The following is a 137,590-nucleotide window of genomic DNA, read 5'->3' on the forward strand; positions in this document are numbered from 1 at the left end:
GGCAAAACCCAGCATTATGAATGACTGTGATGCTTCCCTCCCAAGTAAGCTCAACACCTTTTATGCGCGCTTGAAAAGGGGAGAATAAAACTACACCTGCGCAAATCCCTGCAGCATCTGGCAACCCTGCGATCTTTGTCTCAGAAGCTGATGTCAAGAGAATGAACCCTTCTTAAGGCGTCAGGCCCGGATGCCTGGAAAACCTGTGCTAACCAATAGGCATTAGTGTTTAAGGATATCATCAATCTCTCACTGCGACAGTCAGAAGTTCCCACCTGCTTTGAAAGACCATTAATCATACCAGCACCCAAGAAGAGCAGTGTGAGCTGCCTCAATAACTATTGCCCAGTGGTACTAACATCTACATGATTAAGTGCTTTGAGAGGTTGGTCACCTCCTGCTCGACCCACTGCAATTTGCCCACCGCCCCAATAGGTCTGCGGCAGATGCAATCTCAGAGGCTCTCCACTCGGCTTTGGATCACCTGGACAACAGTTATACCTACACCATACTGCCGTTTGTTGATTACAACTCAGCGTTCAACACAATCATACCCTCAGTCCTATTCAACAAGCTCCAAAACCCTGGGCGTCTGTACCTCACTCAGCCACTGGATCCTTGACCTCCTCACCATGTGACCACAGTTGGTGCGGTTCAGAAATAATGTCTTCCTCATTGACAACAAACACTGGCGCACATCAAGGATGCGTGCTTAGCTCACTGCTTTACTCTTTCCAGGCACACCTCAAATGTCATCTATGAATTTGCTGATGACACAACTGCTATTGGCAGAATCCCAGGTGGTGACAAGGTGTACAAGAGTGAGATGGGTCAGCTGGTTGAGTGGTGTCACAACAACTTGCACGCAACATCAGTAAGACCAAGGAATTTATTGTGGACTTCAGGAAGGAGAAGTTGGGGGAACACACACCAGTCCTCATTGACGGATCAGCAGTGGAAAGGCAGAACAGTTTCAAGTTTCTGATTGTCAACGTCTCTGAAGGCCTAGTCTCCGGTTACAAAGAAGGCACAACAGTGGCTATACTTCATTAGGAGTATGAGGAGATTTGGCATGTCACTAAAGACTACAGATGTACCACAGAGAGCATTCTAACTGGCTGCATCACCGTCTGGTACAGAGGGGCCACTGCACAGGACCAGCAAAAGTTGCAGAAGGTTGCAAACTCAGCTGGCTCCAGCATGGGTACCAGCCTCCCCAGCATCGAGGACATCAAAAAGTGATGCCTCAGAAAGGCAGCAGCTATCATTAGGGACCCCCACCACCCAGGAAAAGCCCACTTTTCATTGCTCCCATCAGGGAGGAGGTAGAGGAGCCTGAAGACCCACGCTCAATGTCTTAGGGGCAGCTTCTTTTGCTCTGCCATCAGATTTCAGAATGGACAATGAACCAATCCATGAACACTACTACCTCATTATATCGTTTGCTGGCTTTTTGCACTAATTATTTAATTTAATATTTAAATATATATTGTAATTTAGTTTTTTACATATTACACTGTACTGCCATAAAACAACAAATTTCACTATTTCACAAAATATGCCAGTGATATTAAACTTGATTCTGAAATTCCAAGGTAATTTTTTTATATATTAGTAACGGGGTTGAACAGACTGAAGGATCTCCTGCCTGTTCCGTGCATGACATGGGATTTTTAACATTTACTATGAAACACCTTAAAGGACCCAGGTTACTTGTCTGAGCCCAAAGACAGTATATTGAATGAAGTAACTTGTTCTTAGAACAGAATGCATGCAGCTTTCCACTGGGAAAGTATAGAACAGGAATTTGATGAGAATGGAAATTTGTGAAACAGTAATTTTATTAGAAAATTAACTTTTCCTGTTAGAACTTCCTAATCTTAACTGATCATTACATTTGGAGCATTAGGCAGCTTGTCTCAGAGCTAATTAGGTGATCATATGAAACTGATTACACAAATTACTGTCAGCTGATTCAGAGTTTATGATCCTGGTATAAATCCACATGGGTTCTACTAGTTTGTGCAGGGGAAGAGGAGATTTTTTTTTAAGATTAAAGTCTGTCACGAGCCTTTGTGGCCCATCAGGCCGGCGCTTATGCCAGTTTCCGTGGCGTGAAGCGACTGAGAGTACGAGACTCCCCCCTCCCCAGATAGGTCGCCAGTCTATCGTGAGGTTAACCCCAAGCACCTTTGCCGGTATCCATTCTCAGATGGGTAGACTGGAGCATTAAGTGCCTTGGCCAAGGTTAAGGCTCGAACCCACGACCTTCAGATCGCTGGTCCAACACCCTAAACACTTGGCCACGTGCCACACTTGTATTTAAAAATCATGCTCAAATTAATACTAATTAAATAATGATTTAATTCCCACCTATGCTTCACAGTTGGGGTTACAAAGATTTGAATGATTCATTTCAGGGGAATAAATTAATACAAAGCACAAATAAAAAGGCCAGAAGTAGAAGGAGGTTCCTTCTCCACTGGTGTGCCATTCCTACGCTGTGTGTGTGCTAAAGGAGACTTCACAGAGTCAGGGAATCATAAGGTAATAGGACACTGATCCAGGCCCTTCAGCCCAGGTCCATGCTGACCACCCATTTAGTCCCAATTTCCTTCATAGAAGCATAGAAAACCTACAGTACAACACACTGGAGGAACTCAGCAGGTCGGGCAGCATCTGTGGAAACGAACAATGTTTCAGGCTGAGACGACGAAGGGTCTCAGCTCGAAACATTGACTGTTCGTTTCCACGGATGCTGCCCGACCTGCTGAGTTCCTCCAGTGTGTTGTGCATGTTGCTTTGACCCCAGCATCTGTAGGGTATTTTGTGAGCGCAATACAGGCCCTTCAGCCCACAAAGCTGTGCCGAACATGTCCCTATCTTAGAAATTACCTAGGGTTACCCATAGCCCTCTATTTTTCTGAGCTCCATGTAACTGTCCAGGAGTCTCTTAAAAGACCCTACCGTATCCACCTCCACCACTGTCGCCGGCAGCCCAAACCATGCACTCACCAATCTCTGAGTAAAAAAATTTAACCTTGACATCTCCTCTGTACTTACTTCCAAGCACCTTAAAACTATGCCCTCTCGTGCTAGCTATTTCAGCCCTGGGGAAAAGCCTCTGACTATCCACACGATCAATGCCTCTCATTATCTTATACACCTCTATCAGGTCACCTCTCATCCTCTGTTGCTCCAAGGAGAAAAGGCCAAGTTCACTCAACTTATTCTCATAAGGTATGCTCCCCAATCCAGCCAACATCCCTGTAAGTCTCCTCTGCACCCTTTCTATGGTTTCCACATCTTTCCTATAGTGAGGCGACCAGAACTGAGCAAAGTACTCCAAGTGGGGTCGGACCAGGGTCCTATATGGATGCAACATTACCTCTCGGCTCCTAAACTCAATCCCACAATTGATGAAGGCCAATGCATCATATGCTTTCTTAACCACAGAATCAACCTGCGCAACAGCTTTGTGTGTCCTATGGACTCAGACCCCAAGATCCCCCTGATCCTCCACACTGCCAAGAGTCTTACCATTAATACAATATTCTGCCATCAAATTTGACCTACCAAAATGAACCACCTCACACTTATCTGGGTTGAACTCCATCTGCCACTTCTCAGCCCAGTTTTGCATCCTATCAATGTCCCGTTGTAACCTCTGACAACCCTCCACACTATCCACAACACCCCCAACCTTTGTGTCATCAGCATATTTACTAACCCATCCCTCCACTTCCTCATCCAGGTCATTTATAAAAATCACAAAGAGTAGGGGTCCCAGAACAGATCCCTGAGGCACACCACTGGTGACCGACCTCCATGCAGAATATGACCTGTCTACAACCACTCTTTGCCTTCTGTGGGCAAGCCAGTTCTGGATCCACAAAGCAATGTCCCCTTGGATCCCATGCCTCTTTACTTTCTCAATAAGCCTTGCATGGGGTACCTTGTCAAATGCCTTGCTGAAATCCATATACACTACATCTACTGCTCTACCTTCATCAATGTGTTTAGTCACATCCTCAAAAAATTCATTCAGGCTCATAAGGCACGACCTGCCTTTGACAAAGCCATGCTGATTATTCCTAATCATATTATGCCTCTCCAAATGTTCATAAATCCTGCCTCTCAGGATCTTCTCCATCAACTCACCAACCACTGAAGTATGACTCACTTGTCTATAATTTCCTGGGCTATCTCGGCTCCCTTTCTGGAATAATGGAACAACATCTGCAACCCTCCAATCCTCTGAAACCTCTCCTGCCCCCACTGATGATACAAAAATCATCGCCAGAGGCTCAGCAATCTCCTCCCTCACCTCCCACAGAGGACTGGGGTATATCTCATCCAGTCCCGGTGACTTATCTGACTTAATGCTTTCCAAAAGCTCTAGTACATCCTCTTTCTTAATACCTACATGCTCATGATTTTCAGTCCACTGTACGTCATCCCTACAATCGCCAAGATCCTTTTCCGTAGTGAATACTGAAGCAAAGTACTCATTAAGAAACTCTGCTATCTCCTCCGGTTCCCATAAACACTTTTCCACTGTCACACTTGATTGGTCCTATTCTCTCACATCTTATCCTCTTGCTCTTCACGTACTGGTAGAATGCCTTGGGGTTTTCCTTAATCCTATCCGCCAAGGCCTTCTCATGGCCCCTTCTGGCTCGCCTCATTTCATTCTTAAGCTCCTTCCTGCTAGCCTTATAATCTTCTAGATCTCTATCATTGCCTAGTTTTTTGAAACTTTCGTAAGCTCTTCTTTTCTTCTTGACTAGATTTACAACAGCCTTTGTACACCACAGTTCTTGTACCCTACCATCCTTTCCCTGTCTCTCTGGAACGTACCTATGCAGAACTCCATGCAAGTACCCCCTGAACGTTTGCCACATTTCTTCCATACATTTCCCTGAGAACATCTGTTCCGAACTTATGCTTCCAAGTTCCTGCCTGATAGCCTCATATTTCCCCTTACTCCAATTAAAAGCTTTCCTAACTTGTCTGTACCTATCCATCTCCAATGCTATGATAAAGGAGATAGAATTGTGATCACTAAAGCAGATAGGATTGTGATCACTTGGCCATTCATTTGGCTGAATCCCTCAATTTCCACCCCTTTATGTATCTATCGAAGTGCTTCTTAGATGATACTATTATATCTACCTCAACCACTTCTACTGGCAGCTTGTTCCATATACTCACCACCCTCTGTGTGAAAACATTGCCCGTTTTAAATCTTTCTCTTTGCCCTAAACCTATGCCCAGGGAAAAGACTAATGGAAGTATGCCTCTCATAATATTAAACACTTCCAAAAGGTCTCTCCTCATTCTCCCATGTTCCAAGGAATTAGGGGATCTGTTTGATAGTGAAATAGGCTACAGTGAACTGCAAAGAGAGCTTGATTAGTTAGGGAGATGGGCAGAGGAATGGCAGACAGATTTCAACTTAGCTAAGTGTGAGGTAATGCATTTTCCACATTCAAAGCAGGGTAGGACCTATACAAGGAATGGCATGACACTGATAAGTCTTGTGGAAGAGAGGGGCCTGGGAATACAACTGGACAGTTCCCTGAAAGCAGCCTCACATGTAGAGAGGGTGGTGAAGAAGGCACTTCACACCCTGGCCTTCAGTCAGGGCATTGGACTTAGGAGCTGGGACTTCATGTTGCAGTTATACAAGTTGCTGGTGAGACCACACTTGGAGCATTGTGTACAGTTTTGGTCACTCTGTTATACGAAAGACATCATCAAGCTGGAGAAGGTGCAGAAGAGATTGATGAGGATGACGCCCAGACTAGAGGGGCTGAGTTATAGGGAGAGATTGGCCATGAATCTTAATTCCTTGGAGTATAGGAGAATGAGAGATGACTTTACAGGATTTATAAAATCATAAGAGGAATGAAAAAGGTGGATCCTTTCCCCAGTGTTGGGAATCAAAAATTAAGGACCCAGATACAAAATAAGAGCGCAGAGATTTAAAAGGGACCTGAAACCCCTTAACTACACAAAGGGCAGTGAGTACTTGGAATGAACTGCTAGAGGAAATGGAGGGTACAAATGCAACATTTAAGAGGCTTTGCATATGTACATTGAAGGGAAGGGCACAAAGGGTTTTGGTCAAACATGGGCAACTGAAACTAAAAGGGAGATGCTGTGTTTGCGTGAACCAGTTCATCTGAAGGGCCTGTTTCCGTGCTTTATTACTCTACAAATGTAATAAAACCTATCCTGGCCAACCTCTCCTATAACTCAGGCACTCTGGTCTTGGCCACATCCACATAAATCTTCTCTGTACTCTTTCCAGTTTAACTACATCTTCCCTTTAACAAGGTGACCCAAACTGTACACGTGTGGCCTCACTAGTCTTATACAACTGCAACATAATGTCTTTTCTTCTAAACTCAAGTGTCCTGTCTGATGAAAACCAGAATGCTAAAAGTCTTTTTCATCACTTTGTCTACCTGTGATGCTGTTTTCAATGGATTGTTCACTTGTACTTCTATGTTCAGGGGACTTTTATCTTCAGGTCACTATGTCAGACTAAAGTCTGAATGCAGTATATTACAAGACAGGACAAAGTGAGAACAGGCGTGTATGCATTCTGGGTGCTAACAGAAATAGAAAGTGATATACGATGCACAAGAGGCATTTATTGGTGGTGTTTTATGTTCACTGGCAAGAATCCAATGCCAGTGTAGATAGTGAATTAATCACACATCCTTTCTGCTATTAATAAATAGGCAACTGCATACCCCAGACGGACATTGAACCTTGTACAATAAGATGTGCAAATGCAAAAAAAAACAAACAAATGAATTAAAGCTGTCTCCTAACATCACTTACCCTGGGCGGCCTCAAGAATATCCAGTGGAAGCAGTATGGGAATAAGGGGAAGGAATCCATACAGACTGGACAACAACCAGGAAAGATATTTGCATTGATGGGTTGTAGTCAGAGGGGCAGAAGAAGGAAGTGCATGTGGAAATGGGTACAGGATTGATCATTGAGAAGCAATTGTTGGACTTGACGCTGCTTACACACCTCAGTCCACAACATATATGTTCATTCAGGGTGAAACATCCTACAGAAATCAGGGATATTTCTGATCGCGTCCAAGATATCCTGAAGTGGGAGGGTGAGGAGCCAGAGGTCGTGGTACATATAGGTACCAATGACATAAGTAGGAAAAGGAAAGAGGTCCTGAAAGGAGAATATAGGGAATTAGGAAGAGAGTTGAGAAAAAGGACCGCAAAGGTAGTAATCTCGGGATTACTGCCTGTGCCACGCGACAGTGAGAGTAGGGATGCAGTGAAGTGGAGGATAAATGTGTGGCTGAGGGATTGGAGCAGGGGGCAGGGATTCAAGTTTTTGGATCATTGGGACCTCTTTTGGCGCAGGTGTGACCTGTTCAAAAAGGACGGGTTACATTTGAATCCTAGGGGGACCAATATCCTGGCGGGGAGATTTGCAAGGGCTACTGAGGTGACTTTAAACTAGAATGGTTGGGGGGTGGGAATCAAATTAAAGAGACTAGGAGAGAGGAGGTTAGTTCACAACAAGGGGATGGGAACAAGTGCAGAGAGACAGAGGGGTGTAAAATGAGGGTAGAAGCAAAAAGTAGTAAGGTGAAAAGTAAAAGTGGCAGGCCGGCAAATCCAGGGCAAAAATCAAAAAGGGCCACTTTTCAACATAATTGTATAAGGGCTAAGAGTGCTGTAAAGGCGAGCCTGAAGGCTTTGTGTGTCAATCAAGGCGGATGAATTAAAAGTGCAGATTGTTATTAATGAATATGATATAGTTGGGATTACAGAGACATGGCTCCAGGGTGACCAGGGATGGGAGATCAACATTCAGGGATATTCAATATTCAGGAGGGATAGACATGAAAGAAAAGGAGGTGGGATAGCATTGCTGGTTAGAGAGGAGATTAACGCAATAGAAAGGAAGGACATTAGAGGGGAGGATGTGGAATTGATATGGGCAGAGCTGCATAACACTAAGGGGCAGAAAACGCTGGTGGGAGTTGTGTACAGGCCACCTAACAGTAGCAGTGAGGTTGGGAATGGTATTAAACAGGAAATTAGAAATGCGTGCAATAAAGGAACAGCAGTTATAATGGGTGACTTCAATCTACATATAGATTGGGTGAACCAAATTGGTAAGGGTGCTGAGGAAGAGGATTTCTTGGAATGTATGCGGGATGGTTTTTTGAACCAACATGTCGAGGAACCAACTAGAGAGCAGGCTATTCTAGACTGGGTATTGAGCAATGAGGAAGGGTTAATTTGCAATCTTGTCGTGAGAGGCCCCTTGGGTAACAGTGACCATAATATGGTGGAATTCTTCATTAAGATGGAGAGTGACATAGATAATTCAGAAACAAAGGTTCTGAACTTAAAGAAGGGTAACTTTGAAGGTATGAGATATGAATTAGCTAAGATAGACTGGCAAATGACAGTTAAAGGGTTGATGGTGGATATGCAATGGCAAGCATTTAAAGATCGCATGGATGAACTACAACAATTGTTCATCCCAGTTTGGCAAAAGAATAAATCGAGGAAAGTAGTGCACTCGTGGCTGACAAGGGAAATTAGGGATAGTATCAATTCCAAAGAAGAAGCATACAAATTAGCCAGAGAAAGTGGCTCACCTGAGGACTGGGAGAAATTCAGAATTCAGCGGAGGAGGGCAAAGAGCTTAATTAGGAAGGGGAAAAAAGATTATGAGAGAAAACGGGCAGGGAACATAAAATCTGACTGTAAAAGCTTTTATAGATATGTGAAAAAGAAAAAGATTGGTTAAGATAAATGTAGGTCTCCTACAGACAGAAACAGGTGAATTGATTATGGGGAGCAAGGACATGGCAGACCAATTGAATAACTACTTTGGTTCTGTCTTCACTAAGGAGGACATAAATAATCTTCCGGAAATAGTAGGGGACAGAGGGTCCAGTGAGATGGAGGAACTAAGGGAAATACATGTTAGTAGGGAAGTGGTGTTAGGTAAATTGAAGGGATTGAAGGCAGATAAATCCCCAGGGCCAGATGGTCTGCATCCCAGAGTGCTTAAGGAAGTAGCCCAAGAAATAGTGGATGCATTAGTGATAATTTTTCAAAACTCTTTAGATTCTGGATTAGTTCCTGAGGATTGGAGGGTGGCTAACGTAACCCCACTTTTTAAAAAAGGAGGGAGAGAGAAACTGGGGAATTATAGACCGGTTAGCCTAACATCGGTGGTGGGGAAACTGCTAGAGTCAGTTATCAAAGATGTGATAACAGCACATTTGGAAAGCGGTGAAATGATCGGACAAAGTCAGCATGGATTTGTGAAAGGAAAATCATGTCTGACGAATCTCATAGAATTTTTTGAGGATGTAACTAGTAGAGTGGATAGGGGAGAACCAGTGGATGTGGTATATTTGGATTTTCAAAAGGCTTTTGACAAGGTCCCACACAGGAGATTAGCGTGCAAACTTAAAGCACACAGTATTGGGGGTAAGGTATTGATGTGGATAGAGAATTGGTTGGCAGACAGGAAGCAAAGAATGGGAATAAACGGGACCTTTTCAGAATGGCAGGCAGTGACTAGTGGGGTACCACAAGGCTCAGTGCTGGGACCCCAGTTGTTTACAATATATATTAATGACTTAGATGAGGGAATTAAATGTAGCATCTCCAAGTTTGCGGATGACACGAAGCTGGGCGGCAGTGTTAGCTGTGAGGAGGATGCTAAGAGGATGCAGGGTGACTTAGGTGAGTGGGTAAATTCATGGCAGATGCAATTTAAGGTGGATAAATGTGAAGTTATCCACTTTGGTGGCAAGAACAGGAAAACAGATTATTATCTGAATGGTGGCCGATTAGGAAAAGGGGAGGTGCAACGAGATCTGGGTGTCATTATACACCAGTCATTGAAAGTGGGCATGCAGGTACAGCAGGCAGTGAAAAAGGCGAATGGTACGCTGGCATTTATAGCGAGAGGATTCGAGTACAGGAGCAGGGAGGTACTACTGCAGTTGTACAAGGCCTTGGTGAGACCACACCTGGAGTATTGTGTGCAGTTTTGGTCCCCTAATCTGAAGAAAGACATCCTTGCCATAGAGGGAGTACAAAGAAGGTTCACCAGATTGATTCCTGGGATGGCAAGACTTTCATATGATGAAAAACTGGATCGACTATCTTATACTCGTTGGAATTTAGAAGATTGAGGGGGGATCTTATTGTAACGTATAAAATCCTAAAGGAATTGGACAGGCTAGATGCAGGAAGATTGTTCCCAATATTGGGGAAGTCCAGAACGAGGGGTCACAGTTTGAGGATAAAGGGGAAGCCTTTTAGCACCGAGATTAGGAAAAACTTCTTCACAGAGAGAGTGGTGAATCCGTGGAATTCTCTGCCACAGGAAACAGTTGAGGCCAGTTCATTGGCTATATTTAAGAGGCAGTTAGATATGGCCCTTGTGGCTAAAGGGATCGGGGGTATGGCGGGAAGGTTGGTACAGGGTTCTGAGTTGGATGATCAGCCATGATCATACTGAATGGCGGTGCAGGCTCGAAGGGCTGAATGGCCTACTTCTGTACCTATTTTCTATGTTTCTATGTTTCTACTCCTTACAACTTATTTTAAATGCTGGTTGAGCAAAACCTTTGTCAACATAAAGGAAATATTAAGGGAAGGGAATATAAAGTCTTGAGGAATATCAATCAATAAATACTCTATACCATCATACTTATGGGTGGTCATGAGATTTTTAGAAGGCATCATTGTGCTTTTTCTCAAAATACTATATTAGTGAGTTGCACCATTGGTTCCATGCAATGCATTTAAGGACATAAAGAAGAAAAGACTAAGGATATCACACTGAGCTGAACACAATGGTATGAGCTTTCAACCAAGACAGGAACTGCTGAAGATACATTCCTCAGAGCACCGTCAATAAGCCTTTGTTAACTAATGTATATAAAAGCATTCAATCAATTTCTGGTACGGTCCATCGGATGCCTGAAGGGAATTGATGCATCGCAGATATGACCTTACTGTGATTGGATGAGTACATAATTCATGCACACATTTTGGGATATGAATCAAATTTGTAACAGCGAAGGCAAACATGCTCAATGACAAAATACACAGAGGGATCAAGAGGGTGAGTAGGCGATGGAGAGTACCTCTACCTCCTGGGTGCTTCATAATAAGAAGTGTAAATAAATCAACCTTGTGTAAAAATCTATCGGAGTAAAGCTGGTAAAGACACCAGAAAAAGTAGACAAACCTTGTATTTTTGACAACTTATTCATTCTAACAGCTTAGACCATTTTTGATGAAAAGATATTGATCTAGCAGAGGTCGAACTAAATCTTGCATATTCGCTAACTCTGTACAGATCCCACCAGCCCCATTGCAGTATAACATGTTCTGCTGACATTGAATGTACCTTTGAAATATAACAGTTAAGCACTATTTAAACCATAACATTAAATATGTAAATTATAATTCAAGATGCATTGATTTATTTATATAAATGTCATTATAATTAGAAATAATGAAGATAATTTAAATAAATAGGTATCTTTCCAGCTATCAAATCATTTAATCTCTTAAAAAAGCAGAAACATTTCCAAATCTTGTTTTGACGGTGGAGAATTATTGCATTGACAGTTATTACATAGCAGTTCAGTAATAAGGGTCAGAGACATCTGTGATCTTTTGCTTTAAGACAAGTTCCTCCCACTTAGAAAGCTGAAGTACAAAATCGCGACGCGGGCGAATGGTTTCTTTGCACTTATGTACATGCGCCCAGATGACCTGAGGGGGATGAACATTGAGGTACACATAAGTCATCTCCAAATGCTGCTTTCAAAAAGATACATACAAAACAAAACACTATCTATTTCTCATAAAATAATTTAGGAAGCTGTGATTGGTGCAATATTCCTCTTTGCAAACACGTAGGGTTTAGTTGAGATTCAGGGATGGGGAAGAGTGGAGGATGCAGCAATGCATGCTACTGCCTCCTTTCCAGACCTTTTGCTGATTAGTACTTAGAAATATTTATTTGAATTCTGATCTTTCTTTAATTACCAATTAAAACTGCCAATTCTTCAGGCCGGATCAGTTCTGCTTGATTCCAGACTTCTGCAAAGAGCTCTGATGCTGATGTCAACTGTGAGAACTCAACTAGAAGTGAGGTGGACACAATTGCAAGTAATCACTGCCAGCTAGCTGTTGTCAAGCTAAACAAAATAGGTTATCAAGGTTCGCTGGTCCCAAGTCCCTAATATTAGGTATCTTAGTCATTTAAAGATTTGGGATTATAAATGTAAAAGAAGAAAGAAGATAGAAATCCACTCTCAACCTATGGAAGGAAGAAGAAACTTCTACTCCCTGCATTGGGATGGTGGAAAAGAAAAAAAAGATTCCATTTAAAGAGCATTCAGGGCATTGTCCCAGAATAAATATTTCTCATGAATGTTTCCAAAATAAAAAGCAGAATTACACTTCATCATAGAAAATATTATTAATTCAGTCCATTTCACTGCTGGCCAGAAATGTTGGGTTCAATAATGAATTTATATTCACATTGGCCAATGTCAGTGAAAGAAAAATATTTCCAATGATGCAGTCTGACAGAGTGGCATCATTAGTGATGGAAAATTAACAAACTGCAGATTCTGGAGATCTGAAATAACACCACAACTACTGGAAGATCAATATTCCTTCATCAGAACTGAATGGAAATACGTGATTAGTCTTATTTCTATTTTTATCTTTTTTAAATAATCAGCAAGTATTCATTTTTCTGCTCTCATCAAATGACAGCAATAAAAATGTTCATTCAGATAATCGAACAGTTGTTCTGTGATTCTGCAGTATTGTGCTCAGGGTGGCTGTTGGTTCTAACGTAACAATATTTTTTCATATAATGGTCTCATTTACCTTTAGTGGAAGTTTCTGAGAATGAATGAGGTAGGCCATCACTGTAGTGCAACAGCGGCTTATACCCAGAGTGGAGACTACGCATACAGCACCTTTATCCAAGTGTTCATCTGTGTGCAAGAAAGTAATACAGTGCGATTCTGGAACCCCTCAAAGTCAGGTGTTAAATAACAGCATATATTTCTTAATTATAAATGATCAAAACAATTGCTGTAGAGTTTAAAAAATATTAACACACATCATTAATTAGGGGAGTACCTGGACTGTAGATCCTGAAGTCATTTATTCACATTGCAGAACATCTAGAAACCCAATGGGATCTAGAGATAAAACATGAACTGCTATGCTGTACCTTGTGGTATCAGCTGAGATGGAGCAAGTGACGCATTGGATGCTTCTGATTTCTTCAACTTAATGGGATGCACAAGATTTGTAGAGGCCAGTATAGAAGGGAAGATTTATAACTTGGGTATAGTTCCCAAGAACTGTGTTTTAAATACAAAGCAGCCATTGTAGGCAGTGACCGGTTTTAGGCATATTACATCAATGCTTTTGATGACTTTAGTAGGAGAGCCCACGTCACCAAGGGCAAGCCTCTACAGGAGCCTCTGTTGAACTTTAACAAAGTCTGTGATAGAGCTCTGCCTGTAAAGGTTGGGTTTAGTGGCATTGGAGAAAGAGTGATGTCACATTTGTGACTATGTTTAAACATGTTGAAATCGGTATGTCATTCAAATTAATGATTATTAATAGGCAGGCGGGTCTAAATCGAGTACACTCTTTCTTTGGAGTAATACTTAATTAAATTAGTATCTCACTAGCTGCCACATTTTAATCAATGTTTGAATTTTCTACACCCAAGCCATGATTGCTTTACCTATTTTTTGATTTATGAAATGGGTAACATTTTATTTCCCGGCCCTGATCACTCTCACTCTGCAGTGTGCAAAATTGGCATAAGGAACCATAAATTGATAAATTGCCTCAGTGAAACTTACTGGCCTAAAAACAAATTGATCGTCCATAATGCAAAGCAAATGGTGCGAATCTAAAATGAAAACAGGAGCTCAAATATATACTTGGTGGGTTAGCCAGCTCTACAAAGAAAGAGAGAAATAGAGGTGATGATAAAAGTCATAGATTGAAACACTAACTCATTTTTTCTCTGCAGAGATGCTGCAGGACCTAATGAGTAATTTTTCAGCATTTTTCTGTTTTTTTTGTTGCATCTTCCCAAATGTTTGTTATTATTTTTCATGATACACAGAGTGCAAGAGCTCACCATTCATCAAAAGAATAAAAATAGATTTAAGTTAAAGGGTACAAACTATTTTTTGCATTGACACACAACCTTAACAAGCAGCAAAAGAAATTCAACATTAACAGGGTTACTAATTAAACTTACCAAGAAAGTTACAAATCAGTGGAAAGTGAATGAAGAAATCAGTGGTATCGGAAGAAGAAATGTGTAAAACTGTAATATTTTGATCTTCTGCAAAGCTAAAGAAAGATAAACAGAGTGAAACAGCCGTTTCTCATTGTGAATTGTGAAACACACACACACACACACACACACACACACACACACACACACACACACACACGCAGAATTATCTATATACATGCACAGGAAGTCAGTATATTCTGTTCCAAAAACAATTCTAATTAATCGGATCATGGCTGTAATTAATTACATCATTGGATTCATGGATAAAGCAACATATGTTTATACTTATGAAGGCTACACAAAATACTTAGATCAAAATATGTTTAATTTAAAAAATTTTATTAGAATTCTATTAGAAGTGCGTTGTTAGTTCTGTGGAATCAAATCTATTCTTGTCCTGGGAGTAAATATCAATATCATGGGTAAGAAAGGGTGTACTCTTAGTGTTCATCTGTTCCTTGTTATTCTCATTCAGACTTCTGTTAGTCATATTGACAAACTTATTACAATGCAAAAGGGGGCCATTCAACCTATTGAGCCCATACTAGCTCCCTGTAAGGCAGACGAATCAGTCCAATTTTCATCTTCTTCCCCTGTGGCTGTTCAAGTTCCTGTTTTGATTCTTTCAACACTTAGTTACCTGAGGTGTGGGAAGAAACCAAAGCACCCGAGAAACCCACTTAGTCATAGGAAGAACAGTCACACTCCATGCAAACAGCACCTGGCGTCAGGATTAATCCTGGGGCCATGGATCCATGAGGCAGCAGCAGCAACATGCAACCTCTAGCCTGGAGGCTATTCAGCCCATCAGGTCATTGCCAGTCTTCAGCAGATGAATGGTATCATTCTATTATCTCACTCCTTACTTCCTGGTAGCCCTCTAACACATTCCCCTCAATTCTCTTTTGTGTTTTTTTTTGCCCCTAATCATTCAGCAGTAATTTAAAGTCAACAATTAAGTTCCCAGCTCAGCTTAAAGATGTGGGAATAAATCGAAGTAACCAGCAGATAACCATGTAATGATGGTATAGTAACATCCTGATCTATGACGTTTGTCCTTGCGGTGGTCAAATTAAACTCTGATAGATAGCACATTGTCTGCTGGAGGAGTTCAATGTTATGTTGCATACAGGGCAATTCTCTGATGAGGATCTGGCAAATTTGTATCTTGGATTTCAGGTATGCAAGGATGAAGAGGTTTCTGTGGACTCTCATGTGTAAGTAGTGGACGAGCTGAAGGCTCATGAGTTCAAAAATACTGCAAGTTTCCTGCATTTCAATCCGCATCATTGCATCCTTGTCTCAGTTTCTTTTTACAGTGACAATTTATCCACAGTACAAGACATAAACCTCATTCATTTCATATTGTTATCATAGACTTTCCATATGTCAGCCTCAGTGTGTGAACATCTTCAAAGAAAATAAAGAATACCTTTCAATTACTCACAATATCTCTTTATCATGACAGAGGTTGACATATGCCTTTATCTTCAAATCTTTCCGAATTTGTGCATTACAGGATTGTTTGTAGTCACTCATGTAAAGTTTGGCTGGCAAAATCTCAACTGGATACGGCTCAAAGGCATCCAACTCCTGTAGGCAACATTTTGCAAGAGAATTGTCATGTGTTAATAAACCGATCTTACAAGGAAATAGCAAGAGGTTCCATGCAGAACTGCTAGCTTTTCTTAGCTCTTGCTCGGATTAGAGATTTCCCACATGTGAGTGACATCTCCCATGGGTTTGTGAACATAAAGTCATAAATTTACTGATCACTTCTTTATGAAGCATGATTGTTACGTGCTGGCCATAAATCCAAATCAGCACATGACAAACTAGTTGGACCTGGTGGAAATTGCAAAAAGATCAGTTGAATGTGAGGGTTGGTGTGGTGGAATCTACAATAGCAGACAGGGTTCTTGACCCCATCACATCAGTCTCCCACGCCTCAGTTCATAGCCGTCTCCTCCTGGACAAAGCAAGACAAGAATCCCCTTAACCTTCTGCCCCACTCGTTTCCACGTTCAACAGATCGTCCTTTGCAATTTCTGCCTGCTCCAACAAGATTCCGTCACCATTCTCCCCTCCCTTCCCCCTCCACTTTCAGCATTTCAAAGGAATTGCTCCCTCTTCTACTGTCTGGTCCACTTTTTCATCCCCATATTACTGCATCTACCCATGCAACTGCAAAAGATACAGACCTGACCTTCCCACCATCTAGGTGCGACAACACCCGTGGAAGCATTGACTTACTTGCACTTTCTCCAACCTTGTGTACTACATTGTGCCCATAATGTGGTCTCTTCTAAACTGGAGAAACTAAATTTAGATTGGGTGATTACTTTATGGATCACATACATTCTGTCCTTGATGCAATTCTGGGCTATTTGCCATCTTAATGTTTTATCCCACACCCATTCTAGCTGATCTGTCTACCACTTCCTGTATGCTAATAAAAAGCATAAGCAACACCTCATCCCACGGAGGGGCATGTTGTAGCTTTCCAGATATAAATTCTCCAACAAGGTATCTCACTTTCTCTACCTGTATGCAGGATGGTCAGTTCTGTGATATTGACTCTTGGTTGTATCTCTTTATTAGCATAGCCAGGCCAACTGGGCATATCCTACAGCCCTGCATTTCAATATGTTTCTTTGCTTGTATTCTCAGTCTCTTACCGCTCCCATTAATTCACCAAACAGATGACCACTACAACCTATCTCCCAATTTGGACTCACCCTATAAGAGATATTCCCCTCCCTACCTTCTCTGTAACTTAAAATTAACTTAAAAGCTGAACGGTTTGGAGAAGAGGAGAAGCAAGGCTCCAAAACACCTTACTCGAAGAACCAAAGAGCATTGAGGATCCACGACATCAGGCAGGAGATGAAAGCGCTGAAGCCCCAATACAAGGAGGCAGGAGGAGCTCATTGGCTTGGCCCGGCTGATGTGCATACTATGAAAGAAGATTAGGGTCCTCCGCTGGGGAGAGTGGCAACGGAGGCAGCATCGTGAAAGGGCCTGAAAACGTGCTGCCTTTATCACCAACCCCTTCAAGTTCACCAAGAGAGTTGCTGGGGGGGTGGGGGTGATGGAGAAGCACAGTGGGAAACTGGCCTGTTCACAGGAAGACAGACCAACATCTGAAGAAGATACATAATGATCCTGAAAGAGAGCAGGAGTTGGGAGAGTGCGACATCCTAGTAGACCCACCTGAACCGGATGCGCAGTTTGACATGTCAGAGCTGTAGCTAAAGGAAGTCAGAGAGGACGTCCGCAAAGCAAGGGCAAGCTCGGCTCCAGGACCAAGCAGCACATTGTACAAAGTGTACGAGGACTGCTCCAAACTTCTGCTGCATCTGTGGAAGATCCTGAGAATCTTCTGGAGAAGGGGGAAGATCCCAGAACAGTGGAGAGTAGCTGAAGGGGTGTGGATCCCAAAGGAGGAAAATGCCACCCAGATAGACCAGTTTCGCATTATTTCCCTGCTGTGTGTCGAGATGAAGATCTTCTTCAGTGCCATTTCTAACCGGCTGTGCACCTACTTAGCAAAGAACACCTATATTGATACATCAGTCCAGAAGGGTGGCATTTCAGGGATGCCGGGCTGTCTGGAGCATACCGGTGTGGTGACACAGCTCATCAGGGAGGCCAGAGAGAACAAGGGCAACCTGTCAGTATTGTGGCTCGACCTGGCAAATGCATATGGCTCCATTCCACACAAGCTGGTGCAGCTCACACTGACCAAATATCACGTCCCCAGCAGAATCAGAGACCTTATCGCTGATTATTACAGCAACTTCAGGATGAGGGTCTCTTCAGCAGTAATTACATCAACCTGGCACAAGGTGGAGATCGGCATCATCACAGGGTGCACTATCTTAGCAACACTGTTCTCCCTCGTCATGAACATGCTCACTAAGTCTGCTGAACCAGAGTGCAGAGGGCCCAGAATGAATTCTGCTCGACTGCAACCACCTATCAGTGACCTCACAGTCACCACAGAATCAGACCCAGGCTGCCGGTGGATTCTGCAGGGGCTCGAAAAGCTGGTGGAGTGGGCCCGGATGCGTTTCAAACCTGCCAAATCAAGATTGATGGTGCTGAGGAAAGGGAAGGTGGAGAACGAGTTCCAGTTCAGCATCGCAGGCACAGCCATCCCAACCATCACAGAAAAGCCAGTCAAGAGCTTAGGCAAGGTTTTTGACAGCTCTTTATTAGATTAGATTATGAGAACACTCAGTCCTCGTTTATTGTCATTTAGAAATGCATACATGCATTATGAAATGATACAATGTTCCTCCAGAGTGATATTACAGAAAAACAGGACAAACCAAAGACTAACACTGACAGAACCACATAATTATAACATATAGTTACAGCAGTGCAAAGCAGTACCATAGTTTGATAAAGAACAGATCATGGGCATGGTAAAAAGAAGTCTCAAATCCCGATCGACTCCCGAGTCCCCGATAGCAGGTGGCAGAAAGGAGAAACTCCCTGCCATAAACCTCCAGGCACCGACAACTGCCGATGCATTGGAAGCAGCCGACCACAGCTGACACTGAGTCCGTCCAGCCGAAAACTTTGAGCCTCTGACCAGTCCCTCCGATACAGCCTCTCGAGTGCCATCCTCTGCTGAGCGCCTTCGACTTCGCCCTGGCCGCTGAAACAAGCAAAGCCGAGGATTTGGGGCCTTCTGCTCCGGAGATTCCGGTTACCACAGTAGCAGTGGCAGCGAAACGGGCATTTCAGAAGTTTCTCCAGATGGTGCTCCATACTCTCATGTCTGTCTCCATCAAATCAGAATTGTGCACGGTACCCTACTTGACGGATTACAGATATCATTCACCGGAGAGGCCGCGCGCGCTGCGTCGTGCTGCCATCTTCTCCTTCTCCTCCTCCTTTTAAGGAACACGACATCCATCCAGGCAACCTGCACCGAGTTGGATGGCTGGCTGAAATCTGTGGACAAGTCTGGCCTACCTGGGAAGTTTAAAGCCTGGGTGTATCAGCATGGCATTCTTCCCAGAATCCTGCGGCCCCTCCTTGTCTATGCAGTTCCGATCTCGACAGTCGAAACCTTAGAGAAGAGGGTTAGCAACCACCTCAGGAGATGGCTGGGGCTGCCAAAGAGCCTGAGCAGCATCGCACACTGTGGACATCACAGCAAACTGCAACTGCCCTTCAAATCCTTGGAGCAGGGGTCCCCAACCTTTTTTTGCACCGCGGACCGGTTTAACATTGACAATATTCTTGCAGACCGGCTGACCGGGGTTGGTGGTGGGGTGGTGCTCAAATAGGGTTAAACTCACCTCAACATGTCTTTTACAGTTAGGGTTGCCAACTTTCTCACTCCCAAATAAGGGACAAAAGTAGCAGTCAAATCCCGGGACACTTTACCCCAGGAAAGACTACCATGACCATGAAGCTTTGTGCGGGCACCTGTGTGCGTATGTGTGACATGCGCACGTGATGTGCCCACTCGTGTACGTGCGAATTTTTTTCCACACAAATCAGTTTTGCCTTCATCTTCCTGACCACACTGTACATACATTATTTCTACTTTATATAGGCTGTGTATTTATCATATCATTCCTGCTTTTACTATATGTTAGTGTTACTTATTTTCGGTTTTATGTGTTGTTTGGTATGATTTGTTAGGTTATTTTTTGGGTCTGGGAATGCACAAAAATTTTTCCCATGTAAATTAATGGTAATTGCTTCTTCGCTTCACACCATTTCGGCACGAAAGGTTTCATAGGGACGCTCTACCTTAGCGGGGGAAATACGGGACAAGGGCGGTCCCGTAAGGGTCAAACCAATTTAGCCCAATATACGGGATGTCCTGGCAAATACAGAACAGTTGGCAATCCTATGTTCAAGTTCAACAGTGCGTGACAGGGAATGAGGAAAGGTGCAGTTGACTCATACCGTTTCCTTGCGGCCCAGTAGCACATGCTTTGGGGCCCGGTACCGGTCCATGGCCTGGTGGTTGGGGACCGCTGCCTTGGAGGAAGAATTCAAGGTAACAAGAGCCAGAGAAGTGATACAGTATAGAGACTCAAGTAATCCGAAGGTGGCTAGAGCAGGGATCCAAGTGAGGACTGGCAGGAAGTGGAGGGCAGAGGAAGCTGTTCAGGAGGCAGAGGCAAGGCTGCGTCACAGGAGGCTGGTAGGAGTGGTCACACGAGGCCGAGCTGGGCTAGGATCGTTTCCAACTCCCCAAATGCACACCAGAGGGAAGGAAAGGCGCCGTCTAGTTCAGGAGGAGGTGGGAGCCCCCGTAGTGGAGGAGACGAGAACCTGCAAGGCGGTGGCAATGAAGCAACAGGGAGCTTGGACAAGATGGGAGAATGCGGTTGAGAGGGAAGTGACCTGGGCTGATCTTTGGAAAGCCGAACCACACCGCATCCAATTTCTCATCCAGGCAGTGTACGATGTGCTTGCAAGCCCATCAAACCTGCACACATGGGGCAAGGCAGAGTTATCTGCGTGCCCACTGTGCTTCAGGCAAGGAACCCTGGAGCACATCCTCAGCAGCTGCGCAAGGGCACTTGGTGAGGGACAGTACCGAAGGAGGCATGATCAAGTCCTGAAGACCATCGCTGAAGCCATCAGCGCAGGAGTTGAGTGGGCGAAGCAGTCCCGACCTTCCAAGCAAACCATTGCCTTTGTCAGAGCTGAGGAGCAGCCAATATCCACCAAAAGGACATTTGCAGGCATCCTGACCTCTGCAAGGGACTGGCAGCTGTTGGTGGACCTTGAACGGCTGTGAAGTTCCCCAACCATATCGCAGCCACCACCCTGCAACCAGACATTGACCCAGTGTCTGAGTCTACTAAGCAAGTGGTGCTGCTGGAGCTGACAGTCCCATGGGAAGATAGCTTGGAAGAGGCCTTTGAAAGGAAGCTCTCCAAGTACGCAGGACTGGTCAGCAACTGTCAGCAGGCTGGATGGAGAGCAAGGTGTCTCCCAGTGGAGGTTGGTTGTAAGGGATTCGTAGCCCGTTCTTTAGTTAGAGCCTTCAGCATTTTGGGCATGGAGGGAGAGAGGAAGAGAAGAGCCATCCGCAGTACCACCGATGCGGCAGAGAGGGCCTCAAGATAGCTGTGGCTCAAAAGAGGGGAGCCATGGAGTCATAAGTAGCTAGCCATCTGGACACAAGCTGGGGTCTGATCAGCCCTGGCTGGGTCACCTGGAGGAGGGTGTATGATGTTGAAAGACACGAAACACCCGATGATTCCAGGAACATCACTGAAGATGTGTCCAGAGGCATCAGTAGATGTATGTACACAACTTGTTTTCTCTTTTTCTAGGTTCTTACAAAAGGTCTTTGTTTCTCTTTCCATGGCTGAGCGTTTCCAGCATTGTTTTTGTTTTGGTTTGAAATTTTAATCGTATAATTGTATAATTTTAAAGGTATAATTGTTAATGACCCCAAAGTCTTTACTAACTCCCAAATGTTATAACGCATCACATATCTTGCCATTTCTAACAAATCTTGCTTTATGTGTTCAATTACCTCAAATTTCTATTTAAATAATAATTAATTTTTTAACCAGCTTATCTACCAAAGGTTAATTTATCTACCTTTATAATTATCTTTCCATAATTTGTAAACTTAGTCCATAAAACATTAATTTTTATGATGCATTAGATATAATTTTAAATATTTACATCCTTCAATGTACGTATATACATATTGGAGGCACACAACACCTTCTTACCCCTCTATTATATCTAGACTGATTAATTTCTCAGCAAAAACAGTGGTTATGATGATTTCCATGTAGATTTACTCTCATAGAGCAGTGGTCCCCAACCATTGGGCCGCAGACCGGTACGGGGCCGCAAGGAAACGATATGAGTCAGCTGCATCTTTCCTCATTCCCTGTCACGCACTGTTGACATAGGGTTGCCAACTGTCCCCTATTTGCTGGGACATCCCGTATATTGGGCTAAATTGGTTTGTCCCATATGGGACCGCCCTTGTCCCGTATCTCCCCCACTAAGGTAGAGCGTTCCTATGAAAAACCTTTCATGCCGAAATGGTGTAAAGCGAAGAAGCAATTACCATTAATTTATATGGGAAAAATTTTTGAGCGTTCCCAGACCCAAAACAAAAACTACCAAATAACACATAAAACCTAAAATAACACTAACATATAGTAAAAGCAGGAATGATATGATAAATACACAGCCTATATAAAGTAGAAATAATGTATGTACAGTATAGTCAGGAAGATTAAGCCAAAACCGATTTGCGGGGAAAAAATCGGCATGTACACGCATGCACACTTCAAATATGCGCCCGTCACGCGTGTGCACACAGGTGCCCGCGCAAGGCTTCATGGTCATTGTAGTCTTTCATGGGGTAAAGTGTCCCGGGAATTGACTGCTACTTTTGTCCCTTATTTGGGAGTGAGAAAGTTGGCAACCCTAACTGTAAAAGACATGTTGAGGTGAGTTTAACCCTACTTGAACCCCCCCCACCCCCGCAGTTGGCCGGTCCACAAGAATATTGTCAATATTAAACCGGTCCGCAGTGCAAAAAAGGTTGGGGACCCCTGTCATAGAGTTATACAGCACAGAAACAAGCCTTTCAGCCCAGCTTGTCCATGCCAATCAAGGAGCCTTCCTGACCTGGTCCAATTTGCCTGCATGTGACCCATATCCCTCTAAACCTCTTCTATGTACTTGTCTAAATAGCTTCTAAATGTTGTAATTGTATCCACCTCTACCACTTCCTCTGGCACTCACTCCATTCAGGTATACTCATCACCCTCTGCATGCAAAGCTTGCCCCTCAGGTTCCCTCTAAATCTTTTCCCTCTCACATTAAACCTATGTCCTCTAGTTTTAGACTCCCCTACATGGGAAAAATAGACTATCACTTTCTACTTTATCCATACTCCTCATGATTTTTAAAAATCTCTATAAAGTCATGCCTACAGTCGCAGCCTATCTAGCCTCTCCTTATAACTTCAGCCCTCCAGTCAAAACTACAACCATATGAATCTTTCCTGCATCCTCTCCAACTTAATCACATCTTTCCTTCAGAATAAAGACCAAACTGCACAAAAAATTCCAAGTGTGATCTCACCAACAACTTCCACAGTTGCAACATGATGTCCCAACTGTTGTATTCAATGCCCTGTCCAGTAAGGGTAAACCCAAACCCTTCCTTTATCACCTTGTCTACCTTAACTGCCACTTTCAGGGAACTATAAACTTGTACCCCTAGGTCTCTGTTCTACAATACTCTCCTACTACTACTACTACATCGACTCAGGCCTAGGGGGCTGGCGTTGGGCATGATGACGGACTCTCCACTTCTCCCTCTCCCTCATCAGTGTGTTCAGTTCATCTACATTAGCCGTGCCGCTGTCTTCCAGGAGCGTGTTGACCATAGTCGTGGGAGGGTGCCCAGGGTTCATCCTCCCGTGCTTGGGCTCCCATGTGATGACTAGGCTGGCAGGTAGCTCGGGGTGGCGTAGACAGTGCCCCACTAGTTGCAGTCTTCTTGCCTCAATTTTAGTGGTGAGCATCGGTAGGTTGTTATAGAGCTCGACGTTCGTCATGTGCTGTTGCCAACTCACGTCAAGAGCCATCCAGAGCATTCGTGTTTAGCAACCATCTAGAGACTTTCGCATTGTCTTGGTGAATGTCCACGTCTCGCATCCGTATGTGAGAATGGACTCTATGACTGCTATGAATACTCTCCAGTACTCTATCATTTGCTGATTAATCCTATCCTGCTTTAACTTGCCAAAATGCATCACTTCACACTTCCCTGAGATAAATTCCATCTGTCTGCCATTCCTTAGTCCACTTTCCTAGTTGTTTTTGATCCATTATAATCTCAGACAACCTTCTTCACTGTCCACCACACCACCAATTTTAATGTCATTGTAATCTTACTAATCATGCCATCCACATTCTCATCTAAATGGTTCATATATCTGACAAACAATAAGTACCCTTCACCAATCCCTGTGGCACACCACTAGTCATAGTCCTCTAATCTGAAAAACAACCCTTCACTACCATCTCTGACTCCTTCCACCAAGCCAATTTTGTGTCTAGCTGGCGAGTTCAACCTGGATCCCGTGTGATGCCACTCTCCCAATTAGTCTACAATCTGGGACCTTGTCAGAAAAACATGCTAAAGCCCCTGTAAGCAACATCTACTGCTCTGCCCTCATTGGTTCCTTGGTTTCCTTTTCAACGAACTCAGTCAAATTCATGACACATGAATTCCCATGCACAAAAACCATGTGGACTATCCCTAATCAGCCCTTGCCTTTCCAAATGCAGATGGATCATGTCTCTCTGAATCCTCTCCAATAGCTTTACCACTTCTGATAAAAAGTTCATTAGCCTGTAGTCGCTGGCTTGTCCTTATACCTTTTCTTAAATAAAGGCGAATTCTGGGAGAGTTTTCTCTAATATCTGTTAGTGGGTGTGGAAGGGCACAGTGATCATTATTATTTTTCCCTTTCTTCCAAGCCATTGCTCCCTTTAAAAATGACATATTTATACAAAAATTACAAAGCATAAATGTGATCTGTACTTTTGAAAACTGGATTTACAGTTTTGGGGAAGGCCGCATGCTTCAAAATCATCTAGTTCAACATTCCGACTCCACGCAACCCACTGGTCTTACCCGTGGCATGTAAAATATTTTCTGTGTCCTAAAGAACGGATAACAAGCAGAAAAATATTCATATCCACCATTCAGGACTCTGATTGGCTGCCGGCTAACAACTTCTATGAGTTTTGCATATTGGATTGCAGGACCTAGAAATGACAAACATAAAGATAGTGACATAAACACTTTAACAAAGAGTATGGGTTATCATAAAATTTTAATATAAAATAATTATTATAATCCTAAACACGGGATGGAATGACAGGTTGGAAATTCAAAGGTAAGGATTCTATAACATGGGTGGTAATCTTTAAAGAAAAACATCAGGATCTCTCTTAGAGATCAGTCTGAAAGCCAGGATTAGCAACCAATCAAGCTAGGGCAAAGATGCAGACCCAAGAAAAGAGTCTGAGTTTGAAGTGGAAGGAAGTTATGTTCCATAAATAGAGCTGGATCAGTTTCAAGATGTATGTTATTTATATGAAAAATGTATGGGGAATCCAACCTAAGAACAGAAGATAAACTGGTAGTCTGAAAATAAGGATGTCAGCTTTTGTCAGCTCTAACAAGTGTTATAAAGTCATATAGTTTTCCCTGAATCTATTCACATTTCCCTTGAGTGCCAGACTTATAGCATCTTGGGTGAACAGAATAAATGCAAGATTCACAGACCATAAGACCATTAGATATAGGAGCAGAATTAGCCATTTGGCCCATTGAGTCTGCTCTATGGCTGACCCATTTCCCTTTCAGCCCCAATATCCTGCCTTCTCCCTATAACCCTTCATGCCCTGACTAATCAAGAACCTCTGTCTTAAATATGCCCAATGACCTTGGCCACCACAGCCGCCTGTGGCAACGAATTCCACAGATTCACACCACTCTCTGGCTAAGAAATTCCTCATCATCTCCACTCTAAATAGATGTCCCTCTATTCTGAAGCTGTGCCCTCTGGTCCTAGACTCCCCCACCATAGGAAACCACCTTTGTACATCTACTCTACCGAGGCCTTTCAACATCGATAGTTTTCAATGAGATTCCCACTCATTCTTCTGAATTTCAGTGAGTACAGGCCCAGAGCCATCAAGTGCTCCTTAGATGATAAGCCTTTGAAACCCAGAATCATTTTTGTGAACCTCCTTTCGATCTCTCCAATGTCAGCACAACCTTTCTTAGACAAAGGGCCCAAATCAGCTCACAATACTCCAATGAGGCCATTCCAGTGCCTTATAAAACCTCAAAATGATATCCTTGTGTTTATATTCTAGTCCTCTTGAAATGAATTCTAACGTTGTACTTGCCTTCCTCACTACCAACTCAACCTGCAAATTAATCTTTAGGGAATCCCACACGAGGACTCCAAAGTCCCTTTGTAGCTGAGACTTTTGAATTTTCTCCTCATTTAGAAAATACTCAATGTTTTTATTTCTTCTACCAAAGTGCATGACCATACACTTCCTGGCACTTCTTTACCCATTCTCGTAATTTAAGTCTTTCTGCAGCCTCTCTGCTTCCTCAACACCATCTGCCCCTCCATCTATCTTCAAATTGTCTGCAAACTTAACCACAAAGTTCTCAATTCCATCATCCAAATAACATAAAAAGAAGCGTTCCCACATAGACCACTGTGGAACACCACTAGTTACTGGCAGCCAACCAGAAAGGGCTCCATTTATTCCCACACTTTGCCTCCTGCCAATCAGTAAATACTCTATCCATGCCAGTATCCTGTTGTACTATGGGCTATTAACTTGTTCAACAGCCTCACACGTGGCACCTTGTCAAAGGCCTTCTGAAAATCCAAGTACCCAACATTCAACAATTCTCCGTTGTCTATCTTGCTTGTTATTTCTTCAAAGAATTCCAACAGATTTATCTGGCAATATTTTCCCTTTAGGAAACCATGCTGACTTTGGCCTGTTTTATCGTGTACCTCCAAGTACCCTGAAACCATATCCTAAACAATTGACTCCAACATCTTCCCAACCACTGAGGTCAAACTGACCAGTCTATAATTTCCTTTCTTCTGACTCTCTCCCTTCTTGAAGACTGGAGTGACATTTGCATTTTTCCAGTCCTCCAGAACCATGCCAGAATCTATTGATTCTTGAAAGATTATACTAATACCTCCACAATCTCTTCAGCCACCTCTTTCAGAACCCTAGAGTGTACACCAGCCGGTCTAGGTGATTTATCTACCTTCTGACCTTTCTGTTTCCAAAACACCTTCTGCCTAGAAATGGTAACTTCACTCAGACACTCTCAAACTTCTGGAATACTGCTATTGTCTACCACAGTGAAGACTGATGCAAAATATTTATTCGGTTCGTCTGCCATTTCCTCATCATTTTCCAGTGGTTTGATATCTACTTTCGCCTCCCTTTTACTTTATATTTTTGAAGAAACTCTTGAATCCTCTTTAAAATTACTGGCTAGCTTACCTTTGTATTCCATCTTTTCCCTCTTTATGTCTTTTTTAGTTGCCTTCTGTTGGTTTTTAAAAACTTCCCAATCCTCTAACTTCCTATTAATTTTTGCTGTATTATATTCTCTCTTTTAGGCTTTTATGTTGACTTAGACTTCCCTTGTCAGCCACAGCTATGTCATCCTACCTTTAGAATACTTTGTCTTCTTTGGGACGTATCTATCCTGTGCCTTCCAAATTGCTCCCAGAAACTCCAGTTATGGCTGCTCTGCCATCATCCCTGCCAGTGTCCCCTTCCAATCAACTTTGGTCAGCTCCTCCCTTATGCCTCTGCAATTCCCTTTACTTCACTGTAATACTGATACATCTGACTTTAGCTTCTCCTTCTCAAATTGAAGGGTGAATTCTATCATATTATGACCACTGGCCCCTAAGCTTTCCTTTATCTTGAAGGCTTTCTACAAATCCCTCCTCTTGGGATCCAGCACCAATATGATTTCCCCATGACTATCATAAAAATGCCCCTTGGACATACATTTTCTATCTCTCATAATTTGTAAACCACATCTTTGCTACTGTTTGGAGGTCCATATATAACTCCCATTAGCATCTTTTTACCCTTGTAGTTGCTTAGCTCTACCTATCATGATTTTACACTTTCTGATCCTATTTCACCTCTTTCAAAGGATTTGATTTCATTTTTTACCAACCTAGACTCCCTACCCCACTCTGCCTACTGCCTGTTCTTTTGACAGGCACGTTACAAGATAAAAACAGTCAGCCTAACTGGTGGGAACTGCCAGAATTTGAAGATCAGATGGATTCAGGGAAGTAGTTGCACAATTGATCTACTTCCCACCTTGCAGAACATACACTTAGTGTCCACTTTATTAGGTACAGTACACCTATCCAATCAGTCAAACACGTGGCAGCAACTCAATGTATAAAAGCATGCAGACATGGTCAAGAGGTTCAGTTGTTGTTCAGACCAAACATCAGAATGGGAAAGAAATGTGATCTAAGTGATTTTGACCATGGAATGTTTGTTGGTATCAACCAGGGTTGTTTGAGTATCTCAGAAACTGCTGATCTGGGATTTTTATGCATAGCAGTCTCTAGACTTTGCAGTGAATGGTGCAAAGAAAAACAAAAAAAAAATTATGCAGTGAGTGGCAGTGAAAATGCCTTGTTAATAAGAGAGGTCAGAGGAGAATGGCCAGACTAGTTCAAGCTGACAGGAAGGCGACCGTGTTACTAAAGTGGTGTGTAGAAGAGCATCTCCGAGCATACAATAAGTCCAACTTTGAAGTGGATGGGCTACAGCAGCAGAAGACCATGAACAGACACTCGATGGCACATGTTTAGGTACAGGAGGTACCCAATAAAGTGGCCACTGAGTGTAAATCTAGATCTTGAAAATATGGAAGAGATGTGTTTTTTTTTCTTGGACAGAAAAATCTGAAACATAGCTGCACAGAGCAAGAGAGACTTCTTCAAAGTGCAAAAGTTGCATCTTATTATGGCTCAAGATAATATTGGCACAGAGTCTGGCCCTGTGGCTCAGTGATAGGGGGCTCTATATTTAGGGGGTCAGATAGGCGATTCTGTGGATGCAGGAAAGAAACACGGATGGTAGTTTGCCTCCCAGGTGCCAGGGTCCAGGATGTTTCTGATCGCGTCCACGATATCTTGGAGGGGGAAGGAGAACAGCCAGAGGTCGTGGTACATATTGGTACCAACAACATAGGTAGGAAAAGGGAGGAGGTCCTGAAAACAGACTACAGAGGGTTAGGAAAGAGGTTGAGAAGCAGGACCTCAAAGGTAGTAATCTCGAGATTACTGCCTGTGCCACGTGACAGTGAGTATAGGAATAGAGTGAGGTGGAGGATAAATGAGTGGCTGAGAGATTGGAGCAGGGGGCAGAGGTTCAGATTTCTGAATCATTGGGACCTCTTCTGGGGCAGGTGTGACCTGTACAAAAAGGAAAGGTTGCACTTGAATCCGATTGGGACCAATATCCTGACAGGAAGGTTTGCTAAGGCTGTTGGGGAGAGTTTAAACTAGAATTGTTGGGGGGGGTGGGAACTGAACTGAAGTGACAGAGGAAAGGAAGGTTGGCTCACAAATAGAGAAAGCTTGGAGACAGTGCGAAAGAGAGGATAGGCAGGTGATAGAGAAGGGACGCCCTCAGACCGATGGTTTGAGATGTGTCTATTTTAATGTGAGGAGTATTATGAATAAAGCGGATGAGCTTAGAGCGTGGATCAGCACTTGGAGCTATGATGTGGTGGCCATTACAGAGACTTGAATGGTGCAGGGGCAGGAATGGCTACTTCAAGTGCCAGGCTTTAGATGTTTCAGAAAGGATAGGGAGGGAGGCAAAAGAGGTGGGGGCGTGGCACTGTTGATCAGAGATAGTGTCACGGCCACAGAAAAGGAAGAAGTCATGGAGGGGTTGTCTACAGAGTCTCTGTGGGTGGAAGTTAGGAATCAGAAGGGGTCAATAACTCTATTTGGTGTTTTTTTATAGACCACCCAATTGTAACAGGGGCATTGAGGAGCAGATAGGGAGACAGATTCTGGAAAGGAGTAATAATAACAATAGGGTTGTTGTGGTGGGAGATTTTTATTTCCCAAATATTGATTGGCATCTCCCTAGAGTGAGGGGTTTAGATCAGCGGTCCCCAACCACCGGGCTGCAGACCAGTACCGGGCCGCAAAGCACGCGCTACCAGGCCGCGAGGAAACGATATGAGTCAACTGCACCGTTCCTCATTCCCTGTCACATCCACTGTTGAACCTGAACGCACGCGAGGTCATTACCCACTCGAGGTCATCAGTCGGTTGTTAATCTGCAACTACTCGATGAATAAAACACAAACGTCGCTTGAGAGTTTCTTTGGAAGAGGTGGTAAGGGACATAAAAGGCCTAACGATGATGATAACACAGAGACAGCTGAGGCCGAGACTGCAAAAAAAAAGAAAGCTTCCTTCCACAGAAAATACGACGAGTCGTACATAAAATATGGCTTTATTGCGACCGGTGACTTGCACGCTCCAAGACCCCTGTGTGTGATATGTGGAGACAAGCTGTCTAATGAGGCAATGAAGCCCTCAAAGCTGCATTGCCTCATTAGACCTTGAGTCCAAGCACCCTGCACTTAAAGACAAACCCGTTGAGTTTTCTGAGCGGAAAACAACGTGAGCAAGCGGAACAGAAGCAAGTGCTGAGAGCCACCACTTCCACAAATGCTGCTGCTCTGAGAGCGTCGTACGTAGCGGCTAGCCGTATTGCTAAGGCTAAGAAGCCTTTCACTGTTGGTGAAGAATTGATTCTGCCTGCTGCCAAAGACATGTGCCGCGAACTGTTCTGAGAAGCTGCAGCTAACAAGATGGCACAGGTTTCCCTTTCGGCTACCACAGTTTCAAAGAGAATTGATGACATAGCGGAGGACATCGAAGCACAGCTGTTAGATCGGCTTAACGGGTCGGGTTTCACTACCCGAGTCAAAGAGGTTGCTCCTGAATGCCAGTCTACACACTATGTCACACACAGGGAAATGCTGGCAGCTGAAAAATGTCACCTGATCTTAACAGCATATTGAGTGACATTGTTGAAGTTATCAATTACATCAAAGCAAAAGCGCTTAACTCACGTCTGTTTGAGCAGCTTTGCGAGGAAATGGATGCAGAGCACAAACGCCTTCTCTTACACACTGAAGTCAGGTGGCTATCAAGGGGGAGAGCCCTGGCCAGGGTTTTTGAGTTAAGAGAGCAGCTACAGAGATTTCTTTCAGGAAAAAAGTCACCACTGGCAGCACACTTCTGTGACAAGGAATGGATAGCAAAACTGGCTTATCTGTGTGACATCTTCAACCTGCTCAATGAACTCAATTTGTCACTTCAGGGGAGAATGACAACTGTCTTCAAGTTGGCAGATAAAGTGTCTGCTTTCACAACCAAACCGGAACTGTAGGGACGGCGAGTGGACAGGGGCATATATGACATGTTTCCAACATTAGCTGGGAATTTGGGAGAGAATGAGCCTCACAGCTGGTGCGCGATCACCTATCTTCGCTGTTGACAGAATTCAAGCGTTACTTCCCAACCACAAATGACCCAAGATGTGCAAGCGAATGGGTTCGTGACCCATTTGTGAATGTCCATGGTGAATCGTCCATGTCAGCGTGGGAAGAAGACCAACTCCTCGAGCTTGCGAATGACGACAGGCTGAAAAGTATGTTTGACATAACATCTCTGCCGGCATTCTGGATCAAAGTCAAGGCTGCATACCCTGAGATAGCCACGAAGGCACTGAAAACGTTACTTCCATTTCCAACAACATATCTCTGCGAAGCGGAGTTTTCTGCAATGAAAACTAAATTGTGAAATAGACTGGACATAAGGAACCCCCTTATGACTTATAATTGACTTATCACTATATTCATGCTAGGAAAATATGCGGTGTGTTTAATATTAAATTCGTGAGGTAAACCCTTTCAGAAATGAAATTGAGTGTATTAGCCACTGATAAGTGACTTATAGGTGATTTATCACCTATATTCCGGTATTCCGGTCGTGATTAACACCACCGCCCCCCACCCCACCCCCCCGAGTCGGCCGGTCCGCAAGAATATTGTTGATATTAAACCGGTCCGCGGTGCAAAAAAGGTTGGGGACCCCTGATTTAGATGGGGTAGAATTTGTTAGGTGTGCTCAGGAAGTATGTAGATAAGCCTACAAGAGACGAGGCTTGATCTGGTATTGGGAAATGAACCTGGTCAAGGTATCAGGTCTCTCAGTGGGAGAGCATTTTGGAGATAGTGATCACAATGCTATCTCCTTTACCATAGCATTGGCGAGGGATAGGAACAGACAAGTTAGGGAAACGTTTAATTGGAGTAAGGGGAAATATGAGGCTATCAGGCAGGAACTTGGAAGCATAATTTGGAAACAGATGTTCCAATTCCAAGGAAATATACTGAAGAAATGTGGCAAATGTTCAGGGGATATTTGCGTGGGGTTCTGAGTAGGTATGTTCCAATGAGACATGGAAAGGATGGTAGGGTACAAGATCCATGGTGTACAAAGGCTGTTGTAAATCTAGACAAGAAGAAAAGAAGAGCTTATGAAAGGTTCAAAAAACTAGGTAATGATAGGAATCTAGAAAGTCAAGTCAAGTCACTTTTTATTGTCATTTCGACCATAACTGCTGGTACAGTACACAATAAAAATGAGACAACATTTTTCAGGACCATGGTGCTACATGAAACAATACAAAAACTACACTGAACTACGTAAAAACAACACAAAGACCACACTAGACTAGAGACCTACCCAGGATTGCAGATTATAAGGCTAGCAGGAAGGAGCTTAAGAATGAAATGAGGAGAGCCAGAAGGGGCCATGAGAAGGCCTTGGCGGACAGGATTAAGGAAAACCCCAAGGCATTCTACAAGTATGTGAAGAGCAAGAGGATAAGACGTGACAGAATAGGACCAATCAAGTGTGACAGTGAAAAAGTGCGTATGGAACCGGAGGAAATAGCAGAGGTACTTCATGAATACTATGCTTGAGTATTCACTACGACTACGGAAAAGGATCTTGGCGATTGTAGGGATGACTTGCAGTGGACTGAAAAGCTTGAGCATGTAGATATTAAGGAAGATGATGAGATGGAGCTTTTGGAAAGCATTAAGTTTGATAAGTCACCGGGACCGGACGGGATGTACCCCAGGCTACTGTGGGAAGCAAGGGAGGAGACTGCTGAGCCTCTGGCAATGATCTTTGCATCATCAATGAGGACAGGAGAGGTTTTGGAGGATTGGAGGGTTGTGGATGTTGTTCCCTTATTCAAGAAAGGGAGTAGGGATTGCCCAGGTAATCATAGGCCAGTGAGTTTTACTTCAGTGGCTGGTAAGTTGATGGAGAAGATCCTGAGAGGCAGGATTTGTGAACATTTGGAGAGACATAATATGATTAGGAATAGTCAGCATGGCATTGTCAAAGGCAGGTCGTGCCTGACGAGCCTGATCAAACTTTGAGGATGTGATGAAACATATTGATGAAGGTAGAGCAGTAGATGTAGTGCATATGGATTTTAGCAAGGCATTTGATAAGGTACCCCATGCAAGGCTTATTGAGAAAGTAAGGAGGCATGGGATCCAAGGGGATATTGCTTTGTTGTTCCGGAACTGGCTTGCCCACAGAAGGCAAGGAGTGGTTGTAGACAGGTCATATTCAGCATAGAGGCTGGTGACCAGTGATGTGCCTCAGGGATCTGTTCTGGGACCCCTACTCTTTGTGATTTTTATAAATGAACTGGATGAGGAAGTGGAGGGATGGATTAGTAAATTTGCTGATGACACAAATATTGGGGGTGTTGTGGATAGTGTGGAGGGTTGTCAGAGGTTACAACGGGACATTGATAGGATGCAAAACTGGGCTGAGAAGTGGCAGATGGAGTTCAACCCAGATAAGTGTGAGGTGGTTCATTTTGGTAGGTCAAATATGATGGCAGAATATAGCATTAATGGTAAGACTCTCAGCAGTGTGGAGGATCAGAGGGATCTTGGGGTCGGAGTCCATAGGGCACTGAAAGCTGCTATGCAGGTTGACTCTGTGGTTAAGAAGGCATACGGAGCATTGGCCTTCATCAATCGTAGGATTGAGCTCAAGAGCTGAGAGGTAACGTTGCAGCTATACAGGACCCTGGTCAGACCCTACTTGGAGTACTGTGCTCAGTTCTGGTCGCCTCACTACAGGAAGGACGTGGAAACCATAGAAAGGGTGCAGAGGAGATTTACAAGGATGTTACCTGGATTGGGAAGCATGCCTTATGAGAATAGGTTGAGTGAACTCGGCCTTTTCTCCTTGGAGCAACAGAAGATGAGAGGCGGCCTGATCGAGGTGTACACTGAGAGGCATTGGTCGTGTGGATAGTCAGAGGCTTTTCCCCAGGGCTGAAATGGCTAGCATGAGAGGGCATAGTTTTAAGGTGCTTGGAAGCAGGTACAGAGAAAATGTCAGGGGTAAGTTTTTTTACACAGAGAATGGTGAATGAGTGGAATGGGCTGCCAGCGGTGGTGGTAGAGATGGAAACGATAGGGTCTTTTACGAGACTCCTGGATAGCTACATGGAGCTTAGAAAAATAGAGGGCTATGGGTAAGCCTAGGTAGTTAAGGTAGGGAGATGTTCGGCACAGCTTTGTGGGCTGAAGGGCCTGTATTGTGCTGTAGGTTTTCTATGTTTCTATGGCTATTCGTTACTGCTGTCGGGAAACATTTAAGATACATTGGCATGGGGTTAGGCATCAGTTAACAGGAAATAAGACGCATCAGATGTGAGGATTGTAAGACAGAACTTCAGAAGATATTACCGTTTGGGGAGGAAGCATGCTAAGATATACTGTAGAGTTAAATGCACTTGTGAAATTATACGAAACATAATAAAAGCAAATATTGGTGAGTTGCAGCACAAATGGCCTTGTGGGATAATGAAGTGGAGGTGATAAATGAAACATTCCTTACCAAAACAAAAATCAGGATTGGGCACTGTATTCCAGGATAAGGAAAAGAAGCTCAGAAAAGAAGGGAATCAGAGAAAAGAGGAAGGATGGTACTACTAACAATGGAAGGTATGACAGTGCTGGTCAGAGTGAATACGCTTAGAAGATCAAATACAGAATTCATTTGGTTAGGGTTAAGAAACAACGATACCAACATATAACTATTGGGAATATTATAGGAGTGACCAAACAGTAGGAAAAATATTGAAGAAATTCTGCAAGGTAATTTCAGAGATGTGCAAGAACACTAGCTTGCTGATACTGGGGCAACAGAATGATCTCAATATTAATTGGGAGAGCATTAGAAAAAAAACACAAAGAAAGGGAGGAATTTCTGAAACCTGATGGATATGTTTATGGTCACCGAGGAAGTATGCAATGCCAGAAATGGTTTTGAGAAATAATGCAGCCACGTATTTGGAAAATAGAGGTTTAGATAGGTTATGGACAAGTGAAAGCAACAATCTAAACAAGAACATTTAAAGACTGATTTCAATAGAACAAATTGTATAAGATATTAGTGAGGCCTGATTTGGAGTACTGAATGCAGTTTTCATCACCTACCTACAGGAAAGATGTAAATAAGTTTGAAAGCATACAGAAAAAATTTACAAGGATGTTGCCGGGTCTGGAAAGATTGAATAGGTTAGGACTTTATCCCTTGTAATGTAGGAGATTGAGAAGAATATCATGAGGGGTATAGATACGGTAAATGCAAGCAGGCTTTTTCCATTGAGGTTGGGTGGGACTACAACTAGAGATCATGGGTTAAGGGTGAAAGGTGAAAAGTTTAAGGGGAATATGAGGGGAAATGTCTTCACTCAGAGAATTGTGAAATTGTGGAATGAGCTGCCAGTGCAAGTGGTGCTTAATTGAACTGAATTGACTTTATTTCTTACATCCTTCACATATGTGAGGAGTAAAATCTTTATGTTACATCTGTCTGAATATGCAAAGTGCAAATTATAGTAATTTGTAATAAATCGTATGCAAAGTAAGATATACAACAGAACAGTCAATATAGCTTAGAAATACAATTGTGTCAGTGTGAATTAATCAGTCTGATAGCCAGGTGGAAGAAACTGGCCCAGAGTCTTTTGGTCCTGGTTTTAATGCTGTGGTACCACTTCCCATATGGTAGCAGCTGGAACAGATTGTGGTTGGAGTGACTCAGGTCCCCTATGATCCTTCGGGCCATTTTTACGCACCTGTTGCTATAAATGTCTTGAATAGTTGGAAGTTCACATCCACAGATGCGCTAGGCTGTCCGCACCACTCTCTGCAGAGCCCAGAAATTGAGGGAAGTACAGTTCCCATATCAGGCAGTGATGCAGCCGGTCAGGATGCTCTCAATTGTGCCCCTATAGAAAGTTCTTAGGATTTGGGGGTCCAATTACCAGAAATTGGAGAAATCGATGATCATGCCACCAGGTTGAAGGCTACCTAGATGGAATATGAGACGTTGCTCCTCTAACCTGACAGCAGTGTCACCAGGGCAAAAGAGGAGGCCATGGACCGACATCTGGGAATGGGGAATGGCTGGTTACCAGGAAATCCTGCTTTTTGAGGATGGAATGAAGGTGCTCAACAGCTGGTTTCCCAATTTATGTTGGGTCTCAACAATGTAGAAGAGGCCACATTGGGAGTACCAGATACAGTAGGTGACCACAAGAGATTCACAGGTGAAATGTTGTCTCACCTGGACGGGGTGTTTTGGGCCCTGAATGGGAGGGAGTTAATGATGTGTTGGTGCTACGGTTCTGTTGAAGATGACAGAGGTTGTGGAGAATGATGTGTTGGATGTGGAGGCTCATGGGGTGGTAGGTGAGGACAAGAGGAACTCTATCCCCGTTAAGGTGGCAGGAAGATGGGGTGATAGTGGATTTCGAGGAAATGGTGGAGATGCGGGTGTGGGCAGCATCAGTTGTGGAGGAAGAGAAATCCCCTTCTTTGAAGAAGGAGGACATCTCTGATGTCTTGGAAAGGGATGCTTCATCCTGGGAACAGATGCAGTGGAGATGGAGGAATTGAGAAAATGAAATGGCATTTTTACAGGAGACAGGGAAGGAAAAGGTATAGTCAAGATAACCATGGGAATCGGGTTTATAAACGATATCAGTAGACAGCGTGACTCCAAAGATGGAGACGAAGAGATCAAGAAAGGGGACAGAGTTGTCAGAAATGGACCAAGTGAACTTAAGGGCAGCATGGAAGTTGAAGCAAAATTGATGAAATTGATCAGCCTCGGCATAGGTGCAAGAAGCGCACCAATGTAGTCATCAATGCAGCGCAGAAAGAGCTGGGGAGCATCACCAGGGAAGTCTTGTGACATAGACTGTTCCACGTAGCCAACGAAAAGGAAGGCATAGCTGGGGCTCGTGCATGTACCCATGGCTAAACGTTGAGTTTGGAGAAAGTCGGAAGTTCATAAAACTGAAGACATTGGCAACATGAAAGGAAATGGCCAAAAAAGGAAGAAAGCAGAGAATTACAGTAAGTAGTTGTACGATAAGACTGTAGAATGAGAGACAGTTATAGACCCAAGGCTAGCAATTGAAATATTGCCTTTTGTATACACTTTAACAATTTAGATAAGGGAATAGTGGACAAGATGTAAAAATGCACAATGTCAGCGTAGTAAACACAGAGGAGAGTTGTTAAAGAATGGAAGGAGACCTTGAAAGAGTGCAAATTGAATTTATTACATTTAAGTGTGAAATAATACATCTTGAAAGAAAAAAGGTTTTAGGGAATAAGGGTTTCTTTGGTATTTAGAAGAATGCGGGGTGATCTTATTGAAAATGGTAAGCTACTGAAGAAATATTTCATGGTAGATGTGAGATATTACCACTAGTTGGAGAGTCTTAAACAAGAGGACATATTTGTAAGATCAGAGGTCAGCCATTTAAAACTGACATGCGCAGGATTCCACCCCTCCCCCACACACAGGGTGTGGTGAATCTCTGGAATTATCTACCTTGGAAGATTGTGGAGGTTAGATCAGTTTTTATTTTTGAAGAAAAGTTAGATACATTTTTGAACGATTGGAGGATTAAGGTCTGGAGCAGATCAGCTATGATTATATTGAATGACTGGGTTGATGGGCTGATTGATGTGTGGATTTTTCTTGTCTTGTGAAGCAAGCCAAGTGGAAGAAGTATCAGTGAAAGAGAATTTTTGTGATAGTGATCATACTTTAGGGAGGATATGGAAAAAGGAATAAAGATAAAAGAGTAGTAAAGTTCTAAATTAAGGCAAGGACAACTTTACTGGATTGAGTGATTTTGGAAAATAAACTGAAAACAGCTGCTTGTAGATAAACAACAGGAATTCTGCAGATGCTGGAAATTCAAGCAACATACATCAAAGTTGCTGGTGAACGCAGCAGGCCAAGCAGCATCTATAGGAAGAGGCGCAGTCGACGTTTCAGGCCGAGACCCTTCGTCAGGATTTTCAAGGGGTTCATGTTAAACACTTTCCCAGTAAAGATAAAGAATAGGATTACCAAACCTAGTTTTCCTTGAATGAAAAGGTTCATAGACAAGAGGATCAGATAAAACAGGGAAGCTTATATCAGAAACTAAAAGCTTGATTAACCACAAGGGTATCAAATGTGTGGGAGTGAAATTGCAAGAAAAGTTAGTAGATTCAGAAAGTGGCTGGCAAATAAAGTAAAACCAATCTAGTGATGTTTTATAAGCTCACAAACAGCACTACATTTATGACTAACTATGGATAAAACAGCTACCATTAGGGACCAAAAAGATGCAGAAATGTGTGAGGTTCTTGATGAATATTTTGTAACTTTCTTCAAAAGAGAGGGATTTTGACGATACTGCACAAATCCTTCATCAAATTATCGATGGTCATTGCAACTCCAGCCAAAGTATCAACTATTTATCCCTCTTCTTTGTTTTCTGCCTGTTAACTACCCTCAGTCTAACTTGAGGCAATAATTCCTCCTTCCACTGACCTACTAAGCATTTGCACCTTTTGCATTTATCATCATCAGTCAACATCAGTATATTGGCCTAGTACTGTGTGCTTTAATTTTGTCAGGCATCTTATTGAAGAACTTCTGAAAGTAAAAGTACACCACATCTATTGGTTATCCTTGCCAATTTTAACCTCAGAATATCTGACAGATGATGTCTGTTTCACAAACACATGAAAGAGATGAAATAGTACCCCTCAAAGTGTGTTCAGAAACAGTCGCATGGATGTATACATACATAAAAGGGGCAGGAGTTGTTGAAAGAACAATCAGTATCGTATGCAGCATCTATGGCCTCATAGATGTAGTATATAAACATAGAATACAACAGAAGGGATTTTTGGTTGAATGAAACACTTTAGAGCACTGCTAGAATATACATTTATGCTCACCACACTATTGGAAGGTTATGGAAATCCTAAAGTAGTACCAGTGATGAAGAATTTTAGTTTCAAGAATAGACTGGAGAAGCTAAGATTGCCCTCCTTGAAGTAGGTTGAGAGGAGTTTTAATAGACGTGTAGAAGATCATAAGGGATAAATAGAGGGTAAATATGGAGAAACTGTTTTCATTAGTGGAAGTATGCATGTCACTTACATGCATATCACTTTATGGACATATAATCAATCTATCTATATAAGCTGTCTTATGTTTTTACATTTATTGTATTTATTATTATTATTATTATTATTATTATTACTATTGTGTTCTTTATCTTTTGTGTTTTTGTGCTGCATTGGATCCGGCGTAACAATTATTTTGTTCTCTTTTATTTTAAAGTTCAAGTTCAAAGTACATTTATTATCAAAGTATGCATACCATATACAACAGAGTTTCATTTTCTTGCAGAAACCTCAAAACAAAGAAACACAATAGAAACCACTAAAAAAGCCCACACAACAAAGACCGTCAAACACCCCATATGCAAAAAAAGAACTGTGTAAACATTAACAAAAGGTAAACAGATAATACAGAACATGAACTGCAGAGTCACCAAAGTGAGTCCACAGCCATGGAGCCAGTTCAGTGCTACAGCCTGACCAGGAGCCTGATGGCCGCAGGCCAGAGCCAGGGAGCCAGTTCAGTGCTACAGCCTGACCAGGAGCCTGATGGCCGCAGGCCAGAGCCAGGGAGCTAGTTCAGTGCTACAGCCTAACCAGGAGCCTGATGGCCGCAGGCCAGAGCCAGGGAGCTAGTTCAGTGCTGAGACGAGTAAAACCTCTTGGGGTAGTGAGCTGAACCATGACTTATCCTTCACCCTCAGTCTCAACACTTTGACCTATTTAATCTGGCTCAGTACTTAAAGTAGCTAAACATCGGTTTGTTTTCAGAGTGGGCCGAGCACCACCGCTTCAATCCGCGCAAAGCTTCAATCCGGCCACAAGTCCACTCCAGCAATGACTGCCATGGTTATGCCTGCATTCTCAAGAGTCCGGGTCACTGAATCCTACAGGATACTGTAAAGCTGCCAGGTGGTACAGGCAGTTCAAAATCACATCACCCAAAGAGAAATTACAGGCTGTGGATTGCAATGATCATAGTCCAGAAAAAGTGTAATTAATAGAATAGGAAAGGAAAGGTACGTTGCATCCAGAGTTTCTCCGGTTAGCAGACGATTTCCCTCCACACCTCTCTGACATAGGGGGGAACCGCGTACGAGGCAAGTTACAGCAGTGGTTTGCCATTGCCTTCTGCCGGATGAGTTTCCAAAGAGATCACCAGCTCGTAACCCAGCACAGATGGAAAGTGTGCAGGGGAGCTGGCTGGATTTGAACTCAGGACCTTTTGTCCTGAAGCCACTACATTGATGCCACTACGCCACCAGCTGGGTCAATTAATAGAATAGTTGGCAGTTTTGTTTGCTTCCTGCAAAATATCTCCGTGTCTTGCCAGTGATATCTTGCCATCTTTACATTTGTGTAAAGGAAATGACATTAAACAATCTTGAATACACGAGCACACATACACGTGTATCCACACACAAACTGTGAGCATTCGGTGGAGGAATGGAACTGAATTTGGACTCAATGTGACAAACAGCCATGATGTTAATTACACTGAAGCTATTTAGTCTATAGTGGAGAGGCTACAGTTATTCAGATTATAACTCTATTTTTCACCAATGTTCACAATGAATATTTATCTCACTACTATTAGTACATCTCCATTTTATTTTTATAGTAATAATTTCTGATTGTATATTTACCTTCTGTATTCGATGAGTTTGTGTGCCCATCATAAACTACACAATACCTTACACACTCAAGTTCCACATCCTCTGGCATCAAATAATTTCCTTCCATGTCCTGCAAAATAACAAATAAAGAACAAAATTGGAAAAGTAAAGAATTTAATCAACATTCTTTATCAATTCTATAGACTGAATGTATTGGTAATGGCCAACTTTGCATACTAACAGGCATATTTCAAGTAATAAACAGCAGGCTACTTCAGACCAGAGGACAGGAATTATATAGGATACAGTTCTGTCAAATCATCGCTTTTTGTTTCTTAGTGCTGATTGGTAATGTTTAATATATTTCATTTTATACTAATATGCAAGAATGATTCAGTGTCTTGCCAGCAAGATAATGTTTTTTACAAATAAATACTCAGCTATTTTTGTTGCAATGAGATGATACAATTTTCAAACATTGGACTTCCTAAATGAGAATGCAAACTTCTGAAGTGGATTTGTTCAAAAATTCTGAGCATAGCTCTGTTTTGGAACATAGAAAACCTACAGCACAATACAGGCCCATTGGCTCACAATTCTGTGCCGAGCCTTAGAAATTGCCTAGGGTTACCCATATATTCTTATAACATATATATTCTTAGCTCCATGTACCTATCCAAGAGTCTCTTAAAAGACCCTATTGTATCCGCCTCCACCACCATCACCGGCATCCCATTCTATGAACTCACCACTCTCTGCGTAAAAAAAAACTTACCCCTGACATCTCTTCTGTACCTGCTTCCAAACACCTCAAAACTGTGCCCTCCCGTGTTATGTTTAATAGCAGAATTAACCCCCAGAGGAACATCAGCAAACCTAGATGCAAGCGTTCAAGTTCCAAAGTTACAGATAAGTGTTTAAAAACCAGATGTTAAATACCCAAACTGCAGATTGAATATTCAGTCTAATTGATTAACTGACCACACACCAACACCGTGATGTCTCTGGTAACATTATGGAGTGATTCGCTTCGTGCACAAGCTCATCCAAATGCGAGGGGTCCTCAGCGGCTCCGTGAGCTCCGCCACTACCCCCTCCCCCTTCTGGAAATTCCAGTAACTCAGCTGGAAAACAGGAGAGAGATGGAATGGGAGTCGGAATCAGGTTTATTATCACCGGCATGTGTCCTGAAATTTGTGAACTTGGCAACAGCAGTTCAATGCAATACATAATATAGCAGAGAGAAAAAAATAATAAGTAATCAATTACAGTATACGTATATTGAATAGATTAAAAATCGAACACTAGAACAGAAATAATATACATTCTAAAAGTGAGAAAAGTGAGGTAGTGCTCAAGGGTTCAGTGTCCACCTAGGAATCGGAGTCAAAGTACAAGGGGCAAGTAGAATTGTAAACGGAAGGGTTTACTCTCCTGTAGACTTCAATAGCTGATGAGGAGGCCGAGAGCTGCCCAACACAACCCAATAGTGGTAAACTAAAAAGAGATAGAGGCCCAAGTTTTTGTCCTAAGACCAGACTAACCATGCTGGGTGGAATCATCGGAAAAGACACAGATTTCAGCATGATTGGATCAGTAAACTTGAATTTTGTATCATAAAGTCATAAACCAAGTTAGCTCTAATTACAGTACAGTACCTAAACATAACCGTGAGGATTTAGGGGGGGGGGTCCAGAAGGAGGGAGGGTAGCAAGAGCCTTTAGTAACGTGGACTAGCGGTCAAATACCTTATCATATACAAGTGTTTAGAGCAATAGTTACCTTTAAATGCGTAATTACTAAGATTTGCCGTGAAACACTCAGGACATTTAAAGTCGAAACCATATTGAAAGAGACCATCCGATTAAAAAGATTATTGGATCAATCCTACACCGAAAATTTAAGTATCGGTAAACATGGATCTTGCTCAGATAGGAAGGATTTAAAGACTTGAGGTTCGGTTTTGTTATTGAGAATGATATTGTTTTTTCAATTCACTGACCAGAATGATTTGAGTTAATTCATTTATAGCACTTTTATTGGAACACTTGGCTGAAAGAAACAGGATCAAGAGGAGGCAATATGTGCCCCTGAGCTCTACAGTTCGATAAGATCATGGCCCAACCGTACATCTACACCACTCTTCCAACCTATCCCTATGATGTGCTAAACTTTTAATAACCAAAAGGAATCTATTAATTACAAATAGTGAAGGAAATAATTGACCAAATATCCATCGGGGCAGAGATTTCCAATGATTAATATTGTTATGAGTAAAGAAATGTCTCTGAGAACTAAATGGCAAACCTCTTTTCCTCACTTCTTCGAAGGAGTAAGTCACAGGACATCTGTGCATTGATACAATATTGTCATTATGATTTTGCTGAACTGTGGAGCTTTAACTTACTACATGATCCAAGATTTACAAGAATGTTGCCTGGATTCGAGGGCATACCTTATGAGAATAGGTTGAGTGTACTTGGCCTTTTCTCCTTGAAGCAATGGAGGATGAAGTGACCTGATCAAGGTGTATAAGATGATGAGGGGCATTGATCATGTGGATAGCCAGAGGCTTTTTCCCAGGACTGAAATTGCTGACATGAGGGGGAATAGATTTAAGGTGCTTGGAAATAGTTACCGAGGGGACGTCAGGGTAAGTTTTTCACACAGAGAGTGGTGGGTGCGTGGAATGTACTGCCAGTGGCGGTGGTGGAAGTGGATACAATAAGGTCCTTTAAGAGCCTCTTAGATAGGTACATGGAGCTTAGAAAAATAGAGGGCTAAGCGCTAGGGAAATTCTAGGCCGTCTAGACAAAGGGAGGCCTCTGTACCTCCTTCTGCAATTGGATCCTCAACTTCCTAACCGGAAGACCACAGTCTGTGCGGATAGGCGATTACATATCCTCCTCACTGACGATCAACATTGGCGCACCTCAGGGGTGTGTGCTTAGCCCACTGCTCTACTCTCTATATACACATGACTGTGTGGTCAGGCATAGCTCAAATACCATCTATAAATTTGCTGACAATACAACCATTGTTGGTAGAATCTCAGGTGGTGATGAGAGGGCGTACAGGATTGAGATATGCCAACTAGTGGAATGGTGCCGCAGCAACAACCTGGTACTCAACGTCAATAAGACAAAAGAGCTGATTGTGGACTTCAGGAAGGGTAAGATGAAGGAACACATACCAATCCTCATAGAGGGATCAGAAGTGGAGAGAGTGAGCAGCTTCAAGATCCTGATGTCAAGATCTCTGAGGATCTAACTTGATCCCAACATATCAGTGTAGTTATAAAGAAGGCAAGACAGCAGCTATACTTTATTAGGAATTTGAAGAGGTTTGGAATGTCGACAAATGCACTCAAAAACTTCTATAGTTGTACCGTGGAGAGCATCCCGACAGGCTGCATCATGTCTGGTATGGTGGGACTACTGCATAGGACTGAAAGAAACTGCAGAAGGTTGTAAATCTAGTCAGCTCCATCTTGGGCACTAGCCTACAAAGTACCCAGGACATCTTTAGGGAGCTGTGTCTCAGAAAGGCAGCGTCCATTATTAAGGACCTCCAGCATCCAGGGCATGCCCTTTTCTCACTGTTACCCTCAGGTAGGAGGTACAGAAGCCTGAAGGCACACACTCAGCGATTCAGGAACAGCTTCTTCCCCTCTTGTCGTCTGATTCCTAAATGGACATTGAAGCTTTGGACACTACCTCACTTTTTTTCTAATGCACAGTATTTCTGTTTTTGCACATTTTTTATCTATTCAATATATGTAACTGATTTACTTGTTTATTTATTATTATGTTTTATTTTATTTTATTTATTATTATTATTTTTCTCTCTGCTAGGTGATGTATTGCATTGAACTGCTGCTGCTAAGTTAACAAATTTCATATCACATGCTGGTGATAATAAACCTGATTCTGATTCTGAGTTTCTAGAGTAGGTTACATGGTTGGCACAATACTGTGGGCCAAAGGACCTGTAATGTGCTGTAAATTTCTTTGTCCTATGATACATTATGAACCTTGATGACAATATGTCAAATTTTATTAAATTTAGCAAGGTTCAATTGGGGTCAAGAAAATCAAAAATTAACCGTTAAAGACCCACTACAGGCAGTAAAAACATTATCGTGATTACCACTTCAAAAATGACTGAGAATATGCTGGATGAGATGTTAAGCTAGGTGCTGCTCTGCCTACTCAAGTGGATAAAGGAGTCCTCTGTGCACCAGTTTAAGTACAGAGAGTTCTGTCACAGAAAACACCATAATTTCAGTCTCTGTTTAGATTAGATTATTAGATTATGAGGACACGCAGTCTTCTTTTATTGTCATTTAGTAATGCATGCATTAAGAAATGATACAATATTCCTCCAGTGTGATATCACAAACACAGAACAGACCAAGATTGAAAAAAACTAACAAAACCACATAATTATAGCATATAGTTACAACAGTGCAACAATACCATAACTTAATGAAGAACAGTCCATGGCACAGTAAAAGAGTTCAAAGTTTCTCGAAAGTCCCACGTCTCACACAGACAGGAGAAGGAAGAAAACTCTACCTGCCGTGCCTGACCACAGTCTGACTCTGAGTCGTCCGAAAACTTCGAGCCTCCGATCAGCCCTCCGATATTGAGTACGGAGCACCGTCTCTATCCGGACGATTCGACCTCAGTCTCGGTCGCCAGCAGCAGGCAAAGCCGGGGATTTTGAGGCCTTCCCTCCGGAAGATTCTCAATCGCACAGTAATAGCAGCAGTGAACCGGCGTTTCAGAAATTTCTCTCGATGTTCCTCTGTGCTTTCACGTCTGTCTCCATCAAATCAGAATTGTCCACAGCCCCTATTTAACAGATACGATATCATTTTCACTGGAGAGCTGCTATCTTCTCCTCCCGTCTCTCATCAATGCAATCAACTATCTAAAGGGAGGAGAAGATAGTGGCGTGACGCAGCTCGCAATGGCCACTCGGGTGGTGATGTCTGTTATTTGTCAAGTAGGGTGCCGTGCACAATTCTGATTTGATGGAGACGGACGTGAGAGCTCGGAGGAACTCCTGGTGAAACTTCTGAAATGCCTGCTTTGCTGCTGCTGCTACTGTGTGATCCAGAATCTCTGGAGGGGAAGGCCCCGAGTCCTCGGCTTTGCTTGTTGCTCGGTGGCCGGGGCAGGGTCGAAGCGCTCGGCAGAGGATGGTGCTCGGAGAGGCTGTGTCGGAGGGCTGGTCGGAAGCTCGAAGTTTTCAGACGGACTCAGAGTCCGTTGCGGTCGGGTGCTTCCAATGGTGCTGCATCGGCAAGTTTGTGGCAATTGGAGGTTCATGGCAGGGAGAGTTTCTCCCTTCTACCGTCTGCGTGAGATGATGAGGCTATCAGGACTTTGAGACTTTTTTTTAAACTGTGCCCATGGTCTGCTTTTTATCAAATTATGGTATTGTTGCACTGTTGAAACTACATGTTATAATTATGTGGTTTTGTCAGTTTTAGTCTTGGTTTGTCCTGTGTTTCTTGTAATATCATTCTGGAGGAACATTGTATCATTTTTTAATGCATGCATTTCTAAATGACAACAAACGAGGACTGAGTGTCCTCATAATCTAATCTAATCTAAAAAAATAGGCAGGATCTTGCTTTGGGTCAAATGGTTGTTAATATAAAATTTATTACACTCTATCTACTGTTTTTAAAACATTGAGAATTCTTGAGGATAGGCTTTATATAAATTTATTTCCTTATTCATCAAATAGAAATATAAAACATTACCCTTTTTGCTCTCTTGGCTGTTATCACATGACTTTCATCATATTGATATTTGGTCCGTACATCTGTAATAATAGATTATAAAAATCCGTATTGAAAATGAATTTGCAATGCAATGAGGAAAGACTGTTAACTTTATGTTGCATCAGACAATTAAACAAAAGGTGAGATTTTTATTTGCTTCTTAAGATGTCAATAGTGCAAGAGAGTTCAGGGCCACGGGGCACAACGTTAGAATAGAAGGATGTTCCTTCAGAACAGAGATGGCGGAATTTCTCCAGTCAGAGGATGGTGAGTTTGTGGAATTCATTGCCACAGAAGGCTGAGGAGGCCAAGTCAGTGCGTATATTTAAAGCGGAAGTTGATAGTTGAAGGAGCATAGGCTTAGGATGCGAGGGGAAAAATTTTAAAGGTACCTGAGGGTCAACTTTTTCCATGGTAATGAACCACCACAGGAAGAAGTCAAGGCAGGTACAATAGTATCATTAAGCAACACTTGGATAGGTAGATGAAGGGGCAGAGCTTAGAGGAATATGGATTGAACACAGGAAATTGTGATTAGCTGCCTGAGCACTGTTGTCAGCGTCAGCATGGGCTGGTTGGGCCGATAAGGCCATTATCCATGCTGTATTGCTCTATGACTCTAAATGCAATGACAAATGTGCTTTAGTTTTCTTAAAGATTAGAGCTTGTTTTACTTGCATTGTGTTCTGTTTCACTGAGGACACCAGCATTGAGGACACCTTCGAAAGGTGATGACTCAAAGAGGCAGCATCCATTATTAAGGACCCTCGTACTCAGGATGTGCCCTCTTCTCATTGCTATGGTCAAGATGGTGGTACAGGAGCTTGAAGACATACACTCAACATTTTAGAAACAGCTTCTTCCCCTCCACCATCAGATTTCTGAATGGAAAATGAACTTGTAAACCACCTCACTATATTTTTGCTCTCTTTTTGCATTACTTATTTAATTGTATATACACACATTTTATTGTAATTTATAGTTTATTTTTATTATGTATTGCACTGTACTACTGCCACAAAACAACATATTTTGCAACATGTCAGTGATATCAAACCTGATTCTAATTCTGGTCTTATATCTAATATTTAATATTTAGAAATGCACTATCAAATCACGTTAATCAATTTGAAGGAGAACCTTAATATAAATTACTATTTTTGTTCCTGGATGCTTATGTTTTGAAAAAGTATAACAGCAGAAAATTATATATTAGTTGTTCTAAAATGGAGAGTGTGTCAGTAAACTTCCTTGAAGATTAATCATTGTGAGCTGAATAGTGCACTGCCTTAAAGTATGTCTCTACAATGCCAGAAAAGAGTGTTCTCCAGATTAAAAAATCATAAAAAAATCATTTTTGCATAGATTTGTGGAATTAACGGTAGTTATAAATAGGAAATCAACATCATGAGGTAAGATTTTTATGTACTCTAGAGCTACTTTCTGGCATTTAGCTTACCTTTGTTCCTTGTCCATTCGTCCCTCCCCACTAATCTCCCTCCCAGTGCTTATCCCTGTAAAGGGCCTAAGTGCTACACCTCCCCATTCACTTTCTCCCTCACCTCCAATCAAGGCCCCAAACAGTCCTTCCAGGTAAGACAACACTTCACCTGCGAATCTGCTGGGGTCATTTATTGTGTCCAGTGCTCCCAATGAAGCCTCCACTACGTTGGTGAGACCTGTTATAAATTGGGGAGCTGCTTCATCGAGCATCTCCACTCCATCCACCTAAAGTGGAACTTCTCAGTGGCCAACATTTTAATTCCCATTCCCATTCTGACATGTCGGTCCATGGCCTCCTCTTGTGTCAAGATGAGGCCAACCTCAGGGTAGAGGAGGGACACATATTCAGTCTAGGTGCCCTCCAACCTGGTGGCATGAATATCAATTTTGCTTTCTGGTTAAAAAAAAATCTCCTCCCCTGCCCTCATCTTCTATTCCTCACTCTGACTTCTTACCTCATCTGCCTATCACTTCCCTTGGGTCCCCTTCTCCTATGGTTCACTCTTCTCTCCTATCAGATTCCCTCTTCTCCAGCCTTTGACCTTTCCCACCCACCTGGCTTCACCTTTCACCTTCTAACTATCCTCTTTTCTCACACCCCAACTTTTTTATTTTGGCATCTTCCCCCTTCTTTTCCTGTCCTGAGGAAGGGGCCCAGCATGAAACACTGACTATTTATTCATTTTCTTTTTTTTTAAATTTTATTTTTATTTGGATAAGGAGTTCACAATTATCATGTACTTTTTTCACACATATAACCTTTTCCATTTTTTTATATGTATAAAACTACAATTATTTATACATTCTTAAGTACACATTGAGATGATATAAAAGCAAAATAAACATTTAAATAGATAATTATGTACTGTGGTAAATCTAACCTATTAGGCTAAGTAATGAAATTAGTTGTTAAGAAAAATGGTAATAATAGTTTCCATACAACCCTTCTGGACCATTTCCACTGGTCCAAAATGTTGCATACAAGCCTATATACCAACCATTGTAGGTGTTTATATCCCAATTTGTTCGTGCTTGTTCCTGCCCGCAGACATAATTATCCAATCCCTATGTACTTATTTACTTAATTTTTTCTTTTTTTTTATCCCTTTCCCAAATCTTTCCCTTTACTTGTGTTAATTCTCTATTTTCCAAAAAAAAAAACAAACATTTAGACTAGGGGTGCTTACGTTAGCAATATTACTGTGTTGATGAGAAGAGCAATTAAATCATTAGGAGAGTCATCTAAAGTCTGCTCGCATTGGGGTTATATATTCAATCCATTTATTCCAGATTTGATAAAATGTTTCTTTCTGAGTTCTCAGGGAGTAGGTCAACTTTTCCATTTTAAATATTTCCAAGATAATTTCGTACCAATCTTCTAATGTAGGTGGTATTGGATTTAGCCATTTTCTAGTGATTGATTTCTTACTTGCCGCTAAGAGGGCCTGCAGCAACTTTATATCTTCCTTCTGTTCAAGGAACAATACATGCCCCAAATAGAGCGTCTCAAAGTTCAGAGGTATCTGAGACCTAAGTACCTTAACTAATGTTCTATGAATACCTTCCCAAAATAGACTTAATTTAGGGCAATCCCAGAAAATATGAAAATGATTTGCCTCCTTAGAGCCGCACCTTCTCCAACACATCACATTTGTATCTTTATATTTTTCCTGATATGGGGTCTTGAAGTATCTTATAATGTTTTTCCAACAAGTCAAAGAATTAGTCGAGGACCATTGAAAGCTGCAGATTTTCCCCCAAGCCTCCTCTGAAAGTACCAACCCCGCTTCTTTCTCCCACTTCTCTTTAATATACAGTGTATTTACATTTTTAGCATGGGAGAGTGCATTATATAGGCGAGAAACTGATTTACTAGGTATTGAACTGCAAGCCGAATTCAGAATCTTGAAAAATTCTAATTCTACTGTTGATAGGTCTGTATACCTACAACTCTGGTTAACATAGTTTCGTATTTGAAGGTACCTAAGAAAGTCATTATGTTCTAGACCATGTTTGTCCTGCAGGATTTGGAAACTTTGTAATACTCTTTTATCTATAAATGAGAGGTAGGTTGTAAGACCTTTCTTTATCCATAGCTCAAATCTTTTATCTCCTCTGTTGGGAAGGAATTCGGTATCATATGCACACCATCTAAAGAGTTTTAGCATGTTATTAATTCCACATGAATTAACCACCTTCTGCCATACTTTTAATGTAAGATTTATCCAAGCATTATTAAATTTTTCCAACTGGGCCATCAATCCTTTGTCAGCTATTGAGGCCTGAAGAGGAAAACTGTCAACTAATCCAAATTCTATTTCCTTCCATCTAGCCTTATATTCCCTATTACACCAATATAACAGAGGGGTTATCTGTGAGGCATAAAAATAATTTCTCAGGCAAGGAAGAACCATACCTCCTCTTTCCTTCCCTAACTGTAAAGTGTTATATCGAATTCTAGGTTTCTTTCCTTGCCAAATGAAGCGGGAAATCCATTTGTCCCATTCCCTGAATTGATTATCATCCACCTCCACTGGTAAAGTACGGAAAAGATATAATAACCGAGGAAGAATATTCATTTTTATAGTATTTATCCTTGAATTTAAACTTAAAAAGGGGATAAGATTCCATCTATGCATATCTGCTTTTATCTCTGAGATTAATGGCCCATAATTTACCTGTGACAGTGTTGAAAGATCCTTCGGCAGGGTTATTCCTAAATATTTTAATGATTTAGCTTCCCACTTAAGATTGTATGTATCCTGCAATTTTTTGGATGGTGTATAATTTAGGGACATAACCTGCGTTTTCTTTACATTTATTTTATAACCTGATATTTTCCCAAAGTCATCCAACAGTGTAAACAATCCTATAAATGATTTTTCTGGTTCACTCAGATAGACCAAAACATCGTCTGCGAATAACGCCACTTTCTGTTCAATCCCTGCCACCTTGATACCTTTTACGATTTCGCTCTGTCTTATTAGTTGGGCAAGTGGTTCAATATATAGCGCAAAAAGGAGAGGAGAAATTGGGCATCCCTGTCTAGTGCCTCTCTCTAAAATGAAGGAGTCAGAGAGGTCCCCATTTATCTTAATTCGGGCTGTTGGGCTGTCATACAGAGTCTGAATTACTTTAATAAACCTTTCTTGAAAGCCGAATCTTCCTAACACTCTGTATAGGAATGCCCAACTAACCGAATCAAAAGCTTTCTCAGCGTCCAATCCTACTACCATTGTCTCTGTCTCGTTCTTATTAACCTGTTCTAATATGTGCAGAGTTCTCCTTATGTTGTCCTGTGTTTGTCTTTGTTGAATAAATCCAGTCTGGTCTAAATGGATTAGGCCAGGTAAAAGCTTTTCCAATCTGCGCGCTAATATAGATGTAAATAGTTTGTAATCTAAATTAAGAACACTAATTGGCCGATAATTGCCACATTCTAGTTTATCTTTACCCTCTTTAGGAATAACTGAAATAATCGCTTCTCTCCAGGAAGGTGGAGTTTCTCCTCTCTGCAAGATCCAATTAAAGGTGTTAAGTAGTAATGGGGCTAACTGTGTCTTCAGGGACTTGTACCACTCTGAGGTAAACCCATCAGAACCCGGGGACTTTCCAGCCTTTAACCTAGAGATGGCCACGTTCAGTTCTTTGACAGTTACTGGTTCTAATAAACTTTCACTTTGTAAATCTGTAAGTTTAGGTAGATCTAAAAAATTCAATACACAGTCTATATAGGGCTCATTGGGGGCCCGGGGTTGGGAGTACAGCTCTCAATAATACGTTTCAAAACTCTCTTGAATTTTCCCTATTGTACTCTCCACAAGCTTTGTCTTTGGATTCTTTATTTTATGAATTGTATTGTCTGCTTGTTGTTTTCGTAATTTATATGCTAATAATCTAGCTGATTTACCTCCTACTTCATAATTCTTTTGTCTCAGGTAAAGAAAATTTCTTTGAGTTTCCAACGTATAAATATCATCAATTTCACTTTGCAATTTCCTAATTTCCTGTTTTCGATTTGAATTACTTTTGTTGCTATCTCCAACTTGAAGTTGTTTTAATTTTCCTTGAAGGTCTGCTAATTTTTGTGCATTGATTTTTTTCATGTGAGTAGTAATGGAAATAATTTTCCCTCTCAGTACAGCTTTCAATGTATCCCATAAAATCACTGGTGATGTTTCTCCCGTGTCATTAAGGTCTAGATATTCTTTGATTTCTCCCCTTAATCTCTCCATTACTTTTGGGTTATTAAGTATATGTGAGTTTAGCCTCCATAGTGTTTTCCTCATTTTCCTTTCCAGGATTAGAGACATAGAGACTGGGCTATGATCCGACAGATCAATTGTTGCAATATTACAGTTTTTTATCCTGAGTCTATCTGTATTAAAGATAAAGAAATAGTCTATCCTTGAATAGGCTGAATGAGGGAAAGAGTAATATGTATAATCTTTACTAGTAGGGTGTAATTCCCTCCAGACATCTATAATTCCCAACTCCTCCATCAATGAATTCACTTTCCGAGTCAGAGGTTTATTCTGAGTAACTATTCTTGAAGAATCTAATATAGGATTTAATCTAATATTAAAATCCCCTCCACAAATTACTACCCCTCGAGAACTGACCATTAGGTCAAAAATGTGTCTATAAAATGACCATTCACTACCTGGAGGAGCATAAACATTCAGCAATGTTATTTCTGTACCTTCTATTCTTCCTGTGATTTTTACAAACTGTCCTTCTTTGTCTCTAGTCTCTGAAATATGTTCATAATTAAGAGTACTTGATATTAAAGTTGCTACCCCTCTTTTGTGACTCAATTTATATGATGAATAAAATACATGCTTAAAGCCCATTCTTTTTAATTTTCCATGTTCAGATTGGCTCATATGTGTTTCCTGGAGGAAAGCTATTTGTGCCCTCTCTTTTTTCAATTTAGACATAATCTTATTTCTTTTAATTGGATTCAAAACCCCATTAACATTATAGGAAATTATTTTTACCAATTCAGTTTGCATTTTTCTCTAGTAGAAAAAAAGCACTCTCCTTTTCTAACCAAACAGTAAGCAATCCCTTCTCAACAGTAAACCAAGACATATAACCACACCCTAGACATTTCTGAACGTATTACATTTGAAAATTTTCCCCGACTTCCCACAGTGAGGCCTGAGCACCGACCCGCCTCAGTTCAGAGGGATAACCTCTATCTTCACCCTGTGTTAGAGGGCCCTCAGCAGTTTGAATAATCATAGAGAATTTTCTCCTATTTATGTCTCGACCATATTGCTATCATTCAAGTTATTCCGCCTAGATTATTTTCAGTTACCAGTTTTCATTTTACTTTTAAGTCCGATTTACTCTTTTCAGTCATTTCTCTTAATTAATCTGTATTCTCTGTACATTCGCGTCTGAATATTTGCAGCTTTTCCTTGTAGTTTGACACTCTGTTTCGAGTGGAGCGTCCTCGCCCCACTAACTGCCACGACTTCTGCCGAATCCTCTCCAGTAGCGACTCCGGTTGGGTGATAACTCTAATAGGTAGTCCCCGGTCCGCCAGGTCCGACGTTGCCTCCTCCACCGTAGCGTAAGTTTTTGTCCCTTCGTCGTAAAAGACTCTCAGCCAAGCTGGATACAGGGTCTGGAATCTGATGTTGTTTTCCTTCAGGACTCTCCGTGTTTCCGTATATTCCTTCCATCTGGCAAGAATCCCCGGTGCGTAGTCGTGGTCTAAACTGATTTTACAGTTGTTCCACATGAAACCTTTCTTTTGCCATGCTCTTTTAAGCACCTCTTCCTTCGTTCTGTAACTGAAAAATCTGATCAGAATCGATCTGGGCTGGGCGCCTGCTGGAGGCTGTGGTGCCAACGCGCGGTGAGCCGTTTCTATCTGTAGTTCTTTTGCGGCCGGTATATCAAGGTTCTCTCTAAGCAGCTTCTCCACGAAGGGAATCATCAATCCGGGTTTACCTTCGGTTCCTTCGGGAACTCCGTAGATCCTCACATTTTCCTTTCTTGAGCGGCCTTCTTGATCTATTAGTTTCCACTGGAGTTGGTCTTGTAGCTTCAGCATTTCTGCTATCACTTCCTCAGCATTTTGTAGCTTCTCTTCAATTCCAACAATCCTCGCTTCGGCTTCATCTATCCGCAAGTTAGTTTTTACTATTTCTCCTTTAATATCTTCCAGCTGTTTGCTGTTATCTTGTCGGAACTCGCGAATCTCTCCGAGAGTCAAAGACAGAGTCATCGATTCCCCCTCATTATCTCCGTCCTGGCTTGCCGTGGGAGAGCTAGGCCCTTCGCCTTGCTGCATCTCTTTATGTTTATCAGCCTTCGAAGCGGACTTTTTATTCTTGTTCTTAGACATCATCCTTGCCCCTTTTATTAATATAGTTATGCAATATTAAGTATTTGTCTAAATTCGATTTTGGGGCAGTTTACCTTCTTTTTTGTCGAGAGACCTTTTCCTTACGCCGCCATTCCCTTGATGACCCGGACGAGTCCCCCCTGTTTATTCATTTTCATATCTGCTGCCTGACCTGCTGAGTTCAATAGTAGTATTACATCAATAGCAGTATTTTAGCCAAATTGATTTCTGACACCATTTTGTATCACATTGTCTTTAATAACAAGCAGTTCCTTTCATTCACAGAAGAACCTCTTCAATAATACTTAGAATTCAAGATGAACAATATTTAGTGAATCATTTGTCCTGCAGTCGTTGCAGAGTGGTACATGACTCTACATAAAACCTATTTCAAATCCTATCAGCACACAGCAAGTTTCCAACAAAATGGGCAAAAATACCAGAAGAAGTTCAGCTAAATAGAAAGCGACTCTCTGTTCATCCAATCAGATATGACTGAGAAAAAGACATCAGACAAATGAGAAGGCGCCATAACCGTTCTCCACCAGTCTTCACACAGACACACCACCTAATCAACACATGCTGTAAGAAAAATGTTTTTTTCAGTTCTCCCTATCATTCAGAACTATAGCCTTTGATTTAGCCAGAAACAGTGATGTTGTTAGCAAACTTAAATATGGCATTGCAGCTGTGCTTAGCCACAGTCTTAAGTGCAAAGCAGGTAGAGCAGAGGCTATACACTTCATCAACTCTGCTGATGGAGATTGTGGAGGAGATGTTGTTGCCAATCTGAACTGACTAGGGTCTGCAAGTGAGGAATTGAGTATCCAATTGCACAAGGACATTTTGAGGCCAAGCTCTTGAAACTTATTGATTAGTTTTGAGAGAATGATAGCATTGAATGCTGAGCTGTGGTCAATAAAGAGCATCCAGATGTAAGCATCTTTGCTGTCCAGATGTTCCAGAGTCGAGTGAAAAGCCAATGTTATAGGATCTGCGGTGGACCTGTTGTGCCATTAGGCAAATTAAAGCAGATCCAAGTTGCTTCTCGGGCAGGAGTTGATACATTTCATCACCAACCTCTACAAACACTTCATTCACAGTGGACGTAAGTAGACAATAGTCATTGAGGTAATTTGCCGCATTCTTCCTGGGTACCTCAGACTGCTGAAGTGAGAGGTTAAAGATCTCAATGAACAGTCCAGTCAGTTGATCACCACAGGTCTTTAGTACTTGGCCAGGTACTCTGTCTGGGCCAGGTGCTTTTCGTGGGTTCACCCTCCTGAAGGACGCTTGCACATTGACCTCAGAAGCTGAAATAACAGCATGATCAAGGACTGTGGAAGTTCATGATGGTTCTTCCATGTTTTGATGGTCAAAACAAGCATAAAAGGCACTCAGCTCATCTGGAAGCGAAGCCCTGTTGTCACTTATGTTGTTTGATTTTACATTTAAGCCCTGCCACAGCCATTGAGCACTTTCATTGATTCAAGTATAGTCTGGAATTGCCACTTTGCCCCCTGAGATAGCTTTCCACAGATCATACATGGACCTCTTGCAACTTTCTTGGTCACCAGACTTGAAAGCCTCTGCTCTGGCCCTCAGCAGATTGTAGATTCTACAGTTTATCCAGAGCTTCTGGTTGAGGAAGACTCTGAATGCTTCTGTGGGGGCACACTCATCTATGACTGTTTTTATAAAGTCTGTGACAAACATAGTGTATTCATTCAGATCCACAGGTGAGCCCTTGTACACTGCCCAGTCTGCCAACCTAAAGCTAATCCATACCCATTCCTCGGCCTCCCATAACCACCTTTTTGCTGTCCTAATCTCTGGAATCTTGTCCTTCAGCCTCTGTATACAGGTAGGAGAAGGACAGCCTAGTGATTAGATTTCATAAGAAGCATGGAAAGGTAGGCATTTCTTCTCTTAGTATAACAGTGGTTTTGTGTATTAGGTGCTACAGGTCATATGCTGATGGTAACTGGAAAGTGATTTCTTCAAACAAGCTTGGTTGAAGTCCTGACTGTGATTTGAAATGTGTCAGGATGGATTATTTCTTGTTTGGTGACAGCATTATGCAGTATCTCAAATGCTTGATTATAGTCAGCTGGTGATGGTATGTAAACTCTGATGAGGATCATGGATGAGAATTCCCTAGGCAAATAGAATCGATGGCATTTGATTGTTAGGTGTTCAAAGTCAGGAGAACACAAATCTGACAAAACCACCACACCAAAACACCACCGAGAGTTTATCATGAAGCACATACCATGACCTTTAGTCTTTTTGGAATCAGTTGTTTGGTGCATTCTGTGAATCAAGAAGCCTTCGGGTTTGATCACTGTATCTGGCATGCTGGGAGTAAGCCATGTCTCAGTTAAACACAGGACACAACAATCTCTCATTTCCCTTCAATACAGCAATCTTGCCCTTAGGTCCTCAATTTTGTTTTCCAGTGACTGCACGTTTGCTAACAAGGGGTCTCATTCCTCTGTGTTTCATCTTGGCTTGGAGTACCGCATTTTCCGTCTTGCCATGGTGATGAATCTTTGTCTGCTTAAAGATGCTGTACCTACTTGCTTGAGGGTTAGGTCTGCCAACTCCTTTGGAAGATCATGAAATACGTAATTGATTAAGTCGATTTAAAAGTACATTACTTAAAGGGAAGTTACAAAATGCAGATGGCAGTGACAGTAATTCAAAAAGAAGTATATTTAGAAATATTGTATGTAGCCCACAGAATGTCACAGTGGTTCACTGGCGCCATCTTGAACAGCTCTTTTGATTAAAGTGAAGCAAATTATATCTTCATTTCACAAACAAGTGAAAATCTGCAGATGCTGGAAATCCAAGCAATACACACAAAATGCTGGAGGAACTCAGCAGGCCAGGCAGCATATTTTTTCCATAGATGCTGCCTGGCCTGCTGAGTGCCTCCAGCATTTTCTGTGGGTTGCTATATCTTCATCTTCTTCTTGGGCAGCACTTCAATGTTCAGAATGATTTGCTTCTATTCCGTTTTTGTAGGTTTTGATCTGGGTGACGAGAATCCGCAGGCTATGCTTGAGCAGGGGCAGATAGTCCTTAATAGGAGCAGTTTGTCGTACACTCTCACTATTATTCATGCATGGCTTTCGCATGCTCTTGTTGTCGAGGCCTCAGTGTCTTTCTGGATGTTCCTCCTTGATTTTGAGAGATCACTAGCCCGAGATTCTCTTAGCTCTGTCAAAATGCTGCATTTTTCCAAGCAGGCTTCAGCATTCTTGAAGTATTTTCCTGAAAAGGCTACTACTGTTCCTGTTATCAAACATGCAGATAATGAGGACTGCCCATTGATAGTTGAGTGTTGTCAGAGCAGATGCCAAGCATATCAGCCTGGAGTAGATGCCCGACAATGTGGCTGCATGTTTTTGCAGAAATAGCTTTGGTGGCACCTCCAGTACTTCTGTACATTCTCCATCACTTTGATGTACAGAGAAGGGTACCAATTACTGCCGGACTCTAGATCATGCGTGATGCAAGATCTTGGAACCTTAGCAAGGTATGTAAAGGGGAGCTTGTACTTGTAATTCTCAAACCAGAATCAAAATCACTAACATGGCTTGAAATTTGTTGTTTTAGGGCAGCAGTACAGTGTAAGACATAAAAATGACTGCAAGTTACAAATTAATAAACAAACAGTGTAAAAGAGGAATAGTGAGACAGCATTCGTGTTCATGGATCATTCAGAAATCTAGTGACAGAGGGGAAGAAGCTGTTCCTAAAACATTGACTGTGGATCTTCAGGTTCTTGTACCTCGTCCTCGATGGTAATAAAGAAAGGAGGGCATGTCCCAGGTGCTGAGGGTCCCTATTGATGGATGCCTTTCTTTCTTTCAAACCTTTCCTTGCATTATTTTTGGATCTTAAATAGAGACTGATTGTTGTAGTCATCAATCATGTTGGGTTCTTCTTCTATTCCAGAGTATTTTATAATTCAGTCAGATTACGAGCATAGGGAAGAAATATGTTTATTTCAGCAGATTCTAAGCTACCAGATGCATGTTGTATGTAATCTTACAAGGTTATCTTTGAAGTGCAGTGCCTTAATGCGATTGTGACACCAGGGAGTTCCCAGCAAGACTTACATTTCCTACATATTTATAGCAATGAACAATTCAATAATCAGTGCATCTTGCAAATTAAGGAGATCTTTGCTCTTTTTTATCTATTAATGCATGAGGATGAATAAATTTTGAACAGTCTTCTGTTCTTCTTAGGCAAAGACTGATCATCGAGGATAGTTTGCTTCTGAGGAGTTGAAGATCCCTGTGCATGAATTCTTTAATACAAGGTGGCTGGCTGTTATACTCAAAGTTGCCTCATGGCTTTGATGGAGGACAGATAGATACCTTATAGATCCCAAAGGAAATTACAGTAGCATTACAAGTGCACAGATATGAAAATATACAAATATTAGAAAAGAAAGAAGGAATAAAAAAATAAATTACCTCAAACAGTCTAATAGGAGGGGGTCATCACTTCCCCAGCTATAGGTTGACACATTATAGAGACTAATGGCTGAGGGTAAGAATAACCTCATATAGCGCTCTTTGAAGCAGTGCAGTTGTCTTAGTCTATTACTAAAAGTGCTCCTGTGCTCAGCCAAGGTGGCATGCAGGAGAGAAACATTGTCCAAAATTGCCAGGATTTTCTGTAGGTCCTGTGTCCTGCCACAGCCTCCAGTGTGTGTAGTTTGACTCCTAAAACAGAGCCAGCCTTTCTGACGTCCTGACGAAGGGTCTCGGCCTGAAACGTCGACTGTACCTCTTCCTAGAGATGCTGCCTGGCCTGCTGCGTTCACCAGCAACTTTGATGTGTGTTGCTTGAATTTCCAACATCTGCAGAATTCCTGTTGCCAGCCTTTCTAATCAGTTTATTGAGCCTGTTGGCATCACCCTTGTTGATGCCATTGCCCCAGCATACCAGCACATAGAAGATTGTACTGGTGACAACATACTGGTAGAACATGTGAAGAAGATATTTGCGTGGGGTTCTGAGTAGGTATGTTCCAATGAGACATGGAAAGGATGGTAGGGTACAAGATCCATGGTGTACAAAGGCGGTTGTAAATCTAGACAAGAAGAAAAGAAGAACTCACGAGAGGTTCAAAAAACTAGGTAATGATATGAATCTAGAAGATTATAAGGCTAACAGGAAGGAGCTTAAGAATGAAATTAGGAGAGCCAAAAGGGTCCAAGAGAAGGCCTTGGCGGACAGGATTAAGGAAAACCCAAAGGTATTCTACAAGTATGTGAAGAGCAAGAGGATGAGAAAATAGGACCAATCAAGTGGGACAGTGGAAAAGTGTGTATGGAACCAGAGGAAATAGCGGAGGTACTTAATGAATACTTTGCTTTAGTATTCACCACGGAAAAGGATCTTGGCGATTGTAGGGATGACTTGCAGTGGACTGAAGAGCTTGAGAATGTAGATATTAAGAAAGCGGATGTGCTAGAGCTTTTGGAAAGCATCAAGTTGGATAAGTCACCGGGACCGGACGGGATGTACTCCAGGCTACTGTGGGAAGCGAGGGAGGAGATTGCTGAGCCTATGGCCATGATCTTTGCATCATCAATGAGGACAGGAGAGGTTCTGGAGGATTGGAGGGTTGTAGGTTTATTCCCTTATTCAAGAAAGGGAGTAGGGATATCCCAGGAAATTATAGGCCAGTGAGTCTTACTTCAGTGGTTGGTAAATTGATGGAGAAGATCCTGAGAGGCAGGAGTTATGAGCATTTGTAGAGGCATAATATGATTAGGAATAGTCAGCATGGCTTTGTCAAAAGCAGGTTGTGCCTTACGAACCTGATTGAATTTTTTGAGCGCAAACACGAGGAAATCTGCGGATGCTGGAAATTCAAGCAACACACATCAAAGTTGCTAGTGAACGCAGCAGGCCAGGCAGCATCTCTAGGAAGAGGTACAGTTGACATTTTAGGCCGCGACCCTTCGTCAGGACTAACTGAAAGAACAGCTAGTAAGAGATTTGAAAGTGGGAGGGGGAGGGGGAGATCCAAAATGATAGGAGAAGACAGGAGGGGGACGGATGGAGCCAAGAGCTGGACGGGTGATTGGCAAAAGGGATATGTGAGGATCATGGGACAGGAGGTCCAGGGAGAAAGAAAAGGGGGAGGGAGGAAAAACCCAGAGGATGGACAAGGGGTATAGTGAAAGGGGCAGAGGGAGAAAAAGGAGAGAGAGAAAAAGAATGTGTGTATATAAATAAATAACGGATGGGGTACGAGGGGGAGGTGGGGCATTAGCGGAAGTTTGAGAAGTCAATGTTCATGCCATCAGGTTGGAGGCTACCCAGACAGAATATAAGGTGTTGTTCCTCCAACCTGAGAGAAAGCAGGATCTCCCAGTGGCCACACATTTTAATTCCACGTCCCATTCCCATTCTGATATGTCTATCCACGGCCTCCTCTACTGTAAAGATGAAGCCACACTCAGGTTGGAGGAACCTTATATTCCGTCTGGGTAGCTTCCAACCTGATGGCATGAACATTGACTTCTCAAACTTCCGCTAATGCCCCACCTCCCCCTCGTACCCCATCTGTTATTTATTTATATACACACATTCTTTCTCTCTCTCTCCTTTTTCTCCCTCTGACTATACCCCTTGCCCATTGGGTTTCCCCCCTCCCCCTTTTCTTTCTCCCCGGGCCTCCTGTCCCATGATCCTCTCATATCCCTTTTGCCAATCAACTGTCCGGCTCTTGACTCCATCCCTCCCCCTCCTGTCTTCTCCTATCATTTCGGATCTCCCCCTCCCCCTCCCCCTCCCACTTTCAACTCTCTTACTAACTCCTCCTTCAGTTAGTCCTGACGAAGGGTCTCGGCCCGAAACATCGACTGTACCTCTTCCTAGAGATGCTGCCTGGCCTGCTGCGTTCACCAGCAACTTTGATGAATTTTTTGAGGATATGACGAAGCACATTGATGAAGGTGGAGCCGTAGATGTAGTGTATATGGATTTTAGCAAGGCATTTGATAAGGTACCCCATGCAAAGCTTATTGAGAAAGTAAGGAGGCATGGGATCCAAGGGGATATTGCTTTGTGGATCCAGAACTGGCTTGCCCACAGAAAGTAAAGAGTGGTTGTAGACGGGTCATATTCTGCATGGAGGCTGGTGACCAGTGGTGTGCCTCAGGGATCTGTTCTGGGACCCCTAATCTTTGTGATCTTTATAAATGATCTGGGTGAGGAAGAGGAGGGATGGGTTAGTAAATTTGCTGATGACACAAAGGTTGAGTGTGTTGTGGATAGTGTGGAGGGCTGTCAGAGGTTACAACGGGATGTTGATAGGATGCAAAACTGGGCTGAGAAGTGGCAGATGGAGTTCAACCCAGATAAGTGTGAGGTGGTTCATGTTGATAGCTCAAATATGATGGCAGAATATAGTATTAATGGTAAGACTCTTGGCAGTGTGGAGGATCAGAGGGATCTTGGGGTCTGAGTCCATAGGACACTCAAAGCTGCTACGCAGGTTGACTCTGTGGTTAAGAAGGCATATCGTGCATTGGTTTTCATCAATTGTAGGATTGAGTTTAAGAGCCGAGAGGTAATGTTGCAGCTATATAGGACCCTGGTCAGATCCTACTTGGAATACTGTGGTCAATTCTGGTTGCCTCACTATAGGAAGGATGTGGAAACCATAGAAAGGGTGCGGGGGAGATTTACAAGGATGTTACCTGGATTGGGGAGCATGCCTTCTGAGAATAGGTTGAGTGAACTTGGCCTTTTCTCCTTGGAGCAATGGAGGATGACAGGTGACCTGATAGAGGTGTGCAAGATAATGAGAGGCATTGATCATGTGGATAGTCAGAGGCTTTTCCCCAGGGCTGAAATGGCTGGCATGAGAGGGCATAGTTTTAAGGTGCTTTGAAGTAGGTACAGAGAAGATGTCAGGGGTAAGTTTTTTTATGGAGAGAGTGGTGAGTGTATGGAATGGGCTGGCGGCGGTGGAGGCAGAAACAATAGGGTCTTTTAAGAAACACACATCAAAGTTGCTGGTGAACGCAGCAGGCCAGGCAGCATCTGTAGGAAGAGGTGCAGTCGACATTTCAGGCCGAGACCCTTCGTCAGGTCTTTTAAGAGACTGCTGGATGGCTACATGGAGCTTAGAAAAATAGAGGGCTATGGGTGAAGCCTAGGTAGTTCTAAGGTAAGGGCATGTTCGGCACAGCTTTGTGGGCCAAAAAGCCTGCATTGTGATGTATGTTTTCTATGTTTCTATATTTCTAAGAGGCCTGTATACTCTAGAGGAGCTCAGTCTCCTCAGGAAGTAGAGGCGATTCTGGAAAAGTAGCCCATATAGTTTTGTTGCACAGTACATAGATACAGAGACACTTTGACCACACACACACATTTTTCCTTCATGCCTCCTCCTTCACTTTACCCCTATCATAATTTCCTCCCTCCTTTTATCCTTTATTTCTCAATATTCCTATCTCTGTCCCATCCTTCCTTAATCAATCACTACTTTCTTCATTTTTCCATGCTGTTTCCCCCAACTCTTAACTCTTCCCCCCTCTCCCGCCACCACAGGACTTTCCAAGCATACGGCCGCCATTGACTGCTGACACCCTGACGATTGCAGTTCCCTGATTCATTGCTATGGTTGGGGAAAGGAACGCTATTTCAGAAGCACTGATGTGGAAGGTGGTGTCAGAAGAGAAACAATGTTGCCAAAGAAACTGAGAAAATGGGTTAATGTCATTATTGGGAGGAACTTGGGTCTTCACTCATTAATATTCTTTCGTTATCCCCTTATTTAAACTTTGGTCATTATACTCACCGACTAAATACAGATAAATCGGATCTGTCAGCCTGGAATACTTTGTGTTTTGATTCAGTATGTTGTAGAACTCTGTTGCATCACAAAATATAATTCCTGCCATTACGGGATTTAATACGGAATCAACAAGTTGTGGGTGGGTCGGTAAGTGCTGTTACCAGCTCCAAGGGTCCCTGGTTTCAGCTCTTGTTGAACGGTATCCATGAAGTGACGTCAATGAGCTGAGAATCAGGGTACAGTAACTGAGCCTTAGGCGCATGCGCAGTGCCCCTCACGGATGGCCGCAATTGACAGCCGCGTAAGAGGGCGAAACGCGTGTGCGCATGCGCTTCAATTCAACCAAACGTCAGGCGTGGATAAATTGGACAGCATGGCGCGCGGCGCTAACCAATCAGTGAGAGCGGAAGTGGGAGATGAGGAAGCGGATTGGTCAATCGGCGCCGACGGAGCAAGTTAGGGTGCGTCGCTGTCCTCACTGAGTCCTTTAGCTGCTGGAGGTCGTTCGAGTCGCATTATTGGGGTGATCGGCTGAGATGTTGTCCCGTGTTGCCAGGCCTGTTGCTACTGCCGCTGGGCTCTGCAGGAGTTTCTCCGGCTCCTCCCAGGTACGAGCAAATCGGCGTGCCGTGTGCCAAGACAGTGGCTGAGTTCTCCCTCCGCATGGAGCTCTTGGCCTGGCCGGCTCTCTCTCCGGGCCTGGGGTCACTGGTCGCACCGGGACTTCGCGTGAAGAGTCTTTGCTGGAGATGTCGCTTCTGGGGGCTAGCAGGCAATTGGGTCACGGGCCGCGTCTTTTCCATCCCTGTGCTTTGCTCGGCAGTGTTGAAGCGTTGGCGGTTCCTGTTTAAGAGACTATGTCCTGCCTGGTTGTTGCCTTGTATCTGCATCTGGGGTTCCTCAGCTAAATGTTTCATTATCGTACGATGTACAAATAATGATTTTATTTGATGCCATTCACTTGTTGCCTTCTTCCTCTGATAAAACATGATTCGCTTTTTTGTGTGTTTCACCTAAATAATAGTAATCAGCATGTACTCTAGTAATTTGAGAATGGATCAAATGTGAGTAGGCAGTGAGTAACACCATTGCTGATAGAAGGAAGGGCAAATACTTGCATTGCATTGGGCTATTTGTGATCTCAGGTTTAGGATCTGATGTGAGTTTGTGAACAAAAAAATAGAAATTTAGGTTTTGACCTCATGGGGTCAGGATATATGTACTTCTGCAGTTTTAACAGAATCCTATAAGGGAAAAATTGGATTGTATTGCAAAATTTGTTTTATCAAAATCAGTTGCCTTGGAGTAATGATTGATTATATTGCTTTTTGCGTGTAGTCTATGTGGTCTCTGCAAAGATGCAATGAAAACTTGAATATTTGCTTGTTAATGAAATGAATATGCAAATAGATGTTTATTTTGGGATATTTGATTGCTTGGTGGTATTGTGATATGAGCCATGTACTGCACTTGTCATTATTGATGTCTTCAGTAGTGGGAGAGATACGGAATCATTTTTTTAAAATGCTGCATAAACTCCAGGCATGGCAGGAGATTCATTGATGCAGTGATACCGGCAGACTAACGTGTAGCTTGATGTGTGGTAGTCTGAAACCAATTGCCGGCTTATTAAGTGAAGTACCATTATTTTGTCATTTTGTTTTAAAAATCCCCCAGTAACTTTCCTATTTTTGTTCATGGTGCTGATCCTTGTCAAGCATTAGTGAATAAGGTATCATTTCTGAATCTTGCTCCTCCAATAAGATTGATAATCTCTTAACCATATAACAATTACAGCATGGAAACAGGCCATCTCAGCCCTTCTAGTCCGTGCTGAACTCTTACTCTCACTTAGTCCCACCGACCTGCACTCAGCCCATAACACTCCATTCCTTTCCTGTCCATATATCTATCCAATTTAAATTTAAACGACAACATCATACCTGCTTCAACCACTTCTGCTGGAAGCTCATTCCACACAGCTAACACTCTCTGTGAGTAAAGAAGTTCCCCCTCATGTTACCTCTAAACCTTCGTCCTTTAACTCAACTCATGTCCTCTTGTTTGAATCTTCCCCACTCTCAATGGAAAAAGCCAATCCACGTCAACTCTATCAATCCCCCTCATAATTTTAACCACCTCTATCAAGTTCCCCCCTCAACCTTCTACACTCCAAAGAATAAAGACCTAACTTGTTCAACCTTTCTCTGTAACTTAGGAGATGAAACGCAGGCAACATTTTAGTAAACCTCTGTATTCTCTCAATTTTATTGAGATTTTTCCCATAATTCGGTGACCAGAACTGTACACAATACTCCAAATTTAGCCTCACCAATGCCTTATACAATTTCAACATTACATCCCAACTCCTATACTCAATGCTCTGATTAATAAAGGCCGGCATACCAAAAGCTTTCTTCACCACCCTGTCCACATGAGATTCCACCTTCAGGGAACTATACACCATTATTCCTAGATCACTCTGTTCTACTGCATTCTTCAATGCCCTACCATTTACCATGTATGTCCTATTTTGATTAGTCCTACCGAAATGTAGCACCTCACATTTTTCAGCATTAAACTCCATCTGCCATCTTTCAGCCCACTCTTCTAACTGTCCTAAATCTCTCTGCAAGCTTTGAAAACCTACCTTATCATCCACAACGCCACCTATCTTAGTATCATCTGCATACTTACTAATCTAATTTACCACCCCATCATCCAGATCATTAATATATATGACAAACAACATTGGACCCAATACAGATCCCGGAGGCATACCGCTACACACCATCCTCCAATCTGACACACAGTTATCCACCACTACTCTGGTGTCTCCCATCTAGCCACTGCTGAATCCATTTTACTACTTCCATATTAATGCCTAACGATTGAACCTTCCGAACTAACCTTCAGGGTGGAACTTTGTCAAAGGCCTTACTGAAGCCCATATAGACAACATCCACCACTTTACCCTCGTCAATTTTCTTAGTAACCTCATCAAAAAATTCAATAAGATTTATCAAACATGACCTTCCACGCACAAATCCATGTTGACTGTTCCTAATCAGACACTGTCTATCCAGATAATTATATATACCATCTGTAAGAATACTTTCCATCAATTTACCCACCAATGACCGTCAAACTCACAGGCCGATAATTGCCAGGTTTACTCTTAGAACCCTTTTTAAACAATGGAATCACATGAGCAATATGCCAATCCTCCAGCACCATCCCCATTTCTAATGAGATTTGAAATATTTCTGTCAGAGACCCTGCTATTTCTACACTAACTTCCCTTAAGGTCCTAGGGAATATCTTGTCTGGACCCAGAGACTTATCCACTTTTATATTCCTTAAAAGTGCCAGTACTTCCTCTTCTTTAATTGTCATACTTTCCATAACCACCCTTCTTGTTTCCTTTACCTTACGCAATTCAATATCATTCTCCTTAGTGAATACCGAAGAAAAGAAATTGTTCAAAATATCCCCCATCTCTTTTGGCTCCGCACATAGCCGTCCACTCTGATTCTCCAAGGGACCAATTTTATCCCTCACTACCCTTTTGCCACTAACATAACTGTAGAAACCCTTTGGATTTATTTTCACCTTACTTGCCAAAGCAGCCTCGTATTTTCTTTTAGCTTTTCTAATTTCTTAAGATTCTTTTTACATTCTTTATATTCCTCGAGTACCTCATTAACTCCAAGCTGCCTATATTTATTGAAGATCCCTCTTTTTCTGAACCAAATTTCCAATATCTCTTGAAAACCATGGCTCTCTCAAACTTTTAACCTTTCCTTTCAACCTAACAGGAACATGAAGATCCTAAACCCTCAAAATTTCACCTTTAAATGACCTCCATTTCTCTGTTACATCCTTCCCATAAAACAAATTGTCCCAATCCACTCCTTCTAAATCCTTTCGCATCTCCTCAAAGTTGGCCTTTCTCCAATCAAAAATCTCAATCCTAGGTCCAGTCCTATCCTTCTCCATAATTACACTGGAACTAATGGTATTGTGATCACTGGACTGGAAGTGCTCCCCAAAAAAACTATCTTGCACACATTTGACAAACTCTAAACCATCCAGCCCTTTTACAGAATGGGCTTTCCATTCTGTTTGGAAAATTAAAATCTCCCACAATCACAACCTTGTGCTTACTACAAATATCTGCTATCTCCTTACAAATTTGCTCCTCCAGTTCTTGGTCCCCATTAGGTGGTCTATAATACACCCCTATAAGCGTCACAACACCTTTCCCGTTCCTCAATTCCACCCAAATAGCCTCCCTAGATGAATCCACTAATCTATCCTGCCAGAGCACCGCTGTTATATATTCTGTGACGAGCAATGCAACACTTCCCCCTCTTGTCCCTCCTATTCTATCACACCTGAAGCAACGAAATCCTGGAATATTTAGTTGCTATTCACACCCCTCCTGCAACCACGTTTCACTAATAGCTACGACATCATACTTCCCGGTATCAATCCATGCTCTAAGCTCATCCACCTTTCTTACAATGCTCCTAGCATTAAAATAAATGCATTTAAGAAACTTTCCACCTCCCACTCTTTGTTTATCCTTAAAGGAGCAAACAACTTTGTTAACTTTTTTTCCCCTTTTCGAAAATGTATCTTGACATGTGACATCAAAAATCCCCGGTGCTTGGAATCTGAGATACTAAAACCAGAAAATCTGGGAATACTCAGCTGCTCAGGCAGCAACCACTTGGGCAGAAGCAATAATATTTTAGGCTATTGATTTTTTTTCCCATTCGAAATGGATTAGGAAAAAACCTCTGCTTAGTCCTTTAGTTCTCTAGGAGGTTCTGGGAATGGTGAGGGATGAGATTGCAAGCCTCTGGCAATGAACTTTGCATTATCAGTGAGGACGGTTGCAGATGTTGTTCCCTTATTCAAGAAAGGGAGTAGAGATAGCCCAGGAAATCTTAGACCAGTGAGTCTTACTTCAGTGGTTGGTAAGTTGATGGAGGAGATCCTGAGAGGCAGGATTTATGAACATTTGGAGAGGCATAATATGATTAGGGATAGTCAGCATGGCTTTGTCAAAAGCAGGTCGTGCCTTACGAGCCTGATTGAATTTTTTTTGAATATGTGACTAAAGACATTGAGGAAGGTAGAACAGGTAGACAGGCCATATTCAGCATGGAAGTTGGTGACCAGTGGTGTCCCCCAGGGATCTGTTCTGGGACCCCTAATCTTTGTGATCTTTATAAATGACCTAGATGAGGAAGAGGAGAGATGGGTTAGTAGATTTGCTGATGACACAAAGGTTGGGGGTGTTGTGGATAGTGTGGAGGGCTGTCAGAGGTTACAACGGGACATTGATAGGATGCAAAACTGGGCTGAGAAGTGGCAGATGGAGTTCAACCCAGATAAGTGAGAGATGGTTCATTTTGGTAGGTCAAATATGATGGCAAATATAGTATTAATGGTAAGACTCTTGGCAGTGTGGAGGATCAGAGGGATCTAGGGGTCTGAGTCCATAGGCCACTCAAAGCTGCTGCGCAAGTTGACCGTGTGGTTAAGAAGGCATACGGTGCATTGGCCTTCATCAATTATGGGATTGAGTTTAAGAGCCGAGAAGTAATGTTGCAGCTATATAGGACCCTGGTCAGACCCCACTTGGAGTACTGTGCTCAGTTCTGGTCACCTCACTACAGGAAGGATGTGGAAACCATAGAAAGGGGTGCAGAGGAGATTTACAAGGATGTTGCCTGAATTGGGGAGCATGTCTTATTAGATTAGGTTGACTGAACTTGGCCTTTTCTCCTTGGAGTGACGGAGGATGAGAGGTGAGCTGATAGAGGTGTATAAGATGATGAGAGGCATTGATTGTGTGGATAGTCAGAGGCTTTTTCCCAGGGCCTGAAATGGCTAACATGAGAAGACACCGTTTTAAGGTGCTTGGAAGTAGGTACAGAGGAGATGTCGGGGATAAGTTTTTTTTTACTCAGAGAGTAGTGAGTGGAAGGAATGGGCTGCCGACAACGGTGGTGGCGACAGATATGATAGGATCTTTTAAGAGACTCCTGGATGGGTACATGGAGCTTAGAAAAATAGAGGGCTACGGGTAACTTGAGGTAATTTCTAAAGTAAGTACATGTTTGGCACAGCATTGTGGGCTGAAAGGCCTGTATTTTGCTGTAGGTTTTCTATGCTTCTGTTTCTAATCGCATTAAATTAGTGCCTGTTGATTCAAGATCATTTAATGTAATTTCCTGCACACAAATGTAAAGGGAAGATGAAATGATTGTTACACCAGATCCAGTGCAGCGCACAAAAAATAAAAGATATAAAAATAATAGTAAAAACCACAATAAATAAATGGCCCTTTCTGGCTTGTTCTCCTTGGGCCTCCACACTTGGTTGCCTTGTGCTATCATTGTTTTGCTTTTGGTTGCTTATGCTTTCCTCCCTTGAGTTTTGTCATTTGTGCCGGTAAGCTGTTTGGTTTCTTTATTAGTTATTAATAATTATGAAAAATAAGTCTTTAATGGCATCTTTGAAATCATGCCTGTTTTTTTTTCTCTGTCCAGTTTTTGCTCAATTTGCTATCGTGCTGATTATTTATCCGATACTCTGACCTTTGCTGCAAAATATGCTGAACATCCACGAACAAGGAGGGGTGCAAGTCAAGTTGCTGAGTGTTTCTTCAAAAGGGGAAATAAATATCTAGAAATGCTCAGCAAGTCAGGATTGGCAATTAGACAAACTCCCAAGCTACAGAGAGGGTGGGGATGGTGCCAATCCTTGGGGAATGAACTATAAATGAGCGCGTAGAAGTCTGAGATTTAGAAGTCCTGGGCTCAACTGCCATAAGATATTAGTCTCGGCATGCCAGTATGTCGATATCTAGATTAGTTCTTCCAAAACTGTCCTCTGGGCATACAAGCAGTGGATGCAACAGGTGCAATGCTAAATTTGCTTGCAGCAGCGTTGTAGCCTAAATATTTAACAAAGAATAAACATTAAGCTATACAGAAATTGCTGATGTAAATAATCTGAAACTTTTTTCAACACTTTTTCTTTTACTTATTTACAGTCTGTTGGCCAAATATTAGGTTTTCATTTGCTATAGTGTTTCATTATTTGTTCCTGGATGTGTCTGTATGACTACAGTTTGTTATAAGGATGCCAAGTTGCAATATGTAGAAATGCTAGTGTTGCAATTTTCGTTGGTGCCTGTACTTGTGTGTTTGAGTGCACATTTCAAAATATCTAAATATTGAATGCCAGAATTACATTCCAATGTGGAATGTCGCTAAATGAAAGTTGTTTACCTTGCCGAGTACTCGATTGAAACAATACAGAATCAGCTTTTTCTATTAATTAGCTTACATAATTCTGTTTTGTATATACAGTGGTGCTAGAAAGTTCATGAGCAATTTAGAATTTTCTATTTCTGCATAAATATGACCTAAAATGTGATCAGATCTTTAAGTCCTAAAACTAGATAAAGAGAATCCAATTAAATAAAGAACACAAAACTATACCCTTTTTCTTTTATTTAGAAAAATGATCCAATACAGTCAACCTTCACTAATCCAACTACCTGTAATCCAGTTCGTTCCTGTACTTTGGCATTTTCACTATTCCGGCACTCCTCAGGTCCCAATGGTGCCGGATTAGTGATCGTCGACCCGTATTACATGTATTTATTGGAAAAAGTATGTGAACTTTTGCTTTCAATAACTGGTGTGACCCCCTTGTACAGCAGTAACTTCAACCACACATTCCCAGTAACAGTTAATTGGTCCTGCACATCGGCGAGGAGGAATTTTAGGTCATTCAGTCTTACAAAACTGCTTCAACTCTGGGATGTTGGTGGGCTTCCTTGCAAGAACTGTTTGCTTCAGGTCCTTCCACGCATTTCTATAGGATTAAGGTCAGGACATTGACTCTGCCATTCCAAAACATGAAATTGTTTCTGCTTTAGCTATTCTTTTGTGGACTGACTTGTGTGTTTAGGGTCGTTGTCTTACTGCATGACCCGCTTTCTCTTGAGCTTCAGTTCACTGACAGATTCCCTGACGTTCTCCTGTAGCATTTGCTGGTACAATTCAGAATTCATTGTTCCATCTATGATGGCAAGCCGTCTAGTCCGAAGGCAGCAAAGCGGGCCCAAACCATGACATTGCCAGCACTACGTTTCACAGTTGGGACGAGGTAGAGTAGAGCTAGATCTTATCTCAGTATAGTGAGACATCAATAGCTTTCTAAATATTTTTCAAGTATTGAGCAAAACCACCTAGACAACACAAAAACCTACGTCGGGATGCAGTTCCATCGACTATAGCTCAGCATTTAATACCATCATTCCCACAATTCTGATTGAGAGGTTGCAGAACCTGGGCCTCTGTACCTCCCTCTGTAATTGGATCCTCGACTTCCTAACCGGAAGACAACAGTCTGTGCAGATTGGTGGTAACAAGTCCTCTTCACTGACGATCAACTCTGGCGCACCTCAGGGGTGTGTGCTTAGCCCACTGCTCTACTCTCTGTATACACATGACTGCGTGGCTAGCCATAGCTCAAATACCATCTATAAATTTGCTGATGATACAACCATTGTTGGTAGAATCTCAGGTGGTGACGAGAGGGCGTACAGGAGTGAGATATGCCAACTAGTGGAGTGGTGCTGCAGCAACAACCTGGCACTCAACGTCAGTAAGATGAAAGAGCTGATTGTGGACTTCAGGAAGGGTAAGATGAAGGAACACATACCAATCCTCATAGAGGGATCAGAAGTGGAGACAGAGAGCAGCTTCAGGTTCCTGGGTGTCAAGATCTCTGAGGATCTAACCTGGTCCCAACATATCGATGTAGTTATAAAGAAGGCAAGACAGCGGCTGTATTTAATTAGGAGTTTGAAGAGATTTGGCATGTCAACAAATACAGTCAAAAACCTCTATAGATGTACCGTGGAGAGCATTCTGACAGGCTGCATCACTGTCTGGTATGGAGGGGCTACTGCACAGGACCGAAAGAAGCTGCAGGATGTTGTAAATCTAGTCAACTAGCCTACAAAGTACCCAGGACATCTTTAGGGAGCGGTCTCTCAGAAAGGCAGTGTCCATTATTAAAGACCTCCAGCACCCAGGGCCTGCCCTTTTCTCACTGTTACCATCAGGTAGGAGATACAGAAGTCTGAAGGCACACACTCAGCGATTCAGGAACAGCTTCTTTCCTTCTGCCATCCAATTCCTAAATGGACTTTGAAGCTTTTTTTAATATGCAGTATTTCTGTTTTTGCACATTTTAAAAATTATTCAATATACATAATTGATTTACTTTATTATGTTTTATTTTATTATTACTTTTCTCTCTGTTAGATTATGTAATACATTGAACTGCTGCTAAGCTAGCAAATTTCACGCCACACGGCAGTGATAATAAATCTGATTCTGACATCTTGAGTAGCTGTTGTTCTCCAGTTTAATGCCTCAATGTAAAAAGGTTAATGATATGTTGATTAGTTTTATAAAGTTTGATTTCTTTTGTTTTACATTCTATATTCATTCTGCCTTCTGTTTACAAGTTTTTAATGTGTAGTTTTTGCAGTTAGTAGTATAAAATATTATGATAAATAATTGCTTATCTGGTGAGACTAATTCCATATGCAGCATACTTGAAATTATAAGATGCTGATGATTGAAGGTGTTTGCCTTGGAAATGGCTTGGTGCAAGCAAGACTGGTAGAGAGTCTGAGCAACATTCTCAGTTTAAGGACAGCATATGTACTGAATACTATGCCTTGAATAACATTTTGACATAGTTTTGTGAACTAATGAAGGTTGAGTAAGTGAAAGAAATGGAATCTTGCTCTTCTAGTAATTGACAGGAAGGACAATGAGTTATAACTCTTGAAAACTTTACAAAGTAAGATGCAGTTGTGACTTGAGGGTTAAATTGAAGGTTGATAGAGTCAGGAATTCTACAGTAACATTAGGTTAATTTATAAGATGAAGGATTGCAGGAAGTGATATTAAGTAAGTTGTAGTAGTAAATGGTTACTGTTCCTCATACAACTCTTTTAATTACATTGGCTAATAAGTTTACTTAGAACTTTGTGATCTACACTTTACAATATCACTTTTTCCTTTGCACAGTGCAATGCCAAGGTAGCAGTGTTGGGTGCATCGGGCGGCATTGGGCAGCCCCTCTCTCTGCTACTAAAGAACAGTCCACTTGTAGGTGAGCTCTCACTGTATGATATTGCACACACACCTGGTGTTGCAGCAGATCTCAGCCACATTGAGACCAGGGCAAAAGTGACTGGTGAGTACAACTCTTTTTTAAAGTATAGTATAGATTTGTATTTTTGTATGTAAAAGCTTGCCAACAAGAATGGTCTAAGACGGTACTCTTATATGGCTGGTCTGTAGCTGATTGCCTTAAAATGAACCCCATTATTCCAATCTGATGTAAGAACAGGTGGACAGAAAATATGGACCACTTAGCCTGTTATTAACAGCAGGAGGTCATTTCCTTAGTAGATTAAGGTAATAGGGTTGAGGTCATAGTGTTGGGCAGACTCTGGGTTTGTCAAATGGTGATTAAGTCCATTGGATTTGAGGTTGTAACTATTCACATCAGTGGGAGGAGCCTGTTGACATGTTGGAATTTCAGTAAACATTTGATGTGTCATGCAAGGCGAACAAACAAAATATCAGTGTGTGAATCTGGGGATATATACCGGCATGTATTGGGACTTGGTTAAAATACAGACAATCTGGAAATAAGGTGTTATCTTTAAGACTGGAAGGCTTTCATTTAGGGTGCTGCAAGGTTTAGTGCTGGGGTTCCTGTTCGTAATCTTTGATTTGGCTGAGGGAATCGTGTAGTACATCGTAAAAGCTGGGGGACAGTGGGGATTGAGGATGAAGAGAGGCTTTGGGTTGGATGGAAAGGCTGAGTGAATAGGTGAGAATATAGCAGATGGAAACTTAATGTGGTTATTCACTTTGCTGGGAAAGACAGAAAAAGTAGAATATATTTTAAATGGTGACAAATCGAAAGATAATCGTCAGAGGTAACCTTGTACATAACAAAGTTATTTTGTACTGTATGTCAGAAAACTATTAGGAAAATAAGTGGTCTCTTAAAAAAATTTTATTCTTGTATTCACATTTTTTCAAAAACATAATTTATATAGGGTCTTGGTAAGGATGCGCTTTAAATTTGCATACAGACCTAGCCTCTGTACCTAGGATAAGAATGCAGTGAAAATTCGTCAGATTGACAGATGTCCTTGAAGAGAAGTCAAGCTGCCTGGGCCCAGTCTCTAAGAACAAAAGCTGAATTTGTGTAAATTTTAAAAATTCGATTGTGTGCAGGGCTGACGTTTAATGCCTGGACCCAGTCTTAAAAGCAATTTTTGACAGGACTGAAGAGGGATTTCCAAAGAAACACCATGCTATGCACAATGAAATTATCAACTAAGCGGGCTTTGGAGGCTTGTCACAGCACTGGGTGTATGTTCAAGAATAAATGTAGGCTTTTGGATATTAAGGGAACCGGAGCAGAGAGGTGACAACACAAAAAATAGGCATGATCTTGTTGAATGGCAGAGCAGATATGAGGGGTCAAATAGTCCAATCCAGCTTCAGTTTATTCCTGTGTAAGCTCTGAAGAGGAAACTTGCTAATGTATGTTTTTTTTTGGCTATAGCTTTAACTGCATCTCAGTACTAGAAAGTTGTCAGTGTTATCACAATCTACGAACACACTTTTGTCTGCCTTGTTGGATGCACTGATTCTATTATGATTCTTGGATTTGCTGAGTAAGCCCACAAAAAAAAAAGAATCCGAGTTGCATATGGTGAGATATGTGCTTAGGTAATTTGTTTTCAACTTTGGAGAAGAAACATTGTTCCAAGTCAGTGTGGAACATGCAAGTAGTGGGTTCCCTGTGTACCTGAAGTACTACTATAGTGGTGATCATGAGAAATTTCAAAATGGCCTTGGCATGTGCATTTTGTAAATGCTATACATTACCCATATGGGTACCAATGATAGATGTAATGTTTATTTAGTGTGGTGCGTGGGTACTAGTCAATTGGGCTGCTTTGTCCTGGTGTTAGATCTGCACTCACTCAGGCAATTAGATAAGTATTCCATCACAGTACTGTGCCTAGTAGATGACAGAAGGGCTTGGTGAAATTGTCTATTGTTCATGCTTGCTCTTTTTTTTCTTGCTGATAGTCGAAAGACTTTGTGGAGTTAGAAGATGAGTAACTATGGGAAATGTACTCCTTGATCAACTCTTGCAGTCAATGCTTACAGTGCAGTACTTCTGGTGATTGGTAGATGGTGATAGTGGTGGCATTGGTGATGATATGTAAGCATATGCGATCAGACTTCCTTTGGTTGATGATATGCCAGCTAGCGCCAGGTAATGTGTTACTAGCTATTAATGCTTATTATGCTAGCTATATATGAAACTGTTGTTTATGTCCTTGTATGCAGGTATGTGGTACTGCAATTTCACATTTATGATATATTTAATGGAAGAAAAAATTGAAATAGTTAAAAGGGCGCTTGCCTTGAGGAACCCCTGGGATGGAGTTAATTAACCTCTGCCTGCAGCCAAGATTTGATTCCAAACAGTTTAAAATTTTCTCATAGACCTCCGGTTTATCAGGGAATCTTGGTGCAGCTTTATTTGAGATGAAGTACTAAATTAAAAGCCTGTCTGCCCTCTATTAGCAATGAAATGTCCTATATGCTAGTTTACAAGAGCAGAAATTCTCTTTTGAGACATGGCCAGTTCTGAAGCTGCCATTTTAAAAACAACACATTCTAATAAGTGAGACCTTGTCTGTTGCAAATTGTTTGGCATGTTTGCTATACTGCGAAATTGGTTATATTTGCAAGACAACTGTGGAGGTTCTCTTAATGCTTTATGGTCATTAAACACTGCATGTAATTAGTCTTTATCAATCTGTTTCTAAATGATATAGTACTGACTGAAATTGTTTTTGCCCAGGTTATTTGGGTGCTGAACAGTTGCCTGCTGCCTTAAAAGGATGTGAAATGGTGGTTATACCTGCCGGAGTGCCGAGGAAACCTGGTACGTACTTAAATCTTGGAGAAATACATGGTTAATTGAGCTCCAGCTCTGTCTGGGCAGACATTTCAAGCCTAAACACGGTTTCTTCAAAATGATGTATAAAAAGTAAGTGTGTAATGAAATGGGTCATATATAGCATACTGCTATGAGGAACTTGTTTTGCTTTAATATATCCTTTAATGCGTCTTTGATTTCTCCAGTGCAACTGAACTAATTTGAAGCAAATAGGTTAATCACCAGTACTGATTAGCTTTAAATCAGGGGTTCCAGCCTGGTGTCCATGGACCCCTTAGTGGTATTGGTCCATGGCATAAAAAAAGTTTGGGAGCTCCTGCTGTAAAGCAATGCTGATGGATCATATGTTAAATTGTTTTGTGTAAAATCTCTGATTTTTAAACAACCGCTACCTTGCGGCCATATCCACCCATGGGAAAAGCTTTCAGGCGTAAACCCCAAGGAAGAAATCCAGAGCGAGGGGTCCCTTAGGCAGTTTGATGTTGTTTACAACTGCACTTTGGCAACCTTTGAGGCGACACTGGAGCCAAGCTGTGTCGGCGCTTGCCCTCCACTTAGACTACATCAGTGACGTGGAGAGGGGGAACCTGCTGCACGGGCAACAGCCTTTTCTTCAAATCTTCCCGCCCAGGCTTGTGCCCTGGAGAGGATACAGTCCACCAGAAGAGCAAACCCATGATCCCCTGGGATCGATGGCTGCCAACTATATTTATCTAGAAGCAAAATAGATCTGACTTCCCTTTGGCTGGTGTTCTTAGAACAAGTGGTTAGACATCCAGGGTGGATGTGTTCTCCAAAAGGAAAAAATCTTTTAAAATCCGCTACTCAAGTAAACAGTGGATAATTCAAACTACTACTGAGAGATTGATGTTTGGGTATTAATAGAGTTGGAGTTAATATAGGGTTGGTGCAGAAAAGTGGATCTCAAGATAAATGAGCCAGGATCTTAATGAATTGCAGCATGTACATGAGTGATAGAGTGACTTATTCCTCATTTTTGTCTCTAGCATTATCTTTCCATAATGACACCCACCTTGCATTTTAATTTTTTTTCTAATTTTTCCTGATTTTTTTAAGATAAGAATATTTTCAGTTATTATTCCATTTCTATTATTCTTTGATAAAGAATCTATTTTTCTATTGATAAAGAATACATTATTTTTATTTAACGCACTTGAATTGCTGACCCATTTTAAATCAGTTTTTACAGTTCTATATTTTTCTCTGCATTTCATTTTTAACTAGATTTGTGCACAGCACATTTATTTGGTGGGTAATACATTTAAATATTTATTCAAATTCACTGTCATAATTTGCAAATTGTACGTGAATCGCCTCGATGTATTTTTCTGCTGGGGATTTTGAGTGTCTCTGAGGGGATGTGTGTCACTTCAAATCCAGTTAAATAGTACTATATCTTACTTTTAAGATTAGGTAACCCATATAAAAATGTATTGCTGTCTTTTCTCAAAAGATATCTTAGTTAAAATATAGTTAGTGCTCCTATTTTCTAGTATTTTAAACTAATGTTTCTACTGTATTCAAGCTTAAAGATTGGATTAAATTGCACATATTATTAAAAATGTGAATACAAATACTTTGTGAGAAATATATGGCAATATTTAATCAGTTCATGATGTAGTGTAAACATTAAAATTACTTTTGCAGGCATGACACGAGATGATCTCTTCACCACAAATGCTTCAATAGTTGCAGATCTAACTGAGGCTTGTGCCCGACATTGTCCAGAGGCAATGATCTGTGTCATTTCCAACCCTGTGAGTGTGTTCTTTCAGCTGATAATGTCTTTAAAAGTAGCAAATTAAGTATTATAGTGGAGACAAGACTCCAGAATTATCCACTATAAAAGGCAGTAATGTTTGCAATTAAACTAAATTTGATTTCTAGATGTTGACAGGATCTTGGATATGAGGTGGGAAAATGGTGTTACCAGTTGAAAAATGGAGTAGATATGGGGCTATTTGTCTTGGAAAATTGATTGTACAATAGCCTCTCAATGAGGATATTCTAAAATGCTGTTCAAAGGACGTTCTGTTTTATCTTGTGCTGAATGCAATATTGCTAATTTGGGAATAGTATTTTAATAACATGTTCACAGAACTACCCTCTAGTTTATTGGAAAGATGCACATTCAGACCACAATGCAACCAATTAAGTAGCATTCCATTATCCTGGCCAGTTTTTGCAATATTTCCATTAACCAATTATAATTTAAACATTGAACCCATTCTGGTGTCAATTCTTGTCTGATCCTTGAACAGATACTTGGTAAATACCTTAAATTTATGTGGAAGTGATGATATTAGATGTTACAATTTAACTTATTGAGATAATGTGGTTACGGGATTTTTTTTGTTCCCCAGGTAAGGAAATCCTCTTCAGTGTTGTAGCCCTGTGCGGTGTACCACAGGCAAATGGCTCTAGAGATTCATTATCTCTGCAAGTAAAAATACTAAATAGCCTTCCCCTGGATGGAAGTTCTCACTCTCATGGAAATATCTCAACATCTACCTTGTTGTGCCCCTTCTGGATCTTGTAAATTTAAATAAGGTCCCCTTTAGTTTGAATTACGAAGAATACGCTTGGTTTTATTTAGCCCTTTGCAATTTGACAATCTCTCATCAAAGGAATTAGCTTGGTATATATCATATTCTTATTGGACAAGCAAGTAATGCCTCCCTTGAGTATCCTTTAAACTGTTTACATGACTGGACGTAGGCAAGTAAATGATTTGACCAACTGCAGTTTTTATTCTAATTGAAATTTAGTTTAATTTTTAATCTATGATGTCAATCTAGAAAGTGTGTAGATAATCCAAATGAGGACAACATTGTAAATTGTTAAAGAATATTTTGTGCTTTGGCATTCTCTTTCCTTCCTATATTAAGTAGCCTATTATTTTTCTAGGTAAACTCCACAATACCAATCACCACAGAAGTTTTCAAGAAACTTGGAGTATACAACCCTAACAAGATCTTTGGTGTGTCCACATTAGATATAGTCAGAGCCAACACTTTCGTTGCTGAGCTTAAGGTAAGTGACAAAAAGATGATCTATACTTTGGGTTAGATGGATGTAAATTTAGTGTTTAAACCTACGATTCTATTGTTCCACACACGTAATGACTACCAGGTAACGTGGCTGTTTTTGGCTATTTAAATTGTTTGTCATTTGATGTGAATCGGTGCTACATGACTCTCACTTCTACATTTCCTTTTGAAAGAGACTAGCACTTTGAAAATGTCTTGTCTAATCCATCTTGGTGTTGAACAATGTTTTGGATGTATGCGCTACTGGGAATGAACTGATAACAACCAGGTGTCAATATTCTGCTCTAGTCTTGGGGGAGCATTGAATACATCAACTGTTGTTTTTCCCTTTCCAAAATGAGGAATCTTGGGTGCTTGTTTAATCTTCAATTTGTAATATACCACCCCTTTTTTTTAGATGGGCCAGGGGACCTGTTTCTGGGCTATAACACTATCTTTTATTTTAATTTGGTTTGGGATAGTTTCAGGTTGAAATCTAATTTCAGTGCAAGTTGTTGATGTAATATTTAAAGAACTTGTATTCTAAATAATGAAGTTCCATCTAAATTGGATCTGTAAGTGCTATTTATCCACAATAGAAATATTTACTGAACCATTTCTGTTAGGAAGTGTGCACCAAGTTTGAAGCAATTTCAAGATCAAGAATCAAGTTTATTTATCGCATGTACATCAGTCAACAGTGAAATATGTTTGTGTTAACAACCAGTACGCTCACGGATGTGCTGGGGGCAGTTTACAAGTGTCACCAACATAAATAGTAAGGGACAGAGGGTCCAGTGAGATGGAGGAACTGAGCGAAATACATGTTAGTAGGGAAGTGGTGTTAGGTAAATTGAAGGGATTGAAGGCAGATAAATCCCCAGGGCCAGATGGTCTGCATCCCAGAGTGCTTAAGGAAGTGGCCCAAGAAATAGTGGATGCATTAGTGATAATTTTTCAAAACTCGTTAGATTCTGGACTAGTTCCTGAGGATTGGAGGGTGGCTAATGTAACCCCACTTTTTAAAAAAGGAGGGAGAGAGAAACCGGGGAATTATAGGCCGGTTAGCCTAACGTCGGTGGTGGGGAAACTGCTGGAGTCAGTTATCAAGGATGTGATAACAGCACATTTGGAAAGCGGTGAAATGATCGGACAAAGTCAGCATGGATTTGTGAAAGGAAAATCATGTCTGACGAATCTCATAGAATTTTTTGAGGATGTAACTAGTAGAGTGGATAGGGGAGAACCAGTGGATGTGGTATATTTGGATTTTCAAAAGGCTTTTGACAAGGTCCCACATAGGAGATTAGTGTGCAAACTTAAAGCACACGGTATTGGGGGTAAGGTATTGGTGTGGGTGGAGAATTGGTTAGCAGACAGGAAGCAAAGAGTGGGAATAAACGGGACCTTTTCAGAATGGCAGGCGGTGACTAGTGGGGTACCGCAAGGCTCAGTGCTGGGACCCCAGTTGTTTACAATATATATTAATGACTTGGATGAGGGAATTAAATGCAGCATCTCCAAGTTTGCGGATGACACGAAGCTGGGTGGCAGTGTTAGCAGTGAGGAGGATGCTAAGAGGATGCAGGGTGACTTGGATAGGTTGGGTGAGTGGGCAAACTCATGGCAGATGCAATTTAATGTGGATAAATGTGAAGTTATCCACTTTGGTGGCAAAAATAGGAAAACAGATTATTATCTGAATGGTGGCCGATTAGGAAAAGGGGAGGTGCAACGAGACCTGGGTGTCATTATACACCAGTCATTGAAAGTGGGCATGCAGGTACAGCAGGCGGTGAAAAAGGCGAACGGTATGCTGGCATTTATAGCGAGAGGATTCGAGTACAGGAGCAGGGAGGTACTACTGCAGTTGTACAAGGCCTTGGTGAGACCACACCTGGAGTATTGTGTGCAGTTTTGGTCCCCTAATCTGAGGAAAGACATCTTTGCCATAGAGGGAGTACAAAGAAGGTTCACCAGATTGATTCCTGGGATGGCAGGTCTTTCATATGAAGAAAGACTGGATGAACTGGGCTTGTACTCGTTGGAATTTAGAAGATTGAGGGGGGATCTGATTGAAACGTATAAGATCCTAAAGGGATTGGACAGGCTAGATGCAGGAAGATTGTTCCCGATGTTGGGGAGGTCTAGAACGAGGGGTCACAGTTTGAGGATAGAGGGGAAGCCTTTTAGGACCGAGGTTAGGAAAAACTTCTTCACACAGAGAGTGGTGAATCTGTGGAATTCTCTGCCACAGCAAACTGTTGAGGCCAGTTCATTAGCTATGTTTAAAAGGAAGTTAGATATGGCCCTTGTGGCTACAGGGGTCAGGGGGTATGGAGGGAAGGCTGGGTTCTGAGTTGGATGATCAGCCATGATCATAATAAATGGCGGTGCAGGCTCGAAGGGCCGAATGGCCTACTCCTGCACCTATTTTCTATGTTTCTATGTTTCTATAACGTGCTCAATGAACAACAAGGAATAAAACAACAATGGCAAAACTAGTCCTTTTCTACAGACACACACTTGGAAGTCAGAAGTTTACATACAGCTTAGCCAAATACATTTAAACTCAGTTTTTCACAATTCCTGACATTTAATCCGAGAAAACATTCCCTGTCTTAGGTCAGTTAGGATCACTACTTTATTTTAAGAATGTGAAATATCAGAATAATAGTAGAGAGAATGATTTATTTCAGCTTTTATTTCTTTCATCACTTTCCCAGTGGGTCAGAAGTTTACATGCACTTTGTTAGTATTTGGTAGCATTGCCTTTAAATTGTTTAACTTGGGTCAAATGTTTTGGGTAGCTTTCCACAAGCTTCTCACAGTAAGTTGCTGGAATTTAGTTCCATTCCTCCAGACAGAAGTGGTGTAACTGAGTCAGGTTTGTAGGCCTCCTTGCTCCCACACGCTTTTTCAGTTCTGCCCACAAATTTTCTATCGGATTGAGGTCAGGGCTTTGTGATGACCACTCCAATACTTCGACTGTGCTGTCCTTGAGCAATTTTGCCATAACTTTGGAGGTATGCTTGGGGTTATCGTCCATTTGGAAGACCCATTTGCGACCGAGCTTTAATTTCCTGGCTTATGTCTTGAGGTGTTGCTTCAATATATCCACATAATTTTCCTTCCTCATGATGCCATCTATTTTGTGAAGTGCACCAGTCCCTCTTGCAGCAAAGCACCCCCACAACATGATGCTGCCAGCCCCCATGCTTCACGGTTGCTTCTTCGGCTTGCAAGCCTCACCTTTTTTCCTCCAAACGTAACAATGGACATTATGGCCGAGCAGTTCAATTTTTTGTTTCATCAGACCGGAGGACATTTAGATTAGATTAGATTATGAAGACACGCAGTCCTCTATTATTGTCATTTAGTAATGCATGCATTAAGAAAGGATACAATATTTCCTCCAGTGTGATATCACAAAACACAGGACAATCCAAGACTGAAAAAAACTAACAAAACCACATAATTATAATATACAGTTACAACAGTGCAGCAATACCATAACTTGATGAAGAACAGTCCATGGCACAGTAAAAAGTTCAAAGTCTCTCAAATGTCCCACATCTCACGCAGACGGGAGAAGGAAGAAAACTCTCCCTGCCATGCCCAACCACAGTCTGACTCTTAGTCATCCGAAAACGTCAAACCTCCGATCAGCCCTCCGACACTGAGTACTGAGCACCATCTCTATCCGAACAATTCTACCTCAATCTCGGTCGCCAGCAGCAGGCAAAACCAGGGATTTTGGGGACTTCCCTCTGGAAGATTTCTCGATCGCGCAGTAACAACGGCAGCGAACTGGGGATTCAGAAATTTCTCCAGATGTTCCTCTGTGTTTTCACGTCTGTCACCAACAAATCAGAATTGTCCACGGCCCCTATTTAATGGATACAAAGTAAGATCTTTGTCCCCATGTGCACTTGCAAACTGTAGTCTGGCTTTTTTATGGTGATTTTGGAGCAGTGGCTTCTTCCTTGCTGAGCAGCCTTTCAGGTTATGTCGATATAGGACTCGTTTTACTGCGGATATAGATACTTGTCTACCTGTTTCCTCAAGCATCTTCACAAGGTTTCTTTGCTGTTGTTCTGGGATTGATTTGCAATTCTCACGCCAAAGTACATTCATCTCTAGGAGACAGAATAAGTCTCCTTCCTCAGCATGGTCCCATGGTGTTTATACTTGTGTACTATTGTTTGTTATGGGGAGCCACAGGTGAGAGCACTCAGCTCTCACCTGTGGCTCCCCATAGCTGTTTGCATGCGACAGCAGCCACACCCCGGGCAACGGCTTCGACAAGCCGGCTAAACCAGGTGAGGATAGCTGACGGGTCTCAAACCCTCGGTGAGATAGGGAGTTGCCTATCCCAGCATGTGAAGACAGACTCCGGCGGATTGAGCGGACGAGACCAACGGAAGGTCCAACGGTCAAGAAGGCAGTCTCTGCAAGCGTCGTGGAACGTGTAGAGCAGGACAAGACACAGAAGACGTCCTGGTCATCCACTGCACCTAGTCCCATCTCCAGCCGTCTCAACTCTGTCTTGCCACTGGATCCAGATGGGAATTGGGAAGAGAGAGTGAGGCTGATGCTGCGCAACTCTTCCTCACTTAAATCCAAGTCGCGCGCTAGTCTTGACCCTATCAATAATGGTGTTGAGATCCTCATCGACGTACGATGGACGAACAACTATTGTTTGTACAGATGAACTTCTTACCTTCAGGTGTTTGGAAATTGCTCCCTAGGATGAATCAGACTTGACATCATTTTCTGACCTCAATCCAATAGAAAATTTGTGGGCAGAACTGAAAAAGCATGTGTGAGCAAGGAGGCCTACAAACCTGACTCATTTACACCAGTTCTGCCTGGAGGAATGGAACAAAATTCCAGTAACTTGCTGTGAGAAGCTTGTGGAAAGCTACCCAAAACATTTGACCCAAGTTAAATAATTTAAAGACAATGCTACCAAATACTAACAAAGTGTATGTAAACTTCTGACCCACTGGGAAAGTGATGAAAGAAATAAAAGCTGAAATAAATCATTCTCTCTACTATTATTCTGATATTTCACATTCTTAAAATAAAGTAGTGATCCTAACTGACCTAAAACAGGGAATGTTTTCTCGGATTAAATGTCAGGAATTGTGAAAAACTGAGTTTAAATATATTTGGCTAAGGTGTATGTAAACGTCTGACTTCAACTGTACATGCCCTGTCCTTTAACCTCAAGACATACTTCCATCCCCTAGCCGCCTTCAGACCCAGACCTGCAGACATTGGGCCTTGACTTACCCAGTGGACTGAGATTTGTGTACTCGGCTCCAGTCAACGTGTATTGACTTGCAGACTTCCAATTCGATCCTCTGCATAAATCCCAGGACCTGCCGATTCATCAAACACTTGGCCTCGAATTCTGACGGGACCTCGAACTCCAGTCTTGCTGACTTGCAAACCCAAGGGGCATCGGAACTCCTTCCTCATGCCCACACAGAGCTCCGACTCCAGAACTCACTGACCAGGCAGATCCCTGGTACATTTTTCTGCCAGCCTGACATCTGACTGTGGATGTCCCACATGCACGTCATTGGCCTTCGAATGCAGAGCGAAAACTTAGATTCTGGCTTGGCCTCTAATTCCCTCACATCCCTGTCCCTAAACCCTGACCTGAATGTTAATAGCCAAATTTTACTGTTATATTCCTTGTTCCAAAAACAGTAAGTTAGTCTTGGCTGAAAGGAGTGCTTGTAAACTTGTTTATTGTTGTCATGTACCAAGGTACAGTGAAAAATTTGTTTAGCATGTTGTCCATACAAACCATTTTATTACAGCTGTGCATTCAGGTAATACAATGCAGAATAGCTATGAAATCTGTGTTGGCAGTGCAGGCTGACAGTATGATGCAAAGGCATAATGAGGTAAATTGAAGTAAAACATCCTGTTAAATATTTTCAGGCTAATTAAACTTAAAATGCTGTTGAGATTTGTCTCTCTTGCCCAGTCTTTGAAATAATATATTGACATATTTCATAAATCAAGAATTTCAGATGATTCTGGGTTTAATAATTTTTTAAATTACTAATTTATGGCAGCAGTTTTCTTACAACTGCTTGTTTTTTTCCCCCTTTCCTCCAAATAAAATATTTAGTGTGTACCTCAGCCAGCATTTTGGATTTTCACATCATGTTTATATGTTCAGAAGTAGAGCAAGTTCTTACATTTCTTTATTCTTTGCTATATTGTAATATGTCTAATAATTAACTTCAAATTGCAATATACAATGTCATCCCTTAAAGTTTAAAGTAAAATGTTGATAAACTCTCGCTTGCAGGCTAAACAAATCCATTGAATATATAATATTGAAGATGCTAAAAAATTGTGCAGCAAAATTTAGGTATAATAAATGGTATTGGGGACCTGATTTGCAACAAAATCTGTTGAATAGGTGATGCAAACTAGTTATTTTTGTTTTATTACCTGTTACCTGTAAAAATTAGATAACAGAATACCAGATGCCAGGATTACAAAAATGCTTTCTTGGTTGAAGGTTTCATAATTGAATGAAATTGGTCCTATCTGCACATTATAACAGTAAAGGTAAAACACAAATGCTTCTGTTTGTTTTGCAGGGCCTTGACCCCGCACGAGTATCTGTTCCAGTGATTGGAGGCCATGCTGGAAAGACTATCATCCCTCTGATCTCTCAAGTAAGTAGGCGCGAGATGATAAAACGGTGAATGGCTCAGCTATTTTGTACATATTGCTCTAATTTAGGGAATGTTAAATCTTTCTTTTATTACTGTTTGGAAGCTATGTGGATTGCCATGAATCACCAGTGAAATTAATTCTGAAAGCTGTACCTCCGCCGCCCTGCTCAGGTGTGTTTCTGGGGTACGGGGGCTAGCGACCCTTGTTCCTGTTTCTATCGCTGAGAGCAGTGAACCATCTGATTGGCCTATCAGAGTTCTCTTTGGGAACTAGTTGACTTGATCAGCATTTCTGATCTGGCTATTAATTTGAAAAAAGCCAGTTCCCCATGTGACTTTGCCAAACTATTGTGGATAAAAATACTTTTTTTTTTTAAAAAGTCAAAACTGAATCTTGACATAAGAATGGAGGTGCTTGACATTAGCCTTCTTTCCCCCATTTGCTTATAAGATGTGACCATGGCTGGCTAACAAAATGGCCAATTCTGATTGTCCTTGAGAATGAAGTGATGTGTTGCTGCCTTGAACTGCTGCAGACTTTGTCATGAAGGTGCTTTCACTGAGCGGTATTCTGATCCAGTGATGAAATTGAGGTATTGTGAAATCTGGTTTGGAACTGGAATGTCCATATGTACATGCTACTAGAGAAATCTTGGCAAATGGCTGCAGAGCATTTTGTAGATGTACACCATGCAATCATGCTGTGCTGTTGGAAGAAGTAAATGTTCAAAGTGGATGGAGTGTTAGTTAAATGAGCATCTTTGCCCCAGATGATGTTGACCTTTCTAAATATTATAGGCATTGCACTTCTATAGTGTAGAATCTTCGATCATTCTTTTGGCTTTCCATGCAGCTGCTGGAAAGCAATGAGGAGTTTGAGTTTCTTGCAGTAGTTTATTTAATCTAGTTTATTGTTGAAAGCGCAGTATTGAGTGCCTGTCATTAAGTTTCTTGTTATTGATTTATTATGTTGATAGTGGGAATTCAATGCTGATAATACATTTGAACATCAGAACAGATGTTTAAATGGACTCATTGGAGTTAGCTAATGCCTGATAATTCTGTGATCCAAAAACTACTTAGGACTTTGTCACATGTCTGAATGTTATCTGAACAGTTTCATATTAATGGAATACTTGCACAGTTATTAGCTAGTTGGCACTTAGAATGATGAAATCCTTCCGAATGGATGGAATTATTTCATCCTGTTTGCCAATCAAATGTAAAACTCTTACTTCCCAACACTTGGCATGGACTTCTAATTTGCAGTATATAGTGTTTGTTGCTGTATCTTTTAAGCGGATGAGGTTTCCAAAGAAAATGGATCCATCCTGTCCAGGCCATGCATAATTTTGAACATCTGCTTGGTCTCCCCAGTCTAATTGTTCACCCTTCATGATCTTCCCATGATACGAGTTTGTTGATTATTGATAAAGCAGCTAAAGATTGTTAGGACTTGGACATTTCCCTGAGGAACTCATTTACTGTATTAAGTTCTTTTCCTATCTGTGGCATTCCTTAGGCACTTGTAGTTCCAGCATTGTGCATGTCTACTTTAGAAACTTCCTGTTGAGAAGCTGTTCTACATTTACATTTATTATTTTTAAGAAATCCGGCAAACATTTAATGTTGCTATCAAATCCATTGTATTAAAAATTGATGTAACTACAAAAATATTCCTAATTAATAGAAACCATACTTTCGTGACAAAACCCATGAAAGCATTAATGCCCAGACAACTTGTTTACTGATTCCATTTAATTTAGTACTCTTCCACATACTAATCACTAGCTGATCAGTAATCGCTAGATGGATAAAACCTGAGGTTAATGTTGACTATACTTGTTTCATTCCCGCTGTTTCTTCTGAGCCAGTTTCTCAGTATGCTCCTCCCTAGGCAAGCAGCAGGCATTGTTTTGCTGACACCTCATCAGGCTCAATCCCTGAACATCAGTTGTCAAATTTGTGTTGGTTAGCCTTGTTTACGTAAGTGAGTTATTTACTTTGTGCATGTGCTTTCTGCTTGACGTAAATTCCAAGGGATCTTGTTTTTGAATCTACTATACCTCCAATGTTATTTTGAATTGGAAGCTAGAAGATTTGTGAAGTGAATACACCTAGAACAGCTTTGCTGTGAAGATGGAGGTGTTGAAGCAGTTGCATGCTGCTCAATGCTGAGAACATTTCATACCACTCCAGTTACATGTGTCTTGACCATATGCATTTTCCCTTTGCTGATATAAAGATATGGGAAATGCCATGCACTTGCCCAATATTGTGTCAGCCAGTTCTATCAGTAATTCTACTATACCCTGAAGGAAGTGTTTTCTCTTTAAATTGTGGAACTAGAAAATATATTTCTGGCCATCTGAAGACAATGGTTTTGCTGTTTTTAAACAGTTAAATGTGTATTTAATAAGTTATTCACAGTTGGTTCCATTTGCTATCTTTCATTTCTATTTTGGTTTTAGTGCAATCCTAAAGTAGAAATCCCCCAGGATAAATTGCAAGCCTTGACAGAAAGAATCCAAGAGGCTGGTACAGAGGTGGTCAAAGCCAAGGCTGGAGCAGGTTTGTTGTTGCCATTTGTACAAAAAAAATCCCTGTCCTATTATCCACAGTGGAATTTGGTCTGTGTTTCCTGTTCTAAACTTTGATATTAGTTTATTGTCACATGTACCAAGATACAGTGAAAGGCTTGTTTTGCATAGTTTTTATACAAATCAAATCTTTCCACAGTGCATTGACCTGGAACATGAACAATAACAATGCAGAATAAAGTGTAAAAGCTACCAAACAAGTGCACGGCAGGTTAACGATAAAATGCACAATCATAATGAGCTAGACTGAGGCCAAGAGTCTGCCTTTTTGTACTTGGCTGATCGGGCTGCTTTTGCTGTTGGTTAAATTGCATACAAGTTTAGATTTGTAGCCATTCGGTCGCATAATGAGCACTGAAGATAAGGCTTAAATTGTATGTGGTGTTTACAACAGTGATTAAATTTTCAGTATTATTGATGGCAATTTTAAACATTACAAATTATTAAGATAATCCTGGAGATCAAAAGTAATATTTGGTGTTGCATTCATTTCCTTAAGCCTTCACCCCTCAAAGACCAGAGACATGCCAATAAGTTTGAGCCTGTCTATTGAACTGTCTCTGCTGCTTTCATCCTCTGCTTCCCCATAATAATTGGAAAGGAGTTTCTAGTTTTTCCGTCTATCCTTGTTACGCTGACCCACCCATCCTCCCCTCAACCCTATTCCAACTAAATTACTCAGCAGCCTGTAATGCTCCTTAACCTGTATTGTAAATGGCTTCCTTTGATACAGTTCATTTCACCTTCATTCAAAACATGGTCACATCTGTAATACATCTTTTGCTTTTGAGGACTTGAGTACCTTGCCCCCATAATTTGCTCTCTTAAATCCTTGTCTTTTTGGCCAGATCTTTAGTTGCCCTTTTTTTTTATCTCTTCTCTTGGAAACATCTTTCTCTGAGGTTGAGGTCTCTGGAGACACCTTTCTGTTCGCAAGTGAGCATATGCTACTGGAATTGTTGCCTGAAGGGGTGAGGTTTGAGAACGTTATTATATCTGTCAGCATTAAGAGTGCTTCAGTTCATCAAGGTTTGAAATTTTAGTAGCTGGGAATTTGAGAAGTACATGCCAAATGGCAGCATTAACTAAAACCCAGGTAATTGGACACTTAACATCAAACATGTTTCCTTTAAATCACTACCTGTAACGTTACTGACAGAAGCACCCTCTCAATGGAGGTTACTAAATTCGTGAAATTTGATTTACAATTGCCATTGTTTGTGTGCCATTTTTTTTTCACTCTTGCTCTTTATTTAACTGGGAAACAGATTTGTTTTGTGTGATAACTAACTATGCATTGTAGATGTTCAATGTGCTGCTTTTTTTCCTGTGTGATGTTAGGTTCTGCCACTCTGTCCATGGCTTATGCTGGTGCCAGATTTGCCTTCTCACTCTTGGATGCTATGAATGGTAAAGAAGGTGTAGTGGAATGTGCATTTGTCCGCTCTGAAGAAACTGAATCTCCATACTTCTCTACACCTTTACTACTTGGGGTGAGTTTGTATACTTTCAATCTGGGTGGGTTGTTCAGCGTTTAATCCTTTCCTCCCAGTTGTAAGTTGTAAATGGCCAAAACATTAAGAACTTGGGTGTTTTAATAACTCTAAAAATTAGATCTTATTTTTGAAATTCCATCTCTATTTTAATCTGTAATAGTGGAGCAAGCCAGACAATTCCACTTAACTTTGTTCATGGATGGAGCTCTATTCCATATAAACACTCCTGAGTTCATTATGGTACTCCAGTCTGAACACTGATGCACAACCCTTCCTTTCCTTCTTTGTTTAAAGTGAATTTGTTTTTTTTAAAGGGATCTGCTCGGGTTGAGAACCTGGGCTGAACTCCTGCTTCCACTGGTACTAGGTGATGGTGTGGAGAAGATTGCTTGTGGGGATTGGTGTTAGATAGCTCCTCAGTAGCAAGATGTGGGCTCAGACGGTAATCTGAACAGCACAGTGAGTGAAGGTAATTGCTGGGGACTAATACCACCAGTTTGTCTTAACAGACAACCAGATCCTTTGTTCTCTTATCACTTTCAGTTGGGTGTGATAGAACCTGCTGTTTTCTCCCTCAATTGCCCTTGTTAGCACAGCAGCTCACTCCAATGTAGTGGTTAGGATTAGCACCAGGTTGCTAGTTTAACTGTTTGGTTAGTAACTCTCAAAAAAAAACGTGCTCTAACTACTTCTGGATACAGATTCAATTAGTGCTCATGCTCCTAGTGATGCATCCTGAGCACTAAGCAAAGTAACAATTCTGTATGAAGAGGGTTGCTTTTTGACTAATTTTAAGCCTGCAAATATCTTGCATTCTGCCAAGCCAAAGGTGGTGACTCTCAAATGTACAGTTCTGTTGTCACTGATCTCTACCAAAAAGACCAATCTTATGTGATTGGTAATTCCTCTGGAAGGAATCGGTAGTGTTTAAATCTCTCCTCATACCTTTATGGGTACACGTGTTCCAGTAGACTTCCAATTAGTAAGTGGACTTTGAAGCTTGCCTGTGTTTTTGCCATTTTCATAATTCCACCTTTGTTTTCATGGAGATAACGTGACTAAACTGTTGTAGCTGAGATCAGCTAACATAAGATAGACTTTGACCTCACTATGGGCTCTCATTTATTTACAAACAATTGTATTTTAGTGTAGAGTAATTGTTTGTTTCTAAATTATATGTAAGAAAATGTTTTAAGTTGGTGTGTTTTACTTTTTCTCCCACTAGAAAAATGGCATAGAGAAGAATCTTGGGCTAGGTAAACTATCTGCTTTCGAAGAGAAGCTTGTCGCAGAAGCTATGAGTGAACTGAAGGCTTCCATAAAGAAAGGAGAGGACTTTGTGAAGAACAGAAAGTAGACAGTTGTATTGATATGTACAGAATGGAAATGCTCCACGTGTGTTGCAAACCTCCCAACACTAGTGGCTGCGTAGTGTTGGCTGCTGCTATGTCTGTGTTTGCTATCAATTTTTAAACATCTATTTTGTCACAGCAGATCTAAGGTGGTTAAAATACAAATACCACTTCTCAAACATTGTGGTTTTTAAACTTCTAAAGAATAACCTTTCATTTTAAGTAAAAACAAAGTACACCTGCAGGGAACTTCTGAAGTTGGAATATACAATACTCGCATTCTGATGTTTTCTGTATTAAATGATTTATTGGATTAAATTGCTGTTGATGCAAAGTGGCCCATTATTTGCATCCTCGTATTAAAAAAAATGCAGTATTTTGTGTCATCTCTGTTCTCTGCCCAATTCCTGCTGCAAGGCCTGTTTAAGGGGAAGTTGATATACAAGAAAAAAGTCAAATCCATGGTGTAGTTTGCAACAGTCATGCTATTTAGTGATATCTTGGCTGATCTGGCCTCTGACCTTTTGTTCACTTTCCCTATCTGATCTGTGATCAATTTCCCTGGTAGTCCAAGAGAACACAAGGCCTTGAATATACTTGAGTTAGCATTCAGCCTTGTGGGGCATAATTACAAAAATTCATATCGGGATGAAATTTCTTTTAAATCTTAAATAGCCAATCTATTTATCCTGCAGCCATGTCCCTTCATTGTAGTCGGCTCACAAGTTAAACACTTTTGTAGCAGTTCTTGTTTGGAAGTCTGACCAGCGATATACTGCAGGGAACAGTGCTGGAACTTGTGTTTATGATACATGTTAGTAACTTATGTTCATGGAGGAGGTATCATTAAGTTTGAAGCTGACACAGTATTTTTATTTTATTTAGAGATGCTGTGTGGAATAGGTTCTTCCGGCCCTTTGAACTGTGCCACTCAGCAACCCCTAATTTTAAACCTAGCCTAATTGTGTGACAATTTACAGTAACCATTTCCTATATATAACATAGGTTTAAGGTGAGGAAAATATTTTAAAGAGAATTTCTGTTTATTATGGTTGATGTCTGGAATTTGCTGTTGGATGAGATGATGGAATCCAATATAATAACGTTTAAACAAGCATAGGCGTAACATGGAGGGATACAGATCCCACGTGGGCAATTGGAATTAGTGGGGATGGTCAAGAAGTATTGCATGGATGTGGTTGGCCATCTGATTTATTTCTGTGCAGTATTACTGATGCCAATTAAGTATTTTAAATGGGTGGATAACACTCATTTTTTCACATTATATTCCTGGTGTATTCTTGCACTCTTAAGCTAACTAACATTGTGCAGATATCGCCCACCTTACAATTTACTTTGTCCAAATGTCATCTTGCCAGCAAAGATGTGCACCACAATCCTTTCATGGAAGATGTTAGCATAGACTGTAACTAGTTGGAGTCCCTGCTCTGGTGAGGTGCATGCTGTGAAAATAACTGATTTTATATTTGGATTGGTTAATAGAAATACCTATAATAATCCAGTGGGTTCTTGTGTTGTAATCCTTTAGGTAACAAATTATCAAATTTGCCCTTGCTGTCCAGGGCAGCTATCCTTCGATAATTTGAAATCTTTGATCCTGATTGTAGTACCATAGAACACGACAGTACAGAAAAACAGGCCATTCGGCCATTCTAGTCTGTGCCGAAACTTTATTCTGCTGGTCCCATTGACCTGCACCCAGTCCATAACCCTCTAGACCTCTCCCATCCATGTATCTTTTCAATTTATTCTTAAAACATAAAAGTGAGCCAGCATTTACCATGGCAGATGGCAGCTTGTTCCACACTCTCACCACCCTGGGTGAAGAAGTTCCCCCTAAACCTTTCCCCTTTCACCCTAAAGCCATATCCTCTCGTATTTATCTCTCCTAATCTAAGTGGAAAGAGCCTACTCACATTTACTCGGTGTCTATACCCCTCACATGTGTTGAGCACGTGGCCAAGTGGTTAAGGCGTTCGTCTGGTGATCTATCTGTTGCTGTTTGAGCCTCAGCTGTGGCAGTGTGTATGTGTCTTTGAGCAAGGCACTTAACCACACATTGCTCTAGTGTCTGTGCGAGGAGTGGTGCCCTACACAGACTTCCAGTCTGCACCTTGTAAGGCATGAAAATGCCTGACGCAGGCCTCATGGGCCGAGTCAACGTTCCCTCCCCTACCCTCATAATTTTGTAAACTTCTATCAAATCTCCCCTCATTCTTCTATGCTCCAAGGAATAAAGTCCTAACCTGTTCAATCTTTCCCTGTAACTCAACAACTGAAGACCCGGCAACATCCTAGTAAATCTCTGCATTCTTTCAAACTTACTGATATCCTTCCTATAGTTAGGTGACCAGAACTGCACACAATACTCCAAATTTAGCCTCACCGATGTCTTATACAACCACCCCATAACATCCCAACTCCTATATTCAATACTTTGATTTATGAATGCCAGGCTGCCAAAAGCCTGTCTACCTGTGACACTACTTTCAGGGAATTATGTATCCGAACTCCCAGATCCCTTTGTTCCTCCACACTTCTGAGTGCCCTACCATTTACTGTGTATGTCCAACCTTGATTTGTCCTTCCAAAATGCAACACCTCACACTTGTCTGCATTAAATTCCATCTGCCATTTTCTGGCCCATTTTTTCAGTTGGCCCAGATCCCTCTGCAAGCTTTGAAAGCCTTCCTCGCTGTCCACAACGCCTCCAATCTTAGTGTCATCAGCAAACCTGCTAATCCAATTTACCACATTATCATCCAGATCATTAATATAGACAACAAACAACAATGGTCCCAGCACAGATCCCTGAGGCACACCACTAGTCACAGGCCTCCAGTCTGAGAAGCAATCATCCACTACCACTCTCTGTCTTCTCCCACACAGCCAATTTCGAATCCAGTTTACAACCACTCCATGGATACCTAGTGTCTGAACCTTCTGAACTAACCTCCCATGTGGGACCTTGTCAAAAGCCTTACTAAATTCCATGTAGACAACATCCACAGCCTTTCCTTCATCTACTTTCTTGGTAACTTTGAAAAACTACAGGATTTGTTATTCACAACCTACTATGCACAAAGCCATGTTGACTATCCTCAATCAGCACTCGGCTGTCCAAATACTTGTATATCCGATCTCTCAGAACACCTTCCAATAACTTACCTACTACTGATGTCAGGCTCACTGGCTTGTAATTACCTGGTTTACTTTTGGAGCCTTTTTTAAACAATGGAACAAAGTGAGCTACACTCCAATCCTCCGGCAACGCACCCGTGGCTAAGGACATTTTAAATATTTCTGCCAGGGTCCCTGCAATTTCTTGTCATTTCAACCATAACTGCTGGTACAGTACACAGTAAAAATGAGACAATGTTTTTCAGGACCATGGTGCTACATGAAACAATACAAAACTACACTGAACTATGTAAAATAACACAGAAACTACACTAGACTTCAGACCTACCCAGGACTGCATAAAATGCACTAAACAGTGCAGGCATTACAATAAATAATAAACAAGACAATAAGCACAGTAGAGGGTAGTAGGTTGGTGTCAGTCCAGGCTTTGGGTATTGAGGAGTCTGAGGGCTTGGGGGAAGAAACTCTTACATAGTCTGGTTGTGAGAGCTTGAATGCTTTGGTGCCTTTTTCCAGATGGCAGGAGGGAGAAGAGTTTGTATGAGGGGTGTGTGGGGTCCTTCATAATGCTGTTTGCTTTGCGGATGCAGCGTGTGGTGTAAATGTCTGTAATGGCGGGAAGAGAGACCCTGATGATCTTCTCAGCTGACCTCACTATCCGCTGCAGGGTTTTGCAATCAGAGATGGTACAATTCCCGAACCAGGCAATGATGCAGCTGCTCAGGATGCTCTCGATACAACCTCTGCAGAATGTGGTGAGGATGGGGGGTGGGAGACGGACTTTTCTCAGCCTTCGTAGAAAGTAGAGATGCTGCTGGGCTTTCTTTGCTATGGAGCTGGTGTTGAGGGACCAGGTGAGATTCTCCGCCAGGTGAACACCAAAAAATTTGGTGCTCTTAATGATCTCCACGGAGGAGTCGTCGATGTTCAGGGGAGAGTGGTCGCTCCATGTCCTCCTGAAGTCAACAACCATCTCTTGTTTTGTTCACATTCAGAGACAGGTTGTTGGCTCTGCACCAGTCTGTTAGCCGCTGCACCTCCTCTCTATGCTGACTCATCATTCTTGCCGATGAAACCCACCACGGTCGTGTCATCGGTGAACTTGATGATGTGGTTCGAGCTGTGAGTTGCTGCACAGTCGTGGGTCAGCAGAGTGAACAGCAGTGGACTGAGCACACAGCCCTGGGGGGCCCCCGTGCTCAGTGTGATGGTGTTGGAGATGCTGCTTCCTATCCGGACTGACTGAGGACTCCCAGTCAGGAAGTCTAGGATCCAGTTGCAGAGGGAGGTGTTCAGACCCAGTAGGCTCAGCTTTCCAATCAGTTTCTGAGGAATGATTGTGTTGAATGCTGAACTGAAGTCTATGAACAGCATTTGAACGTACGTGTCTTTTTTGTCCAGATGGGTTAGGTCCAGGTGGAGGGTGATGGTAATGGCATCGTCTGTTGAATGGTTGGGACGATACGCGAACTGCAGGGGGTCCAGTCAGAGGGACAGCAGGGTCTTGATGTGCCTCATGACAAGCCTCTCGAAACACTTCATGATGATGGATGTGAGTCATTGAGGCAGGACACTGAAGACTTCTTTGGCACGGGGACATTGGTGGCGGCCTTGAAGCACGTAGGAACGACGGCGCTGCTCGAAGATGTTGAAGATGTCAGTGAGAATCTCAGCTAGCTGGTCTGCACATCCTCTAAGCACTCTGCCAGGAATATTGTCTGGTCCAGCAGCCTTCCGTGGGTTGACCCTGCACAGAGTTCTCTTCACATCGGCCACGGTAAGACACTGCACCAGGTCATTTGGAGCAGGTGTGATCTTCCTGGCTGCCATATCATTTTCCACCCCAAAATGAGCATAGAAGTTGTTCAATGCATCTGGGAGGGAGACATCACCAGCACAGGCCAGTGATGTTGTCTTGCAGTCTCTCTCAAGGTCCGAGGAAATATCATGTCAGGCCTGGGGGATTTATCTACCTTTATTCGCTGTAAGGCAGCAACCACCTTCTCCTCTTTAATCTCTATATGTTCCATGACACTACTGCTTGTTTCCCTTCCCTGCATATACGCTATGTCAGTTTCCTTAGTAAATACTGATGCAAAAAAACTGTTTAAGATCTCTCCCATCTCGTGAGGCTCCACACATGGACGACCACTCTGATCTTCTAGGGGACCAATTTTGTCCCTTACTATCCTTTTACTCTTAATATACTTGTAGAAACCCTTCGAGTTTACCTTCACATTATCTACCAAAGCAACCTCATGTCTTCTGTTTGCCTTCCTGATTTCCTTCTTTAGTATTTTCTTACATTTTCTATACTCTTCAAGTACCTCATTTTTTCCTTGTTGCCTATACCTGCTATACCCTCTCTTTTTTTTAACCAGATCGCCAATATCCCTTGAAAATCAAGGTTCCCTATGCCTGTTAACTTTGCCTTTAATCCTGGAAGGAACATGCAAACTCTGCACTCTCAAAATTTTGCCTTTGAAGGCCTTCCACTTACTGAACACATCCTTGCCAGAAAACAACTTATCCCAATCCACTCTTTCTAGATCCTTTCTCATTTCCACAAAATTGGCCCTTCTCCAATTTAGAAACTCAACTCGGGGACCAGACCTATCCTTATCTGTAATTAACTTGAAACTAACGAAATTATGGTCATTGGACCCAAAATGTTTGCCTACACATATTTCTGTCACCTGACCTGTCTGGTTCCCTAATAGGAGATCAAGTATTGCATCCTCTCTTGTAGGTACCTCTATATATCGATTTAGAAAACTTCCCTGAACACATTTGACAAGCTCCAAGCCATCTAGCCCTTTCACAGTGTGGGAGTCCCAGTCAATATGTGGAAAGTTAAAATTCCCTACTATTACAACTTTCTGTTTCTTACATCAGTCTGCTATCTCTCTACAGATTTGCTCCTCCAATTCTCTCTGACTATTGGGTGGTCTATAACACAACCCTATTAGTGTGGTCACACCTTTCCCGTTTCTCGGCTCCACCCATACAGCCTCTGTAGATAAGCCCTCCGGGCTGTCCTGTCTACACACAGCTGTGAAATTTTCCCTGACTAGTAATGCCACTCCTCCCCCTTTCTTCCCCCCCACCCACCCCTCTATCACATCTGAAACAACAGAATCCCAGAACATCAAGCTGCCAGTCCTGCAACCAAGTCTGACGATGATATCAGTTGAATCTGCCTGCTTGTGGTCTGTATCCCGCCGTTCATATGTATGACTAAATGCCTCTTAAATGTTAAATCTGTTTTAACAGTCTGCTAGGATCCCTGGTACCTAGTATTTTGTATGGGTGGGGGGAAATGTTGCTGCCTTTAGGGTTTTTCCCTGTCACCTTGAACATGGCACAGCATGGTAGCTGGAATGGCAGCAACCCAGCAATCCTGCTACTGTCTGTCACAAGTATCTCTAAATTTAATAGTGGATTCTGGTTAAATGGACCATCAACTAATCAGGACGGCTGCTTATTTGGGGTAACTCTTAAAGAACAAAAAACAATCAAGAAAATAGCCGAGATTCCATTTTTTTTAAATTTGGGGGCACTATGCTGCTTAATTGGAACAGGAGATTGTTGCTGGACAGTTTCTAACCAGTGTCAGTCGTGTGCACTTGTGTGGCCATTCAACATTACAGCACGCGTACAGCAAACGGTTTTTTGATAACATCAGTTGCATACGTTGGTGTTCAAAAAGTAGTGATTTTTTTTTTGTAACTGATCTTTGACGAGAAATGAGCAGTAAGACAATTCGGAACCGATTTGTTCACTGTAGGTTCAAGCATTCAGGCTTAGAGATGCCAGAAATGGCTGGGAGTGAAAATGAAACTAGTTCAGAATCAGGTTTATTATCAACAGCATGTGATGTGAAATTTGTTAACTTAGTAGCAGCAGTTCAATGCAATACATAATCTAGCAGAGAGAGAGAAAAGAATAATGAATAAAATAAAACGTAATAAATAAACAAGTAAATCAATTACATATATTGAATAGATTAAAAAACGTGCAAAAACAGAAATACTGTATATTTTAAAAAAAGAGGTAGTGTTCAAAACTTCAATGTCCATTTAGGAATTGGATGGCAGAGGGGAAGAAGCTGTTCCTGAATCACTGAGTGTGTGCCTTCAGGCTTCTGTATCTCCTACCTGATGGTAACAGTGACAAAAGGATATGCCCTGGGTGCTGGAGGTCTTTAATAATGGACGCTGCCTTTCTGAGACACCGCTCCCTAAAGATGTCCTGGGTACTTTGTAGGCTAGTATCCAAGACGGAGCTGACTAGACTTACAACCTTCTGCAGCTTCTTTCGGTCCTGTGCAGTAGCCCCTCCATACCAGACAGTGATGCAGCCTGTCAGCATGCTCTCCATGGTACAACTATAGAAGTTTTTGAGTGTATTTGTTGACATGTCATATCGCTTCAAACTCCTAATAAAGTATAGCTGCTGTCTTGCCTTCCTTGTGACTACATCAATATGTTGGGACCAGGTTAGATCCTCAGAGATCCTGACACCCAGGAACTTGAAACTGCTCACTCTCTCCACTTCTGATCCTTCTATGAGGATTGGTGTGTGTTCCTTCGTCTTACCCTTCCTGAAGTCCACAATCAGCTCTTTTGTCTTTGTTACTTCAAGTTAGGAACTACAAGGAATTTGAAGGTATTGACAATCACCTGGAATGTTACAACGGAGGATGCAGTTGTCGAAAGCATTCTATGAAAGACGTCCATTACCTTCACTGATTGTTTTTTTCAGTATAAGTTAAAAAATATATGTGGACCAAGATGTTAACTGCCCTGTGCTATCACCAGTGGGATCACCAGTTGATTTGCCACCTGTCTCCAGAAGTTTCGGCCCGCTTATGATCAAGACTCGAACTATAAAGTATAAGACTCCCTCAAGGTGGTGGGCCAGCAGTGCTAAAGCACCACCTCCCACTGGTGAGCTTAAAAACTTGGCATCTGCCTCTATCAGAGTTGTTGGTCACTTCCATCCAACAGATAGTCTGCTCTTCAGGTGTCTATGCAACTACTGAAGGGTTTGCAAGATATGTATACACTGTCTGACTATCTGCCCCTCTGGACATACTTGGTCCACACCCATGCTGATCTGCTGCCTCAGCTACAGCCCTGCTGGTTGACTTGATCTCTCTTCTGTTGAAGCCAAGGTCACGCAGCCACTTCTGGAAAGTGAACGCAATAAACCCACGGCAGCCTACTTCGAATGGATAGCATAAGACCTTCCACCCTCTGTCTCTGCACTCTGATCTTAATTCTGCATACTTGTTTAACTTGCGCTCATGGGCTTCATCGATGTTGTCTTCCCAGGGGACTGTGAGTTCACCAATAACCACTTCTCTACTGGTGTCAGACCATATGATTATATCTGGACGCAATGTGGTGAAAGCTATTTGCTCCGGGAAACTGCCTTTCCCGTCCAGGTCAGCCTTGACACACCAATCATTGGCTGAAGAAAGTATGCTTGATCGTGAGCCTGCGCTGTACACCCTTGACTTGGAGCCTTCTTTCACAAATGATATGCGGTGTTCTGTGCAGCATGGGGCATGAGATAAGTTGTGCTGCAGTACTCTCTGCTCAACCGCTTCTGTTACAACTTTGAGAACGTTGTTATGTCTCCAAGTGTACATGCCGCTGGAAAGATTGACTCTGCATGCAGCTCAAAATATGTTGAAGTGTTCCCTTCTCGCCACAAGCAGCACACCTGTCTGTCTTATCTTCATACCAGGTGCTGAGGTTGGCAGGTGTTGGGAGCAGATTGTACGCTGCTCTGCATAGAAAAGAAATGCGGAGCGGTTCCAGCTGCCACAGAACATTCCAAGATAGGTGTCGTTGTTCAACACTTTTCCACCAGGTCCAAGCCCCTGCTGAAGGCAGTCCATTACCTGCACTGATTATTTTTTTCTGTATAAAAGGTAGTGAACACTAGACTGATGACTATTGGAACTAGTACAGTTTTATAGTACTGTAATAGTATTCTAACTTGTTCCTGTTTCATTTAAATACCTAATTTGTTACTCAGTTAAACATAGTTTACCTTTTTTTTTATACCTTTAACTATTTCTAGGAAACTTCAGCTAATCGGGACAGCTGCTTAATTGGGGCAAAATGTACTGACCCTGATATGTCCCAATTAACTGGAATCCACTATTGGCCTATCACCTTGGGGGAGATGACTATCTAAGTTCATAAGAAATATTTCTGTTTGTGAGCAATGGCAAAGTATGGGGTCATAAATAAGATGGTCACCAATGCACAAAGAATTCAGGAAAACTGTTTTTATCTAAGATTTCCAAATTCTTATTGTGTGGAGTTAATGCACATGTCACAAATGTGATTTTTTTAAGAGCTTCCTGAAACACAAGTGAAAGGAAAAGTTAAAATTTTTGCAAAAATGAACTGAATTAATTGGCATGTTTTTGTTCTGTTAGCAAATGTTTGTAAACTCATTGCAACTAAATTCAAACCTGCCTTGCATGGATTGCCAGCCATATACCTGGAATTGTTTTGTGTGAATAAATCTTAAAAATTAAAATTAAAATTTAAAATTAAAAAATAAAAATTAAAATGCTCAAGTGTAGCAGTATAAAGTATCCCATTTGCTCTGCACCTCACCATAAAACTTCATCTTCAAGCAAGAGATTAACAGGAAAGAATTCAAGCAGGAGATCAATGGGGCTTAAAAAGGGCCATGAAATGATCTTGACAGGTAGGGTTAAATAAAATCCCAAAGCATTTGTTGTTGGATGAAAAATAAGAAGATAACTAGAGAGAGGGTAGGACCAGTCAAGAATAAGAGGAAATTTATGCTTGGAGTCTAAAGATGTAGGTGAGGTATTTACCAAGGAGCAGGACAGAGAGTTTAGTGGGGCAGGCTAGTGTGCTGGGACAATTTAAACAATGATGTAGTGCTGAGTCTCTTGGGCCTGTTAGAATATATCCAGGTTATTGGACAAGGCAAGAGATTACTGGCACTTTGAAGATCTTTGTTTCCTCACTAGTGACAAACAAGGTCCTGGAGGACTGGGGCAAGTTTTTTTTGAGTTGATGATTATTGAGGATAGTATTGCAGATGTTGGGATGTGCCTGCTAAAGTCTACATAGGCAAGATCTCTTATGGTAAACTGATTCAGATTAAGATGCACAAGATTCACAATAATTTAGTAATGTATATTCAGAATTGGCTACATAGAAGATTGAAGGTAGTGCTAGAAAGGTGTTATTCTGCCTGCAAGCTTTGACCAGCGATGTTCTTTTCTGAAAAGATCAGTGTTGGGACCTGATGTACACAGCAACTGTCAAAAGGTACAATGCAATACAGCGTAGTTACAGATATTAACAGACACATGGCAAATGGGGTTTAATACAGGCAAGGTGGCACTATTTCTGGACTGCCCCCAGCATATTGTTATTTATCTTGGTTGTTAATACAAACAACACATTACACTTCGTTTTGATGTACATGTGATTATTAAATCAGAATCTGAAGTGTGAGGTATTGTACTTTGAGAGATTAAATATAAGAGGAAAGTGTACCATAAAATAAGAATAGAATTGGGTCATTTGGCGCACTGAGTCTGTTCCATCATAATTGATTTATTATTCCTCTTGATTCCATTCTCCTGTCTTCTCCGCATAAACGGATGCCCTTTCTTTTAGAGAATTTATTGACCTCTTCTTTAATATTCCCAATGATATGTCCTCCACAACTGTCTATAGCAAAGAATTTCACAGATTAACCACCCTCTGACTAAAGAAATCCCTCTTTATCTGCTTTAAAGGGATGCCCTCCTTTTCTAAGACTGTGTCATTTCGTCCTAGACTCCCTCACTATAGGAACCCATCCTCTCCACACTATCCAGGCTATCCAATATTTGATAGGTTTCAATAAGATTCTTCACCTCCACCACCCCCTTTCCCCCGTAAGTGAGTACAGCCCAGAGCCATCAAATGCCTCCATACGTGAACCCTTTCAATCCCAGGATCATTCTAAGGAACCTCTGAACCCTCTGCAATGCCATCTCAGACAAAGGGCCCAAAACCGCCCACAATATTCCAAGTGCATTCAGACCAATGTCTTATAAAGCCTCAGCATTACATCTCCTTGCTTTTATATTCTAGTCTTCTCACAATGAATGCTAACATTGCATTTGTCTTCTCACCACAGACTCGACCTGCAGGTTTAGTCCTTCTGCAGACTCCCTGTTTCCTCAACAATACCTGCCCCTCCATTTATCTTTGTATCATCTTTGAATTCCTTTGTCTATCCTGCTTGTTATTTTCTCAAAGAATTCCTCAGGCAAGATTCTTCCCTTCAGCTATGACTTTGGCCTATGTACTAATTTGGCCTATGCCTCTAAGTACCCTGAAATTTCTTCAGTAATTGACTCTAACATCTTATCAATCACTGAAGTCAGGCTAAGTGGCTTCCATTCTTTTACCTCCCCCTCTTCTAAAGAGTGAGTGACATTTGCAATTTTCCAGTCCTCTGGAACCTTTCCAGAATCTAGTGATTTTTGAAAGATCATTACTAATGCTTCCACAGTCTCTTCAGCTATCTCTTTCAGAACCCTGGTGAATAATAAGTCTAGGAGACTTGTCTACCTTCAGACTTTTCAGCTTCCCAAGCACCTTCTCCTTAGTAATAGGAACCGTACTCACTTCTGCCCCCTTGAATTTTCTGGCATACTGTTGGTATCTTGCACGGTGAATATTGACTCAAAATACTTACTTAGTTTGTCTGCTATTTCTTTGTCCCCATTACTACTTCCCCATTTTCTAGTGGTCTGATATCTGCTCTTGCCTCCCTTTTACTCTTTACACAGTATATTTCAAAAAAAATTTGGTACCCTCTTTTATATTATTGGCTAGCTTACCTTTGTGTTTCGTCTTTTCTCCCCTTGTTAGTTTTCTTTTTAGTTTTCTTGTGTTTTTAAGTTTCCCAGTCCTCTATCTTCCCACTAATTTTTGCCATATTTTATGGCCACTCAGCTGCTTATATGCTGCTTTGACTTTCCTCTTCAGTCACAGTTGACTCATCCTTCCTTTAGAATACTACTTCTGTAAGATGTATCTACCCTGCACCTTCAAAATTGCTCCCAGAAACTCCAGCCATGAAATACAGAAAGACCATGGCAGTTGTTGAAAGAGAGGACATCAACTCTTTCCCAACCTCTGGCATGAAAAAGAGAAAAAAAAACAAAACTCACAAACCCCAGAGTCCCCTCCTCCACCGAAAGAACAGCCACAATATCACCAAATGCCCCACCCCATTCCCGCAGGAAAAAACAGCTACAATATCACCAAATGTCCCACCCAATTCCCGCAGGAAAAAACACCTACAATAGCATCAAATCCTGCCCTCTCCCCCACAGGAAAAATGTGACAATAATAATCCGTGACCCCCTCACTTGCTGAAAAGAACAGTGATGATAGCATCAAAGCCCACAACACATTCACACACAAAAAATTATCAGATTACCCACCCACCAATTGGCCACAAGAAAGAAAACACCAAAAAACTGAAGGAGGCTAACATAAAGCACAGTCCAATAATCACATAAATCTCAGAATATCAGACATCTTTCTGTCAGCACGTGAGCACAAACTCAGACATAATAGGGGCATTTTGAAGGCTTGTAGATAGACACGTGAATGTATATACAGGCAGTAGAGGCAGATTCAATTGGGTTTGTTAACTTAATACAGATCTGATGAGTTAAACATGTCAATGTCTTTGCTATCTGTTGATCTTACATTAAACAGAGGGAGGAATCTTTGTTTCAACTGGTCTTGATGAGTTTGTTAACTGGATGCTGTCAATCAAGTTAGTCAGTTCCGCTTTACTAGTTTGGCCACACTTGAACACAGTTCATGTACACAAGACAGGTTGAAATATTGCTAGAAAGCCTGCGGAAGAGATTTACCAGGATGTGGCCTGGAATGGACAGCCATATTCACAAAGTGAGATCAGATGGGCTGAGAGGGTAAACTTGTCGAGGTTTATAAAGTTATGAAGGGCAGAGATAGGATAGTCACAGCCCTTTTACAAGGACAGGGGTGTGTAAAGCTAGAGGTCAAGGGTTAAAAGTGAAAGAGAAAACTTAAGTGTGATCTGAAGAGAATTTGCCACGCAGAGGGTAGAAGAGATATGAAATGAATTTTCAAAGGAGGTGATAGAGGCAGGTGCTATTGCAGAGTTTACAAAAGCATTTGGATGGGAAATGGATAGAAAAGGAATAAAGGGACCTGGGTCAAATGCAGGAAAATGGGATTTGTGTAGATAGACATCATAGTTGGCAAGGATGATTTGGGTCAAAGGATCTGTTTACATGCTATACAACTTTATGATTCTATGTGGAGGCAAAATACACTTAGTTTAAAATGGCATTGTGTTCAGCATAGACATGGGCTGAAGGTCTTGTTCCTGTGCTGTACTGTTCTATGTACTATGATAGACTGGAACAACTTCCCCAGGAGTTCTTCAACTTTTGGTCCCAAGCATCTAAACTCCAGCACCTTGACAAGGACGGCCAGCTGGATCTTGAGTCTACTATTACTCCAAGAAACAAACACCTAGTTGTCTTGGAAATATAGTGCTGTTCTTTCATTGTTGGTTTATACTTCTGGAAATTCTGACTGACGGCAAACTGGGAGACCCTACAACACAAAGGTGGCAATGAAGATTTAAGACAAGAGAGACTGCAGATGCTGGAACCTGGAACAAATATCAGAACAGTGGAAGAACTCTGTAGGTCAGCCAGCATCCGTGGTGGCAGTATGTGTAGGTCAACATTTTGGGTTGAGACCCTGCATCAGGACTGAGGGGGAAGAAGAAAGATGGGCAATGCAAGGGAGGGGATAGGAAAAGTGAACAAAAGAAGAAAAAAAAAGACGGACAGTTGAGTATGTGGGAGGAGAACACTGGGGCTGTGGGTTGCCTGAGCCTGAAGTTAGGAAGTTCAGTCTTTATACCAATGTGTTGTAAGTTATCCAAGCTGAATATGAGATATTGTTCTTCCAATTTACATTTGGCTTCTCCACTGCAATGGAGAAAGTTGAGGGCAAACAGGTCAGTATGTCAGTGGGAAGGAAAGTTAACTTGAAGCTTAAGATGCTTGTGGGGCATAGAGTTCCATTGCTCTGCAAAAGGATCACCCAGACTGTGCTCGGTTTCTTAAATGTAGAGAGAGCCACATTGTGAGCACCAAATGCAGCTACCAGGTTGGAAGAGGTGCAGGTAAACCTCTGCCTCACCTGGAAGGCTGTTCAGGTGTTGGGTTGGTGGTGAGGAACGAGGTTCCGGGACAGGTGTTATACCTCTTATGATGGCATGGGAAAGGCAGGTAGGAATGAAGCCACAAACAGTGATCACAGTAGAAAGCTGAAAGAGTGGGAGAGGGGAAAATATATCCTGTGGTGGAATTGCATTGGACCTGGCAGAAATTGCAAGGGATGATTTGATGGACACAGAGTCTGGTGGGGTGAAAGATGAACACCAAGAGAACTCTGTCACTGAACTCCATCTCTCCTGGGTATACCCGATGTTGTCCACACAGAATCGGCCAATCTCACACCGGTGGTGTCCTTCTCCCACACACACACTTACCCATCCACCTGTTCTCTCATTTCTCATCCCTCTCCTCCCCTCACCCTTCCCCATCTGGTTCCATTAACCATCCCCTTCAACTGCCCATACCCCCCCCCTTGTATTGCTATGAACTTGCAATTTCTCCTCTTCCCTCTCAAACTTGATGCAGGGTCTCAACTTGAAACATTGATCGACATTATTTTGCCTGCAAGATGCTGCTTGGCATGCTGAGTTCTTCCAGTAGTCCTGTTTTTCATTCTGGATGGTTCACCACAACCTATTAATGGGCTACAAGGACACCGGTCTTAAACCCCAACTTTTCCTACAAAATCCACATTCACACAGTGAACTAAGTGATAAAGTACCTGTGGCATACATTTGTAATGTTCACCTGTTCATTTATGAAGATTTATGAAGATGAAGATGGAAGATGAAGATGAAGACTATCAATAAACTGTGTAGTTTGGCTAAAGCGTTTTCAAATCAAAAATATTTAGTTTGCATCTGAGCAAGGCTGCAAAATGATTTCTCTAGACTTGGTTCACTGATCCAGTGATTGGAGTTCAAATGCCAACAAGCTGGCTAAGTAAATTCAAGTAAGTAAATAAATTACACAAATAAAAAGTGATTATCAGAAAGGGAAATCGTGAAACTACCAGACTATCATTTTAAAATACATTTGGTCCATTGAAGACTTTCAGAGAAAATCTCATGTTTATCGAATTGGTTTTCAAATGATAACAGATCCAACAATGTGACTCTTAAATGCATAATTAGTTCAGGGACAATTTGTGATTAAAGTGAAGCCAGGCCTAGACAATGATTTTCACACCCTATGAATAATGAGGAATTTAAAGAACACAGTAGTTTGAGATATTTAACATCAGATTAGATTAGATTATGAGGACACTCAGTTCTCATTTATTGTCATTTAGAAATGCATGTATTAAAAAATGATACAATGTTCCTGCAGTATGATATCACAGAAACACAGGACAAACCAAGACTAAAACTGACAAAAACCACATAATTATAACATATAGTTACAACAGTGCAAAGCAATACCATAATTTGATAAAGAGCAGACCATGGGCACGGTAAAAAAAAGTCTCAAGTCCCGACAGCCCCATCATCTCACGCAGACGGTAGAAGGGAGAAACTCTCCCTGCCATGAACTCCAAGCGCCACAAACTTGCCGATGCATTGGAAGCACCCGACCGCAGCCGACTCTGAGTCCATCCAAAAGCTTCGAGCCTCCGACCAGCCCTCCGACACCGAGCACCGAGCACCATCTCTGCCGCGTGCTTTGGCCCTGCCCTGGCCGCCAAGCAACAAGCAAAGCCGAGGACTCGGGGCCTTCCCCATCGGAGATTCTGGATCACGCAGTAGCAGTGGCAGTGACACAGGCATTTCAGAAGTTTCTCCAGATGTTCCTCCGTGCTCTCACGTTTGTCTCCATCAAATCAGGATTGTGCACGGCACCCTACTTGACAAATAACAGACATCACCACTGGAGTGGCCGCTGCGAGCTGCGTCACATCACCATCTTCTCCTCCTCCTGAGCAAATAACATGAGGAAAAGAATGTAATATTCTGGTGAAAAGTAAGTGTAGACTTTTCTGTTCAGATTTCTTTTTGAAATGATTGAAAAAGTGAACCAAGATTCAAATAAATGCCAGTAACACCACCATTAAATGTTTGCTAGCAGTTTGGTTGTGTTGTGTATGTGGCCGACTTACACAACAAAGCTACAAATAAAAACGCTGGAGATGGGAGCTAAGTTAACAGGGTTCTTTACTGACTGAAACCGAACTGAACACACATGTACAGATCAATACGCGCCTAATAGCACATGCAACGATGTGTTACTACAACATAAAGTAGTCCCATAATATACAGTAGGCTATATGGTACAGGTTGGAATTGTTCTTGTACAACGAGTTGGCAGTGAAGGTCATCACTTCTGTCTCTCCACAATTGCGGTGTTTGGTAAATTGGCTTACGAACTGTTATTTTCTATTTAGAGATGCAGCAAGGTAACTAACCCTTTTGGTCCAATGAGTCTGTGCCTCTCTGTTGCACCCATGTGACCAATTAACCTAATTTTTAAGCACCCTAACATTCCTGTAGCGTTTTAAGGGAAGATAATAAAATTAAACTTGATCTTATGGTTCTCACCACAGTAGCAACAGTAGCAAGAGGAACTGAAGACATCTTCCTCAAACTGCATACAGCTTCCTTATCCTGTTCAACTTGTGGAGCGAATGATACATCTCCACTAAAATGAACACCTGCAGTGAATTATGCAAATTACAAACTGAACGACAACAAATGGAGCAAATTAGAATTGTTTGCTTTTTGCTTGGGACTCAGAGGTCCATTTACTTCTGCATCCTCATTGACAAGTGTCCTTCTTCGTCTCTTGTCTTAGGAAAGCAAAGTGGTTGCTTCCCATTAATAACATATTTTAATTTCGATAATTTTAATGTACTGGTAACTACCCACCCCCCCATTATGCCATTTCAACTAGACTTATCACAGTCATTCTTTATGAAACATTGATCTTAGGAAAGTGGAGATGTTGATGGTCTTGAGGTGCAAAAACATCAATTCCTAAGTGTATTCTAGGAGGATATGGGAACAAAGGAAGAAATTGCTGGTGCCTTGGAAGAGATTTTTGTATCTTCCTTAGCTAGCGATGAAGTAATGGAAGACTGGAGGGTTGCTAATGTTGTGCTTTTTGTTGGTCAAGGCAGAAGGATTTGTCCATGTGACCATTAACCTAGTTTTTGACAACCTACATGATAGCAGAGAGGGTGAGGTCACATGGGAACTAAGTTGAGCTAGCCATCTACATACAAAATTGGTTTGGTTGAAGGAGTCAGAGGGAGGTTGTGGAGATTTGTTTAACAGATCCCCCTCTACCACCACCCCTGGCAGCATGTTCCAAAAAACCCACCACTCCCTGTGGGGAAAAAAGAACCTAGATCTGACATCCTCCCTGTACTTTCTTCCAATCCCCCTAAAATTACACCCTCTCGTACTAACCACTTCCATCCCGGGAAAATGGCGGTGGCTGTCCACTCTATTAATGCCTCATCATATACACCTCTATCAAGTCACCTCTCATCCTCCTTCGCTCCAAAGAGAAAATTCCTAGCTCACTCAACCTTTCTTCATAAGATGTGCTCTCTAATTCAGGCAGCATCCTTGTAAATCTCCTTTGCACCCTCTCTGAAGATTCTACATTCTTCCTATGAGGTGACCAGAACTGAATGCAATACTACAAATGTGGTCTGACCAGAGCTTTATAAAGCTGTAACATTACCTCATGGCTCTTGAACTCAATCACCCAACTAATAAAGGCCAGCATGTCCTCTTAACCGCCATGAGAGATCTATGGATATGGAACTTAAGATCCCTCTGTTCCCCCACATTGCTAAGAATCCTGCTATTAACCCTGCCTTCTAGTTTGACTTTTCAAAGTGGATTACTTCACACTTTTCTGGATTGAGCTCCACTTGCCATTTCCCAGCCTAGCTCTGCATCGTGTCAAAGTCCCGTTGTCATCTATCCACACCATCACCAGCCTTCATGTCATCTGCAAACTTACTTATCCTTCCACTTCCTCATCCAAGTCATTCATAAAAATCACAAAGAGCAGTTCCCAAAACTAGTCGGCCAGTCCACATACTGTGTCGGGAATCCTTCCTGGACATACCTAATAAATTCTGCCCCAACTAAACCTTTTGCACTATGGAGATGCCAATCAATTATTAATGAAGTTGAAGTCCCCCACAGCAACAACTGCATTATTTTCAAATAATGCCTCTCGATCTGCTCCTTAGTATCTCTGCTGCTAGTGGGCATTTATAGAATTCTCCCAATGGAGTGGCTGTCCCTTCCTGTTTGACTTCTACCCACACTGAGAAGACAATCCCTCCATGCAGTCCTCCCTTTCTGCAGCTGTGATACTATCCCTGATTAGCAATTCTGCTCCCCACCTCTCTTACCACCCTTCTTGTCCCTTTTGAAACATCTAAACCCCAAAACATCCAGCAGCCATTCTGGCCCTTGTGACAGCCAAGTCTCTCTAATGGGCACAACGTTGTAGTTCCATGTACTAAATCATGCTCTAAGTTCATCACCTTTCTACCTGACACTCTTTGTATTGAAGTTAACACATTCCAAACCATCGAAATGACTACATTTATGCCTTATTCCTTGCCTATCCTTTAGTTTCTTTATACGCTGCATCTCCCTTTACACCACTGCTCCATCATCTGACCTACCACTCTGGTTTCAATCCCCAAACCAAACTAGTTTAAACCCTTTCCAAACCTGCCCACAAGGATATTGGTTCCCCTTCAAGTTCAAGTGTAACCATCTCTTTATGTACAGGTCATACCCTCCCCAGAAGAGATCCTAATGATCCACAAATCTGAAACCCTGCCCCCTGCACCAATTCTTCAGCGGCACATTCATCTGCCAAATCATCATGTTCTTCCCCTCACTGGCAGTAATCCAAGGATTACTAACCCTTGAGGCCCTGCTTTTTAAAATCTTTCAAAATGGATTAAAAAAGAGAATCATAACACCCTGACCATATTTCAATCTTCTCTGGCTACATGACTGTATCAGAGTCTGGAGAGCTGCTGATGATGTCTTGCTCAAAACGGAAGAGAAAAATTCAACAGAGCCTTAAACATAAGGTTAAGAATTTTAAATTAGAAGAAGTGGTTAAATAGGAATGAATACATGCCCGCAAGGATCTTGAATGGAATTGTATGATTCTACCATTTGCAGACTGAAATATGGTAGGATATCAAGGAAACAGAAGACTAGTTGTGGTGCAGTCTTTGCTGGGACAAAATCACTCATTTGAGGAGAAATTCAAAGTGCACTCTAACAGCTGTTTACAAGAACTGAAATTATTTTAAGATCTATGTGTTGCTTCATGACTGATTGGCTTAGAGAAGTTGGTGGTGAACTGCATTATTTGAAGATGCTTTGCCAATTCTGCAGGTTAATTCAAGGGTATATCCCTAATGAAGGGAGGGTGATTTATTTCCAAGTAGAGGAGTGAGTAATTTGGAGAGGAACTTGTTGGCTGAGTGCTTGTTGTCTTTGTCTTTCTTGATTGTAGAGATCACAATCAAGTGTTGTCAGAGGAGCCCGAACAAGAAGCTTAGATTAGATTAGATTATGAGGACACGCAGTCCTCTTTTATTGTCATTTAGTAATGCATACGTTAAGAAATGATACAATATTCCTCCGGTGTGATATCACAGAAACACAGGACAGACCAAGACTGAAAAACTGACAAAAACCACATAATTATAACATATAGATACAACAGTGCAAGCAATACTGTAACTGGATGGAGAACAGGCCATTTAGAACAGTAAAAAGTTCAAAGTCTCTCTAAAGCCCCACATCTCACGCAGATGGGAGAAGGAAGAAAACTCTCCTTGCCATACCCGACCACAGTCCAACTCTGAGTCGTCCGAAAACTTTGAGCTCCGACCAGGCCTCCGACACTGAGCACCCAGCACCATCTCTGCCGAACGCTTCGACCCCAGCCCCGGCTGCCAGCAGCAGGCAAAGCCAAGGGTTTTGGGGCCTTCCTTCCGGAGATTCTTGATCGCACAGTAGCAGTGGCAGCGAACCGGGCATTTCAGAAGTTACTCCAGATGTTCCTCCATGCTCTCACAGCTGTCTCCATCAAATCAGGATTGTTCACGGCCCCTATTATATACAACATCATTTCACCGGAGAGGCTATGTGCGCTACGTCGCGCCGCCATCTTCTCCTCCTGCTGCAGTGGTTCTTATGGAAGATGCAGACCGCCATCATGGGACATCAGAGATGGAGGAAATAGGTTGATGCTTGTGGAGGCTGACGAGCTTCTAGAGTAGTAAATCCCAACCTGGGCTCCATGGACCCCTCGGTTAATGGTAAGGGTCCATGGCATAAGACAGGTTGGGAATCCTTGTTCTAGCTACACCCATACAGCGAAGAGTGTTCTGTACCCTCCCATCATGCATCTTTGCAGACAAGAAAACAGGTGTGGGATGTCAGGAGGTGTCTCCGCTGCTGAAACATACCCAGCCTTTAACCAGCTCTTAGAGCCACAGCCTTAGTCTGGGGCATCTATTTGGATTTCTGTTTAATGCTTGTAGTCTCCACTTGCTCTGTTGTGTTGCTGATTTACTAAGGAAAGTAAGAAGAATATAGCTGCCAAAGAAATACTTTTATTGTAGGTAATTAAAATTCAACTAATAGCAGTGACTAGTACAACAGTATGACTAAAGTTAAACTACTTGGTACCCACAATTCTTAAAGGCACACCCAGAGTGTCAGCTCTAGGTGAAATAACAAACCCATGTAGATCATCAATTAGCTACATAGATTACATTAGATCAACAATTAACTACAGTATTTCCATACTGTAGTTAGAAACATAGAAAACCTACAGCACAATACAGGCCCTTCGGACCACAAAGCTGTGCCGAACATGTCCTTACCTTAGAACTACCTAGGCTTACCCACTGTCCTCTATTTTTCTAAGCTTCATGTATCCATCCAGGAATCTTTGAAAAGACCCCATCGTTTCCGCCTCCCCCACCGCCGCCGGCAGCCCATTCCACGCACTCACCACTCTCTGCGTAAAAAATCTACTCCTGAAATCTCCTCTGTACCTACTTCCAAGCACCTTAAAACTATGCCCTCTCATGCTAGCCATTTCAGCCCTGGGAAAAAGCCTCTGACTATCCACACGATCAATGCCTCTCATTATCTTGTACACCTCTATCAGGTCACCTCTCATCCTCCGTCACTCCAAGGAGAAAAGGCCGAGTTCACTCAACCTATTCTCATAAGGCATGCTCCCCAATCCAGGCAACATCCTTGTAAATCTCCTCTGCACCCTTTCTATGTCTTCCTGCAGTGAGGTGACCAGAACTGAGCACAGTACTCCAAGTGGGGTCTGACCAGGGTCCTATAGTTGTTCCAGTATCTATTGGAAGACATTTATAAATATATAGTATAGAGAAATTTAAGCATTAACTTTATTTACTTATTTAATTATTTTAATTATAAATTCTGTCCAATAACTTAAATTCAATATCCCTGCAGTATATAGATACTTCTTCAAATAAGTTTTATACAAGCAGACTCACAGTCTGTAGGACAGACACGAGGAAATCTGCAGATGCTGGAAATTCAAGCAACACACATCAAAGTTGCTGGTGAACGCAGCAGGCCAGGCAGCATCTCTAGGAAGGGGGGCAGTCGACGTTTCAGGCTGGGACCCTTCGTCAGGACTAACTGAAATAAGAGATAGCAAGAGATTTGACAGTGGGAGGGGACGGGGGAGACCAAAAATGATAGGAGAAGACAGGAAGGGGGGGGTGGATCTAAGAGCTGGAGAAAGGAGAGGATCATGGAACGAGAAGCCTGGGGAGAAAGAAAGGGCGGGGAGGGAGCCCGGAGGGTGGAGAGCTGGCAAGGAGTTATACTGAGAGGGATAGAGAGAGAAAAAAGAGAGAGAGAAAAAGGGGGGAAATATATAAAAAATATATTAAATAAATATATAAGGGATGGGGTGTGAAGGGGAGGTGGGGATTAACGGAAGTTAGAGAAGTCAATGTTCATGCCATCAGGTTGGAGGCTACCCAGATGGAATATAAGGTGTTGTTCCTCCAACCTGAGTGTGGCTTCATCTTTACAGTAGGGGAGGCTGTGGATAGACATATCAGAATGGGAATGGGATGTGGAATTAAAATGTGTGGCCACTGGGAGATCCTGCTTTCTCTGGCAGACAGAGCGTAGGTGTTCAGCGAACGGTCTCCCAGTCTGCGTTGGGTCTTGCCAATATATAGAAGGCCACATCGGGAGCACCGGACGCAGTATATCACCCCAGCCGCCTCACAAGTGAAGTGTCACCTCACCTGGAAGGACTGTCTGGGCCCCTGAATGGTGGTGAGGCAGGAAGTGTAAGGGCATGTGTAGCACTTGTTCTGCTTACATGGATAAGTGCCGGGAGGGAGATCAGTGGGGAGGGACGTGGGGGATGAATGGGACGAATGGACAAGGGAGTCACGTCGGGAGCGATCCCTGCAGAAAGCAGAAAGAGGGGGAAGGGAAAGATGTGCTTGGTGGTGAGATCCCGTTGGAGGTGGCGGAAGTTACAGAGAATTATATGTTGGACCCAGAGGCTGGTGGGATGGTAGGTTAGGACAAGAGGAACCCTATTTCTAGTGGGGTGGCAGGAGGATGGAGTGAGAGCAGATGTACGTGAAATGGGAGAGATGCATTAGAGAGCAGAGTTGATGGTGGATGAAGGGAAGCCTCTTTCTTTAAAAAAGGAAGACATCTCCTTCGTCCTGGAATGAAAAGCCTCAACCTGAGAGCAGATGCAGCGGAGACGGAGGAATTGCAAGAAGGGGATGGCATTTTTGCAAGAGACAGGGTGGGAAGAGGAATAGACCAGGTAGCTGTGAGAGTCCGTAGGCTTATAGTAGACACCAGTAGATAAGCTGTCTCCAGAGATAGAGACAGAAAGATCAAGAAAGGGGAGGGAGGTGTCGGAAATGGACCAGGTAAACTTGAGGGCAGGGTGAAAGTTGGAGGTAAAGATAATGAAGTCAACGAGCTCAGCATGCATGCAGGAAGCAGTGCCAATGCAGTCGTCGATGTAGCGAAGGAAAAGAGGGGTCAGATAGCAGTATAGGCTTGGAACATGGATTGTTCCACAAAGCCAATGAAAAGGCAGGTATAGCTGGGACCCATACAGGTGCCCATGGCTACACCTTTAGTTTGGAGGAAGTGGGAGGAGCCAAAGGAGAAATTGTTAAGAGTAAGGACTAATTCCGCTAGACGGAGGAGAGTGGTGGTAGAGGGGAACTGGTTAGGTCCGGAATCCAAAAAGAAGTGGAGAGCTTTGAGACCTTCCTGGTGGGGGATGGAGGTATATAGGGACTGGACATCCATGGTGAAAATAAAGCAGTGGGGGCCAGTGTTGTAAGTTTTCACAAATAAAATGGCGGAGGTATTTTGTTTAAAAAAAACCATAGCAACTCATTTACTGAACACAGTGCGGTAAAAAGTCCTTTACATAATTGTGTTATCACGTCAGACCGGCCTCTTAAAGTAAACCCCAACCCAATGTCAGTGGTTGTGAATTCTGTATATTTCCAACAATTACATTACACTACATTGTAACTGCTGTTTTGCATTACCAAAATTACATTGGATAAAGCATTTTTTGTGAATTTAATGTTGACTACCTTCAAAAGAAGATGGTGGCAGGAAACCTGTGTGGGAGAGCTTTTAAAGTAGAAACCCGTTGCTCTGGAACAGTTCCACTCTCTGGAGCTCAGAAACCTGGGTCCAGTGGTATGAACATGTGTCACAAACTTTTTAGATTATGAAGACACGTAGTCCTCTTTTATTGTCATTTAGTAATGCATGCATTAAGGAATGATACATTATTTCCTCCGGTGTGATATCACAAAACACAGGACAGACCAAGACTGAAAAACTGACAAACCACATAATTATAACATATAGTTACAACAGTGCACAATACCATAACTTGATGAAGAAGTCCATGAGCACAGTAAAAGTTCAAAGTCTTTCAAATGTCCCACATCTCACGCAGACGGGAGAAGGAAGAGAAACTCTCCCTGCCATGCCGACCACAATCCGACTCTGAGTCATCCGAAAATTTCGAGCTCTGATCAGCTCTCCGACACCGAGTACTGAGCGCCACCTCTGTCCGAACGATTCGACCTCAAGCTTGGTTGCCAAAAGCAGGCAAGGCCAGGGATTTTGAGGCCTACCCTCCGAGAGATTCGCAACCACGCAGTAACAACAGCAGCGGACGAACGTTTCAGGAATTTCTCCAGATGTTCCTCTGTGCTTTCACATCCATTCTCCATCAAATCAGAATTGTCCACGGCCCCTATTTAACAGATACAATATCAATTTTCACCGGAGGACTGCGCAGGCGCGCCACCATCTTCTCCCGCCTGGCGTCTTCCTTGGTTGCAGTGGATGACCGTGATGACCATCAGTGTCTTGTCATGCCCTTTGCTCTTCACGGAGCGTTGCAGTACCACCTTCCTGGCTGTTGGATCTCATCCACCCGTTCTGCTGGAGCTAACCATGTATGCTGGGGCAAGCCTGTCCCTATCTCACTGGGGTATGAGGCCAGCAGCCACCCTTGCCTGGGTCAGCTCGCCTGTCGAGGCTGTGTGATTGCAAACAGCTACTTGGAGCCACAGGCGAGAGCTGAGGGTTCAGTGGGAACCAAAGGTGTGCGCTACCCTGGAACAGAATGACAAGCCCCTTCATCAGTGGTGCTACCCCTCCCTGGACACCCCATACAGGTAGTACTATCCCCGATGGACAGCGGCAGAGGAGCATATGAACACTAAGCGTAGACTAATACTGCTTGTTAACTATTTTAGGAGTTACGCTGATTTCAATGTATTACTATATCACTCTCTATTCTGCCTCCTTCTGACTTGTCCTTCATCTTACCTTCCTGTACATACTGAACGTATTGTTCTTCCTATTGTCAGTTGCAAATTGATTAATTCTGGATTCCTTCAAATGCTCTCACTAACTGTCCACACTGGGTTAGAAGTCCAGGAGATCCTTGACTCACCTCCACACTGAGGTACACCCTCTCTCAGGGGATCCAGCTAACTGTGTAGTTGGTTCACTTGTAACTGCATGGACAACAGAAGCCTCTTCCCCTGGAACATCTGACATGGTTAAAATGATTTCTCTGCCAACAGCACATGAAGCTTATGGCAAGGTCTGCACACCATCGCAGACTTCAAAGCAAAGCACAGTGGTGCTGCCAGCATCGCTGCCTCTCTCCCAGATGTGCTAAATCTTTTTTACACTCGGTTTGATGTCGCCAACACTGAGCCCCTGAGGAGTGCTGCCAATGCGACCTGCTCCTTGGTCATCTCTGAGGCTGAAGTACGCAGGTCTTTCCAACGAGCGGACAGTCACAAGGCTGCGGGACCGGACGGCGTCCCAGGGCGGGTACTCAGGATGTGCGTGGCACAACTGGCCAGGGTGTTTGCAGACATTTTTAATCTCTCCCTCTCCCAGTGTAGTGTGCCCTCCTGATTCAAAACATCCACCATTGTCCCTGTGCCTAAAAAGACCAAGGCAACATGTCTGAACGACTGGTGCCCTGTCACACTCACCTCAATAATAAGCAAATGCTTTGAGAGGCTGGTCAGGGACTACATCTGCAGCATGTTACCACCCACACGGGACCCTCTACGATTCGCCTACCGACACAACCGATCGACAGACGACGCAATAGCCACAGCTCTGCACACAGTCCTTACACATCTGGAGGAGAGGGATGCTCATGTGACAATGTTGTTCTTGGACTACAGTGTGCACTTAACACCATAATTTCTTCCCGGCTTGACAAGAAGCCCTCAGACCTCGACCTACACCCTGCCTGTGTAGCTGGATCCTGGACTTCCTGTCAGATCGCCGGCAGGTGGTAAGAGTGAGCTCCCTCACCTCTGCCCCTCAGGGCTGTGTACTAAGCCCCCTCCCTTACTTTCTGTATACCCATGACTGTGTCGCCACCCACAGGTCCAAACTGCTAATTAAATTTGCTGACGATACAACATTGATTGATCTAATCTCAAACAATACGAGGTGGCCTACAGAGAAGTAATCACCCTGACACAGTGGTGTCAGGAAAACAACATCTTCCTCACTGTTGCAAAAACAAAGGAGGTGGTTGTGGACTACAGGAGGAATGGAGACAGACTAGCCCCTATTCACATCAGTGGATCTGGAGTTGAGAGGATGAGCTCAAGTTCTTCGGCATAAACATCACCGAGGATGTCATGTGGTCTATACATACTGGCTGTGTGGTGAAAAAGGCACAACAGCACCTTTTTCACCTCAGACAGTTGAAGAAGTTTGGTCTGGGCCCCTAAATTCTAAGAACTTTCTATAGGGGCACAACTGAGAGCATCCTGACTGGCTGCATCACTGCCTGGTATGGGAACTGTACTTCCCTCAATCACAGGACTCTGCAGTGAGTTGTGCAGACAGCCTAGCGCATCTGTAGATGTGAACTTCCATTAAATGTGACATTTACAGAAACAGGTGTGTAAAAAGGGCCCGAAGGATCACTGGGGACCCCAGTCACCCCAACCAGAAACTGTTCCAGCCACTACCATCTGGGAAACAGTACCACAGCTTTAAAGCCAGGACCAACAGGCTCCGGGACAGCTTCTTCCACCAGGCCATCAGACTGATTAATTCACACTGACACAATTGTACTTCTATGCTATATTGACTTCTGTTGTACATACTCTTTATTACAAATTACTATAATTTGCACATTCAGATGGAGGCATTTTTACTCCTCATATATGTGAAGGATGTAAGAAATTAAGTCAGTATTGAGCTTATCACCTTACACTGTATCTGGGAATCCCTGCAATGGTGCAGCCATTGTTTACATTCCAGTCAACTAGCTGCCCCCACCACACCCCCACCTCTCTGAACTACTTGCTTCAGAGCAGCAGCTCCCAACCTGGGGCCCACTGACCCCTCGGTTAATGGTAGGGTCCACGGCATAAAAAAAAGGTTGGGAACCCCTGTTTTAGAGGAATGCCACACTCCAAGTATGGTAACTCACCTTCAATGCATCAGTCTGAATGCAAACTGCCTCATGGCTCCAGTATCAAGGTTCGATCCTGACCCCCGGTACTGTCTGTGTGGAGTTTGCATGTTCTCCCTGTGATCGTGTGAGTTTTCTCTGGCTTCCTCCCATTTGCATGTTGATTGGCAAGTTATTTGGCCACTCTCGACTACCCCGAGTGTGTAGGTGAGCAGCAGAAACTGAAGGGGGGGTTGTTGGGAGGGGGGATTAGTGTGAATGGAAGCTGAGGACTCCTTGGGCTTTACTGATGATGACTAAAATGGACTACCCTTTACTTCACAACATCAACATTTCATCATGGGCTGGCCTGGTGTTTTGCTCTCAGCTTTCTAGTTGTGCCACATGATGGCCCCCATAGTGACTTCAATAATGGATAGTTCCTCTCTTGGTATCTTGCTGCCTTTGTAATGCAGAATCAAACTGAAATAGTGAGGGCAAGGCAGCAAAATCAAAGAGCAAAGATGAGGCTGGAGAGAAAGGTATTAACATGGGAAATGGTAATGAATAGAAATCAAGGAATAAATGAAGAGTTAAGACTGGATCCCTTAATAATAATAATAGATGAACCGAGGTCTATATCAGAACACACATGCCTTTGGAAATAAGGCTAAGAGTGCAAGTCGAAATCAATAGCTCTGATCTAATAGCAATTACAGAGACATATATTCAGACCTGATCACTTATGGGTCCGAGAATGGGAAGCTGGGGAAAGGGTAAGGAGTGACTCTGTTAATTAATGATGGCCATAACTAGAGAGGAGTTGGCCAGAATTGACACAGAAAAGAACATTGGCAGGGATGACGGTAGAGCAGCAATGGCTGGAATTTCTGGAAGCAAATCAGAAAACACAAGATGTATACATCCCTAAGAGGAAGAAATATTCTAAAGGCAAGATGACACAACTGTGGCTGACAGAGAAGTCAATGCCAGCATGAAAGCCAAAGAGAGGACATATAGTGGAGCAAAAATTAATGGGAAGTTAGAGGATTGGAAGCTTTCATATACCAGCAGAAGGCAACTAAAACAGTCATTATGGTAAAGGTGGAATATGAAAGAAAACGAGCCAATTATATTAAAGAGGATATTTGAAGAAACCAAAAGTTTCTTCACGTACATAACGTATAAAGGAGAGGCGAGAGTGGATATTGAACCGCTGGAAAACAATACTGGAAAGGTAGTAATGGGGACAAGGAAATAGCAGATGAACTGAATATGTATTTTGCATCAGTCTTCACAATGGCAGACACTAGCAGTATGGTGAAAGTTCTAGGTGTCAGGGGTCATGAAGTGTGTGTGAAGTTCTCTCATTATTAGAAAGAAGATTCTTGGGAAACCGAAAGGTCTGAAAGTAGATAAGTCACCTGCACCAGATGGTGTACGCACCAGGGTTCTGAAAGAGGTGGCAGAAGAGATTGTGGAGGTATTAGTAATAATCTTTTTATCCTCCTGGCACTTCTACTATTTAATGTTTACACAGATGACCAACCAACCTTTCCTAACACACGCAGGTTTATTCAGGCAGATGACCTACGCGTAGCAACACAAGCTAACTCTTTCCAAGAAGTTGAAGTACGACTTACAGCAGTCTTCGAGGCAATGAAGCAGTATTATGAAAAATGGTCTCTGAACCCAAATCCTTCAAAAACTCAAGTGTGTGCATTCCACCTGAGGAATCGAGAAGCAGCTCGGAAACTCAAGATCTTCTGGTGTAGGAGGGAGCTCAAACACCATCCGACTCCAATTTACCTGGGTGTGACACTGGATAGGACGCCCTCATTTGCCACCCACATCCAAAAACTCTGAGGGAAAGTTGGCTCTCGCAATTCTCTCTTGAAAAAATTAGCAGGAATGAAACGGGGAGCTAATGCTCACACACTTAGATCAATTGCCCTAGCACTCTGCTATGCACCTGCAGAATACTGTGCACCTGTGTGGGGCAGATCAGCCCATGCGAAGAAAATAGACCCGTTGCTTAACGAAGCCTGCCGAATAATCACGGACACACTGCACCCCACACCCAAAAACATCATTTACAGACTTGCAAGCATTGCTTCCCTAGATCATCATCATAGCTTGTCACACCAGACCCCCAGAGATCCGAAGACACACTACAACAAAAAGTGAAAACAGTAAACAGAACTCAGATCCACAGCAACCACTACACCATCATGTGCCAGTTTCCAACCGCCTAAAATCGAGGAAAAGCTTTGCTACAGTGGAGGAACTACCCCACGGAACATCCCCTCAAACATACAGGATTGACCTCTGGCAACAAACAGAAGCCAGAACCCCACCAAACAACACAGTGCAAGACCCCACAGAAATGTTACCAGATGGGCCACTGCTTGACAGACGGAAGTGGTGCGCTCTCAACAGAGCAAGAGCGGGAGTTTGTAGGACGGGAGACAATATGGTGAAGTGGGGTTTAAAGACCAGCCAATCCTGTGAGTGCGGCGAAAGGGTGCAGAACATTGAACACGTTCTGTGCAACTGCCCACTCTCACCTGATTTAGCTGACACTGACCTGCTCAACATCAACCAAACAACACTAGAGTGGCTGGCTGTCTGGTGTGACAAGCTATGATGATGAGCAATAACCTTTCAAGAATCACTAGATTCTGGAAGAATGGAAAATTGAAAATGTCACTCCACACTTCAAGAAGGGAGAGAGGCTGAAAAAAGGAAACTATAGGCCAGTTAGTCTGACCTGAGTGGTTGGGCAGATGCTGGAGTCGATTATAAAGGATGAGGTCTCAGGGTACTTGAAGGCACATGATAAAATAGGCTGTAGTCAGCATGGTTTCCTCGGGAAAATCTTGCCTGACAAATCTGTTGGAATTCTTTGAAGAAATAACAAACAGGATAGACAAAGGAGAATCAGTTGATGCTGTGTACTTGGATTTTCAGAAGGCTTTTGACAAGGTGCCACACATAAAGCAGCTGAACAAGTTACAACCCCATGGTATTACAGGAAAGATTCTAGGATGGATAAAGCAGTGGCTGACTGGCAGGAGGCAAAGAGTGGGAATAAAGGGAGCCTTTTCTGGTTGGCTGCCGGTGACTAATGGGTGTTCCACAGGGGTCTGTGTTGGGACTGATTCTTTTTACATTACATGTTAATGACTTAGATGACGGAATTGATGGCTTTGTTGCAAAGTTTGCGGACAATATGAAGACAAGTGGAGGAGCAGGTAGCTTTGAGGAAGTAGAGAGGCTACAGGAGGACTTGGACTGATTAGGAGAATGAGTAAAGAAATGGCAGATGGAACACAGTGTTGAGAAGTGTATGGTCATGCAAATTGGTAGAAAAATTGAAAGGGTTGCCTATTTTCTATATGGAGAGAAAATACAAAAAAACTGAGGCGCACAGGGTCTTGGAAGTACTTGTGCAGCATTTCCTAAAAGGTTAATTTGCAGGTTGAGTCTGTGGTGAGGAAGGCAAATGTGATGTTAGCATTCATTTCAAGAGCACCAGAATATAAATGTAAGGAGGTAATGTTGAGACTTTATAAAGCACTGGCGAGGTTTCACTGGAGTATTGTGAGCAATTTTGGGCCTCTTAACTTAGAAAGGATGTGCTGAAACTGGAGAGGGTTCAAAGGAAGTTCACAAAGATGATTCCAGGATTGAATGACTTGTTATATGAATAGCATCTGATGATTCTAGGCCTGTATTCACTGGAATTCAGAAGAATGAGGGGTGACCTTATTGAAACATATCAAATGGTAAAAGGCCTTGATAGTGTGGATGTCGAGAGGAATTGTCCTATGATGGGAGAGTCTAAGACCAGAGGACACAGCCTCAGAATAGAGGGGTGTCCTTTTAGAACAGAGGTGAGAAGGAATTTCTTTAGTCAGAGAGTGGTGAATCTGTGGAATTTGTTGGCACAGGCAGCTGTGGAGGCCAAGTCTGTATGAATGTTTAAGGCAGAGGTTGACAGATTGTTGATTGCTCAGGGCATGAAAGGATATGTGGAGAAGGCAGGAGATTGAGACTGAGAGGAAAAATAGATCAGCCATGATGAAATGGCAGACTCGATGGGCCAAATGGCCTAATTTGGCTCCTATGTCTCATGCTCTTATAACACAATGGGGAAGGACGTACTGTACTAAGTTCAGGCAACCAGGATGTAGAAATGTTTTGAGTGAAGACAAGGAATAACAAAGACAAAACATCATTAATAGATGTGGTATATAAGACACTAACCAGTAAAAATGGAAGAAAAAGTGGATGTAAGATATGGCAATAATCATTGGAGATTTTAAAATTACATGTAGATTGGAAAAATCAAATGAACAAAGGAAATCTTGATTGATGAGCTCACAGATTTTTCAGGAGAGTTTCTGATAAAAACACTACCCAGAGTCAATCAGAATGCAAATAGACTAGATCTGATATTATGCTAAGAGATAGGATTAAATAATGATCTCACAGTATAAGTGCCCATTAAACAGCAAAAATCATAATTAAGTTTTATGTTCAGTTTCAAGGAGAGAATTACTTGTCTGAGACTAGTAAACTTAAGTGAAGGTAAATTCAAAGTTCAAAAGTTCAAAGTAATTTATTATCAAAGTACATATATGGCACCATATCCTACCCTGAGGTTCATTTTGTGCAGGCATTCACAGTAAGTATAAAGAAACACAATAGAATCCAAAAAAAAACTGCATACAACAAAGGCAAACAAGAAATGTGCTATATATATATTTTATTTTTAATTTTTGTTGTCTTTTGCATATTATATATAAGATAAATATTGCGAACATAAGTTGCAGAGTCCTTGAAAGCAAGTCCACGGATTGTGGAATCAGTTCAGTGTTGTGGTGAGTGAAATTATCCATTGTGGTTTAAGAGCCTGACTGTTGATGGGGAATAACTGCTCCTGAACTTGGTGGTGTGGGACCTGAGGCTCCTGACCTCCTTTCAGCGCAGCGAGAAGAGAGCATGGCCTGGATGGTGGGGGTCCTTGACGATGGATGCTGGTTTCCTGCAATAATGCTCCGTGTAGATGTGCTTAATGGTAGGGAGGGCTTTACCTGGGATGAATTGTCCACTACTTTTTGGAGGCTTTTCCATTCAAGGACATTGGTGCTTCCATGCCACGCCATAATGCAGGCAGTCAGTATACTCTCCACCATACATTTATATAAGTTTGTCAAAGTTTTAGATGACATTTCGAGTCTTCACAAACTTATAAGAAAGTAAAGGAACTGCTGTGCCTTCTTTGTAATGGCAATTATGAGCTGGATCCAGGACAAATCCTCTGAAATGATAATGGGAACAAAGAAATAGCGGATGAACTTAATAAGTATTTTGCTTCAGTCTTCACTGTGGAAGACACTAGCAGTTTGCCAGAAATTCAAGTGTCAGGGGGCAGAAGTGAATGCAGTTACTATTACTGAGCAGAAGGTGCTTGGGAAGTGCAAAAGTATGAAGGTAGATTAGTCACCTGGCCCTGATGAACTACACCCCTAAGTTCTGAAAGAAGTAACTGAAGAGACTGTAGAGGCATTAGTAATGCTCTTGCAAGAATCACTAGATTCTGGAATGGTTCCCGAGGACTGGAAATTTGCAAATGAAACTCCACTCTTCAAGAAGGGAAAGAGGCAGAAGAAAGGAGATTATAGGCCAGTTAACCTGCCTTCAGTGATTGGAAAGATGTTGGACATCCAGATGAGGTTTCAGGGTACTTGAAGGCACATGATAAAATAGGCCAAAGTCAGCGTGGTTTTCTAAAGGGGAAATCTGCTGGAATTCTTTGAGGAAATAACAGGGAAGATAGACAAAGGAGAGTGAGCGGATATTGTTTATTTGGATTTTCAGAAGGCCTTTGACAAGGTGCTGCACGTAAGGCTGCTTAACAATCAGAATCAGGTTGATTATCATTGGCATGTGATGTGAAATTTGTTAACTTAGCAGCAGCAGTTCAATGCAATACATAATCTAGCAGAGAGAGAAAAAAATAATAAATAAAATGAAACATAATAATAAACAAGTAAATCAATTATGTATATTGAATAGATCATTAAAAATGTGCAAAAACAAATACTGTATATTTTAAAAAAGTGAGATAGTGTTCATGGGTTCAATGTCCATTTAGGAATCGGATGGCAGAGGGGAAGAAGCTGTTCCTGAATTACTGAGTGTGTGCCTTCAGGCTTCTGTACCACCTACCTGATGGTAATAATGAGAAAAGGGCAGGCCCTGGGTGCTGGAGGTCCTTAATAATGGACACTGCCTCTCTGAGACACCGCTCCCTGAAGATATCCTGGGTACTTTGTGGGCTAGTGCTCAGGATGGAGTTGACTAGATTTACAACCTTCTGCAGATAGGAGCCCATGGTATTACAGGAAAGGTACTAGCTGGATAGATTTGTTGACTGGACAGAGGCAAAGAATAGGAATAAAGGGGGCCTCTTCTGTGTGGCTCCCAGTGACTAGTGGTGTACGCAGGAGTTGGTGTTGGGACCACATCTTTTCATGTTATATGTCAATGAAGGGATTGATGGCTCTGTAGCCAAGTTTGCAGACGATATGAAGATAGGTGGAGGGGCAGTGTTGAGGAAGCAGGTTGGCTACAGAAGGACTTGGACCATTTTGGGGGAATGGGCAAAGAATGGAATGTAATGAACGGAAGTGCATGGTAGTCCATGGAAAAGGTGTGGACTGTTTTCTAAATGGGGAGAAAACCTAAAAAATCAGAGGTGCAGAGGACTTGGGAGTCCTTGGGCAGGTTTCCCTAAAGGTTAAGTTGCAGGTTGAGTTGGTGGTAAGGAAGGCAAATGCAATGTTAGTATTCATTTTGAGAGCACTTGAATCTAAGAGCAAGGATGTAACGCTGAGACTTTATAAAGCATTGGTCACACTGCATTTGGAGTATTGTGAGGGGCATCCACTTGAAACAGAGATGAGGAAAAATTTCTTTAGCCAGAGGGTGACGAATCTGCAGATGACTGTGCAGACCAAGTCACTGTGTATATTCAGGGCCGGGGGTGATAGGTTCTTGATTAAGCAGGGTGTCGAAGGTTACGGGGTGAAGGCAGGAGAGTGGGGCAGATGCGATGGGCTGAATAGCCAAATCTATTTATTTATTTACCAATACCGCATGGAATAGACCCTTGCAGCCCTTTGAGCACGACACCCCAGCAACCCCTGACAAACCCAATTAACCCTCACCTAATCACAGGACAATTTACAATAACCAATCAACCTACCTGGTACACCTTTAGACTGTGTGGGGGAAACCAGAGCACCCGGGAGAAACTCTTGCATGCCATGGAGAGGACATACAGAGGCTCCTTACAGAATGGCACCAGAATTGAACTCTAAACTTCCAAATGCCCCAAGCTGTAATAGCTGCTATGCTACCGCAATGCCTAATCTAGTCCCGTAGAATTTAAAGTTGCTAACCTTCTCCAGCTCTGATCCCCTGATAAGGACTGGCTTGTGGACTTCTGGGTTCCTCCTCCCTCCTCCCGTGGTTTTGCTGAAGTTTAGTGACATGCTGTTATTGCAGTAACATTCAGCTAGATGTTTAAGCTCCCTCCAACATGCTGATTCCTCACCAACTTTGATTTGGCCTGCGACAACAGTGTTGTCAGCAAACCTAAATATGGCATTGGAACTGTACTTAGCCTCCCAGTCATAAGTGTAAAATGAGTAGAGCAAGGGGCTAAGCACACAGCCCTGTGGTGCAACTGTGCTGATGGAGATTGTGGTGACCCTGTTGCCAATCTGAAATGACTGGGGTCTGCAATTGAATATCCAGTTGCACAAGGAGGTATTGAGGCCAATATCTGGAGATTATTGATTAGTTTTGAGGGTATGATAGTGTTGAATGCAGAGCTGTAGTCAATGAAGAGCATCTTGATGTATGCATCTTCACAGTCCAGATGATCCGATCTGTGGTTGAGTGAAAAGCCAAGGAAATAGTATCTGCTGTTGATCTGTTGTGACGACAGGCAAATTGGAATGGATCTAAGTTGCTCCTTAGGCAGAGGCTGATCACTAACCTCTCCAAACATTTCATCACACTGGATATAAGTGCTATTGGATGATAGTCATTGACACAGGTTACCGTGTTCTTCTTGGGTTTGATTGAAGCCAACTTGAAGCAGGTGGGTACCTCAAAGGTTAAAGATATCAGTGAACAGTCGAGCCTGTTGACTAACACAGGTCTTCAGTACTTGACCAGGTACACTGTTTGGACCAGGTGCTTTCCGTGGGTTCACCCTCCTGTAGGATGCTCCCACATCGGCCTCATAGGGTCATCGGAGTTTGTGGAAGTTCGCAAAGGTGTCTCCATGTTTTGTCAGTCAAAGTGAGATTTGAGGTATGAAAGACAGTGAGTTCAGGTGAACTTGCAAATTAAGTTGAGGGATGAACTAGCTGAAAAGCAGCGGCAGACAATGAGTGATTCCTTCACAATACACAAATAAATGTGTTTTAACAAGAAAATCAACAAAGGCAGTACCCAATAACCATGGCAACAGCCACTGCCTGTCAGGAGTTGGGACGTTCTCCCTGGTGCAGGGCTCCACCCAGAGTCCAAAGAAGTACCAGCTTGTGGGTTACTTGGTCACTGTAAATTGTCCTGTGATTAGGCTGGGAATAAATCAGGAGATCGCTGGGCGGCGTGGCTCAAAAGGCCGGAAGGTCCTATTCCATGCTGTATCCGAATAAACGATAATTTTTAAAAAAAAGTTCAAATGGTCCTGGATCTATGATGTTAACTGTTTCTATTTTCACACAGATGCTGCCTGACCTGCTGAGTTTTGCCAACATTTTCTGTCTTCATTTCATATTTGCAGCATTCGCCGTTTTTTTTTGATTTTCAGATAAAGGATGGTTGATTAAATCTCAAGTCCTCTAAATATTAAGGAGCATGCAGGATAACTAATGACACACAGAAGCTTTAATAGAGGTCAGTACTGTAGAAAGTCCAGAAAGATGTTCAGGAAAGCGAAAGCACAGCATTATCCAAGACAAGGAGACATGCAGCAGGAAATTACAGGTCATTAGTCTAACATCTTTAATCTCTTCTAATGCTATTATGGTAAGGCATTTCAAAATATTAATGGTAATTGGCAAAGTCAACATGCTTTTGTGATAGAGAAGTCATGCTTGACTACTTTTTTGGATTCTTTAAATAAGTTACATATGCTAAAGAGCAGATATATCAATAGACTGGCAGATGTGGTATACCTAGATTTCCAGAAGGCATTTGATAAATACCACATTAGTTATTGCACATAAACCTGATGGCATTGGCTCTGTACGTGGACTTGGATCACCTCGTCAAAACAAATACCTATGTTAGAATGCTGTTTATTGACTACTGCTCAGTGTTCAACACCATCGTTCCTAGAGTCTAGATTGAAAAGCTACAGAACCTGGGCCCCTGTACCTTCCTCTGCAACTGGATCCTCGTCTTACTACCCAGAAGACCACAGTCTGTGTGCAGTGGAAATAACATCTGCACCTCGCTGACAATCAACACTGGTGCACCTCAGGGATGTGTGCTTAGCCCTCTGCTCTACTCTCTCTATAGCCATGACTGTGCGGCTAGGCACAGCTGAAATACCATCTAGAAGACTGGTGGTGATACAACCATTGTTGGCAGAATCTCAGAGGGTGGCAAGAGGGCATACAGGAGTGAGATATACCAGCTAGTTGAGTGGTGTTGCAGCAACAACCTTGTGCTCCGTGTCAGCTGATTGTGGACTTAGAAAGGGTAAGGTGCGGGAACACGCACCAGTCCTTGCAGAGGGATCAAAAGTAGAGAGAGTGAGCAATTTCAAGTTCGTGGGTGTTAATATCTCTGAGGAGTTGAACTCCGAAATGTCCCGAGCTGTAAGTGTTGTGCTAATTGCTACCTAACCGTGGCGCACATACTTGTGCACATGACAATATGCTTGACTTGGCTAAGAATAATTTTAAAAAAAGAAGCAAATTATCTAATTGGTGAGAGTTTGCAGAATTGTGAGTTGCGGAGGAATGGGGGGAACCTGATGTGTGATCCACAAAAGGCTTTGATGCAGCATAGCAGCTAAGCTAACAGAAAGTTATCATTTATTATATGGAGAAATAAATGAAAAAGTAGGTAAGTTATGCTCGAGTTATATAGAGAGGGGATCTTAAAGAAACATAATATTATGAAAGGGATAGATAAGTTGGAGGTAGTAAAGTTGTTTCCACTAGTAGGTGAGACTAGAACCAGGGGACATAGTCTCAAGATTACGGAGATGAGATTTAGAACAAGGACGAGGAAGAACTGTTTTTAAAACAAGAGACAATAAGACATAGGACCCATCGAGTCTGCTCTATCATCTCATCATGGCTGATCTATTTTCCCTCTCAACCCCATTTTCCTGCCTTCTTCCTATAATCTTTCACACCCTGACTAATCAAGAGCCTACAACCTCCACCTTAAATGCATCCAGTGACTCGGCTTCCACAGGCACTTGTGGCAATGAATTCCAAATATTCATCGCCCTATGGCTAAAAAAAATTCTTCCTCATCTCTGCTCTAAATGGACGTCCCTCTATTTTGAGGCTGTGCCCTGTGGTCCTACACTTCCCCCACCCAAGGAAAGATTCTCTTCACATCCAGTCTACCTAGCAACATTTGATACTTTCAATGAGCCCCCTCCACCTCATTCTTCTAGATTCCAGTGAGTACAGGCCCAGAGCCTTCCATCGTTGCTCATATGATAACCCTTTCATTTCCGGAATCATTTTCGTGAACCTCCTCTGGACCCTCTCCAATGTCAGCACACCCTTTCAAAATAAGGGGTCCTAAACTGCTCTCAATATTTCAACTAGGGCCTCATCACTGTCTTATACAGCCTTGGCATTACATCCTTGCTTTTATATTCTAGTCCTCTTGAAATGAAGGCTAGAGATGTAACCCCACCTGCAATCTGCAAATTAATTTTTGGGGAATATTGCACGAGGACTCCCAAATCCCTTTGCACCTCAGGTTCTTGAATTTTTTCCATATTTAGAAAATAGTCTACGCTTTTATCCCTTCTACCAAAGTGCATGACTTCCCGACACCATTCCACCTGCCACCTCTTTGTCCATTCTCCTAATCTAAGTCTTCCTGTAGCCTCTTTGCCTCCTCCACACTACTTGCCCCTCCAGCTATCTTCATATTGGCCACAAAGCCATCAATTTCATCACCTGAATCATTGACATATAACATAAAAAGCAGCCGCCCCAATACAAACCCCTGTGGAACACCATAATCACTGGCAGCCAATCTGGAAATGCTCCCTTTATTCCTACGCTTTGCTCCTGCCAATCAGCCAACTCTCTACCCGGGCTCGTATCTTTCCTGTAATACCCTAGGCTCTTGTTTAGCAGCCTCTTGAAATCCAAGTACCAAACATCCACTGATTCTCCTTTGCCTATCCTGCTTGTTATTTCTTCAAAGAATTCCAACAGATTTGTCGGCAGGATTTTCCCTCAAGGAAACCATTCTGACTATGGCCTATTTTGTCATGTGCCTCCCAGTACCCTGAAACCAAATACTTAACAAATGACTCCAACATCTTGAAGAGTGGAGTGGCATTTGCAATTTTCCAGACTCCTTTGAGTCTTGAGAGATCATTACTAATGCATCCACAATCTCTTCAGCTACCTCTTTTAGAACCCAGGGTGTAGTCCGCACAACACGCTGGAGGAACTCAGCAGGTTGGGCAGCATCCGTGGAAACGAACAGTCAACGTTTCGGGCCGAGACTCTTGAGTCCTGACGAAGGGTCTCTGCCTGAAACGTTGACTGTTCGTTTCCATGGATGCTGCCCAGCCTGCTGAGTTGCTCCAGCGTGTTGCTTTAACCCCAGCATCTACAGATCATTTTGTGTTTGTGTCCAGGGTGTAGTCCATCTGGTCCAGATAACTTATCTACCTTCAGACCTTTCCGTTTCCCAAGCACCTTCTCCCCAGTAATAGTAACCAAACTCTTTTCTGCCCCTTGTCACTCTCAAACTTCCAGCTTACGACTAGTGTCTTCCACAGTGAAGACTGATGCAAAATACTTATTCAGTTCATCCATTACTATCTCTCCAGTGTCATTTTCCAGTGGTCCAGTATCTACTCTCACCTCTCTTTTACTCTTCACATATCTAAAGAATCTTTTGGTATCATTTTTGCTATAGTTGGCTGGAGAGTAGTGAATCTGTGGAGTTCTCTGTCCAGAGAAGCAGTAGAGGTTATCTCGTTGAATATATTTAAGACACAGTTAGGTAGTAAGGGAATTAAGTGTTTAGGGAAAAGGAAGGCAGGTGGAGCAGGGTGTGTGGCCAGATCATTCACATCTTACTGCATGGCAGAGGAGTCTGGCAGGGCAGCTGATCTACTCCTGCTCCTACTCTGATGTTTTAGCATCTAGAGCACTGAATGCAGTGCAGGTCCTTGTAATTAATATAGATGTCCTGGAAGTAGTTTATAGGAAGTCCACCAGTCTGATACCTGGAAATAGGTAGGTTAACTTTAGAGGAAGAGTTGGACAAGCCAGGGGCTTGGATCTACTAGAGATGAGAAGAGTGAGAGGGTACCTGATCAAAACATACAAGACCTTGAGAAGTTTTGACAAGGTGGATGGTGGAAAAAGATGTTTTCTTATGTGAGGACCCATCAGCAGCCATCAGTTTAAGACTGTGCATTCACATGGCTATTTAAGAGCCTTAAGCACCCCGACTGTATTAGCTTCCTCCACCACCCCCCGGCACACCCCAGGCATCCACCACTCTGTGTGTGTAAAAAAAACACCTGCTCTGTACATTCCCTTTGACTTTACCCCCACCCACCTTAAATGCACATCCTCTGGTATTTGATATTTCAATACTAAGGAAAAGATATTGGCTGTCCACTCTATCTATGCCTCACACAATCTTATAAACCTCTGCCAGGTCTTCCTTTTGCCTTTTTGTCCCAGAGGGTGTATCCTTCGCTGCTGACTGTGATGTGCAATACAATCCCACTTCTCTTTTCTAATTAACTTCATTTTCCATAGCTTCCTTCTGATACCTTTTCCCCCAGCTCTCCGGAAATCAATCACTGTCCTGACTTCTGACATCTCTTCCCAAGAAGATGTGGTCTTTATCTGCCCAGATTATCTCTCTAAGCCCTGGCTTCACATTCCTTTCACATGGCCATCTTCAGTCTCCAACTGCTGAAGTGCTGGTGCGTTACCAGACATCCCACCCTGCAAAAACTCATTTCAGGGAGGTAGCACCATCAATTTGCGGGAGACTCCCGGAACTTCCAGGAGAGGTGGGATGTCTGCAATAGAGTAGCTCCTTAGCAGCTAGCCAGCTAGTTTAAATAACGTTAGCTATGTTAATGAATGAATGACACCTGTTAAACTCACCTCAACATGTCTTTTACAGTCTTAACCCACCATGGGCAATAGAAAAGTCACTGTTGCAAACAGTGCAGCGAGCAACACTGTCATTATTTTTGACCCCTATTAGGCAGGGGTACACTTTAGTGTAGTCTGGGGTGATGGTACATTTTATATTTCCTTTTTTTGGAACACTCTCCCATGGCGCGCTCTCTCTCTCGTGGTCGCTCTCGCGCACGCTCTCTCGCTCTCAAAAAATTGATTTCTGAGATATTGTATATAACTTGTGGGCATCAGGGAGCAACTATTAATATGCTGGAGACTCCCGGAATTTCCGGGAGAGGTGGGATGTCTGCATTACAAACGGCACCTAGATGACAAGTTCAGGCCTTATGTCAAGCTTGGCTTATGTTTTTCACACACTTGTAGTCACAATCATATACAGCTCTCCTCCAATTCTATTACTCATTTACATACTGGGAGCCATTTACTGTGGCTCATTAACCTACGAACCCCCACATCTTTGCAATTTGGGAGGAGACTTGAACATTCAGAAGAACCCACATGGTAACGGGGGCACATGCAAACTCCACACAGACAGCACCTGAGGTCACTATTGAGCCCAAGTATCAGGTGCTGCAAGGCAGCCACTCTCCTAACTCTGTCAGTAACTGAAAATTAAAAGGCCGCAGATGCTGAAAACCTGAAACGAAAGCAGGAATTGCTGGAATCACACAGCAAGTAGGGCAGCACCTGTGGAGAGAGAAATACAGATTTAAACCTTTCTAGTCCTGGTCCACTTGTCAGAACTGGGAAACTGAGAAAACATGCCAGCTTTCAGTAGCAGAGAAGGTGGGGGAGTAATCGTAGCCACTGGGCTCCACACCTTGTTAGAGCTGGTGTGTCCAACAACTCTGCACCTTACCATTGGTCCTTAAACACGGAGGGCTGGTTCCAGGGTTTCCACACTCCCTGAGCCTGCAACTCCCTCAATGCCATAACCTCTCAGTCTCAGTTTTTTTTTCCTCATTTGTCGAGGGTTTCATTGAGGAAGTCTGCTGTTGCAAAGAAAATACACTAATTTGCAAAACTTAACGGCCGCAATTGGCAAAGGTGCGTTAGGAATCGGGTCCTGGAAAGTCTTGTTTGCTCTACCGTTGCAAACCGTATTTACAACCGTGGGTGCCTCTTCCAGAACTCCAAGCAGCGAACCCAGCATCGGAATCAATGGAGACATTAACCCACTATCCTGCAAATCTGCTTCGAAATAATAAAATCGTTTTGTTTTGGGGGAAGCGGTGCAAGTGCTGGTGAATCAGTGTATTGTGATTGCGACACCGTTCTACGCAGAGTAGCAGTGTTGGTGCGGGGGAAACGACCCATTATTTGCCCCCGCCGCAGCGGGTAGTAAGGAGCCGGGCGGCCGCGCCGCGCCGAGCCGAGCCGACGTGCACCAGAAGTGACGAGAGACGGTGGGTGGGCGGCTGATATTGCTGAGCCTGGGAGCTGGGAAATGTCGGCAGTGCTGCTGTTGCATCACCTGAGGAAGAAGCGGTGGCAGGAGGAGGCAGAGGGGGAGGAGAAGGAGCCGCCGCACAGGTAGCGCCCCACACCCTGCGGGCCTTTGATCTGTCGATTAACCCCCTCACCCACCCACCCGCACTGGGATTCCACCCCCTCCCTCCTCCCCACCACCCCGCCTGCGCCTCTCTCCTCAGCGGGGACGACCCTCGCTCCGGCGGGTCCGGTCGAGCTCCCCCCGGGGGCAGGCTGCTGTGCACCCGCAGGATCGGCGCCGGTAACCGCAGCCCCCACCCCGGAGTCTGAACCCCCCCCCCGTACCCGGAGAACCGAGCGCAGAGACAAGGTGCCCCACTGACGCTGTGCCGTGCTGCCGCTGGATCAGCCGCTACAACCCGCCCCCACCCCCTCACTGCCCACCACCACCACCAAAGCTGCTCGTAAAACTTCTGCACCCAGGCAGAGCGGGAAGTCCGCGACTACACTTAACCCCTTGACTTCCAGCATGTCGAAAAGGTCATCCATACTTGGACCCTTTTCCTGCACATTGTGCTGCTAACCGCCTTTGCAGTGCAAGGCTGTGAAAACCCAGTTTTACCAGATATTTTCCCTGGGACGTAACTCGTCCATTTGCTATATATATATATATTCATTTTGGCTGTTAATTTATCTGTTTACCCTCACTGCAATCTGACAATTTGACCCCATGTTTATAGGAAGTGGGATGGATGCCACACGGCGTGGCTGTGCGGAAACTTTGCTGCTTAGTGACACTCACTCACTAAATGCTGGAGGAGCTCAGCAGGCCAGGCAGCATCTTTGGAAAAAAAGTACAGTCGTCGTTTTGGGCCAAAACCCTTCGGCAGGACATAAAGGGTTCGGTACTGAAACGTCGACTGTACTTTTTTCCACGGATGCTGCCTGGCCCGCTGAGCTCCCCCTGCATTTTGTGTGCGTTGCTCGGATTTCCAGCATCTCTTGATTGTGCTTAGTGACACCACCATGTAATTACCCCATGAAGTGGTGAATCGTACAGTGTGAGGCGGAGCAGTGGCCTCCGAACTTTGAATTGTGGGGTGCCTAATTAATTTTGGCCTTGTGATTCTTTTGACAAAGTGGACAATTGTAATATTTTTCTAGAAGTTTTTTTTGTGATCTCCCAAAAGTTCTGCCATTAGACAATAAATATAGAAATGGGACAATAGGTAACAGAATTCTCATTTCCCTCCCCTTTTAAAAACTGTACTGAAGTTTTCTTGGCATCGAGAAGGGCAAGTCCCGGTCTGTCTGGCCCCACTGGTGTTTACAATGTAATTTACACCAGTATTCACTGTATTTAAGATGTTTCTTTATTGCTGTGTGTGTGGGGTGGGGGGCTTGCTGGGTACAGAGTATATTTCTGTTCTCTGGCTGTGCATTGCGTTGAGGTTCCCTGGAATGAGATTGCGGTTGCAACCCAAGGAGAAATTTTTGTGCCAGTCTGTGCTTTGTGATCCGAGTATTTATTGCCCATCTCCTAATTGCTTTTGTGAAGGTGATGAAGGTGCTTCCAGAGTTCCTGGCTTCAAGTTTAAAGACGATATACACTCAGTAACCACTTCATTAGGTACAGGATTGGTACCCGGTGTGTCCTTTTGCCCATTCACTCCAGGGTTTTACCTTGAGTACCAGAGTAGGTACCTTTCTGCGCACCACTGTTGCAATGTGTGGTTATTAAGTTACTGCCGCTTTCCTGTCAGCCTGAACCAGTCTGGCCATTCTCCTCTGGTCTCTGTCATTAACAAGGTGCTTCCACCCACAGAACTGTCGCTCACTGGCTGTTATTGTTTCTTGCACCATTCTCTGTAAACTTCAGAGACAGTTGGTATGTGAAGATCCCTGGAGACCTGCAGTTTCTGAGATACTCAAACCACTCCATCTAGCATCACGGTCAAAGTCAGTTAGATCCTATCTCTTCCCCATTCTCATGTTTGGTCTGAAGAAAAACTTTATCTGTTGACCATGTCTGCATGCATTGAGTTGGTGCCACATAATTGGTTGATTCGATACTTGCAATGATACACTGATGTACCTAATAAAGTGGCCTCTGAATGTATTTCCCAGCCAGAGAGTGGTAATAGCTAGTGGCCTGTAACTAGCGGAGTGTCGCAGGGATTGGTGCTGGGGTCTGTTGTTTGTCACCTACATCAATGATCTGGATGATATTATGGTAAACTGGATCAGCAAATTTGCAGATGACCCCAAGATTGGGGGTGTAGCAGAACTGAGGAAGGCTACCCAAGCTTGCAGTAGGATCTGGACCAGCTGAAAAGAAGGGGTGAAAAATAGCAGCTGGAACTTAATGCAGACAAGGTATTGCGTTTTAGAAGACAAACCAGGGTAGGACTTGCACAGTGAATGGTAGGGCACTGAAGAGTGTGGGGGACAGAGGGATCTGGGAATACAGATCAATAATTCCTTGAAAGTGGCGTCACAGGTAGATAGGGTCATAAAGAGCACTTTTGGCATATTGGCCTTCATAAATCAAAGTATTGAGTGCAGGAGTTGGGATATTATGTTGTAGTTGTATAAGATGTTGGTGAGGCCTAGTTTGGAATATTGTGTGCAGTTCTAGTCACCTGCCTACAGGAAAGATGTCAGTAAGATTGAAAGAGTGCAGAAAACCCTTACACGGATGTTGCTAGGACTCGAATTATAGAGAAGGGTTGAAAAGGTTAAAACTTTATTCCCTATTGTGTAGGAGAATGAGGAGAGATTTGATAGAGATATACAAAATTTTGCCGGGTATAGATAAGCAGGCTTTTTTCTCTAAGGCTGGGCGAGACTAGAACTGGAGGCCATGGGTTAAGGGTTAAGGGTGAAAGGTGAAATGTTAAAGGGGAACATGAGGGGAAACTTCTTCACTCACGAAGGGTTCCTGGAGCTCTACACATACTGAGCCTGCGATTTTCTCAATGTCATGATCTCTCATTCTCTGTGATTCAGTCCTTTGCCGTTTGTTAAGCTTTTCATTGGGGAAGTCTGATGTTGTAAAAGTGTGCTAATTTGCAAAACTTAATCCCTCGTTACCTCCATCCTGTATCAATATAGGTTGAAGCCTCTTTCGTCTACTGGGCAGAGCTCACCTGAGACTCCCCTCCACGCCATCCCCTTTTACCCAATTGAACACCTTCTCGTA

At 42.4% G+C, this 137,590-nt stretch overlaps 3 protein-coding genes across 5 annotated transcripts in view; 2 read left to right on the forward strand and 1 right to left on the reverse strand.

Annotated features, from left to right (window-relative positions):
• Positions 1–11,430: 11,430 nt before the first annotated feature.
• styxl1 (serine/threonine/tyrosine interacting-like 1) lies at positions 11,431–63,933 on the reverse strand. Of its 3 annotated transcripts, none has more exons than XM_063031156.1 (8): positions 63,717–63,933; positions 46,987–47,048; positions 41,241–41,340; positions 25,063–25,196; positions 15,842–15,987; positions 14,353–14,447; positions 12,948–13,057; positions 11,431–11,816 (listed from the first exon to the last, which is right to left on the reverse strand). In XM_063031156.1, exons 1-8 carry the CDS (start codon positions 63,817–63,819, stop codon positions 11,685–11,687), a joined length of 882 nt encoding a protein of 293 aa, XP_062887226.1. In that variant the 5' UTR covers positions 63,820–63,933; the 3' UTR covers positions 11,431–11,684. The 3 variants fall into 3 exon arrangements, with proteins under 3 accessions (XP_062887226.1, XP_062887227.1, XP_062887228.1); XM_063031157.1 differs by lacking the exon at positions 63,717–63,933 and adding an exon at positions 54,946–54,990; XM_063031158.1 differs by lacking the exon at positions 46,987–47,048 and having other exon boundaries at positions 63,717–63,832.
• A 230-nt stretch (positions 63,934–64,163) lies between these two features.
• On the forward strand, positions 64,164–92,410 carry mdh2 (malate dehydrogenase 2, NAD (mitochondrial)). Its single transcript, XM_063031482.1, has 9 exons — positions 64,164–64,321; positions 73,853–74,021; positions 76,731–76,814; positions 78,498–78,607; positions 79,758–79,883; positions 86,512–86,589; positions 89,061–89,160; positions 90,531–90,682; positions 91,911–92,410. Exons 1-9 carry the CDS (start codon positions 64,250–64,252, stop codon positions 92,040–92,042), a joined length of 1,023 nt encoding a protein of 340 aa, XP_062887552.1. The 5' UTR covers positions 64,164–64,249; the 3' UTR covers positions 92,043–92,410.
• A 41,907-nt stretch (positions 92,411–134,317) lies between these two features.
• The window catches only part of LOC134336740 (uncharacterized), a 21,053-nt gene continuing 17,780 nt past the window's right edge, over positions 134,318–137,590 (forward strand). Inside the window, exon 1 of the mRNA XM_063031159.1 lies at positions 134,318–134,490. Within this exon, the coding sequence (XP_062887229.1) occupies positions 134,405–134,490 (86 nt within the window). The 5' untranslated portion in view covers positions 134,318–134,404. The remainder of the gene's footprint in view (positions 134,491–137,590) is intronic.

The sequence above is a fragment of the Mobula hypostoma genome, chromosome 23, assembly GCF_963921235.1.
Source record: "Mobula hypostoma chromosome 23, sMobHyp1.1, whole genome shotgun sequence".
Taxonomy (NCBI): Eukaryota; Metazoa; Chordata; class Chondrichthyes; order Myliobatiformes; family Myliobatidae; genus Mobula; species Mobula hypostoma.

Excerpts from the sequence above, each read along its gene's own strand:
- mdh2 (XM_063031482.1), top strand. The coding sequence starts at position 64,250 with ATGTTGTCCCGTGTTGCCAGGCCTGTTGCTACTGCCGCTGGGCTCTGC. Across the intron at positions 64,322-73,852 it reads GTTTCTCCGGCTCCTCCCAG|TGCAATGCCAAGGTAGCAGT; the intron begins GTACGAGCAAAT and ends TCCTTTGCACAG. Across the intron at positions 76,815-78,497 it reads CGGAGTGCCGAGGAAACCTG|GCATGACACGAGATGATCTC; the intron begins GTACGTACTTAA and ends TTACTTTTGCAG.
- styxl1 (XM_063031156.1), bottom strand. The coding sequence starts at position 63,819 with ATGGCAGGAATTATATTTTGTGATGCAACAGAGTTCTACAACATACTG. Across the intron at positions 41,341-46,986 it reads CAGCCAAGAGAGCAAAAAGG|GACATGGAAGGAAATTATTT; the intron begins GTAATGTTTTAT and ends GTTATTTTGCAG. Across the intron at positions 14,448-15,841 it reads TGTCATGATAAAGAGATATT|CTTTGCAGAAGATCAAAATA; the intron begins GTGAGTAATTGA and ends ATCTTTCTTTAG.